Source organism: Panthera onca, chromosome D1 (assembly GCF_046562875.1).
Source record: "Panthera onca isolate mPanOnc1 chromosome D1, mPanOnc1 haplotype 2, whole genome shotgun sequence".
Classification (NCBI taxonomy): Eukaryota; Metazoa; Chordata; class Mammalia; order Carnivora; family Felidae; genus Panthera; species Panthera onca.
The window spans coordinates 841835-978448 of record NC_138348.1 but is presented as its reverse complement, the minus strand read 5'-3'; the positions used below and the strand labels follow the sequence as shown (position 1 = coordinate 978448).

The 136614-nt window shown below is 63.0% G+C and overlaps 3 protein-coding genes across 3 annotated transcripts in view; 1 reads left to right on the top strand and 2 right to left on the bottom strand.

Moving 5' to 3' along the window:
• Positions 1-14302, top strand: part of TOLLIP (toll interacting protein) — an 18498-nt gene extending 4196 nt beyond the window's left edge. Inside the window, exons 2-6 of the mRNA XM_060607709.3 lie at positions 5779-5928; positions 7098-7280; positions 8412-8564; positions 9385-9475; positions 11874-14302. Of these exons, the coding sequence (XP_060463692.1) occupies positions 5779-5928; positions 7098-7280; positions 8412-8564; positions 9385-9475; positions 11874-12088 (792 nt within the window). The 3' untranslated portion in view covers positions 12089-14302. The remainder of the gene's footprint in view (positions 1-5778; positions 5929-7097; positions 7281-8411; positions 8565-9384; positions 9476-11873) is intronic.
• Positions 14303-27094: 12792 nt separating this feature from the next.
• On the bottom strand, positions 27095-61308 carry MUC5B (mucin 5B, oligomeric mucus/gel-forming). The gene is made up of 51 exons (XM_081790412.1): positions 61193-61308; positions 59000-59050; positions 58478-58528; positions 57946-58207; positions 57706-57820; positions 57530-57620; positions 57176-57282; positions 56196-56397; positions 55667-55792; positions 55408-55525; positions 55171-55309; positions 54718-54828; positions 54476-54545; positions 53935-54072; positions 53355-53519; positions 52925-53019; positions 51823-51949; positions 51322-51577; positions 50886-50941; positions 50691-50791; positions 50449-50600; positions 49981-50119; positions 49260-49379; positions 48330-48509; positions 47657-47896; positions 46723-46879; positions 46067-46195; positions 45820-45964; positions 45696-45739; positions 45416-45613; positions 39684-45211; positions 36945-39611; positions 34697-36302; positions 34347-34528; positions 33930-34101; positions 32829-33085; positions 32403-32589; positions 32115-32319; positions 31859-32034; positions 31722-31791; positions 31425-31525; positions 31099-31130; positions 30648-30828; positions 30258-30362; positions 30117-30154; positions 29477-29593; positions 29249-29335; positions 28992-29114; positions 28693-28738; positions 28393-28501; positions 27095-27948 (listed from the first exon to the last, which is right to left on the bottom strand). The coding sequence occupies exons 1-51, from the start codon at positions 61260-61262 to the stop codon at positions 27744-27746; spliced, it is 16149 nt and encodes a 5382-aa protein (XP_081646538.1). The 5' UTR covers positions 61263-61308; the 3' UTR covers positions 27095-27743.
• A 15819-nt stretch (positions 61309-77127) lies between these two features.
• MUC5AC (mucin 5AC, oligomeric mucus/gel-forming) lies at positions 77128-104528 on the bottom strand. Its single transcript, XM_081790411.1, has 53 exons — positions 104456-104528; positions 103880-104044; positions 103007-103066; positions 102384-102443; positions 101909-102170; positions 101521-101635; positions 101070-101160; positions 100213-100322; positions 99891-100104; positions 99654-99779; positions 99386-99503; positions 98982-99120; positions 98663-98773; positions 98090-98159; positions 97876-98013; positions 97626-97790; positions 97206-97300; positions 96863-96989; positions 96409-96664; positions 96278-96330; positions 95883-95983; positions 95546-95697; positions 95331-95469; positions 95120-95233; positions 94835-95014; positions 93934-94173; positions 93557-93713; positions 92901-93029; positions 92541-92703; positions 92130-92173; positions 91847-92035; positions 90823-91240; positions 87759-88929; positions 87183-87672; positions 84614-85303; positions 84158-84363; positions 83554-83728; positions 83130-83380; positions 82851-83034; positions 82173-82380; positions 81753-81931; positions 81312-81399; positions 81101-81204; positions 80856-80887; positions 80297-80468; positions 79950-80051; positions 79700-79737; positions 79263-79385; positions 79080-79178; positions 78678-78797; positions 78398-78461; positions 78166-78280; positions 77128-77780 (listed from the first exon to the last, which is right to left on the bottom strand). Exons 1-53 carry the CDS (start codon positions 104526-104528, stop codon positions 77474-77476), a joined length of 9492 nt encoding a protein of 3163 aa, XP_081646537.1. The 3' UTR covers positions 77128-77473.
• Positions 104529-136614: the final 32086 nt, after the last annotated feature.

The following is a 136614-nucleotide window of genomic DNA, read 5'->3' as shown; positions in this document are numbered from 1 at the left end:
CCGGGCCACTTTGTTTTGCTTTGAGAATTTCCGCTGGAGGCTGGCTGTCCCGGGTTTGGTTTTGAAATGCCACCCGCCGCCCCTCTTCTCGCCTGTGCAGGGCTCTGGCCTGACTGTCGTCCAGGTCCGCACGTGCCGTCCTTCCCCTGGCATCGGCCGCCCCCCCCCGCCCCGCATTCCCAGGGCCCTCCCCCCATCCCCCAACCCTGTCCTGGGTCAGCACTGTGGGCCCAGAGGTCTCAGTCCGGTTCGCTGAGTGACACTGAGCTCTGACTGTGGGCCAGTTGTCTGGCGTCTCTGCTCCTGGTCACCCGACTCGCGCAAGGACGGACTGTGGCATGAATGCAGCCTGGCCCGGGCCCAACCCGCAGGAAGCACCTGAACGAGTGAGCTGCTAGCTTCCTGCAAATTCATTTCCGCTTCTCGAGGAACCCTGCACTTCCCCACGGCCGTCTGTGCCCTTTTGTGGGCACCATTTACCGTCCCCCACACCTCCCACCACTCTGCCCTGACACTGTGGGGGCCGAGGGGCTGCTGGTGCAGGGCTATGGACCCTGGGAGGGCCGCTGCGTGAGCTGAGGGCAGGAGGCCCCTGGAGGCCGCCTGAGCTTTGGGGGACCGTGGGCGGAGGGCGTTCTGAACAGGGACACGGCAGCGGTGCACTCAGGGTTCAGGGGCTCCCCCGGCCGAGTTCTCAGGCACTCTGGGCACGGTCCTCACCCGTGAGCCAGCGGACAGCAGCCTTTCCCTGCTCTGAGGCCACTGTCTCTACCTGGACTGTCCTTGCACCAGCTCCTTCTCTTTTCTTTTTTTAAATTGTTTTTAAAGGTTTATTTGTTTATTTTGAGAGAGGGGGAAGGGAAGGGGCAGAGAAAGAGAATTCCAAGCAGGTTCCGCGCTGTCTACCCAGAGCCCGACGCGGGACTCGAACCTGTGAACCACGAGATCGTGACCTGAGCTGAAATCAAGAGTTGGATGCCCAACCGGCTGAGCCCCCCAGGCGCCCCTCCCCCTTTTCTGCGTGTCCTCGCTCACTTGGGGACCCTGGCTTCGGGTCCCCAACACCATAGTGGCTGCCTGCCTCCTCCCTCCTCCTAGGTCTCCTTCCTGAACTCCACATCTGTGTGTCCTGCCGCTCCTTGCCTTCTCCCCAGAAGGTTCCAGACAGTGCCAGGCAGCCCCTGCTTCTCTCACACCTTCCCCTGCATCCCCCCCCCCCCCGCCCCCAATCCCATATGGAAGTGGTTCCACCTTGCACAGCACTCAGGCTGGAACATTTGGATGACCTCGCCTCCCCTCTGTCCCCTTAGGAAGCCCTGCCTCTCTGCCTTCAGAGCAGACAGAATCTGTTTCTCTGCCTCTGTGCCACCCACACACCGCCATCCTCGTCCAACCGGCCCACCTGCCGTCACACTCTGCGGTTGGATGCCAGGCGGGGCTCAGTGAGAGACACGGCAGGCCTGGCTCCTCGCTGCCCAGGCTCCCTCCCTTGGGACGTTGGGGCCAGCGCCTCAGCCCCCGTGCAGTGGGGACTCAGTCAGCGGCCAGGCTGGGGGTCAGAGCCACCCCCCCATGCGGTCACTTGGGGGGACAGGCCACAGGGTGTGATAGGCCGCAGCAGGACAGGCCCCCGGGACCGCAGGGAGGCTCCAGGGCCCCTGGCCCACCAGACACCGTCCCGAGGTTGGGGGTCCTTGTCCCGTGAGCACCTGACTTCGCCGCCAGGCCCTTGGCATCCCTGCGGTTCTTGGCCACATGGGCTTCTGTTTCTGTGCGGTCACATTCCTCCATCCCCTTCGGCCGCAGTTCCAGTCGTGAGTGATGTGGAACGAGAGCCGTGGGATGAGCCAGGGACCACGGAGGCATTTGTGTGGGGTCCCCTCTGGGTCATGGTGTGGGGTCCGGAGGCCTGAGTGCGTCCTCACGGCGGATGCCAGCCCCCGGAGGGTGCGGAAGGAACCCAAGGCCTCAGCGTGGCCAACGGCCCGCACGTCGCCACGGTTTTGTTGGGCGTCGTGTTGCCCGGGACTCGGTGGGGGACGCAGGCGCTGTGCCTCGTGGCAGCTGCTCTCACGTTAGTTTTCGTGCCACAGGATCTCTCTGTCCTGCCACCGAGCCGAGGCGCCAAAAAGAACATCCAGCGGTGGATTAGGAAGTACTTTTTCACATCACGCGAAAGTTAAAAGTTCATTAAAAATTTTCCAGATGTTTTACTGGAAAAGTAACAGTTGAATGAATTTTTAAATTCTTGGGTATGTCGGTACTACATTTGCATGAATAGCTAACGAGTATGTGTAATTTGATGTGAGTAATTAAAGGTTGCTCAGCAAAAACGGATACCAAGTGGAGTGTCCATGGCTTTTCAGTTTTTAACCTAACTTTTAACGTAGAAACTTGAGTCGTTCTTAGCCCCACATTAACTGAAGAGTCCCGTTTGTACGTAGAGCGCGAGTGGGCGCACAGGACAGGAGCCCTAGACGGTGTGTCTGCAGCCCTAGACTCGACGAGGGGCAGCAGGCGGAAGTGGTTTGCAGCGCTCCTTGAGAGACCGCCTGCCCCAGGCCTGGGTCGGGACTCCGTGTGTTCAGCCTGTAAGTGTGAGCCGGGTTGCATTTTCAGATGTGATCTGCTATTTACGTTGTAGCAGGAGTGATCGTTCTCTTTTCCCTCCGGGCTGGGAGCCAGGATAAAGCATGTGTTTTTACGTGACCCTTCCTCCATCACAATGTGGCAAAAATCAGTCCTGAACATTGAATACGTGTCAGTAATACAGGTGTTACCGTGGCCTTTGCAGACTGTCACTGGGGCAGGGGGGTTCCTGTCGGCGCCTGGACGTGCCTGGGACACCTGACGCGTCACCATTTTGTCATGAGCAGGGACTGGTTAAGGTGGTGGAACCTGCTCGCTCGGACGAACTTGGGCTGCGACAGCGGGCAGGCCTGTCTGGCAGCTCCTGGGCAGCAGGTGCATAACCAAGATTTTGTAAGATTTTTACTTTGTAGGAAGTGAAGCACGGTGTCCTTCCTCTTTCTTCCTTGTTAAGTTAAATTGGAATTTTTTCTAATAAACCTGAAATTTTAGAGTTATGGATCAGTTGCAGACGGTGTGGAGAGCTGTAGTGTGCTCTCATAGACAGTATATCTGCACCTCGTGTCACCAAGGTCCACTGGTCACAGCCAGAGACCTGGCTTTGGCTTTGGTACGTGACTGCCACTGCAGGTTTGATTTGGACACCCCACGTTTCTCCCCCCGTCCCTCCTGGGCTCAGGTTCCGGCGAGGGCCCCGTGTGGCATCCAGCTGCCATAGGTCGTCCGTGGCCTGCGCTCCAGGGCCATCTCAGACTTTGCTTGTTCTGGGGACTGTGACAGCCTAAGGCCTGCCGCTCGGGGATTCTGTAATGCGTCCCTCGGGTGGGAGAAGACCACGGGACACGATGTCCTTCAGGCTTCTCAGGAACCTGGTGTCCCCCAGCCTGTCAGTGCTCATGGGGTCCACTTCTCTCCCTTCCCGTGTTTTGTTTGTGCTATTAATTCATGTGATAAAAATCCTTGTCTCACATTTATAGTTTTAGCGTTAAAACCTTGTTGGAAAAGAATACCGTGTCTTTGGCGTTTGATACAATTTTATCCTCCCTCACCCCCAATTAAAAAGCAGAGTGTTCTCCTTAAGCCCAGATGAGTTCTGGAAGTCCTGTACTGATGATGGGACGAAGGAGATAGACATACGATCCCCATGCCTGAGCAGCACGCTGTCACCACCATCCCTGCGTATGCGTGTGTGGTCCACAGCCCACCCTGCCGGGTCCTCTGAGCTGCGGTATGTGGCATGGGGTGAGCAGTTACTCTCAGACAAAACGAGAATGTGGTCCGCGTGCGTGAGTCTGTCTGCCAGCCGTGGGTGCAGGCACCGGCCACAGACCCTGCGGGCGGAGGCTGCGAGGCCCATGGACGGTCGGCAAGGCAGCATCCGGCCCGGTGTCGGCTGGGTAGAGCTCCGGCTGGGGACGTGGCTCCCGTCTGCCCACAGCAACTGGCAACTGACATCGGTCTCACAGCCGTGAAGCCGGCCACAGCATCTCGGCCCTCCGGGAGGGCATGCGCCCTTCTTTGCGAGGCGAGCCCTGGGCCCTCCTGGTGAGCTGGGAGGCCCCCTGGGAGGCAGCGCTCTCCTCACCTGGCAACGCTGGGCCTCCCGGGCGCTGCTGCCTTCCCTTCAGTCTGTAATGAGTACTCAGGGCCCCTCCAGGCTGCCCGGTCCAGACACAGAGAATGAAAACCAATGAGATGCTGCCCCCGCCAGGCGCCGAGATCACTCCTGCACGTCCCAGCGTGGGAGGGGCCTGGCGTGGGGTGCAGCCAGGAGAGGTGTGCTCTTGCTTGGCAATGAAAAGCTGCCGGGGCACCCAGCTGACTGCTGCCAAGGTGGGAGTGGCCGGGGAGAGTCCCTGGGCCTGGGGTCCTGAGTTGGTTTCCATTGGTTTCCAGGCCTGGTTTGGGTGGTCTCCAGGCCTGAGATGGGGACACCGACAGGAACCTAGACCTTTCTGGGGACTTTTGAAATGAAACAGCAAAAGGCACTTGGGGAGAAATGCTTCCCCAGTGGTGCTTGTGAGCTCAGCGAGTGTGGAGCTTTCTGGAATTCTGCTGGATGCCTGGTCCATCCGGAAGTCCAGAACTCCAGCAATTGAGGCCTTAGGGTAGCCAGCACCTGGACGGCTGAAGTGGTCCCTAGTGGCTGTTGTCAGTAAATGCAGTCTGCCATAACTCAAAATAATGCTGCTTGGAGGCTCTTGTCCAGAGTCCCGTGTGGTGTCCCCGTGGGGCAGCTAAGGAGGACCCCGGACCACCACAGGCAGCACTGGCCCTGTGCCGCAGCTCGTGTCCCGTCTCGAGGACAGGCCCTCCTCCCTTCTTAGGGGGTCTGTGGCCCCAGGGGCCGTGCCAGTAGTTTATCTGGGCATTCCAGACCCTGAACCCAGGGAGACGGCGGTGTGAGGCTGCTCGGGGTGGTGAACACCCAGTGGGTCCTTGCTCTGCTGGCCCCGGGACACAGCCGCCCCCTCTGCTCGTGTGTGCCGGGGGAGCCTTGTCCAGGGCCAGCACCGCCATATGTCGCGACCGACTCCCGCTTCAGCCGCTGCCCCTTCACGGACGACTGGCTTCTGGGACCTTCGGGCCACCGCGCAGCCCCCCTCCTCGCGCATCCCCGCCCCACCTGGGAGCCGGGCCCTTCTCGGGAGGCCAGGCCACCTCTTGGACATAGGGTTCAGCAAGAGGCAGAGGGGTGAGGTCTCTGGGGCTCTTGTTTGTCTGTTCCTTCTGTCTTCTGGGGTGGTGCTGAGCTTGAACTGTTGCAGGCGAGGGTTTTCCGTGTGGATAGAAACCCAGCTTCCAATTTCGTCTCGCTCCTTGTTTGAACGAGCACGTTGCGGCCCACGGGCCCAGCTCGCCCTGGTGGCAGCAGGGAAAGCAGATCACAGACACGCAGGCAGAGGGTGTGTGACACTTGGATGTGGCCTGAGACTGTCCAGGGAGCCGGTGTGAGCAGGAGAGTCCGTGGTTAGTGTCCAGAGCAGGTGGCGAGCCCCCAGGGAGGCCGGTGTGCGACCCCTTTGTCCCGAGTGACAGGGCTCCTGGCCAGAGAGCAGCCGCCGTGGGCGCGGGCAGCGCGGTGGTTCGGGGCGCTCGGGCTGCAGACCCTCCTCCCACGGGCCCCTCACTGCGTAGACGAAGAGGCTGAGCTCCCACCCCGCTAACGCGCGTGCGCTCTCCCCGAAGGTGTACGTCGGCGAGCTCCCGCAGGACTTCCTCCGCATCACGCCCACGGCCGCGCAGCAGCAGGTGCAGCTGGACGCGCAGGCAGCCCGGCAGCTGCAGTACGGAGGCGCGGTGGGTGCCGTGGGCCGCCTCAGCGTCACCGTGGTGCAGGTGGGTGTCCCGCGTGGGGAGCGCCGGCCCCGGCTGCCGTGCCACGCTTTCTGTGTGGACGCGTGCTTTGCCGAGGCGCGCTCCTGAAACGTAGCTGGTGAAGCGATAGACGTGAAAAGTAGCGACAGTTGCCAGGTTCTACCAGACGGAGCAGGGATAGTCAGTAACAGCTCCACGGGCTCGTGCTCCGGGCCGGGCACCGCTCCTGTGTGTGGACGGCCTCGCGGCTGCCGGGAAGGTGAGGGCGTGAGGGTGGGCCGGCAGCCCCTCCAGGCCGGCCCTGGCTGCCGAACGGATCCCAAGGAAAGCCAAATGCGCTGTCAGGATCTAAAGTGGTTTTGGTCAGCACGACTTCCTGTAAAACCGCGAAGCGAGGGAAGTCACTGCACGCGGTTTTGAGGAGACGCACACATACAGCAGACAGAGCCACGGTCGGGCCTCGCGAGTTCCGTGGGTTTTATGGTGACCACGGGTCCCAGATACTAACTCTGGCCACGCCCCCAGGGCCGATGGGGTCACCTCAGGTACACACGAGCCACCCGTGCGCACCCTCCACACGGTCCTCCCAGACCCTCGTGGCCTGGGCTCCCACTTTGCCCGCTGGGCCTCGCGGCGTGGCCCGTGGCTTCCCGCTACCTGTGTGGTCACCCTTCCTCCCCTGGTCTTCGCCCAGCCCCGCCAGGGCTGTTCCCTCGTGTGCCCTTGTGGGGTTCTGTGTGGAGCCATTACGGTCCAGTCGGACCCACTTGGAATGAGCCTTTGCTGACCGACCGCCTGGGCCCCCGGGGCCTTCCGCCTTCATCCGCGTCCACGCCTTCTCTTCCCTGCAAACGTAGCCTGTCTGGCCGAAGGCTGGGCTCCTCGGGGTTCATGACTCGCAGCAGTGGACAGAGGACAGAAGGTGAAGCCGGGCCGCGGCTCCAGGGTGGCTCTTGGCTCTGATCAGCCTCTTCAGAGGGGACGTCGGAGGAGCTGCCCTGCGTGGCCCAGCGGCTCCCTTCACTTGACCAGTGGCCTGCTGCACCCGTTGCCCATGGGCACAATTGTAGCCACGTCCTGCTCCCGGGAAAATGCCGGAAGTGGGGAGTTGGAGGGTGGAAGGCTGAGGTGGATGTGCAGCTCTCACTGTGGTGGCGGCTGCTTGTTTAGTAACGTTGGTCGTGTTTCAGGCCAAGCTGGCGAAGAATTACGGCATGACCCGCATGGACCCGTACTGCCGACTGCGCCTGGGCTACGCGGTGTACGAGACGCCCACCGCCCACAACGGCGCCAAGAACCCTCGCTGGAATAAAGTCATCCAGTGCACGGTGCCCCCTGGCGTGGACTCCTTCTACCTGGAGATCTTTGACGAGGTGAGAGGTTCTGCCGCCTTCACGGGCCCGGCAGGTGCAGGCCGCGCATGGCGATGCCAGAGCCACGGGTGCCCTGCCTTCCCGCCACTGAGGCTGCCCAGGAGCTGCAGGTGTGCCCCGACACAGGGTGCGTCATGGCTTTGTGACGGGGTGTCCCCGGAGGCGGGGGAAAGTATACATCCCATGCAGCTACATTCAGAAGCAGCATCACCAGGGACAGGGACACCAGGCACTCTGTGGAGATGGTGTTGACGCGTCTCCCCTTCCCCAAGTGCCAAACTCGTCCACAAACCCGAGGCTTGTGGAGGCCGGCCTTCATGACCAGGTGGGATGTAAAGTGTGTCAGACCCCATGCTGGGTGGGAGTGGGGTTCTTGGGCAAGTTGCCAGCCCCCCGGGTGTTCCTGAGGGGGATCAGATGCAGTGGGGCTCTTCTTGAGCCCGGTCCTCTGGGCCCCTGTGTGGGACAGCCCAGCCTTCCACGGCCCAGCCCAGGAGCTCCGGGGGCTCTGGTCAGCAAGATGAGAGGTCACGGAGTTGGGCAGCAGCAGGGCTGAGAGGTGGACCCCTCCCCCCGCCAGTGTGGTGCCCTCGGCTCTTTTTCCTTCCAGGTTCCTTCCTCCTACCCCATCTCTCCCTTTGCTTAGCAACAGGAGGGGAAGAACAGAGTGCATGGTTAGCAGGGAGAGTGCCTCCTTTCCCCCGTCCATGCCCACTGGGCTTTGGACTTGCAAGGGATTCAGGGAGGGCGGGCAGAGACGAGACCACGCATCTCCAGACACTGACCACGGCTCTCCTGACCTTACAGGAATGAGGGCGGGGCCCCGTGGGGTCCTCTCTTCCCCTGGTGGGGACTTGTATAAGGCAGAGAGAGGGGCAGCCCCCCCACCCCCCCCAGGCCGTGCCCTCACTGCCTGGACCAGGGCTGAAGGATGCACAGTGCCAGGGGCCAGATACTAGGGTGGTGGGGGGAGGAACAACTCTTTGGAGGAGGCAGGCCCAGGGACGGGGCTTCAGGGTGAGGCTGTGGGTGGGGCCTCGGGTAAGAGGTGGCTCTGTGGGGCGGGACCGCTGGGTGAGGGCGGGGCCTCAGGGCAGTGGTGGCCCGTGTGTCTCCCCCTGTCTCCCTCAGCGAGCCTTCTCCATGGACGACCGCATCGCCTGGACACATGTCACCATTCCCGAGTCCCTGAAGCAGGGCAAGGTGGAGGACGAGTGGTACAGCCTGAGTGGCCGGCAGGGTGATGACAAGGAGGGCATGATCAACCTGGTCATGTCCTACACGGTGAGGGCATGGGCCATGTGGGCAGGCTGAGTGGCAGCTAAGCTCAGTGGAGCTGTTTGTCCCCGAGGGACGGGACCTTGGCCAGCAGGTATCAGGTGTTTTGGCGGGAGGAGCGGCGTTGTGTGGTGGCCTGTGGCCGGGGGGCAGACTCACCCCGTGGCGGAGAGGGGTCTCAGGGCCACACGGCGTTTAAGGGAGAAGCTGCCGGCCCTCGGGTGCCCTGGCTTGTGTGGCTCCATCGTCAACCCGCTGCTCTTGGGGTGGGAAGCAGGGGCGGAGGGGTCTGGGACCCTGGGCTCTTGCCACTGCCTTTGTCCCCCCAAGGGAGTGGTGGTGTCCTTGTTTTCACTTTGCCTCAAGGAAGTCCGCTGCAGGTGTGGTGGCAGGGAGGTGGTCGGGCTGTGAGGGTGGTCTCCCAGCCCGGCAGAGTTTCGTCCCCGCTGCTCATCCCTGGGCTGTTGGAAAGCAAAGCCCAACACCGATGTGATTTTACTCATAAACGTCTCGTTACGCGGCTTTAACAGAGTTTTCACGTAAACACAGAATCGTGACCGCGATAGCTGAGCGGTTAAGATTTTAGAGGCAGTCAGGAAATGTTACAGGTGCTGACGCAGAGAGTACTGACTTGCTTCCCTGAAAACCGTGTTCCCTTCCGATCGCATCTCCATCGGAGGCTCTAAACAACCCCTGTAGCCGAACCACTCGCCCCGACCTTCCGCCAGGGCAGTGTTGGGACATCCACGTGGGCAGGGCCACACGGGAGGTTTCAGTGTGTGCTGTGTTCTTCTGTGACCCCGTGATCGTCCTTGGTGTGTTCTAGGCGCTGCCGGCTGCCGTGATGATGCCGCCTCAGCCTGTGGTCCTGATGCCCACCGTGTACCAGCAAGGTGTCGGCTACGTGCCCATCACAGGTGTGTGCCACTTCTCCTGCCCTGGACTCTCGTAGTGCAGCGTGGAGGCTGAGCCCTGTCTGCATGTGACTCGTGGGGCCCTTCCAAACACAAGGGTCTGGTCTTACATTTGAATCTTTTATGCGACTGTGGAATATAGGATTTTTTTCCCTTGATCGTTGGCAAGTTGAAGTTGACGAGGTATGGAAACGTAATTTCTAAACACGTTAGCGTATGCGTCACCGGCACGAAAGATCACGCTCTGCGGGGCAGAGTGAACCGTATGCCCTGATGTTCTCGTTGTGTCGTGTTCATTCACTTTTATAAAAGTAGCAGTTTGTGGCTGTATGGCAAAATCCAGTTGGATTGTAGCTTTCACGCCCTTGAATTTTCGAACTTTAACGCCAGCTGTTGGCTGACTCCCGCTCCTGGCTGCAACGGTGACCGGACTTCACCAGCCCCTGCGGTAGGTGCGGTAGGTGGCCGTAAAAGTAGGCAGCAGGTGGGCAAGGCAGGATGGTGATCCCTCCCTGAGAGAAGGGAGGCGGGGCAGCCCCGGGTCACCGTGGCCTCTACCTGAGATGGCACGGTGCAGGGAGTTGGGTCGGAGCACGGTGCCGTGGGGAGCCCTGCTTTGCGTTGAGGTCAGCGTGAGGACCTCTGTCCTTGGGTCTCAGTGGCGCCCTTCCCTGTGGCGGTTAAAGGGTCTGTGTGAGCTTATGGTTTAACTGCCCCTCGTTGGAGGTTGGAGGACGAACAGGCACCTTGTGGGGCTCACCAAAGGTATGAGCGCCCGGGGCGGCCGTAACAGAGTCCCACAGACAGTGATAGCCCAAGGCAGCAGGAATCTCTTTTCGCCCTTCTGGAGGCCAAAGCACAAAGTCGAGGCACGGGCGGGCCGTGCTCCCGGGAGTCGGCAGCAGAGGTGCTGGGGTGGGACCCTTGTGGTCCCCTCTAGCTTCTGGGGCTCAGGCGGCCTGGGCCGTGGCTGCCTCGCTGCCTCTGCCTCCATGGTCACGGGGGCCCCCTCCTGGGGTCTGTGCCTGTACGTCTTTCCTCTGGGCGCTGCTCCCGACGGCCATCTTGTTCACGTGTGCCCAGGTGGGGACCTCACACGTGTTTCTGGGGGACGTGCGGGGACCCACACGGCCAGCAGCACCAGGACACATTCGGTTAACGGAAAGTCTGCCTTGTCAGGAGACCAGATGTGTCACTGGCCTTTTTCTGGTTTCTTAGTTCATTCTATAAATGAGAACTTTGTGCTCAAGTTTGCCCTAAAATGTTTATTTTGGGAAAGGCCAGACTTCTGTATAATTGGAGACTTTGAACTTCTCTTTTGACGTGCATCAGTAAGTTTTGGGACATGGAGTTGCAGGAAGTTACCAAGGAGAGGAAGTCGTGTTTGCCTGGACGTCTCGGACCGAGGCGCCACCGGCCCCAGTCGCATTTCCCGCAAACAAGGACTTGCACCCGCTGCCCCTGTTTGCGTGAAGCTTGTGCTGCAGCGTCTCCTTTGCTGCGAACACAGACTCCCTGACCTCATCAGGAGGGTGTGCATGTGCGTGACGAGTGAAGTGTGGTGTGCGAGTGTGTGCGTGCGCACGTGTGACCTGCGGTGTTCGTGTGCATGGGTGTGCGCGTACGTGACGCGTGTGTCTGCGGACCCTGCTTCCGGAGGGCAGACAGAACCTTTGAGCTGTGGCCCCCACGGGAGGGGGCTAACTATAGGTGCTACCCCCCCCCCCCCCCCAGCCCCAGCAGGCAGAGACCCATGAGCTGCAGGGGTGGGGTGGGGGTCCCATGGGGGAGCTGATCCTGGGAGCGCTAAGAGCCTTTCAGAAGTTCTCTCTGCTTCCGGGTTTTTCTGAGCCAAAGTAGTACCTGGGAGGCACGGTGGCCGTGGAGCCAGGGCGTGAAGGACGCCAGTTCCTAAGAGATGGCGAAAGGTGCCCCCTGGTCTGGAAAATCCTCCGCCGCTGTTCTGCCCGTGTTTCCATCCATCCTGTAGACAGTGGACTGGAGAGCTGGGTCCGCGGTTCCTCGCGGCTTGGCGTGCGATAAGAAATGCTCGTGGGTGCGTGCCTGGCTCTCGGGTTTCACTAGCGTGCTCGTGGGCGACAGAGGGACCCGCCTGGTGCACGGCCCGCGCCGTGGTCACTAGCGGGCCATCCACCCCCTGTGCCGGCCGTTCCCTGGCAGAATTTCTTTGTGGCCTTCAGGTCCCGCAGGCGGGCCCCTGTGGTATGATCCGGGACTTTAAGAGACCGCAGCTCGAGCGGCGCATCCCGGCTCTGGGATAGCGAGCACCTGCTGGGGAGGAAGGCCGCGGGCGGTGGAGTCGTGCGTGGGGCCGTGGGCCGGAGCTCGGTGTGGGCGTGGGTACCATCGTGTGTGCCCCTCAACCGCATCTCACTTGCAGGTGTGCCTGCCGTGTGCGGCCCTGGCGTGGTGCCCGTGGCCCTGCCCCCGGCGGCCGTGAGCACCCAGCCCCGCTGCAGCGAGGAGGATCTGAAGGCCATCCAGGACATGTTCCCCAACATGGACCGGGAGGTGACCCGCTCCGTGCTGGAAGCCCAGAGAGGGGACAGGGACGCAGCCATCAACTCCCTGCTCCAGATGGGCGAAGAGTCCTAGGGCCCCGGCCGCCACGCTGCCTCTGCCCCTCTCGACTTGCCGGCCCCGCCCCCCTCCCCGTTCCTGTGAAGGAGCCCCGTGTAGCCTTTTCTCCGCCATCTGTAGCCCCAGTCCTCACCCTCGTTTGGGATGCATGCGGGTCGTTGGTCCCCAGCCGCTGAGTGCCACCACCGCTTGGGTGCGGGTGTGGGCGGGCCTGTCCCCCGCTTTGTCGGGAGAAGAGTGGGCACGTGCGCCGTGTCCTGTCCACACGCTCTGCCTCCTGCCGCTTAGGGACGTGTGTCTTCAAGTGCCGTGTGCTTCTGCTCCGCAGGCTGTCCCGAGAGCGCTCCGTGCGAGCAGCCTGACTCTGCCGGCGCTTTAGAAAGCGTCCCGTGCCCTCCTGGTTTGACGATGGCATGCGGTTACTTTACTTAGTTGGGGTAGACCTCGTGTTTCAGGCACATAGAGCGTTGACAGCCGATTGGGATGATTTTTCCAAGTCACGCTTCAAATTCACGTCCGTCCCTTGTTCCTTGCCTGTGGTCCGGGGCCGCTCACCAGCGTCCTGGGCAGGCTGACCTCTGTGTTGCCAGCCAGCAGCAGGCTCAGCGCTGATGTCCGTCCACCCGCCCGTCCCCACCCGTGGGCTCTGGAGCAGGGCTGCCCTGGGGACCCTGTTAAGCGTTTTCCTGCCGTGTCTCACGCCGACTTTGTGGGCTGTTTTTCCGAGGGACTGCCCTCCGCTCCCTGACCAGCTCTTGGAACAGAACGTAAAACTGAGGGTGAAAAGTAGAAGGGGCAGTACTTTGTATTTGTTTATTAAAGGGTATCAGGAACCGTTGGCTTACAACTGACGTTGATTTAAGTAAACGTGTACCAGTCCTGCGGGTTCGGTTTGGACAAAAAAATAGCAAACCGATGAATGTTCGAGGCTTCCTAGAGGCAAGGGGTGCGTGTGCGGCGCTGTGGACCGCGTGGCGGCCGAGGCTCCCTCCCGTTGTGACCACAGGATGGGACAGGGTGGGGGACACCTGGTGGAAATCTGCAACGCGGGAGGGGGCTCGGGCACTGCCTAGCCCAGGCGCGTGCACGCACGCTTGCCTCCAGACGGTCTTGTTGCCGTGGGCCCCGCAGCCCCCAGCCGTGTGGCCCTGCGAAGGCTCAGCCTGAGGACCGGACTCCGTCCAGCCTTCGCTGCACGCGGGGCCTCCTGTCGGTTGGAGGGTGCTGCCGCCAGCGGCGAGTGCGTGGTGGCCCGGGGTCGGCGCACAGAAGCCTGAAGGAGCGTGTCCGGCCGGCGTGGCGGCCTCACCAGGCGAGGGTTCTCCGTGAAGATTTGCCTCCACCGAGTCCCGACCGCCGGCTAGGACGTGGGAGCCCTGCCTTCTCGCGAAGCAGGAGCTCCCACATTGGACGGTTTGGGCCCGCGTCCTCGCACAGATTCCTCCCCAAACGGGCGAAAGCGTCGGGCAGGCCTGCGGCTCTCACTTGGGGGCGACCTTCACGGACACACATCCGGGACCCCAGGTCCCCCCCGGGCCCCAGTGCCGCCTTCCGCCTTAAAGCTGTGGGGGTGTTTGTGCGTGTCAGGGACGCGCTCCCCTCAGGGACAGGCACCAGGCTTGCTCACAGGGCCTGGGCTGGCAGGAGAGGGACCCTGAACCCGTCGCTTCTGCTCCCCTTTTCTTGCCAACACCGTGTTTGTGGCGTCCTAGAGAGCCCGCACCCGGCCGGCCATCGCTGCCTGTGCTAGGCTGTCCTTTCCTCCTGTGCGCCCCGCTGTCCTGCGTGTGGGCTCGTGCCTGTGGCGGCCCGCTCCTCCCGGGGGACGTCACGGTTCCTCTGAAGCGGCCGAGGGACGTGCTTCTCGCACGGCTGTGGCGTGGCCGCCACGGACTCCCACGAGCCAGGGCGGCTACTGGTGCCGGGGCCTCCGCCCTCTGCGAGCCGGTCGGTGGCGATTCCTCTGGTGGCAGCCCCGGCGCTGTCAGGGCGGTGAGGATGCGGTGTCTGTGCACGTGGGTCCTTCCCGCGGCTCCTTCGGCGAACAGACCCCCTCCAGCGGCACGTCTACGGCTGCTGGCGGGCACGATCCTCGGAGCTTTCTCGAGTGTCTGTTGGGGTGCAGAGTCCAGATCTATCTTTGTAAAATATATTTTTGCTTATCAGCCTTCTAATTTAATAAATGATATCTATAAAAATAGAGAATTAAACTCCTCCGATGAAACTTGACCGTCTTGGTTCCCGAGTGGTTTTTCACTTTGCTTGGAGCACACTGGCTAATAAATCACTTGCAGGATGTACGACTGGAGGGAAAAGCCGCTGGCTTGGTTCAGAACGTTACCCTGAAAGGTGTGTTCCCGGCAGGAGGTTTGCGGTTTGGATTCCAGGGACGGGGAGGAGGCCCCGGTGCCGCGGGTGGGACTTGTCCTGCGTTTGCGCCTGGAGTCACGACCTCACCTCCGGGGACTCGGGCTCCGAGTGGGGCTCCGGTGCCCGAGGGGCTGCGGCAGCAGGCCGGCCTTCACGGCCCGGCCCGCAAGGGAGGTGGCCCTGCGCCCCCACCCCGTCCCCAAGGTGGGGTCCCGCAGGGTGTGCTGCTCCACGGGGCTCGCTGCCACTGGCTCTGTGTCCCCATAAATGCCTTCTGCCCACAGCGGCTGAGGACGGCGTGTGCTCATGCCGACGGCACGTGAGGAAGCCAGGAGCTCGCCTCGTTCGGACCCTGGGCGCAGCACCCAGAGTGCCAGCGAGGCCGAGCTCGCTGCAGGGCTGAGCTAGAAGAAGACGTCCCCGAGCGCCTGTGGGGGCTGCATGGAGCGTTGGGGGGGACGGGGGGGTCCGTCTGTCTGCTCCCCAACGTTCCCCAGACGTGCACCACGAGGCAGGCGCTCCGTCGTGCTGGCAGGTGCTGTGGTCCTAGGCACCCAGGACGAGCCTTCTCAAGGCCACGGGCCTGGCTCCCGATGGAGGAGCTGCTGTCCAGCTGGTGCGAGAAGGAGCTGGAAGGGAAGGCAGCCCAAGGGGGCAAGCCGGAGATTGCTGGAAGCCCGCAGCCCTGGGAGCCCCCGAGGAGAGATCGTGCTGCGTGCCGGGAGCAGAAGCACGTTCTTCCTGGAAGGACACAGTGTGGGCCCGGCCTCCGGGGACGGAGCGGGCACACGGCCCCAGGACGTCTGTGTGCACGGGAGCGGCCGTGAAGCACGGCTTGGGAGCATGAGACCTTCAGACCTGCCCCGAACACCAGCGGGGACTTAAAATGGGAAAACAGGGCAAAACGCAGAGTGGGAGCAGAGGACGAGAGGCTGGGAGACCAGAAAGAAGCCCGCAACCGCTGGAAGTGAGGACACAGCCACTGGGCTTGGCAGCTGAGCGGGCAGACCGGTGGCGGGTTGGACGCTGCCCGGGAGACCGTGGAGCGGTTCAAGAGCCACGTGCGCCCCACGGAGCGTGGCACCCAGTGCCCGTGACTGTGTGACACAAATCTGGGGCTCGGGGCTCCCCCTTAACCGCAGGAGCCGTTACTCCACGTCAAGGGGATCGCTGGTGGGGTCTGCTGGTGTCGCAGCCGTGCACTCAGCCGAGACATGACGGCGGGTGGGTCTGTGGCCCCGTAGACGCGGATGGTAACGGGGCCCCGGTGGCCCGTCTGATCCCGGGGTGCCCCTGGGAAGGGCTGGGGTCACTGTCCTGTCTGCTTGGCACAGTGTTGTAGGGCCATCCATGGGGAGCACAGCCTCTCCTCCAGCCGACAGCGCTGGACGCGGGGAGGGTCCCGGCCACGTGTCGAGAAGGCGGGCGGCCCCTCCAGCTTGCCCCCGGAGCCCCGATGTCTGAAGCCTGTCCTTGCAGATGGCCGCCCCCCAGGGCCCCGCGCCCTTCCCCCTGCCGTCTGGGCGTCTGCTACTCCGACGTGCTTGGGGCCGGTGTCTGAGGCTGTGCCGCCCTGGGGTCCCCTCCTCGGCACCCTCAAGGGCGGTTCTGGGCTGGGTCGAACTGCCAGGAGCCAGCCTGGCAGCACATGGTCCCGAGCTGTCCCAGAGGCAGCCTGGGCTCCGCCCCCCCGAGCCCGCGATCCCCTGAGCCGTGCTGCCACGGAGAGCACCGCCTCGTAACCTTCACGCCCCGGTTGTCGTTTGCTGTCGTGGCTGCTCATCGTCAGGGTGGGGGAGGCTGCTGGCCCGTGTGGCCCGTCTGCCACCGCCACTTCTGTGCACCGGCTCCGTGGGTTTCCGAATGCACGATCGTCTTGTCTGCCAGTAGAGGTGGTGTGTCCGTCCGCGCGTCCGGCCGGCTGCTGCAACAGGACACCGCAGACGGGACGCAGACGGTGCACACTGCTTTCTCACCGCTCTGGAGGCTGGACGCCCACGACTTGGTGTCTGGAGAGGGCCGTCCTCTCCCTGTGTCCTCACGTCACAGAAGGGGGGAAGTGGCCCCCTGGGACCTCCTCACCAGGCGCCAGTCCTGTCTTGGGGGCTGCGCGTCATGACCTCGTGACCTGCCAAAGGCCGCACGTCCGGACGCCATCACACTGGGGGTCGGGCTTCCACATAGGACCTTGGGGGGCTCGTTCAGTCTGCAGCAGATGGCTTGTCCGCCCTCCCAGTGCCCACGGCCCTCGCACCTCCACGCAAGTGAGAGAGATGTCTGAGAGCAGAGCCTGGCCGCTCCTGGCAGGTGCTCGCCCTGGGCCGGGGCAGAGAGGTGGGAGGAGAGGGTGAGGCAGGGCCTGTGGGGAGGGCTCTTCCGCCTGTGTTGCGGGGCCCCAGGTGGTGAGCTGGGGCGTGGACACGGCGCGTGTCACTGCGGGGCCCCCAGGAACATTTCCACGTCGGGTCCAGCTCAGAGTGCTCAGGGTTCCGGAGGGAGAAGGCCCAGCTGGGGGTGTGGCCAGGGGAGGGGCTTTGGGACAGGAGTGGGGACGTGTGTGCAGAGGCAGGACCGAGGATGCGGGAGGTGGGGGCTTGGGGAATCCTGCTCTCACCTCTGGACGTCCTCCTGCCTCTGCCCTCACACCTGCTCAGGCTGGGTCACGTCCTTCGTGTGCCCAGAACGCCCGGCAGGCCAGAGCCCCTGCAAGGGTCTCCGGATCCTCTCCTACACCCACTCCCCAACCCTGCTCCAGCCACTGCCGGCAAGCCCCGCCCCAGGGCCTTTGCACAGACACTGGCCTCCCTTAGCCTCTCCTCAGTGTCCCCTTGTTGAGCCACCTGGCAACTCCCTGCTCCTTCCCACGCCTCCCAGACCCTCTGGACTGACTCGCGTCATCCTTCACCTTCCCACCGTCCTCACGGCAGATGCTGGCTTGCAGGGGAGGGGAGCCTGGCTGTGGTTTCCCCTGCGCCCAGACAGGCATGGAGGGCTCCAGTCCCGGCCTCCGGTCCACTGCGGCCCTGGAGTAAACGAGGATTCCCTCCGGTCACCCGCTGTGCGCGAGTGCGGGTGGCGCCCGGCATTTGGGTGCGCACAGACCCCAGCCCTTCTGGGCGTCTTCCCTGGTGCTGAGAGCTTATTGTTAGCATGATCTCTTTGATTTTTGCTTTTGAAAATAATCCCCAAACACCTGTTGAAAAACGGTTTGTTTCTGAAGAGCAGTCTTTGTGGGAGGAAAGCTGCAGCTGGTTTTAGGGGAGGCTTGGAGCTCTCGGCGGGGGGCGGGGTGGGGGGGAGACCTGGGAGCACCACACGGCAGAGCCCCCAAGAGAAGGCACTGGCCCCACGTCTCCTGGAAGACGCTCACCCTGGTGGAGCCCAAACCGTCTTGCTACTAAGCTGTAACGTCCGATGCCTGTTAACCGTGGGCATCGGCAGAGTTAAAGCAGAAGACCTCACGTGTGAAGGGAAAGTGAAAACGTACAGACCTTACGATGAGTCGCTAACTCCGTCGGGTTCACGTGGGTGGGTCGAACACGGCGTGTGGCATTCACGCCTGTGCAGGCAGGGCGGGGTGCGTGCGGCGTGGACTGAGGGGCGTAGGGGAGGAGGGTGAGGCCTGGGCCCTGGGCTGGGTGGGGCTCTGCCCTCAAAGCTGACCCACCTCAAAACTCCACGCCCCATGCCTCCGCGGTTCCCGACCGCAGGCCCCAGACGAGCTGGACGGTCGGGGAGAACGAGGACGTGACCCCCAGGTTACCCAGACTCTGAAGAAAGTCGCTGTGGCACAGGGGTCGCTCAGCTCTTGTGGGCGCCTGCCAGAGCCCCTCACAGGATCGGGCTTGCGGAGAGTCGTCAGAGTGGAACACACACCGGCGGGGTTCTAGAAAAGGCTACAACCTGTCCTGCCCCCGTGCCCCTTGTGAGCCACACGGGACGCCTTCGGGGGTAGAGCCGGGTTCCCTCGACAGTGACACGCAGGCCTCAGCCGGGTTGCAGAAGCCGGCCTGGGATCCAGGCGGGATCACGGTGCCGGGCAAGTGGTGAGGGTGCCAGGAGATGACTGAGGCATCGGGACCCCTCAGGCGGGGAGGGAGGCACAGTAGGCCCTGCATTGGGGCTGGACGGGGGACTTGGATCGAGATGGGGGCAGAGTGTCCAGGGGTTGAGGCAGCACCCAGCGGTCACGGGGCCTCCGTGGGCACAGTCTGGGAGGAGCGGGACCCAGCCCTCATCCCTCAGTGACCCAGATTATGGAGACATTCTTCCCCTTGACCTCGCAGGGAGAAACGGGGCAAGGCGGAGAGCGGCTTGCCCAGGCAGAGAGTGCAACCGATGCGCGGCCCCAGGGTGGCGCTGAGGGGGAGGTGTCCGAGCCGTCACCCCTGTCCGTGGGGACGCAGTGCCGGTGCCGGCCTCTCGCGGGAGAGCCCTTCGAGGAGTCAGCTCCGAGCCGGGGATGGCCAGTGTGGCCCGGCCACCCTCAGTGAGCAGACGCAGACCTCCACGGGAGCGTCCCCGCTGGCTCTCGGGCAGGCTCTGCGATGAGGCCACAGCGGCCCCCGAGGGAAGGGGAAAGACTCCCTCAAGACTCCCTCTGAGGCCGATAGCCCTCGCTGAGAGGGACCACCTCCTTCCAGGAACACGGCCAGTGAGGTTTGTTGGGACCATCCCACTGAAAACAGCCCCGAGACGCTAATAGCGTACGTTTAAAAGTTCTTTCTGAAGTTTTTGGAAATAGGAAAGTGGAAAGGGGGACCCCAGAGAGATGCTTCCAGCAAGTGAGTATTTCAGGCAGCACCGTGGGGTTGGAGGGTGGGAGCCACAGTAAACGGAGGGGCGTGCTGTGTTCATGGATCGAAATAGTATGTGAAGGTGTTAGTTTCCCTCGAGGTAACTTACCTGAGCCTGATTCCCCCCCGCCCCCCCCCCCCCCGGCCCACAAGTCCCGCCTCTTGGTGGTGGTGAAACTTGGGAGGTTGATTCTAAGCATGTGGGAGTCCCAACGGCTAAGGAGAGTCAAGGCGTTCTTGTAAAAGAAACAACAGGGTGTGAAGACAGTAAGGACTGCTGTCTGCACTTAGATGACAGACGGAGAGTCCAGTGGGACAGAACAGAGACCGGAGCGCAGGTGACAGCACAGCAAGGCACAGAGGGGCTTCTGGTACCTTGTGCTGGCACAGTTAGCCAGATGCGAAATGAGGGGAATTAGGCCCCTGCTCTGGGCCACGTTCAGTCCATTCTGGGGGGACTCGGAACGTAATTCAACATGTAAAGGCAGGAAGATGCTGGAAAGATGGCAGAGAGGCCCTGTGAAGGGAGAGCCCGCCTCCCCACCTGGACAACATCTGCACAGGCAGAACCTGTCCCATGGAGCCGTTTTGAACCCTGCAACATTTAGGGGAATTCCTAGAAAGCACGCCACAGTCCATTTCAGCCAATGTCAGGACAGCAGCAGCTACCCACCTGACCCCCGGCCCCAGGCAGGCGGTCACGTGTTCTGGAAACAGCCTGTATAGGACCTGCGGGAGCCAGGGTGGCCAAGAAGGACCCTGCCCTCCAAATCCTGGGGATCTGTGCTCTGACGGCTGTTTGCTGCTTCTGACCACAGAGGTGCAGACGGCCAGGGAGCCACTGCTGTTGTTCCCCCTCAGCCCCCTCCCCCCGCCGCCATTGTCACAGCCCCCTCCCCCCATCAGCTAAAGTGACTTCCCAAGGATTTAAAGGGCTAGTGCCCTTCCCCTCTTCATTCTTCTCTTTTTCCCTTTCTGGGAACCAGACACTAAAGACTGAGACAAATAAGGGGAAAATTAGAACATGACCTGGGATGCCCAGGAAAAGGCTAGGAAAAGACCTGAGCAGACATTACATTTACAGGTTGGTCTGATCCTTGGCACAGGGCAGTGTATAACAATAATTTTAAAAATAACATAAAATAAAAGCAACACAAACTGCCAACCTGGGGAAGGGAGAGAATTTGATTTCCAGGGTTACCACATTCTTCAGTTCAAATGTCCAGTGTTCAATAAAAAAATCATAATGCATACAAAGAAAGCACAAAGTATGGTTTATAAAAAGGAAGAATAAATCAATGAAACTCTCTCTGAAAAGACCCAATAGCAGATGCACTAGATGAAGACTTTAAAACAACTGACAGAAGTTGTGGAGAAAGTCAAGAAAACCATGCGTGAACAAAATGGAAATACAAATACAAACCTAAAAAGAAACCAAACAAATTCTGGAGGTAAAAAGCACAATGACTGAAATGAAAAATTCACTAGAGGGGGTCCAAGACAAAATTGTGCAGGCAGAAGAAAAAAAATAGTGAACTTGAAGATAGGACAAAGAAAATGGTCAAGTCCAAGGAAGAGAAAGAAAAAAGATCAAAGTGAACAGAGCCTAAGGGATCTGTGGGACACCAGCAAGCGGACCAACACACCCGCTGTGGGAGTCCCAGAAGGCGAAGAGAGAGAGAAAGGGGCAAAGAGAATATTCAGAGAAGTAACGCCTGGGAGCCTCCCAGGCATTTTTTGACATGAATATAAACTTCCAGGAAGCCCAACAAACACCAAGGACGTTGTAATCAAACTTCCAGACCCAAAGGCAAGGAATTTGAAAGCAGGAGGAGATGGGGGCCTGGGTGGCTCAGTGGGTTGAGCGTCCGACTTCAGCTCAGGGCATGATCTCACGGTTCGTGGGTTCGAGCCCCACGTTGGGCCCTGTGCTGACAGCTCAGAACCTGGAGCCTGCTTCGGATTCTGTGTCTCCCTCTCTCTCTGCCCCTCCCCGGTTCATGTTCTGTCTCTCTGTCTCAAAAATAAATAAACATTAAAAAAAAAATCTTTTTTTAAAGAAAGACAAATCAGCAATCCAACTTTACAGCATAAGGAACCAGAAAAGGGAGAAGTAAGTAGCCAGAGCTAGCAGAAGGGAAAAAATCATGAAGATGAGAGCCGGGCTTAACAAAACAGAGAAACAGTAGGAAAAAAATCAAGACCAAAACTTGGTTCTTTGTAAAGATCGACAAATTTGGCAAACCTTTAGTTTTGTGGACTAAGAAAAAGAGGGAAGACACAAATACTAAAATCATATTGAAAGAGGGACATTACTGCCGATTCTACAGAAATAACAATGGTTATAAGAGAGTACTATGAACAATTACATGCCAAAAAAAATGGATAACTAAGATGAAATGGGCAAATTTCTAGAAACACAGAACCTACCGAGACCCCATCGCTATGTTTTTAGTTAACTGTATGCTAACTAACTGGAATTTAAGTTAAAACCTTAAAAAAAAAAAAGCTACCAAGATTAATCAGGAGGAAATGGGAAATCCTAATAGATTTAGAAGTAGTGAGGAGATTGAACCAGTAATCAAAACTCTCCCAACAAAGAGAAGCCATGGACCTGATGGCTTCACTGGTGAATTCTACCAAACATTTGGAGAACTAACCCCAGTCTTTCTTAAACTTTTCCAAAAAACTGGGGTGCCTGGGTGGCTACGTTAGTTGAGCGTCAGACTTCGGCTCAGGTCATGATCTCACGTTTCATGAGTTCAAGCCCCACGTTGGGGTTTGTGCTGACAGCTCGGAGCCTGGAGACTGCTTCGGATTCTGTGCCTCCCTCTCTCTCCGTCCCTTCCCTGCTCATGCTCTGTCTCTCTCCATCTCTCAAAAGCGAGTGAATGTTAAAAAAGAAAAAAAAAGGTTTTTTTTTAAACTTTTCCAAGAAACCTATGAAGAGGAGGAAATACTTCCTAACTTGTTCTGTGACGCTGCATTGCCCTGACACCAAAGCCTGACAAAGACACTGTAGGGAAAGAGAGCCCCAGACCAGTAGCCACATGAGCAATGGTGCAGAAATGCCCAACAAAATACTAGCAAACTGACTCAGAAGTTGTTAGAAAATCATACGCCATGACCACGTGAGGTTTATTCATGGAATGCAAGAATGGTTCCACACACACACCTCAGTGTGATACACCACATCGGCAGAATAAAGCGAGGGAAACACATCATCGTCTCAACTGATGCAGAAGAAACATTTGGCAGAATTCAGTGCCCTTTCATGATAAAGACCTTCGACAAGCCAGAAATACGTGGAAACTACCCAACCTAATAAAAGTCCTAAAACATAAAACTGCCGGGGGCACCTGGTGGCTCAGTCGGTTAAGCGTTAGACTCTTGATCTCGGCTCAGGTCAAGTTTGTGAGATCAAGCCCCGTGTGGGCCTCTGTGCTGACAGTGTGGAGCCTGCTTGGGATTCTCCCTCTCTCCCTCCCTTTTTGACCTCCCTGCCTCACGTTCTGTCTTTGTCTCAAATAAGTAAACTACATATACATATACATATATATATGTATGTACGTATATACGTATGTATATATATGTATATATGTGTATGTACATATATGTGTGTGTGTGTGTGTGTGTGTGTATATATATATATATATAAACTGCCAGTTAGTTTACCAGCAAAAATGGATTTATTTGGGACTAGCAGAGACCTGTAATCCTGGAAAAAAAAAAAGCTACAGCACAACCAACCATAGGCAAGTCCCCAGAACAGGGGAAAAGGAGGCTTTTCACGGGGGCTTCTCCTTGGCTGGGCAGTGACAGTCTCTCATTGGCTGGGCTGTGAATGTCTCATTGGTTGAGCTCTGACTCTCATTGGCTGGGCTGTGACCATCTCTCATTGGCTGGGCTGTGACCGTCTCTCATTGGCTGGGCTGTGATTGTCTCATTGGTAGAGCTCTGACTCTCATTGGCTGGGCTGTTGTCAGTGGGGGAGGAAAATATCCTTCCCCCCCCACCCCCCATGGGCTAGTACCTCTCTTCCTGCTGGATTTGCAATTTATTCTTGGATATGACACCAAAACCATAGGTAACAAAAGAAAAAAATAACCAAATAGTACTTCATAAAAATTTAAAAATTTTGTGCATCCATGGGGCGCCTGGGTGGCTCAGTCGGTTGAGCTTCGACTTCGGCTCAGGTCATGATCTCGCGGTCCGTGAGTTCGAGCCCCGCGTTGGGCTCTGTGCTGACAGCTCAGAGCCTGGAGCCTGCTTCGGATTCTGTGTCCCCCTGTCTCTCTGCCCCTCCCCCACTCATGCTCTGTCTCCCTCTGTCTCAGAAATAAACATTTAAAAAAATTTTTTTTTAAATTTTGTGCATCCAAAGACACTATCCACAGAGTAAAAAAGTCAGTGCACATAATGGGTGAACATATATGCAAACGATACATCTGACAAAGGATTAAAATCCAGAAAATACAGAGAACTTCTTTTTTTTTTTTTCAATGTTTTTTTTTTTTTTTTTTTTTTTATTTATTTTTGGGACAGAGAGAGACAGAGCATGAACGGGGGAGGGGCAGAGAGAGAGGGAGACACAGAATCAGAAACAGGCTCCAGGCTCCGAGCCATCAGCCCAGAGCCTGACGCGGGGCTCGAACTCACAGACCGCGAGATCGTGACCTGGCTGAAGTCGGACGCTTAACCGACTGCGCCACCCAGGCGCCCCTTTAAATTTTTTTTTTTTTCAATGTTTTTTTTTTTTTTTTTTTTTTTTTTTTTGAGAACTTCTTAAAGTCAACAGCAAAAAAGTCCTAGCAATCCAATTAAAAACAAGGGGGCAAAGGAATAAACATTTCTCCAAAGATGACATACAGGTAGCCAACAAACACATGAAAAGATGCTCCACATCACCAGTTGTCAGGAAAACGCAAATTAAACCCACCGGGAGATACTGGTTCATATCCACCAGGACGGCTAGGAGTTAGTGACAAGAGCAAGCAAGGTGGTGTAGAAAAACCGGCACCCCCACACCTCGAACGTTACTGGGAACGTAAATTCGTTCAGTCGCGTGGAAAACAGTATGGCCGTCCCTGAGAAAATTAAACTTAGAGCTGCCACACGATCCAGCAATTTGACCTCTGAGTGTAGCCCAAAGGAGGTGAAAGCAGGGTCCTGAGGAGAGACCCATGTCGAGCCGCATTCTCCACAGTAGCTAAAATGTGGAAGCCACCCACGCGGCCACGGATAAACAAAATCTGATACGTACACACAGCGGAATGGTGCTCAGTCACAGAAGAAGGGAGATGCTGACACCTGCGACAGCGTGGATGAAACTGCAGGACGGATACTGGGTGAATAAGCCAGTCGCGAGAAGGCAAGTACGGTGGGATTCTACCCGTGTGAGTTACCTGGTGTCGTGGAAGCCGTAGAGACAGAGGGTAGACGGCGGTTGCCTGGGGCGGGGGGCAGGGCCAGTGGAGAGCTACTGCCTCCTGGGTATAGGGTCTCTCGGTTCCTACAAGGTTAAAAGGATCATGGGGATGGATGGTGGGGATGAGGGACAGGTGAGTGTATTTAATACCACCCAACCGTGTACTCAAAAATGGTTAAGACGGTAAATTTCATGTTATGTATATTTCATCCCAGCTTAAAAAATTTTTTAGGTGGGAGGCAAAATTGTCACGCTTCTAGAAAATAATCCAGGAGACCATATTTCTGATCCCAAGGCGGGGAAAGTTGCGTGAAATAGGGCCAAGAAGCACCAGCCTGAAAAAAAGATACTGGCGACTTTGACGCACTAAAATTGTGAGCTCGTGCATCCCGTGTGTGGGTTTCTGAGAGGCGACGGTGTGGTGTGGTTTCTCTGCCTGTTGGTTAGGTCCCGCACGGGGCCTGGTGAGATGCCAGCCTTCTGAGTCCCGGCTTGTTGAAAATGCCGTGTTTTCATTATCGCTTTTAGATGAGAGTTTACTTGCGTGTGGAGTCCAGCGTTCAAAGGCAGTTTCCGTCGTGCTGGTCCCGGTGCTGGTCCCGGTCTCCCTGGGGGGCGAGCACACGGTCTTGTCCTTCCAGCAGCTCTGAGCTTTTCTCTTTGCCTCGGGACCCTCAGACCTCACCACCTGGCCTCTTCTTTCCCGTTCCCGGCACCCCCTGAGTGCCTTCAGTTCGGAAAGGTCATCGTCATCACATGTCTGTCCAAGTACTGCCCTGTGGCCATGGCCCCCTCTCACCACGGTGCGTCCCCCAAAACCTTTTGCCCAGGACGTCTGTCGGTTTCACTTTCTTGTTTTCAGCTCTTCTATTTTAAAATGTCTTTCTATCTCTGTCGTGGTTTTTCTGTCTGTGGGGGAAGACATGCCCACTTTTCCATCTGGAAACCAGAAATCCCTTTTCAAAAATATTTAAAGTTTAAGCAACAGTGTTTTGTCTTTTTGCGCTGTGTTGGTTTTTATAGCTACCTCCTCCAGGGCCACAGTGGAGCTCTGTGGCTGACGGTGTGGACTCTGGAGTCAGATCTCCTGGACTGAGCCTGGCTTTCACCCTTACTGAAGCGAGTGTTTCCATTGCTGCGTGCCTCAGTTTCCCCACCTGTAAAGCGGGAGAAATAATGGCTCACGCTGCATCGGGTGCCACACCGCAGGAACTGCACTTCATGTACACGAGCTCTTGTCCACGGCAAGAGATGCTCATGTTCCCGGTCCCTTAGGAACATGTTTAAATTAGGTAAGAAGTACGTCTGTTTAAGGAAGAGAGTGTACCGTGGGAATGACAGGCGTTTAAGGAATGCTGTTGTTTTGCACGTGGGTTAACAAAGACTCAGGAAATCAGACCAGAAGTTCAGGGTAAGCTTTCAGAAGTTGGTCCCAGGAGTGGGCAGCAGGCCTCATTTGCTGCACGAGCCGTCTCCGGCCGGCCAGGGCCCAGGGTGACCTGCCCTGGATGGACCTCTTGAGGTGGTAGGAAAGGCCATCAGTGGCCTTAAGAGAGCCCAGGCCCTTCTCCCTGGGCCCCAAGCCCCACCTTCCCCTGGCGTGGGAGGCAGGGGTGGGGGCATGGGAGCCACACTGAGTGCAGAGGCAGGTCATGTGACTCAGGGAGGGGGAGAGACCCTCCCACTCAGCCCCCACCAGCAGCTCCCTTTGCCTCCCCAGGTGGCAATACCCCCTGAAACCAGCTCTGCCCACTTGGGGGTCTTTCTCGTCCTTCTGGCCCAGGTAAGTGGGGCGCCTTCTGTGTCTGGTTAGCACGTCTCCTGTCTGCGCACCCCACCTGCTCCCCCGTCCTTCCCACACCCACCATGTGCACATAGAGCTCTCTGGGTAGAGCGGCAGAAAAGAAGGCAGAGATCCCTGCCCCCTGCCCCCGCCTCCCTGGTGAGATGAGAAAAGAAGGGCCCTCGTAGAGCAAGTCGAGGTGGGACAGGTGCCTTGAAGAAAACACACCGAGTGAGACCCGGGCCGGGGCCAGGCCCTGCAGCAACCAGCAGCTGCCTTAGGGGTCTGGGCAGCATGGAGCACCCCTCTTCTGTGTGCACCCAGCCCACGAGGCAGCTACTGCCTGCGCTGACACAGCCCTGGGCTGCGTCCATGCTGCCAGCGGGTTTTCCAGTCTTCCGACACCAGTGAAACAGTCTCCTTATAAATCCCGTGTGTTTGAAATGATGACTCACGCCAATTCCCCACAGCCCAAGACTGACCCCGAGGGGCCTCCTTGCCCCTCACCTACCTGTCCCTCCCAGCGGGTCCGGCATGAGCCCTGGGGGTGCTATACAGCCTGAGGGGCCCTGCCTGGCCCACGGACACACGGAGGGGGGCACTCAGTTGGCGGAAAAGACTCCAGGGCCAAGACATGTACACAATGCTCAGCGTTTATTTGCAAGATCGGGGCGGAGTGAGCAGAGGGAGCTCCGACGCCCCCACCCCTGCCCGGGGCCCTCCTGTCGGCCATGGTAACCCCACGCCTGGGTCCAGACATGGGCCTGCCTGACACCGCTCCCTGGAGGCTGCCGGCCTGGCCTTGCCTGGACGGGCCTCAGCCTGAATTCTGCTGCAGGAGGTAGCCAGCAGGAATCTGTTCCCCGGGGCTTTGAGGAGCAGCGGGGGGCAGGAGGGGGGCACGCCGGCCCACAGTGCAGAGAGCAGCATGGCAGCTGATGCGCACTTTGCTATGGGGCACACCTCTGACACCAAGAAGGGGGCGAGTCCGGACGGAGCAGGCGCTTGTGTCTCAAATGAGGGGTCGGCCCTGATGGCCAAGCAGGTGGCCAAGACGTGCTGAAGGGGCTCCGAGGGCGAGGCCCCCTCCTGGAGCCCCCCTCGGGCAGGCCGTCATGGCACCATCACCTCCAGGGCGCAGGTGTTGCGAGGGCACGGGTGGAGGGTGTGTTCGGAGTCCTGCAGCAGGCTGGCCCGGCTATCCGCGGTTGGGTAGTGAGTGTTCTGGCTCCGGAGGGGGAGGGAGGGAGCTTGTGGGATGGGGTCAGAATGGCAACAGCCAGTGGTGGACCCCTAGATCAAGAAGATGGGGGTGCTGTCCTCGGGAGCCTCGGGAGCAGGGACGCAGGACGGAGCACAGCTGCACTCGTCCACGTGGGTGTAGGTGTGCTGGACCGCTGTCCCATCGGGACACTGCATGGTCACCACCTCCTCGTGAAGCCTCGTCTCCTGGCAGCAGGTGCACTGACGCTGCATGGCCTGGGCCTCCATGGAGAACCTGCAGATTTGAGTGCCCACCCTCAGGACCCGCCTCGTCCAGCCCCAGCCACCCAGCTCTTGCTTTCTCTGGGGCCTGGAGACGATGGCTTCTGCCCACTCACGGGCAGCCCTGAGCTTGTCCTCGGAGCACTGGGGGCTTCTCTGACCTGACCTGGGACAGTGCTCAGGGTCACCGAGCTCTGACCTTCTCTGGTCAGGCCCCCTCCCTTCTTGGAACCAGCTCATCAAACTAGCTGATGGGGACAAGACCCTCCTCCCTCCAGGAACCACCCCCCCACCCCACCCCCCCCACCCCACCCCCCCCCACCCCCCCCCACCCCGGGTCTTGAGCCAACGTTACATCCTTCCTTCTGCTCTCCCGGCCTACTTGCTCCACCTGGCAGAAGCCAGGGAGGTCTGGGGCGGGGAGGGGGCCCTTGGGAGGGGAGCCGGCCTCGCTCACTTGGACACTCCTGGGCATGAGCCCTCGCAGAAGGTGACGTTGACCGGGGCCTGGGTGGCGCAGCCCTGGTGTCTCAGGACCGTCCTGTTGACCCGGACTTGACAGGAGTCTGGGCGGAGGGAGGAAGGGCGGTGGAGGTGCGGGAAGGGCTCTCCCCTGACCTGGGGCCGCTCCTCCCACCCTCGGGAGCCCCGCGCTCGGGGTGGGGTCCTGGGGCTAGAGGCAGCTTGGGGCAGAAATCATTGCATAGAGACTGGGAGGGGCTGGAGGGTGCGGACAGGTAGGCGGGCCTCAGCTTACCCACTTCCTCACAGGAGTAGCAGCAGCCAGTTTTCCTGAGGATGCCCTGCAAGGGTGGGGGAGACAGAGCGGGAGGTGGGGGGCTGGGGGCTGGGCAGGAACTCCCAGGAGTAGGAGCGCGGGCGGGGCCTCTGGGGCCGAGCGTGGGCGGGCTTCCCGGGGGTGGGGCGTGGCCTCCTAGGTGGGGAGTGGGGAATCGGGTGGGCGTGGCCCTGGTTGGGGGCGTGGCCTCCGGGGACGGGCGTGGGCGGGGCCCTTGGGAGGGATCTCCAGGACGCGGGCGGCCCCGGGACACACACCTTGCAGCTGGACGGGTCCGGGCAGGGCGGCGGCCTCGGGGTGAGCACGTGGAGCCCGTTCTTGGCGTCGCAGCGGTACTCCGTGCAGTTGTCCACGAGGCTGCTGACCCAGGTCTCGTTGGGCTGCAGAAATGCGATGGGGAGGGTGGAGGCCCCCAGGGGAATGAATTATCTGGTGGGCTGAGCAGGGCTGAAGGGAAGTCTCCCCTGGCGGGGGGGGGGGGGGGCGGGGGGGCAGAGACCGAACCCCCTCTTACCTGGACCAGCCGGCCGTCCGGCGTGAGACACGCTGTCTGCACGCACTCCCCACAGCACTGTCCGTCCACCTTCTGGTACTGGAAGCCCTGAGGGACAGGGATGGTTACATCCTCACCCCCAGCCCTCCTGAACCCCATCCATACCCTAAGGGCCCAGCGACCTCCTTAGCAACCTGCCCAGGGCTGCCACCAGGCAGGCACTGCCGGCGTCTGCCCAGGAGGGCGTACCTGGGGGCAGGTGGTGCTGCAGTTGTCCTCCTTACACCGCACCGTTGGGTGCTGGGTGTCCACGGACAGGCAGGTGCATGTGTGGCAGGGAGTGACCGCTGGGAAGGTTGCACCGATCTACAGTGGTTGGGGTGAGGGGAGGCAACATTGAGGGCACCGGTAGGGGCACAGGACCCGGGGCCAAGACCCTTCCTTGCTGCTGGCTGGGCGGCAGGAAGGGAAGGCCTACAGAAAGTGGTTTCTTTGTTCTTCAAATAGAATTCTGCATGTACCCCCTGGCTGAGCACAGACCGGGGCAGAGGCAGGGAAGGCAGGCAGGCTGGAGGGGGCTGGGAGGGCATGGTCCTACCCCAGCCCTCTTGCTGTGATGAGGCTCCTGGGAGACCCTGAACCTAAGCTCTCAGAGGCAGGCATCCAGCCCATGGCCCTCCCAGGCCCTCGGCAGACAGCGCCGCCCCTGTGTCCCCCTCCTTCATGTCTCCACTAGGCTCTACAGGACCCAGAGCCCCATGCTTATCTGCTCTCAAGCAGGAGGCTGCAGGCAGGGCTGGGCCTGTCCAGATGAGGGGTGGAGGTCCCCTAGCCGAGGTGCGGAGCCCAGGGCCCCACCCACTGCCCCCTGGCGCAGCAGAGCCCTTACCCCATAGGCGGTGCCATTGTAGGTGCACAGCTTAGGTCCTGGAAGGAAAGGGAGGGCTGAGCACCTGCCCAGGTGTTAGGGGGAAAGTGCTCACCCTCTGCCTCCCGAGCCCCACCCCAGAGAATCCCCAGCACAGCTCACGGCAGCTGAAGGTGGGGCAGCAGTCGCCCTCCTCCTGGGTGGCCACCAGCTCCTCTCCCGGCACACATTTGGGTGGGCTCTGGGGGCAGGTGGTCGTGTTGCAGACTGTGGGAGAGTCGGGGCGCTGTCAGGGGCACCCCTGCAGCTCCCCTTTTCTGGCTGTGCCAGCTCACAGTCTAGGGGAGTTTCTTGCAACAGTCATATTTTTTTCCTGGGGGTTGAATCTTCTAAGTTCCTGCTGGGTCCCCTCGCTGTACCCAGCCACACCAGAAGCCACCAGCCTCATTTTAGGTAGAAAAATGAAGCACCAAGAGGCCCACCAACTGGTCCACCAACTGGCCCCCTCCTCGGCCCTCCTCACCCTGTGGCCAATGGGGGCACGGGGCTCACCGCACAGCGTCTCCAGGCAGCACGGCTTGTCAGCCACAGGCCTGGTCACAGTCACCAGGCCTGCCCGGCTGCACTGCAGGGGCCGGTCCTGGGCTTCGCACAGCACGGGCGTGCACCGCACGGACAGGGAGCCCTCGTGACACAAGCAGTCCTGGCAGTTGCTGACCCACCGCTCCCCGGGCTGGAAGAGACCAGTCAGGGTCCCTGGAGACTCCCAGACGGTGCCCTGGCTCTTGGGCTGCAGCCCTCGGTGTGGTCATGCCAGCCTTTGGCCTCCCGCTCAAGCTGCTGTCTCTGCAGCAGCCCGGGTGACGGATGTGTCGCACACCGGGGGGGCACCCCACGCCAGCCCCCCACAGGGCTGCCCGGGCAGAGCAGGGTGCCCTGAGATGGGGCTTTCCCTCCCATTGCTCAGGCGAGGGGGCAGGTAGCTGGGGGGCAGAATACTCACAGATTTGGGAAACCCGTCTGGTCCCACACAGCCTGCAAGGAGAGAAGGAAGGGGAAGATCACTGGGGGTGCTGGGTTCCAGACCCAGTGGGCAGAGACCACAGGCCCTGGGACATGTCCTTGCGGGCCTGGCTGCCCCCACCCCCAGCAGAGGCCTCTTCTTCCCGCTGGGGACACAATTCCCTGGGGAACTCGGTGTCACGGCCATACTGCGCCCTCTGTGGAGTGAGCACCCAGGAGGGACGGTCCTGGACTGGCGTCTTGCCACCCCAGAGCTCCCCCTGCAGCCCTGTAGCTCAGGTCAGGGCAGCCACGGCGGGTGCTTACCGCACTCGCGCACGCAGACGTTTGTGTGCGTGTTGAAGAGGGTGTGTCCATCCGGGCAGAAGCAGCCTTCCGCCAGCCCCTTGCCCACCTCGCTCTGGTGCCTGCAAGGAGAGGAGGGCATTTCTAGGACCCTTGATCCACATGAGTGCAGTCCTAGGGGCGAGGGCCGAGGGCAGGGTGGGCTACTGGGGTTGGCCAGCTGCCCGGGGCCACTCGGGAGCGAAGGCTCAGAGATCGGGGTGGGGGAAGGGAGCCCCAGGCCCTTTGGTGCCCCTGGACCTCGCAGGCAGGCTTTACCTGGAGTCGCAGGACGCAGGCTGTGCGGGGCCACACGGCTGGTACACCTTGCCGGACGGACAGGTGAAATCTGGGGACAGAGACAGGTGTCAGGTGGGCCAAGGAGGCCAGAGCCCCCAGGGGCCGCCCCGACTCACTGCACAGCCCGCCGGTGGCGTTGCGCCAGCTGCTGCACACGCCCTGGGCACGGCAGAGTGCTGCGTAGGCCTCCAGGCTCTCGCAGGGCGCCTGGCGGTCGGCTCGGCAGCCATCACTGACGCAGGAGCTGAAGAACGGGCCCGGCGGGATGAGGCCGTGGCACTCTGCGAAGACCCTGTGGGCAGGGGCGGTCAGAGGCCGGGGCAGAGAGTAGGTCCCTGTCCCAGGACCACCAAACCCAGAGGAGAGACTCACGGGCTCAGCAACAGCTCGCAGAGAGGTGCTGGGGGGCATGGGGAGGAGGTGGGCGTGGCGGGTACCGGGGGCTGGGGGGTGGGTGCCCCGCAGTCCTCCCTGCTGCTCTCTTGGACCAGCCAGGTATGGGCCATGTCTTGGCAGGTGGGGGCGGTGGTGCCGTCTGGCCGGCGGCAGTCGTCTGTCTGGCTGTTGGTGCAGGTGCCTGGGGAGGCGGGGCAGCAGGGTCACGGTCTTGTCCTTGCCCCTCTCCCCACCTGTGCTGAGGCGGCTGTGGCCCCCACTCACCGCACTGGCCCTCCGTGTTGTGGCTGAAGTGGGTGTAGGGCAGCCGGACCTGGAAGACGTGTCCGTCGAAGCTGACGCTGACATTAAGGGCAGGAATGTCCATGCCCATCGTGGTGGTGCCTGTCACGGACACACTCACGCCGTTCTTTGCAAAGCCCGGGCTCACTTGCTTTCGGTCAAACAATATCTGAGGACATATGGGGGGTGGGGGTGGGGGATCCATGATCGGGTGGTGGGGCAGCAGGGCCTGCCTTGGAGGCTCTCCCTCCCGGGTGCTGGGGCCCCAAGTCCTTGGGGGAGTCCCAGCTGGCTGCGTTCGGGCCCCCGGGGCGTCATGGCACGCCCTTTGCCCTTCCAGAGGCCCCTCCGGGGGCTGACCTCCAGGCCTGCAGGCCTTCCCCGGTGATGCAGGGCAGGGCCACTCACCAGGGGCTCCTCCTGCCCGTTGGCGCCGGTGCTGGTGGTGAGGATGACCTCCGTGGACTTATAGCGGGCGCTGAGGGCGCGGGGACACTGGGCAGTGGCTGAGGTGGCCCCACAGTAGTAGTTGTGCATGTAGATGCTGAGGTTCCCGTGGCGTGGGCGGATCTCCCGCATGAGCACGTGGGTGCAGTTGTCCACGAAGGAGTAGGAGGTGCCGTCAAAGGTGTTGTAGTGAGAGTTACCCCAGCCGCTGCACAAGCCTGCGGGACATGGGCAGTCCCCTCACCCCAAAAGTGCCACCTGGGGGAGCCACTCAACTGCCCTGGGCCTTGGCTGCCTCTTTTTTAAATTTTTTTTTAATGTTTATTATTGACAGACAGAGAGAGACAGAACCTGAGCAGGGGAGGGGCAGAGAGAGGGGGAGACCCAGAATCCGAAGCAGGCTCCAGGCTCTGAGATGTTCAGCACAGAGCCCGACGCGGGGCTCGAACTCACAAACCGCGAGATCATGACCTGAGCCGAAGTCGGACACTCAACCGACTGAGCCCCGCAGGTGCCCCTCGGCTGCCTTTTTTATAAAATGGGCGAGTAGGCTGGATGGTGGCCCTGAAGGATAAGGACATGTCCCCAGAGCCTGAGAATGGACCCTTGTTTGGGGAAAGGGTCTTCATGTCAGTGATTACGTTAAGGATCTAGAGGATACCGTCCCGGATTACCAGGGTCGCTCTAGCCCGGTGATAAGTGTCCTTGTAAAGAAAGGAGTGGCCACAGGAAGGCCGAGTCACGGCTGGAGGCCCGTGGCCACAAGCCTAGGGATGCCTGGAGCCCCCAAGGCCGACAAGGCAGGAAGGGCCCTCCCTGCAGCCTCAGGCATTCCTGGTGTTGTGACCCAGCGTGCGGTCCTCACTTCTCCCGGAACCTGCCGTCCAGGTGTCCAGGGCCCAGGCCGGAAGTGCTCCCAGACGGCAGCTCCGTGAAAGACGCCCAGAAACCCCGGGGACAACGGCGCGGCTGCTGCTCCCGTGTGCACACCCACCCCCGTTCGGGAGCCCCTTCTATGTGGGGGGGGGCTCCCTGCACACCCCCCGGCCCCACCCAGCTTACACTCGCACTCAAAACGGAAGTCACACGGCTCGCTCCCCTGCCACACTCTGACTGGCCGATGCCCGTTCACGCAGCTCACACTGGCCGCTGACTTCCGCTCCAGAAGCACCATGCGGTTGTTGCCTTCACACCGGGCCACCGTGCAGTCCGGCAGGGTCCAGGACTCGTTCACCTGGGAGACAGCGGGGACGGTGCTCACCGGCTGGGGGCCACGAGACCTGCCACGTGGCCCTGCCACGGCCTCAGGTCCCTCGTTGTCCTGGGCCGGCCCCAATCCTTGGCGCCTTCCTCCGGCGCTACCCGTGGAGGGGTGAGCGGGGGCCGCCCACAGCCCCAAGCAGGGCAGGGCTCAGCCCCCAGTTGGTTGCCCAACCCCAGGCACACAGCAAAGAAAGGAAGCACAGGCAGGAAGCGCACCTGTCGGGGAGGGACAAGGAGGTCGCAGGGAGGAGCTGCGGGGGAGGGGGACAGGGGCGCCGAGGATGCCGGGGGCGAGGAGGTGGGGCAGGTGCCCTGGAAGCGGTCAATGTCGCAGCGTTGGTTGCAGATGGCAGAGAAGTGGCAGCCCGCACCGTCCGTCTTGTTGTAGACCACATCCCCTGTAGAGGAGAAAATCACCAAGGGGATCACGCCAAGTTTAGCTCAGGAGAAGGGGGGGCTTGGGCGGCACCACCCGAGTCCCAGGAGGCACACGGAGGGGCCCCCGAGACCCAGGCTCTGAGGCCCTGGGTGGACAGTTGGAAGGAACCAGGGGCCTCCTCACTCACCGGGAGAGAAGAGCTGCCCGTAAGCCCGGCAGAAGCAGCCGGTGGTGAAGTGCATGCTGCTGGATGCTGGGGGCCTCGGGGTGGTGACCACGGAGGTGGACGAGGTCCACACCGGGACAGGCAGGGATGTGGAGGCAGCCGCGGAGGGGCCCGGGGCGGTGCTCAGCGGGGAGCTGGCGGCCTCGGTCGTGGGGGGCGGTAGGGAGGCCCTGGTGCTGGACGTGGCCCCGGCGGTGCTGGGCACGGTGCCCGGGAGGCCGGGCGGGGTCTCGGTGCGCCACGTCGGGGACGCACTGACCCGGGTGCTGGGCGGGGAGCGGGAGACAGTGGTGGGCGTGGTGGTGGGCATCGCCGAGGTACGGGAGGTCGACGGGGAGGGGGCCGCGGTGGTGGCGGGGGTGGCGGCGCAGTGGCTGTAGTCCTCACAGCAGAGCAGTCGCGCGTGGAAGTTGTGGCAGTAGGGCAGGGGCCCCGGCTGCTCGCGGTTGCGGCACACCAGCCCAAAGCTCACGTTGCACTGGACCACCTGCCCCACCTCCTCCAGGGGCGCATCGGGCACCTTCTCTGATCGGCACTCGATGTCCCGGGGCCGGTCACAGAAGACGTGCCCGGCCAAGCGCCAGACCTCGAAGGTCTCGAAGTCCCCGCCGTCGGGGCCCGGTATGGGGTAGTCCTCGTCGAACCAGTCTGTCCACGCGCACCGTGGCCTGCAGCCCGGGGAGGACGAGGGGACCAGCGTGTGCCTGGTGGAGCTGGGCCGCGAGGCTGTGGAGAGCGGTGTGGTCCTGGAGGTGGGCCTGCTGGGCCGGGACCAGGGGGTGGTCCGCCCACTGGAGGTCACCACAGGGACCGTGGTGGGTGCGTGGGCTGAGGTGGGCTTTCTGGTCGTCGTGGGGATGCCCGGAGAGGAGGAGGGGCTGGGGCTGGAGACCCTCTCTGTGATCCTGGCAGAGGGAGGAAGCGTCTGGCCGGTGGCCACAGAGAGTCTCTGGGTGGTCTGGGGGGAGGAGGGACCTGGCTGGGAGGTGGGGACAGTGACCCTCCGGGTGGTTCCAGAAGAAGGGGGAAGGGTCTGGGTGGTCCTGGGGGAGGAAGGACCTGGCTGGGAGGTGGGGACAGAGACCCTCTGGGTGGTCCTTTGGGAGGAAGGAAGGATCTGGGTGGTCCCAGAGGAAACAGAAAGGCTCTGGGTGGTCCCAGGGGAAGTAAAAAGGGTCTGGGTGGTCCCAGGGGAAGAAGGAATTGTCTGCGTGGTCCCAGGGGAAGGAGGAAGGGTCTGGGTGGTCCCAGAGGAAGAAGGAAGGGTCTGGGTGGTCCCAGGGGAGGTAAAAAGGGTGTGGGTGGTCCCAGGGGAAGAAGGAAGGGTCTGGGTGGTCCCAGGGGAGGTAAAAAGGGTATGGGTGGTCCCAGGGGAAGAAGGAAGGGTCTGAGTCGTCCCAGAGAAAGGAGGAGGGGTCTGGGTGGTCCCAGGGGAGGTAAAAAGGGTGTGGGTGGTCCCAGGGGAAGAAGGAAGGGTCTGGGTGGTCCCAGGGGAGGTAAAAAGGGTGTGGGTGGTCCCAGGGGAAGAAGGAAGGGTCTGAGTCATCCCAGAGAAAGGAGGAGGGGTCTGGGTGGTCCCAGGGGAAGTAAAAAGGGTGTGGGTGGTCCCACGGGAAGAAGGAAGGGTCTGGGTGGTCCCAGAGGAAGAAGGAAGAGTCTGGGTGGTCCCAGGGGAGGTAAAAAGGGTGTGGGTGGTCCCAGGGGAAGAAGGAAGGGTCTGAGTCGTCCCAGAGAAAGGAGGAGGGGTCTGGGTGGTCTCAGGGGAAGAAAAAAGGGTCTGGGTGGTCCCAGGGGAAGAAGGAATTGTCTGCGTGGTCCCAGGGGAAGGAGGAAGGGTCTGGGTGGTCCCAGAGGAAGAAGGAAGGGTCTGGGTGGTCCCAGGGGAGGTAAAAAGGGTGTGGGTGGTCCCAGGGGAAGAAGGAAGGGTCTGAGTCATCCCAGAGAAAGGAGGAGGGGTCTGGGTGGTCCCAGGGGAAGTAAAAAGGGTCTGGGTGGTCCCACGGGAAGAAGGAAGGGTCTGGGTGGTCCCAGGGGAGGTAAAAAGGGTGTGGGTGGTCCCAGGGGAAGAAGGAAGGGTCTGGGTGGTCCCAGGGGAGGTAAAAAGGGTATGGGTGGTCCCAGGGGAAGAAGGAAGGGTCTGAGTCGTCCCAGAGAAAGGAGGAGGGGTCTGGGTGGTCTCAGGGGAAGAAAAAAGGGTCTGGGTGGTCCCAGGGGAAGAAGGAAGGGTGTGGGTGGTCCCAGGGGAAGTAAAAAGGGTGTGGGTGGTCCCAGGGGAAGAAGGAAGGGTCTGGGTGGTCCCAGGGGAGGTAAAAAGGGTGTGGGTGGTCCCAGGGGAAGAAGGAAGGGCCTGGGTGGTCCCAGAGAAAGGAGGAACGGTCTGGGTGGTGGGCACAGTGACCCTCCGGGTGGTGGTAGGGGAAGAGGGGTGCGTGGCCCTCGTCTGCGGTCCAGGAACCTGCGATGACCTTTGTCCTGTGCTGCTGCTGCTGCTGCTGCTGCTGGTGGGCTCGGGGACCGCAGAGCTGGCACAGTGGCTGTAGTCCTCACAGCAGAGCACGCGGATGTGGTAGTTGAGGCAAGTCTGGCCTCCTCTCTGCCGGTTGTTCCTGCAGATGAGTCCGTAGTTGACGTCACATCGTAGCACCTGGCCCAGCTGCTCCAAGGGCACGTCCGGGAAGAGGACGGCCTGGCACTCGATGGCCTCGGGATCCGCGCAGAGCTGGCCGCCCGTGTCCTGGATGTGGTAGTAGGTCTCAATGTCGCCCCCGAAGCGGCCGGGCAGGGGCTGGTCACTGTCCAGCCAGCCCGTCCAGCGGCAGGCGGGCTGGCACGGGGAGGTGGCCGCGGTGTGGCCCGTGCTGGGCGCTGTAGGACTGGGGGTCGTTGGGGACCGGGCGGTGGTACTGGCAGCCAGTGTGGGGGTCGGACCCGGGCTGGTGGCCCGGGGGGTCATCGTAGTGGTGGCCAGGGTGCTGGGACAGTGGCTGTAGTCGTCACAGCAGAGCACGCGGATGTGGTAGTTGAGGCACATCTTGAACCGGCCAACCTGGTCACGATTGTGGCACACCAGACCCTCGTCCAGCCTGCACTGCACCACCTGGCCCAGCTCCTGCAGGGGCACATCGGGCAGCGGCTCGGCCCGACACTCCAGGTCCAGGGGCCGCTTGCAGATGGCTTTGCCGGCCGCCCGGATGTTGGCATACGTCTCAAAGTCCCCACCAGAGGCCCCTGGCACCGGATAGCTCTCGTCTAGCCAGTCCGTCCAGGCACAGCGAGGCTCGCAGGCCGTGGACCCGACTGCTGGTGACGTGGCCGTGGAGGGGCCCGGGGCGGTGCTCAGCGGGGAGCTGGTGGCCTCGGTCGTGAGGGGCGGTAAGGAGGCCCTGGTGCTGGACGTGGCCCCGGCGGTGCTGGGCACGGTGCCGGGGAGGCCGGGCGAGGTCTCGGTGCCCCACGTCGGGGATGCACTGACCCGGGTGCTGGGCGGGGAGCGGGAGACAGTGGTGGGCATCGCCGAGGTACGGGAGGTCTCCTGGGATGGGGAGGGGGCCGCGGTGGTGGTGGCGCAGTGGCTGTAGTCCTCACAGCAGAGCAGTCGCGCGTGGAAGTTGTGGCAGTAGGACAGGGGCCCCGGCTGCTCGCGGTTGCGGCACACCAGCCCAAAGCTCACGTTGCACTGGACCACCTGCCCCACCTCCTCCAGGGGCACATCGGGCACCTTCTCTGATCGACACTCGATGTCCCGGGGCCGGTCACAGAAGACGTGCCCGGCCAAGCGCCAGACCTCGAAGGTCTCGAAGTCCCCGCCGTCGGGGCCCGGTATGGGGTAGTCCTCGTCGAACCAGTCTGTCCACGAGCACCGTGGCCTGCAGCCCGGGGAGGACGAGGGGACCAGCGTGTGCCTGGTGGAGCCGGGCCGCGAGGCTGTGGAGAGCGGTGTGGTCCTGGAGGTGGGCCTGCTGGGCCGGGACCAGGGGGCGGTCCGCCCACTGGAGGTCACCACAGGGACCGTGGTGGGTGCGTGGGCTGAGGTGGGCTTGCTGGTCGTCGTGGGGATGCCCGGAGAGGAGGAGGGGCTGGGGCTGGAGACCCTCTCTGTGATCCTGGCAGAGGGAGGAAGCGTCTGGCCGGTGGCCACAGAGAGTCTCTGGGTGGTCTGGGGGGAGGAGGGACCTGGCTGGGAGGTGGGGACAGTGACCCTCCGGGTGGTCCCAGAGGAAGGGGGAAGGGTCTGGGTGGTCCTGGGGGAGGAAGGACCTGTCTGAGAGGTGGGGACAGTGATCCTCCGGGTGGTTCCAGAAGAAGGAGGGGCCTGGGTGGTCCTGGGGGAAGAAGGAAGGATCTGGGTCGTCCCAGAAGAAGGAGGAAGGGTCTGGGTGGTCCGAGGGGAGGAGGGACCTGGCTGGGAGGTGGGGACAGAGACCCTCTGGGTGGTCCTTTGGGAGGAAGGAAGGATCTGGGTGGTCCCAGAGGAAACAGAAAGGCTCTGGGTGGTCCCAGGGGAAGTAAAAAGGGTCTGGGTGGTCCCAGGGGAAGAAGGAATTGTCTGCGTGGTCCCAGGGGAAGGAGGAAGGGTCTGGGTGGTCCCAGAGGAAGAAGGAAGGGTCTGGGTGGTCCCAGGGGAGGTAAAAAGGGTGTGGGTGGTCCCAGGGGAAGAAGGAAGGGTCTGAGTCATCCCAGAGAAAGGAGGAGGGGTCTGGGTGGTCCCAGGGGAAGTAAAAAGGGTCTGGGTGGTCCCACGGGAAGAAGGAAGGGTCTGGGTGGTCCCAGGGGAGGTAAAAAGGGTGTGGGTGGTCCCAGGGGAAGAAGGAAGGGTCTGGGTGGTCCCAGGGGAGGTAAAAAGGGTATGGGTGGTCCCAGGGGAAGAAGGAAGGGTCTGAGTCGTCCCAGAGAAAGGAGGAGGGGTCTGGGTGGTCTCAGGGGAAGAAAAAAGGGTCTGGGTGGTCCCAGGGGAAGAAGGAAGGGTGTGGGTGGTCCCAGGGGAAGTAAAAAGGGTGTGGGTGGTCCCAGGGGAAGAAGGAAGGGTCTGGGTGGTCCCAGGGGAGGTAAAAAGGGTGTGGGTGGTCCCAGGGGAAGAAGGAAGGGCCTGGGTGGTCCCAGAGAAAGGAGGAACGGTCTGGGTGGTGGGCACAGTGACCCTCCGGGTGGTGGTAGGGGAAGAGGGGTGCTTGGCCCTCGTCTGCGGTCCAGGAACCTGCGATGACCTTTGTCCTGTGCTGCTGCTGCTGCTGCTGCTGCTGGTGGGCTCGGGGACCGCAGAGCTGGCACAGTGGCTGTAGTCCTCACAGCAGAGCACGCGGATGTGGTAGTTGAGGCAAGTCTGGCCTCCTCTCTGCCAGTTGTTCCTGCAGATGAGTCCGTAGTTGACGTCACATCGTAGCACCTGGCCCAGCTGCTCCAAGGGCACGTCCGGGAAGAGGACGGCCTGGCACTCGATGGCCTCGGGATCCGCGCAGAGCTGGCCGCCCGTGTCCTGGATGTGGTAGTAGGTCTCAATGTCGCCCCCGAAGCGGCCGGGCAGGGGCTGGTCACTGTCCAGCCAGCCCGTCCAGCGGCAGGCGGGCTGGCACGGGGAGGTGGCCGCGGTGTGGCCCGTGCTGGGCGCTGTAGGACTGGGGGTCGTTGGGGACCGGGCGGTGGTACTGGCAGCCAGTGTGGGGGTCGGACCCGGGCTGGTGGCCCGGGGGGTCATCGTAGTGGTGGCCAGGGTGCTGGGACAGTGGCTGTAGTCGTCACAGCAGAGCACGCGGATGTGGTAGTTGAGGCACATCTTGAACCGGCCAACCTGGTCACGATTGTGGCACACCAGACCCTCGTCCAGCCTGCACTGCACCACCTGGCCCAGCTCCTGCAGGGGCACATCGGGCAGCGGCTCGGCCCGACACTCCAGGTCCAGGGGCCGCTTGCAGATGGCTTTGCCGGCCGCCCGGATGTTGGCATACGTCTCAAAGTCCCCACCAGAGGCCCCTGGCACCGGATAGCTCTCGTCTAGCCAGTCCGTCCAGGCACAGCGAGGCTCGCAGGCCGTGGACCCGACTGCTGGTGACGTGGCCGTGGAGGGGCCCGGGGCGGTGCTCAGCGGGGAGCTGGTGGCCTCGGTCGTGAGGGGCGGTAAGGAGGCCCTGGTGCTGGACGTGGCCCCGGCGGTGCTGGGCACGGTGCCGGGGAGGCCGGGCGAGGTCTCGGTGCCCCACGTCGGGGATGCACTGACCCGGGTGCTGGGCGGGGAGCGGGAGACAGTGGTGGGCATCGCCGAGGTACGGGAGGTCTCCTGGGATGGGGAGGGGGCCGCGGTGGTGGTGGCGCAGTGGCTGTAGTCCTCACAGCAGAGCAGTCGCGCGTGGAAGTTGTGGCAGTAGGACAGGGGCCCCGGCTGCTCGCGGTTGCGGCACACCAGCCCAAAGCTCACGTTGCACTGGACCACCTGCCCCACGTCCTCCAGGGGCACATCGGGCACCTTCTCTGATCGACACTCGATGTCCCGGGGCCGGTCACAGAAGACGTGCCCGGCCAAGCGCCAGACCTCGAAGGTCTCGAAGTCCCCGCCGTCGGGGCCCGGTATGGGGTAGTCCTCGTCGAACCAGTCTGTCCACGAGCACCGTGGCCTGCAGCCCGGGGAGGACGAGGGGACCAGCGTGTGCCTGGTGGAGCCGGGCCGCGAGGCTGTGGAGAGCGGTGTGGTCCTGGAGGTGGGCCTGCTGGGCCGGGACCAGGGGGTGGTCCGCCCACTGGAGGTCACCACAGAGACCGTGGTGGGTGCGTGGGCTGAGGTGGGCTTGCTGGTCGTCGTGGGGATGCCCGGAGAGGAGGAGGGGCTGGGGCTGGAGACCCTCTCTGTGATCCTGGCAGAGGGAGGAAGCGTCTGGCCGGTGGCCACAGAGAGTCTCTGGGTGGTCTGGGGGGAGGAGGGACCTGGCTGGGAGGTGGGGACAGTGACCCTCCGGGTGGTCCCAGAAGAAGGGGGAAGGGTCTGGGTGGTCCTGGGGGAGGAAGGACCTGTCTGGGAGGTGGGGACAGTGACCCTCCAGGTGGTTCCAGTAGAAGGAGGGGTCTGGGTGGTCCTGAGGGAAGAAGGAAGGATCTGGGTGGTCCCAGACAAAGGAGGAAGGGTCTGGGTGGTCCAAGGGGAGGAGGGACCTGGCTGGGAGGTGGGGACAGAGACCCTCTGGGTGGTCTCTTGGGAGGAAGGAAGGATCTGGGTAGTCCCAGAGGAAACAGAAAGGCTCTGGGTGGTCCCAGGGGAAGAAGGAAGGGTCTGGGTGATCCCAGAGGAAGGAGGAGGGGTCTGGGTGGTCCCAGAGGAAGGAGGAAGGGTTTTGGTGGTCCCAGGGGAAGAAGGAAGTGTCTGGGTGGTCCCAGAGGAAGGAGGAAGGGTTTTGGTGGTCCCAGGGGAAGAAGGAAGTGTCTGGGTGGTCCCAGAGGAAGGAGGAAGGGTTTTGGTGGTGCCAGGGGAAGACGGAAGCATCTGGGTGGTCCCAGAGGAAGGCGGAGGGGTCTGGGTGGTCCCAGAGGAAGGAGGAAGGGTTTTGGTGGTCCCAGAGGAAGGAGGAAGGGTCTGGGTGGTGGGGACAGTGACCCTCTGGGTGGTGGCAGGGGAGGAGGGGTGCGTGGCCGTCGTCTGTGGCCCAGGAACTTGCGATGACATTTGTCCTGTGCTGCTGCTGCTGGTGGTGGGCTCAGGGACCGCAGAGCTGGCACAGTGGCTGTAGTCCTCACAGCAGAGCAATCGCACGTGGAAGTTGTGGCAGTAGGGCAGGGGCCCCGGCTGCTCGCGGTTGCGGCACACCAGCCCAAAGCTCACGTTGCACTGGACCACCTGCCCCACCTCCTCCAGGGGCACATCGGGCACCTTCTCTGATCGGCACTCGATGTCCCAGGGCCGGTCACAGAAGACGTGCCCGGCCAAGCGCCAGACCTCGAAGGTCTCGAAGTCCCCGCCGTCAGGGCCCGGTATGGGGTAGTCCTCGTCGAACCAGTCTGTCCACGCGCACCGTGGCCTGCAGCCCGGGGAGGACGAGGGGACCAGCGTGTGCCTGGTGGAGCCGGGCCGCGAGGCTGTGGAGAGCGGTGTGGTCCTGGAGGTGGGCCTGCTGGGCCGGGACCAGGGGGTGGTCCGCCCACTGGAGGTCACCACAGGGACCGTGGTGGGTGCGTGGGCTGAGGTGGGCTTGCTGGTCGTCGTGGGGATGCCTGGAGAGGAAGAGGGGCTGGGGCTGGAGACCCTCTCTGTGATCCTGGCAGAGGGAGGAAGCGTCTGGCTGGTGGCCACAGAGAGTCTCTGGGTGGTCTGGGGGGAGGAGGGACCTGGCTGGGAGGTGGGGACAGTGACCCTCCGGGTGGTCCCAGAGGAAGGGGGAAGGGTCTGGGTGGTCCTGGGGGAGGAAGGACCTGTCTGGGAGGTGGGGACAGTGACCCTCCGGGTGGTTCCAGAAGAAGAAGGGGTCTGTGTGGTCCTGGGGGAAGAAGGAAGGATCTGGGTGGTCCCAGACAAAGGAGGAAGGGTCTGGGTGGTCCTGGGGGAGGAAGGAACTGTCTGGGAGGTGGGGACAGTGACCCTCCAGGTAGTCCCAGAAGAAGGAGGGGTCTGGGTGGTCCTGGGGGAAGAAGGAAGGATCTGGGTGGTCCCAGACAAAGGAGGAAGGGTCTGGGTGGTCCCGGGGGAGGAAGGACCTGTCTGGGAGGTGGGGACAGTGACCATCGGGGTGTTCCTGGGGGAAGAGGTCTGGGACCGGGTTACTGCTGTGGTGGAGGCCCCTGGTCCCCGTGACGTCACAGCCCCAGCGGCAGTGCTGCTGGTGCTGGGAGCCGCGGAGCTGGGGCAGTGGGGGGAGGGCTGGCAGCAGAGCGCCCGGACGTTATAGTTGAAGCACATGTTGAACTGGCCCTTCTGGTCCGCGTTCCTACAGACCAGCCCTGTCTGCAGGCTGCAGCTGATCACCTGCCCGATCTGGTCGATGCTGACCTCGGGGTAGCTCTCTGCCCGGCACTGTACGTCCTTGGGCTCCCGGCACAGCTTGCCCCCGGCGGCCCTGATGTTGTCGAAGGTCTCCATGTCCCCGCCCTCCACCCCTGAGGTCGGGAAGTCCACGTCAAACCAGTCTGTCCACTCGCACTGGGGCTGACAGCCCGTCGTGCCCTGGCCGGTGGTGGGCCCGGTTCCCGGGGTTCCCGGCGACGTCTTTGTCGTTGGCGTGGCCGTCTCTGCGGACCGTGGGCTGATGGTGCCGGTGCCGGTTGCGCCCGCTGCTCTTGTGACGGTGGGAGCCGCGTGGGTTGGGGTCGTCCCTGACGCCGGGGTGGATCCCGTCGAGGGGCGCCACGGGGTCCCCCGCGGGCTCGTCCGAGGCCACGGCCCGGCGGTGGTGGCGGACCCTGCGCAGTGGTCGCGGCTGCAGCAGAGCACACGGACCCTGTAGTTGTAGCACATCTTGAACAGGCCCGCCTGCTCCTCGTTCCTGCACACCAGGCCGAAGCTGGGGTCGCAGTGCACGCGCTGGCCCAGCTCCGCGGGTCTCCTGCCGGGGAAGATCTCGGCCTGGCACTCGATGTCCTCCGGCTGCTCGCACACGGCCCCTCCCGCCCTCCTGATCTTGTCATACGACTCAACGTCCCCCCCGGCCTCCTCGGACTTGGGGTAGTCCTCATCGAACCACTCTGTCCACCGACACCGGGGCTGACAGGCGGTGGTGGCCGAGGCCGAGGAGCTGCTTAGTGTCCGGGTCCCTGTCGTGGTTGTGGCCCCCGTGGACTGGACGGTGGGGGCCCCCGTGGACTGGACGGTGGGGGCCCGCGTGGACTGGACGGTGGGGGCCCGCGTGGACTGGACGGTGGGGACCCCCGTGGACTGGACGGTGGGGGCCGCCGTGGACTGGAAGGTGGGGGCCCCCGTGGACTGGAAGGTGGGGACCCCCGTGGACTGGACGGTGGGGGCCTCCGTGGACTGGACGGTGGGGGCCGCCGTGGACTGGAAGGTGGGGGCCAGCGTGGACTGGATGGTGGGGGCCCCCGTGGACTGGAAGGTGGGGACCCCCGTGGACTGGATGGTGGGGGCCTCCGTGGACTGGACGGTGGGGGCCGCCGTGGACTGGAAGGTGGGGCCAGACAGGGAGCTGACTGGTGGCTGCTGGGTGGTGGCACCAGGGGAGGTGCCACAGGGCACGTGGTCACAGCAGAGGACTTGCACCTCGTAGTTATAGCATAGCTGGTGGCTCTGCTCACCGTTGAGGCAAGTCAGCCCCCGGGCCACGTCACACTCCACTTTCTGGCCCAGAAGCTGCAGCGGGATGTGGGGGAATTTCTGTGCCCGGCACTCAATGGCCACTGGGGCTGGGCAGACCTCATGGCCCCTCTGCCTCAGGTTCGCAAACGTCTCAAAGTCTCCACCTGCCAGGCCAGGCTCTGGATGGCTGCTGTCATGCCAGCCGGACCAATAGCACACTTCTCGCACACACACGGTGGAGGAGGTGGGGACTGAGCCTGTGGGCGGGAGGCAGGAACGTCGTCAGCCTCCTCTGCACGCCCGCCAGCCGTGCCCAGGAGGAGAGGTGACCCAGGCCGTCCCTCACGCCCAGGACGCCTGCGCTGACCTGCCGCTTGTGTTCCCTCTCCACCCAGACTGTTGCCCAGACTCCGGGGTTTGGGAGAGGGAGGCAGGACCGGCAGGGTGTCCTCCAGGCTTACCTGTTGTGGAGAGGGGTGTCACGGTGGTGGTGAAGGTGAAGGGTGTCGTGGACGGGGTTCCGGGACATTCCACGGCCCTCCGAATGACGGTCCCATTGCTTCCACAGATGGCGATCAAACAGGCACCGAGCCCGTCGGTCGTGTTGTAGATGACGTCCTCGAAATGGTAGGTCCTGCCCTCGTAGGTGCAGGTGCAGGCTGGCAGACAGGGTAGGCGCAGGGCTGACTTGGAGACCCCAGCCCCCAGGCCCTAGCCCCGCGTGGCACCCCTCGCCCTTACCTTCGAGGCTGTGCGTGCACCGGAGGCCGCCGGCCGTGCATTCACTAGGGAGGGGAGAGGAGAGAGCTGAGGGCCAGCCGCACCGGGCCGGCAGCCCCCCGCCCCGGCTCCCCGGCCCACTCACCAGCTCTGGCAGTTCTCTGCCGTGGGGACCCTCGCGCCCACGTCGTGGTAGTTCCCGTCCTCATCGTAGCAGCCGCACTGGGCCACGCACTTCATCTGGTCCTCGTTGAAGAACGGCTCGCTGGGCGGGCACTTTGGGTAGCAGCCTGGGCAGGGGCGGGGCGGGCAGGAGACTCACCCTCGTGGCCAGGTGGTGGCTGCTGCCCCGGGGCGGCCAGCCCGCCACCCACGCACGACCCTGCCCTCACCTTCCAGGCCCGGCAGGTCGGTCAGGCAGCGGCCGCTCGGGTTCCGGCAGGTCCTCATGCAGGGCGCGCCGCACGGCTGGTAGTGCCACTCGCACTGGCCCTCGCGGTTGTAGTAGTCGCAGAACAAGGCTGCAGGTGAGGGGGCCGACTCAGCGGGCCGGCTCCGGCCAGAGCGAGCCACCAGCGGCCCCAGGCGGGGCGCCGCCCTGGCAACGACGGCCTCCAGGGCCACCCGGCGGCCGGCCGGGCTCCCCCCGCACCCCGACCTTCGACCAAGCCCCGTCCCTCCCCTGTGCCTCCCGCATGGGGCCTCGGGGGGTGTGGGCCCCAAATGCCCGTGACCGGACGCAGCCCCGGGTCCCCTGGCTCCTCGGGGGTGCCGCCTGTCAGGGTGGGGGACTCCGGCCGGGGCGGCTGCCCACTACGCTCCCCTCCGGCCAGGTTCTAGGCGGGCGGGGTGGGGGAGCAGGGCCCTACTGACCCCTCTGGGTTCCGGAACATTCTCCCGTCTGTCCATCGGTGACACCCCTCCCCATTTCACGTTCCTTTCCGACACCCGCCGCCCCCCTCCGCGGGCGACCAGCCTTAACCGCGCAGCGTGTCGCTCCCTGGGGTGGGGGCCCGCCCTGCCCCGACGCCACATCCCGTGAACTCACGGCAGATGTCCGGGGTCCGCCAGGACACGCACACGCCCACGTCGCGGCAGGCCTGGGCGTAAGCAGCCACGGCCGTGCAGAGACACTCACAGTCGCCCCCGGAGTCACAGGCACACGTGTCGCCCACGCAGGCCTCATAGTACTTGGTGGAGTCGACCTGGGGCAGAGGGTGGTAGGTCTGCTCAACAGGCAGTCAGGGGACAACCAGCCCTACCCCGGCAGAGGGACCATCTGCTCTTGGCATCCCACATCTGCAGTCTGAGACCCGTGACTCCCACCCACCTGGGCACCTTCACCCGCGCCCCGGCCAGCCTGCCCCTCTGTGCCCCTCACCCCTCACCTCTGCTCACATCACACTTAACCACAGACAGCCCTCCCCGTAGCTGTGTCGTGACCCTGCCTGTCTCCTCGGGGTGAGGGGGCGGGCCCCCAACCACACTCCTCCCTTGAGCAGCAGAGCCCAGAGGGAACCCAAGACACGTTTGCCACCAGACCGTTTCCTCCTAAGCGGCCTGCAAGTCACGTCCTGGATCGTGAGACCGTGCTCGTGAGTGACGAGAACTCGAGTTCTCATTAAAGTCACAGGAAGGACTTTGGGGAAGAGTCTCCAAGACCGACCCCAGTCGTCAGTACTGGTGAAGCCCGGCAGGCCAGGGAATGTGGGTAGGACAGGGAGGTGACACCGGGGGTCTGTATGGCTCACAACCCTGCTTCTAGGGGAATGGGCCTGAGGGGTCAAGGAAAGCTGTGGGATGCTCTGGGTCGGGACCCCTGGGCAGGGCTTGGGGCACACCGTTTGGACCTCCCACCTGGTGTGCACCCACATCAAGACCGAGCTCAGAGGCCCAGGCCAGACCCAGCCCTGACCAGGAGGGAAGGAGGCAGCCCGACCCTCCAGCCCCCGAGGCCAGAGCGCCCACTTCGCACAGCCCACCTGAGCGTGGCAGGCGGCGAAGGTGGCGCTGTTGAGGACGCTGCACTGCTTCTGGGCCCAGGACTTGCGGTGCGGGTTGGCGGTGCAGGCGTCCCTGGGGGCCGGGGCGTCGGCGCAGGACGGGGAGAATTTCCAGCTGTTGCCAAACTCCAGGGCGTTGCCCACCACGGACTGGCTCCGCGTGGTGAAGTCATTGACGGCGTTGTCGTCAAAGTTCCCGCACAGCCCGCAGACCCGGCCCTGCACACGGAGGGGGGTGGGGGGGGGGGGCAGGCAGCATGGGTGTTGGGGCTGCAGGGGGCAGCCCGAGGGAGCGGCGCATAGCCCAGGGGTGACTGCCTGACGGCTGGTGTCCCCAGGGAGTGCCCGGGGAACCTGCAGGCGGATGGGGTGCACAGTGGGTCCTATGGCAAGCGGGCAGGTGGGCAGCCAGATGAACAGGTGGGCAGGTGGGCAAGCAGGCCCGGTGGGCGTGGGGGGACCAGAGAGCAGAGAATGGCTTTCTAACCAGGACTCTGTCAGTCGGTCCCTTGGGTCCCAACACCTGCCTTTTCAGAAGTTGGCATTGTGAGTGGACTGGCCCCAGCCCTCCGTGGATTGTCAGCGGCCAGACAGTCCATTCTGGGCCAGATCTGTCCCTGCCAGAGGGGGTCCCCAGCCCGCCCACTCTCACCTTGTAGCCCTGCTGTAGTCGGATGAACACGCTGGTCTTTCGGTCCCAGGACACCACCACGCCGCTGCGGGTCTCGACAGTCAGGTAGACGCCCGTGTACCGGACCTTGTACGGCAGGTCTCCGCCCGGCCCCCTCTGCACCACCTTGTGGGTGCTCTCATGCAGGATCAGCTCATAGTTCTGCAGAGGGGCACACGGAGGTGGTGGCAGCCGGGACGGAGGGGCCAGCCCGGGGGCCACAGGTACTCAGGGGCCCTCGGCACAGGGCTGGTGGGCTCCTGACTGTCAGCAAACACCAGGCGAGAGGCCAAGCCGACTGGGCTGGGAGGCGGCTTAGAAAGCCAGGGCCACAGTAAGCAGGGGTGCACGGGTCCCAGAGGGAGTCTGCAGGACTGGCCACCCTAACTCGCTGGCCTCTGAGTGAGGCGACCCTGCTCATGCTCTTACCACCCTGTGGGGGAGACGTCCCCCGCCAGCAGTGCGCCTCTCTGCCAGGTGAACTCTGACCTCCCTCTGCTGGAACTGGGCACCCTGATGTGGTGGGCTGAACGCAGGCCCCCAAAAAGGTGTGTCCACATCCTGACCCCTGAAGCCCGTGAATGTGACCTTATTTGGAAGGAGGGTCTTTGCAGGTGTCAGCGACGGATGAGCTCATCTGGGACTTAGGGCGAGCCTCAGTCCAACCACAGGTGTCCGTGTGGGAGAAGAGAGGGGCAGACAGGTGGGGGAGGGGCGGTGGAGCCCAGGAGCTGGGGGGGGGGGGGCGGTGTGGTCTCGGCCCTGGGACACCTGCATGGCAGAGTCCTGGCGTCACAACCAAGAGAATGAATTTCTCTGGTTTCGGGTCCGGGCTGTGGTCATTTGTTCAGGTTGCCCCAGGACCGTCAGCTGGAGGGCAGAGGGAGGGAGAAGGTTCCTGGGGGCTCTCACCTCCAGGAAGAGCTTGATGGCCTTAGAGCAGGTGACACCCGTGGTCCCACAGGGGACATTTTCGGTGACGACGCGGAAAGTCCCATTTGTGGTGCCGGTGCCATTGCCCCCACAGTAGTCCTGGGACAGGGAGGGGTCAGGCTGCGGGAGCAGGCCGGGCGAGGGGGCGGGGCGAAGAGGGCGGGGGACGGGGACGAAGAGGACAGAGGACGGGGGGGGGGGGGGGGGGGGACGGGGCGATGGGCCGGGATGAGGCGGCGGGGGTGGGGCGAGGTTGACGGGGCGAGAGGCGGGGACGGGGACGAGGAGGGGAGGGTGTGGGGGCGTAGGAGGGCGGGAGCAGGGGTGGGGCGGGGATAAGGAGGGCGGGGCGGGGGGGCGGGCACGAAGAGGACGAGAGGGGGCGTGGCCGGGACGAGGGGGGCGGGGTGAGGGGCGAGGATGGGGGGGCGGGACGAGGACGGTGGGCGTGGCCAGGACGAAGAGGGCGGTGCGAGGGGCGAGGGGGACGAGGCGAGAGCGAGGGGGGCGGGGCGAGGATGAGGAGGGTGAGGTGAGGGGCGAGGAGGGCGGGGCGAGGACGAGAGGGGGCGTGGCCGGGATGAGGAGGGGGGGCGAGGGCGAGGAGGGTGGGACGAAGAGGACGAGTGGGGGCGTGGCCGGGGCGAGGGGCGGGGCTAGGAGGCCGGGTAGGCGGGGGCAGAGAGGGGACCAGGCGTACCTGCGCCAGCGTGTACTCGCAACTTCCTTCAAAGCTGTAGCGCTCGCCATCGAAGGTGATGAAGTGGCCGTCCCCGTAGGCCACGCAGGTGCCCAGGCAGGCCTTGCTGCTGCATTCCCACCTGCGGCTCCTGCACGTGCTGCGAGGCGAGGACAGGCGACGGCCAGGTCACGGGGGCCGCCCCGCCCCACTCTCCGGAGTGGTTAAGTGACGCGGCGAGCTCAGGCAGTCGCCTCCTGCCACCTGCCTGCCTGCGGCACTCCTGTCTCTCCGCTTCTGAAGCCCTTGGCGCCTGGAGTGCGGCGGGGCCGGAGCCCCTGGCGTCGGCTCTGACCGGCCGGCCACGGCTAGGCCTGGCCCCTGGGGCACCTTCCAAGGACGAAGGGCACACCCCAGGGCTTTCCCGGGGGCGGGGGCAATGTCAGGCCTCGGCCCTGCCCCGCCCCCTGCGGAGTAGCCCCGACCTACCAGGTGTTACAGTCGACCCTGATGGTCTCCCCGGGCTTGTAGGCGGCCTCGTTGTGCAGACAAGGACAGTCCTCCTCCGCCACGCAGCCTCCGCTCCCGTCAGACACCAGCCCCGGGGGGCAGACGCAGCCGGACACGCAGTGAGTGCTGAACTGTGGACCGGCACAGGTCAGTGCCGGTCACCCGCTGTGCCCGGGGACGCCCTCGGGCAGCCCCCTCGCCGTGCCCTCCCGGCCACTCACACAGTCCACGTCCAGCGTGTGGCAGCTCCTGAGACACTCGGCCCCGGGCGCGCCGGCGGAGACGTTGCGGCAGTCCAGGTACACCATGGGGGCCGCGCACCCTGCGGAGGAGGCGGGGCTGGGCTGGGAGGGGCCCCTCCCCCCACCCGGGGCCCGCGGAAGCCCCTCCCTCGGGGCGCTGCCCAGAGGCCGTACCTGAGCTCCTGTGCTCCGCTGCTCCCAGGCAACTCAGCTTCCCACCCACGCACGAGCTGTGAGAGACAGACGACCCTCTCTGGACCCCCTGCCCACCCACCACCCCACAGACCTCACCCAGATCTCTGCCCGGCTGGGGGCACCCCTCCCCCGGCGCGGAGAGAAAACCGTCCTGTGCAATGCACCCGGCCTCCCTGGGCCCTGGAGCCTCAGAACCCTCTGGAGGCCAAGGGAGGGCTACCTCTTTACAGCAGGACTAAGGGGTGTGGGGGGAGGGGCAAACTTCCCTCCCCAGGGAGCACCTTTGTGTTTCAAAATCCTCTGGGAGACACCCAGACATCTTTGCGTGTGAAACAGGGTGACGAGACCCTCGCTCTCCTGGGATGGGGCACAGTGATGTGGGGGAGGGGGGGCATGGGCCCAGCTGGCCCCTTACCACACCACGCTGTCGTCATGCACCACCTCCCCCGGGGCCACTGCAGAGCCACGGAAGTAGCAGGGACAGGCCTCAGCGGACACGCAGGCACCCGAGTCATCCAGGAAGGTGCCCGAGGGGCAGATGCAGCCGTCCACAGGCACGAAGGTGACGCCGCAGGTGACGTCGACCTGGCTCAGAGCGCGGCAGGTGGGCTGGCAGCCGGCCACCACATAGCTGTAGTTCTGGGACTTGGGGCAGCTGCTCACATACTTGGCTGGGGGCAGGGGCAGCGCTCAAGTCAGTGGCTGGATGGCCCCCTCCAAACCGGTGTTTAAGCAGCCCAAGACTCAGTTTCCCCTCTGACACCCAGGGATCGTGGGACCACAAGGTCCTTGGTTGGCCCGACCGAGGAAGCCAGAAGCTCTGGCTGAGAACATGTGGGTGGGGGGTGGCTGCCCCCAGGATCCCCAGCCCCCCTGCCCCCACCTGGTGCAGCCAGAGTGGCTCAGGGACACTCACTGCACACGCCGTCCCTCCAGCCTCTGAGCAGCACCCCCTTGGAGGCACAGGCGTGCACGTAGGAGGACAGGGCCGCACACAGACAGTCCTCGCTCTTCTGACAGTTACACGTGTCGAACATGCAGTGCTGGGGATGGGACCATTGGGGACCGTCAGGAACCCCAGCCCACCAAGGCCCCTCCTCTTCCCGTGGATTCTTCCTGGGACCCCTGCCTGGACTGGGAGGTCCACCCCAAGGAGGCCCCTCGGCACAGATGGGCGGAAAGCGGCCCCCAGGAGGGGCACACCGCACGCTAAGCGACTGCAGAGGCCCAGTCAGGGGGCAGCAAGAAGGCGTGAGACCAGGCTATGGTCAGGGTCAGGAGGGAGCGCCACACGACAGGGCCAGGGTCGGCCGCATCCCACGTACGTCACGGGTTGTGCTGCGTGTGGGGGACGCAGGTGGGGTGAAGAGGGTGCCATCCCCAGAATGGGCAGAGGTGGGCCTGGGCTTTCCACCTGGAGATGCTCCTGATGGTGCATTTTAGGGCTTTGAGCTTCTGGGAAAGTGGCCCATAAGCCAAGTGTTGTGAAGGATACGTGGAAACCCTAACCCATGGGGCCTGAGAAAATGAGCTTATTGCAAACAGGGTCTTTGCAGATGTTATTAAGACGAGGTCATGGGGATGGTCCCCGATCCAGCATGACTGGTGTCCTTAAAGAGGAAATTTGGACACAGACACAGGGGAGGGGCCAAGGCCATGTGACCAGGGAGGCAGAGGTTGGGGTGACATGGCCACAAGCCCAGGGACACCTGGAGCCCTGAGAAGCTGGGAGAGGCAGGAAGGACCTTCTCTGTAGCCTTAGGAGGGAGCATGGCCCTGCCCACAGCTTGATTTGGGGCTTCTGGCTTCTAGGACCGGAACAGAATCAATATTTCTAGTTTTTAGTGAGCTGGTCCGTGGCCACAAACACCCCGACAGTGATGGTGTGAAAAGCCCCGGGCAGCCCCGGGTAGGACTGACCGACCAGCCCACCGTGCTGTGAGTGGTCCTCGAGATAGGAGACCACCAAGGGGAGGCTAAGGGGTAGGGGGCGGCTCCAGGTGGGGCAGGGGTCTCACCGAGTGGAAGGGTGCAGGGTTGAGGACAGAGTGACAGGGCGAGAAGGCTCCGGCAGGGTCGGTCAGCAGGGAGCACCAGTGCTGGGCGTAGTTCTCTGGGACAAGGGTGCAGGGGGAGGCTGGCTGGCCGGCACCCACACACCTCCTCCCCCTCACCCGCCCCCTCAGGCTGCCTGCGCTCCTGCACACAGGCCCTGGGGGGCCCCACGGCCTCCAGAGAGCTGAGCTGGGATTTGGGGCTTGCCCACCGTGCTGAGGGGGCAGGAAGGTGCTCCTCCTCGAGACAGGCTCTGAGCACTCTGGCCTGCCCGATTTCACCCCAGGCCATGCACACCCGGACACCAGGGGTCCCCCAGGGCCTGGCGAGATGGGAGGTCTTGGCTCCCAGCCCAGCCCTCGTAAACGGAGGGCCCCCGGGGGGTGGGAGTACCGTTCTCCACGCTGAGGGAGCAGGGGTCCTCGAAGCTGTTCTTTACATTGGGGCAGGCGGCCTGGGTCTTCCAGGTATTGGCGAAGGCGGCGGCCGTGCCCTCCACCACGCCGCTGAGGGTCCGGAAGTCATCGGCCTGGTTCTGGTTGAAGTTCCCGCACAGGCCTGGGGGCCGGGGCCCAGGGATGGGGCATTAGCAGGGCGTCCAGCCTGGCCGTCCGGGGGGCTTGCTCCCTGGCTCCTGCTCTCCTCTAGAAACCACCACACGGTGGACCAGCCCCGAACCCCCATCCCAGGAGTGGTTCCAGAGCCATCCGTAGGTGAGCCCCGATGGGGATCAGCCGCTGTGCAAAGCCTGACCTCGTAAGGGCAACACGGCTTGCTCTCCATCCCCCCAAGTGCCCTCCCTAGGGCCACACATCACATTCGGGGTGCCCTCGGCCGGTGCAGGAGTCTCCACTGTGCCCTGGGAGCAGCCGCCTCCCAACTTTCACCTCCTGCCAGACTCTTCCCGTCCTGCCCGCGGCCTGGAGCTGAGTCCGGGCACCAGCCCCCTCCCGGCCCGTCGGCGGAGCCTCACCGCACATCTGTCCGTGATAGGAGGGGTCCAGCCTGAGGAACACCTGCATGAGGGGCACCAGCTGAACCTGCAGCTGCAGCCCGAGGCCCGTGTGCACCAGGACGAAGAAGGACGTAGGCCTGAAGATGGTGATGTTGGCTGCCGGGGGGTGGGGACCGAGTCAGAGTCTGCGTGGGGGCCAGGCCTGGCCAGACGGAGCCCCCTTGCTCCTGGGACAGCCAGGAAGCAGGGAGGGTCCCCTAGGGATGGGCTGGGAGGATCCAGGCATCTGGTGGGCCCGCGCCACCGCTCCGGGACCCAGGAGTGGGCGGAGCTCCTCTGCAGGTGGTATTGGCAGTGACCACTCGTGATCCCCGAGAGGCTGCGCCCCAAGTGTGTTCGGCCCCGGTCCCCACGGTAGCCGAGGGGGGAGCACTGACATCCCACATGCAGATGAGAAACCAACCATGGGATATTCCGGAACTGCCCCGGGCCACAGAGAACCAGCCTTGGGAGCAGACCACCTGGCTGCAGTGCGGCCCGGCTGTCCCAGACCGCGTACCTGCTGACACGGGGAGCCGCGTGTGCACGGAGTTCATGAATACCCCGCCGCTGGCCTGGATCTGGATGATCTGGTGAGAGGAAGCGGCCAGGTCAGCTGGGGGAGGAGCCTGCCCGGCCGGGGAGCACTCCCCAGGGGCCAGCCCGGCAGAGCCAGAGCCGGGAGGGGACCCCTGGCCCCTAACGTCAGACCAAGACCTCCACCCTGTCCCCACCCCCTTTCCCAGCGGGACCCTCACCCACCGTGTCCCCGCCGTTCATGCTGAGCGTCACCATTTTGAGGCAGTTCTCGTTGTCCGTCAGGCCACATTTCCGCAGCTCGGCCAGCACAGTGAAGCCGTTGCCTGCACATTTCTGACAGGGCAAGGCCCACCAGGGCGCTGGGGGTCGGCCACTCCCGAGCGCGGGCAGGGAGGGGGCTGCGTGTTCGTGTGTGGTGCCCCTGTTCCCAGGACCGTGCGTGTGGGGTGGAGGCTGGCCCCTGTGGCCACCTCCAGGCAGGCAGCTCGTCTCGGGGCCTGGGAGCCCCTTGGCCCCGCGAATGTGAGCCTAGGGGCTTCCCTTTGGGAATGGGACCCCAGGAGGGGACCAAGGGGGGGCTTCACCTACTCTGATGGCCATCACTGGACCCTTCCCAGGGGCCGGGAGGCCTGAGAGTCCCAGGACAGGCCCAGCAGGTGGGGACTGGGACCGTACCTTGGACAGGACGTAGCTGCAGTCCCCATGCACATCGTAGAGTCTCTCATCGTAGGTGGAGATGTGGGACCCGCCCTGGATGGAGCAGGTGCCAGGGCACGGAAGGTTCTGGCATTGCCACAGCCCCCCAGAGCAGGTGCTGGGAAGGGAGGCCATGAACAGAGGAAGCGTGGTGTGGGGGAGGTAGATCCCCTCCCATGCACCCCCACCAAGGGCAGGGGCAGCCAGGAGGCGTACCAGGAGCTGCAGCTGGTGGTGAAGGAGGCCCCCGGGGCGTAGGTGTGGCCGCCGTGGGTGCATGGACACTGTTCTAGGGGCAGGCAGCCCGTGTGGGTGACGTCATCCAGCACCGTGCCTGCGGACAGCGGGGGCAGGGGGTTGTGAGCGGGCTGGGTCGGGTGTTGGCAACACAGTGACTGGAGGCAGCCGGGGGGGGGGGGGGTTGGGGGCAGAGGGCCTGGCTGGGGGACAGTCCCCGAGGGCCAGGAGGACCTGCCTGGGGGGCAGAAGCAGCCATCCACACAGTGGTCCTCGCAGAGCTGGGAGCGCTCCGGGTTGGAGCAGGTGTCCGCGCAGGGCGAGCCGCATTCCCGCTGCTGTGTGTTGAGGGGGCAGGTCCAGGCTGTGGGGGGAGGCAGCGCTTGGGCCCCGGAAAGCCACCTGGGCGCGGGGCAGGCGGCTGCTCCCAACCTTTCCCATGTCGTCAAGGGCCCCCCGGGGTCACAGCTGAGCCGGGGAGCCCCTCGTCTCGGGAGGCTGGGCCTCCCTGCTCCTAGCTCCCACTGTCTTCTGGGTGAGGCGGCCCTCCTGTGCCCACCTGGGCTGTACCAAGGCCGGGTCCTCCCTCTGGGCCCCCCACACTCCCTTCTGTCCCCCTGCCCACCCTCTCGCTGTAGGACCCCCAAATGACTCCACTTGCCCTGGGTCCCCAGCCAGATGCCAGATGTCCTGTCCCTCGCCCCCTCCCCACCGGGACCCAGTGTGGGCGTGGGGCCTGGTGCTGGCCCCGGCCAGGGGGCACTCACGGCAGAGGTCAGGGCCCCTCCAGTTCTGGGGCTGTCCCCCTGCATGGGCACACTGGCGGGAGTACTCGGCGAAGGTGGCACACGGGCAGTCCGGGCAGCGGCACAGATCCTGGGTGCAGGCGGCCACGTACACGGCAGGGTCCACCAGCGTGTTGCACTCCGAGAAGGCCGGGCCCAACAGGGTGCGGTGGCAGATGCCCTCCTGGGGAGCACAGGGGTGTGGCACCCTCCACCCTCGGTGCTTGTGGGGGGTCCAGGCCAGGGGGCCCCTTCCCCCCCTTGAGGTCCCTTTCATCTCTCCATCTGTCCGTCCACCCACCCGTCCTTCTCTTTAACCACAGTGAACTTGCTGGGTGCAGGGCTCGGCTTGGCTCTGGGAGTGACCCGGGACCGTGGACTCCACCCACCCACTCAGGGCTCCAGGCCACATCTGCCCATGGTGTGAGCACCCAGGAAAGGTGCGATGCCAAGAGAAGTGGGAAACGAGGGCACCTGTGTGCCCACTGATGAACCCCTTTTCTTTCCCCAGCACCCCTGCCCCTGCCCCTGCCCCTCAGCCGGCTGGGCCTGGGCTCCACATCCTGACTTGAGGCTCTGAGGGAGATTCTGTTGGTTTGGGCCTCCTGGAGCTTCCAGGCCCCTTCTACCCGTGGAGGCCTCCCCGCTCCCGCGTGGGGCTTCTTCAGCTGGGCTCCTAAGTGCCCACCACGGACCACCTATGTGTGGACACGTATTCGCATACACGGATGGGCACACGTGTAGCCCACGGCCCGCACACGTAGAACATTCGTTTGGTAGGTGGAAGCTCAGACGGTGTCTCCGAGGTGGAAGCCGTGTCCCCTGCCACCCCAGGGCTTGGAGACCCTCCGCCCGGATGCCTCAGGGCCCAGCCCAGGAAGCCTGAGATGACCATCCTGGCTGCCGCCACACCCTGGGAGAGCAGGGGCTGGGGCCAGGCCGGGCCCCAGAGAGGCGCTCACCCTATCCGTGCAGTTGTTGGCGGGGGAAGGCAGGGGGTCCTGGCATTGCTCTGTGGGCCCATCCAGCTTCTGGAGATTTCCAAACTGGAGAGGGGTCAGCCTGGCGTCTGTGGAGAGATGCTGGGGTCAGGGTGCTGAAGGACCGTGGGGCCAGTGCAGGGGATGGCTGCCTGGGGACCCCTGCCCGTGCCCAGGGCACCTGAAACCTCTCTGGGGCGTCGCTGGCTTGAGTATTGCCCCGCCCAGATTTGCTCTCCACCCAGAGCCTGGGTAAGGCCACCCCAAGGCTGCCCCCTCCAGGCCTCCTCAGGACAAGCCAGCCCTCAGCTTCCTGCTGCCCCAGGGGGCACTCACTATGGGCATAGAACTCGTTGACGGCCCGGAGTCCGTTGAAGTCCCCACACAGACCACACGTCTGGTTGACGTACTTGGGGTCCAGCTCCAGCTGGGGGCAGAAGAGAGGCAGCTCCAGCCTCTGGGAGGCTGTCCTCAGTGGAGGGGGGCGGGCGGGCAAGTGGGGGCGTCCTCACCAGGGCGGCTTCCTCTCTGTTCCACAGGAAGGTTAGCACCAGCCGGACTTCAACCTTGATGTAGACACTGCTCTCCTCTACCAGGACGCCAGCGCGGCTGTAGGGCAGCTCCTCCCTGGGGTGGAAATTTCTGGTCCTCCCAGGGCCAGGGTGCGCAGCAGGGTGCGGCGCCCCCCAGCAGCCCTGAGCCCAGAACCCGCCCCAGAGGCCCGGCCCTTCCCCAGCCCGGACCAGGCTCACCGCTGCCCGTTGATGAGGATCGAGCCGTTGGAGGCCTCCAGCACCAGCCCCTGGGTCTTGAGGATGATGTGGGTGATGGTAGGCCTGGAGCCGGCCAGGCCGCGGCGGACCTGGATGTTGAAGTCCTCGTAGGCGGCCCCGCAGTGCATGGAGAGGACGTAGTTGCACAGGCCCGGGAAGCGGAAGACGTCCCCGTCGAAGGTCTTATAGTGGAAGTCGCCCCAGGTGCTGCACACCCGCCCGTTGTGCGCGGCGTTCAAGGCTGTGGGGACAGCGTGGTGAGGCCCCGGCAGGTGCCACAGGCCTCGCCCAGCCACCCACGGGTAGCCTTTTCTGGGTTGGGGACGGGGAGCTCGGAGGGCAGCCGGGAGGGCTGAGAGCCCTGCCCCAGCGTCCGGGGTCGGCCCCCACAGCTGTCCGCAGGGAGCGCTCCCAGCCAGGCCCGAGGCCATCCAACTGCCCGTACCACCCCAGCGTCAGCCCCCAGAGGGGCAAGCCCCCGCCCCATCAGCAGTGGGCAGCATCCACTCACAGCTCATGGTGGGGAAGACGGTGATGGGCGGGATGATGGTCATGCTCCGAGCTGCAGAGTGAGGGCTGGGTTACACTAGAAATGTGGCCAGGCAGGGAATGGCCGGGGACACTCCTTCCCGGGACCTCTATCCTCCTCACAGGCCGGCCTGGGGCAGCAGCCACCCTGACTCAGCCCAGGGAGCCCCAGGACTAGGGCTGTCCCCTCCCGGGCCCTCCCATCCACCCAGGACACACTGCTGGCCTGGGCTTTACTGTGTGTGTGTGTGTGTGTGTGTGTGTGTGAGTTTGCACACGTGTCCAATTACATGACCGTGTGTGCACGTGTGTGAGCATTTTGGCCTCTCTGCTCTGTGCCTTAGCTTTCTTTGGCCCGTCCCCTCTGCGACCCCGTCTTGTGGGCAGGTGGCTCCTGTAGAAAGGGGTCTGTCCCCCCTCCCCTGTCCAGATCCCCGGCCCACCCCAAGCCCAGCCCCTTCTGTTTGCTCGGGAGGCCTCAGTGCCCAGAACCCAGGCCGCATACCGACGTCCACCCTCTGACTGTTCACAGCAGGCTCCGTGCTGCCCTGGGTCTCTGCAGGGAAAGGGGACGGGAGTCAGTGAGAAGCTGGACATTTGCCATCCCTTCCTGGGCAGGCTTCGGGGTGGTGGCCACGTGACAGGGTCTAGCCTCCCCACCAGTCTACGTGGCAGCTGTCGTGGCCTCCGCAGGGATGGGGGTTCCCACGGGGAGCTGCGTCTGGTGGCCTTGCCCTGACTCCCGCTCTCCCCATCTACGAATGCAGAGTGCTGCCTCATCTGGCCGTGACCCGGCAGCTGCTGGCTCAGGGCAGGAGAATGGAATCAGGAAAAGGCGTTGGCCCGTTGACCCTGGCCACCCTAGAAGAGGGTTCGGCCCCATCCCAGGAGTCCCCTGGAGAAGGACAAAGACCAGTTTTGTTGGGGAGAAGGACACACGCAGTCAGGGAGGCTTCTGGGCGTGACTTAGCAGAAACCCAAGACCAGAGTGAGATTCGAGCTAGAACCATCCATCATGGTGGGGGCGGGCCTGGAGGCCTGGGTCCCGGGATGGCTGCCCGGGTGGCCTGTGTGCCCACCGCCTGCAGGCAGGGCTTCCTCCGTCGGCCCGACCACGGCTACGCCCAGGTGCTCGCCCCCAGCGGCCCGGCCCCCACAGCCCCTCGCTGCCTTGGGGAGCAGCGGGGAGCCCTCCCTGGCCCCTCTGCCGGGCTCAGGCTGGGGCACCCCTCCGCACGGGCCCTGTACTGCTTCCTTCCGTCTGCCGGGGGTCTGCACACTCGGCCTAACACTGAGCCTTGTCGGGGAGTGGGTGTCGGGCCCCCGACGTCCCCGTGTCCCTGGTGGGGCCAGCTCGGCAAGGGGTCCGGTGAGGCCACCGCCACAGCTTCCTGTTCGTCCTTCCCAGCGGGGACCTGGGACGCACGCAAGCCACGGGCACTGGCGGGGCAACGAGCTTTCCTTAGGAAGGCCCCTCCCGCAGCCGCTGCCTCTGTCCACCCCTGCCCCACGGGCCGCGCCCCACAGTCAGAAACCGGGGGTTTTCCCGCAGGTGCAGCGAACCCTGCACCCCCATCCCCATCCTGGGCCGGTTTCTCCGAGAAGTGGCTCCACTCAGGGCCGGTGGCCTCGCGAGACCCGGGCTCCGTTGCCCAGCCAGGAAAATGCCCGCTGCCAACTGCCCCCCCCCCCACAACACCGTGGTCGACAGCGCACCCTCTGAGTGAGCCCCCTCCTCTCAGACCTCTTTTGCCTGCCCCTAATGGGATCGCCCCCCCAGAGAGGAGCGGGTGGAGGCTGAGGCGGCTCGCTGGGGAGGCCCAGCGTCCGGGCACCTGGTCTGAGGCCAGCGCGGCCCAGAGGAGCCCGGAGGAGCCGGCTGAGTAGGGGCCCCGGCTGTGCAAACCAGCAGACAGGCACCCGAAGAGCACAGCAGGCTGGGGTACGTGGCCGCCCAGCAGGAGCTGCTGCGGGGAAGTCCCCACCTCCCAGCCCTGCTGGGAGGCGGCTTGGGGCAGGGGCTCTGGGAGACCAGCACTCCCCCCCGCCCCACCACGGATGGAGAGAGCTCAGGCCGGTGTCCACCTGCCCGGACCCCCGAGCCCGGCTGGGGCCCAGGGAGGAGGCCTTGCGGGAGCAGAGCTCAGGGCCGGGGCCGCGGTGGCCGGGGCTCCAGGCCAGCCCTGCCGGGCGTCACCCAGGCAGCCCCTGAGGCCGTATCTTTCATATTGACAGAAAGTATTAGGGCTGCGGGTGCTTCCCCCTGATGCTGAGAGCCCGGGGCCTACGGCAGAGGAGAGGCAGAGGAGAGGCGGGCTGGCGGGCTGGGAAGAGCCTCGCGGCAGGTGAGGTGCGAAGTGTCTGACGTGGGTCCGCGGGCACGTCACCTATCAGCTGTTCCAACCCTGATTTGAGGAGGGATTTTGGAGCCGCTCCAGGAACTACCCTGACGGCTGTCGCCCTCACAGGGACCTGAGAGGTGCCAGCCTTGGGCCCCTCACCCGGCCCGCACCCCCAGACCCTCTTGGTGGTTTGCCCAGGGGACCCAGCTTCTCCTGGGTGCAGACTGAGAGCCTGGGGGCCCCACTGAGGACACACGGGGCGGGGGCCGCCCTGCCCATTTCAGGCAGGAGAAACCCCGGGCGGTGGCCTTCGGAGGCCTCTCTGCGGCAGAGAGGGAGCCGGTCTTCGGTCTTACCTGTCTTCTGCACCAAGAGCAGGGCCACAAGGGCCCAGGCCAGCGCCAGGCACCCGCTCGGGGCACCCATCCTGGGGGCTGGCACAGCGGCGGGCCGGTGGCAGAGAGGCAGTGGGCCCCGGTGCTCGCTCCCTGGGGGCCCCGGGGCTTATATAGCAAGAAGTCTTGGCCCCAAGCCCAGCTCCTGGGCAACGCAGGGCTCCGTCCTTTCCCCCGAGCCGGCCACGTGTGTTTGCTCTTGGGGAGGGGCCGAGGCAGGAAAGAGGCCTGGAGGAGGAAGGATTTGTGGCTGTGGGCCCCAGATTCACAGGACCCCTGCCCCCCTCCATCCCACCCCACAGCTTCTGAGAATCGGAGAGGGGCCGGCCGCCTGGGCCTCCCTGGTCCTGCCTCACTCACGCAGTGGGGAGGTGGTCAGCATGCCCACACGCTCAGTCCCCATGTTGAGCCACCTGGCCCCAGAGCCTGGCTGAGGCTGAGAGGCGGAACTGAAGGGGACAAGGCCTCTGCCATCGGGCAGCCTGGGGCACTGGCCCGGGGCGCTGACCGCAGGTCCCTGAGGAGTGGGGAGCGACATGAGGCTGTCATCGCTGGGGGCCTGGGGCTCCTGCTCAGCTGGGCTGTGGTCAGCTGCACGTGGAGGGTGGGGTCCCTGGTCTGCACAACTTGGGGGTGGGGGAGACTCTGTGCCCAGACACCTTGGCCATGCTCCCCAGTGCCCCCTGCACATCTCTGTCACCAAGTTCAGATTTAAGGAAAAACAGAGTGGACACCCAGGCTGGCTCTTGCCCAGCACCTGCCCTGGCATGTCTGACCCTCACCTCGCTCCTGAGGCTGGCTCGGTGACCTGAGGCGGGGTGGCACAAAGGAAGCTATTGTTCCCCAGGTCCCTGACCCACCAGGACCCTCCCCTGAGGGCAGGCTGCGCCCCGGCCGATGCGCGCACACGCCGATGTGCCCCTGGAGGGCCCCCAGCAGGGCTGATGGGACACCAGGGGCTGGTGTCTCAACCCAGTACTGCCCTGACTGGGAGCCACGAAGGCCCCGCTCCCCAGCTGGTGCGGCTGGGCTGCGGGGGCGGGGGGGGGGGGGTCACACGATAACCTCTCCCCTGGTCGGTGAACGGCTCAGCCTGGCACGCAGTCCCCTCTGACTCACACTCCAGGCGTCTTACTCTGGGCATCCTCACCCCAAGCCTGAGCGCGTCTGAGTGCCTTGCGGGGCGGCCCCCGGTGGGGAGCACAGGGCCCCTGCGGGTGGGGGCGGCTTCCCCATTGGTTTGGGTGGTGAGCAGCGAGGTGCACCCTGTGTCCTCTGCACCTGCCTTTTTGAGGTTAATTCATAGACGCAGAGCTGCCGGGGGCAGCGGGCAAGCTGTCTTCAAAGCTCTCAACCATGTGCCCGGCCGCCACCCCTCAGCACGGCTGAGCCCCGCTGCCCGGGCTGTGCATGTCTGCAGGCTCGCCTCGGAGGTCCCGGGATCTGCTTTTCATTTGGCTGCTGGCATCTCCAGAGCAGGGCGCACCCCCTGTACCTGCAGGGTGCAGTTTCCTGACATCAGAGCTCCTGCAGTCGGGCCTGGCATGGTGCCCACTTGCGTGCACGGCCCTGCCAACCTCCGGGGCTCCCGCAGCCTGAACCCTCGTGGCCCGACCCCCTCTGCTCCCCCGAGTCCCCCTCTCAGTCCTTGCCCTGCTGGCACATCCTCAGCCCCCCACCCCCGACTCAGCTAGCACCCTGCAGCCTTCAGAGGGCCCCCGTGAGCCCCGTGTGGGGCGGTCCTCACCCCCCACACACGTGAGCAACCCGGGCCACCTTGGACTCGGGACCCGAATGTAAGTTATTTAGGGCCTCAGGTTTGTCGTCTCGGAAGGAGGGCTTCATGCAGGCACGGGCCTCACCCACTGTTCACAGCTGGCACACAGTAGGCCAGGAAGTGCACCGGACCAGCGAGGCGGAGACCTGGCTGCCGGCGTGGCCCGGATACCGCCCTGGTCCTTCCCCACGAGCACCGTCCTCTGGGCAGAGGCGGGTGGGGATTGAGACATCCCGGATGCAGTGCCTCGGAGCCCAGCCTGTTTGCTCAACCAGTTTACCTGTTCACACTTGAGAGAGCCGAGGACAGAAGACAAGGAAGGGGAGCGGGTTGCCGGGAAGGACAGGCCTCCTGGGGCTCGGGAGGGCTCCCCCAGGGACCACACCAGGAGCCTGTCCATCCTCGGGCTCGCAGGGCCTCTCCCCGCCCACGGACCCCACGGGGCCGTGCAGAACCCAGAGGCCGACTGCCCCAGCCCGGCCCCGCAGCCTGGTGCACGTCCCTCGAGGGCTTGGTGGGCACACAGGGGTGTGTGAGCTCACCCCTCCCCAACCGCCCACAGTGCGACCGAGGACGAGGGCCCCAGGACGCATCAAGCCTCAGGCATTTACTGAGTCTGGTGGTGTGCCCGGCTCCAGCCGGGGCACCGAGGAGGAGGGTCCAGGAGGATTGGGGCATGGCCCTGGGGAGTCACAGGCATGGCTGGTTCTAGGTCTGCTCAGAGCCCGCCCTGGATTGGCCTGGGAGTGGGGCCTTTTACACCTGCTGCCTCCTGGTCCCCAGACCTCTCTGTGTGGCCACAACGGATGGGAACCGTGGGGGTCCCGGCAGCCCTGGTCTACACCCCATCGCTAAGGGGCCCAGTCCTGTGACTAACAGGCTAGAACCTGACAGCCCTAGGCTGGGTGATCCAGGTGGGGAGCGGACCCAGGCCGGGAAGCACCCCAGGCCCCACACGTGGGTGACAAACCACTCTCTCCTGGGCCTTGGGATGGCTGGGCCTTGTCCCCGCTCCCAGTGCGCTCAGGGTATTTCCAGCGAGACTCAGGGTGTCAGCCTGCTCCAGAAAGAGCAGGTGGAGGACGCGTTGGGCCACCACGGTCCCCCAGACCTCCAGCTTGTCCGTCGACAGACATTACCAAGCACCCCGGCCCCGGGCTGGGCATTTGGGATACAGAGAGGTGGCCGTGACCGCCCAGCTGGTGACTGGTTGCTGGTCAGGAGGGCAAGTCAGGGCGTTGGGGGTGGGGGGTGGCTGTGGGGGGATGGGCATCCTGGTCCCTGGAGCCACCCCCACTGTGAGAAGGCCCGTGCCCATGCCTCCCACCCTGCCTTGGGGGGAGACTACGAGCCCTCAACCTCTCCTCTTGCTTTTTCCTGGTCTTCACAGAGATCACTTTCCTTGCCCGTGTCCTCCTTCCCTCCCTCCCTCCCTCCTTCCCTCCTTCCTTCCTTCCTTCCTTTCTTCTAGCAAATTCTGAGCCCCAGGGTGGTACTGCCCTGGGCACTGGGGATTCCGCTGGGACAAAAAGAACAGCACACAGGACCATGAGGAGCAGTAATAGGGGCCTTGGAGGGGCCAAGAGAGAGTGACAGCTCTGTGTGGGGCGGGGCGCAGCCGTCCCCACCCCCTCTCCATCACCTTTAGTCTTTCCTGTAAGAGACTCTGTCCTTCAAGAAACTCCCACCCCACCCGACCGCCCCGGCCCCTGGCGCCTGCTGTCTGCTCTCTGTCTTGGATGTGGTGATTCAGGGCCCAAGCGAGTGCAGTCTGCACCATTTATCCTTCTGGGTCTGGCTCGTTTGCCGGGCATCATGTCGGCAAGGCTCCGCGTGCTAGCAGGTGTCAGAATCCCCTACCTTTTTAAAGCCCCGTAACATCCCACCGTTTGAATACGTCGCGTTTTCTTACGCGGTCACGTGTGGATGGACGTGGGGCTACCTTCTGACTGCCGTGAACGCGGGTCGAGTCCTTGCTTCCGGCTCCTTTGGGGGAGAGCCTGGGAGCGGCCTTGCGAGTCACATCATCATTCTGTGTTTAACTCTGTAAGGAATCGCCAAACTACGTAATAACTACAGCCTTCCACTATCCCCACCAACAGTGCACAAGGAGGGCTCTCTCCTGGGGTGCAGACTGCCGACGAGGGGTCAGGGGGCTCCGTGGGGGCTCTCCCACGACGGCACGGCCCCCCTTCCTGCGGGCCCCACCCGCGTGACCCAGCCACCTGCTGACACCGTCACCTCTTGGGGTTAGGACTTCAACACGTGGACTTGGGGGGCGCACGTGCAGACCGCAGGAAGCTCGAACAGGTTTTCGGTGGAGTTCTCAGAGTTTTCTATGCGTGCGATCATGTCATCTGTGACCAGGGACAGTTTGTCTTTTCCCCTTTCCATCCAGGCCCCTTGTGTTTCTCTTTCTTGCCTGGTGGCCCTGGCCAGAGCCTCCAGGGCTCTGCTGAGCGGGAGTGGTAAGGGCCAGCATCTCTGCGCCCGATCCGAGAGGCAAAGCTCTCGTCTTTCGCCACCGGGAAGGACGTGAGCCAGGCGCTTGCCGTACGTCCCCTTTACCGTAACATAGTTGTCGTCTAACCCTGCGCTGTTGAGCGTGTTTATTCTGAAAGGGTCTTGAATTCTGGCAAATTCTTTTTCTGCATCAATCGAGATGATCATGTGCCCACTCATGGAATGGAGGGACTGGCTGATTTGTGGAAGCCGGACTGTTCTTGCATCCAGGGAATAAACCCCACCTGGTCATAGTGTCTAACTCTCTAACACGTGTCTCAGTTGCTTGGCTAGTGTTTTGTTGAGGATCGTTTGCACCAGTATTTGTGACAGACGCCAGCCCGTGTTGTTTTCCTTCCTTTCTTCTTCTGTCTTTGTCTGGTGTTGGTGTCAGGGGAACGATGGCCTCGCGGTGACGTCCGAGCCGTTCCCCCTCTGCAGTTTTCCAGAAGAGTCTGAGAAGTATTGGTGTTAGTTCTTCTGTAAGCACCTGGCGGCCTCCCCAGTGAGGCCTTCTTGTCCTGAGACTTTCTTGGCGGGGAGGGCCGCGATTACTGACGCACACTCCCCGCTGACCACAGGTCCCCGTATTTTATGGGTCGGTTTTGTTAGATTGTGCGTTTCTAGGACTTTGTCCTTCTCTTCCAGTTTATCAAATGCGACCAAAATTGCTCATGGCATTCTTTACGATCGCATTTGTGTCTGTAAAATCAATAGTAACGCCCCTTCCACGTTGGGTTTTAGCCATTCGCGGCTTCCCGCTTGTTCTCCGTCCACCCAGCTCGCGGTCTGTCTGCTGGTCTTTTCAGACCGGACTTTTGGTTTCGCTGGTTTTCTCTGCTGCCTCTGCCTCATTTATCCCTGCTCGAACCGTTATCGCTGCCTTCCCTCCGCAAGCTCCCTCCTGTTTCTGGGGCCGTGAGGTGTGCGCTCGGTAACGGACCTGAGGTCTTCCCCGTCCGGCGTCACACCTGGGCACGTCCCCCTTGGTGCCCCCTCGCCGAGACTCACAGTCTGTCCTGCTGGGTTTCCGTGTTCGTTGATCTCCCCGTGCCCCCTGATCTCTCCTTTCACCCGCTGATTGCTTGAGACCGTGTTAACTTGCACGTATTGGTGAACGTTCCACTTTTCTCCTATTACCGGTCTGTAGCTTAGCCCCTTTGTAGTCGGGAAAAAATAGCCCGCATGATTGTAATATTTTTGAATGTATTAAAACCTGTTTGGAGCATCAGGTACAGTTTAGGCGGGAGGACGTTCTGTGTGAACTGGGGGCACACGTATCTTCGGCCCTAGCGAGTGTCCGGTGTGGGGCAGGGGTAACGGGTTCATGGCGTGTGCCAGTTCCGTTTCCTTCTTAGCCCTCCGCCTGGCTCTTCTGCCGTCCCGGGAGCGCAGGGCGGGAGCCTCCGACCGTCACCTGGGCCTCTCCGCCTCTCTGCGCGTGGTTGCGTCCGTGAGGTTTGGCTAATTGCGGCATTTTCTCGCTGAATTGACTCTTTACCCGTAATATCCTTCTCCGACTCTTCTAACCGTTTGGAATTTAAGGTCTAGTTTATGAGGTGCTGATGCGGCCGCCCTAGCTCTCTCCTGGTTACCATTTGCACGGAAGGTATTTTTCTAAGCTTTCACATGTAACCTGTCTGCAACCTTAGCTCTAACGCGAGTGTCTTACAGACTGCGTGTAGTTGGGTTGTGGTTCTTATTTACTTTTATTTTTGTTTTGTTTCATTTGATTTTTAAGTAATCTCTACACCCAACGTGGGGCTTGAACTCAGGACCCCGAGATCAAGACTTGTGTGCTTTACCGACTGGCCCAGCCAGGTGCCCTTGGATTGTGTTTTTCTTTCTTTGTTTTTTTTTTAAATTTATTTATTTGTTAATTTACATCCAAATTAGTTAGCATATAGTGCAACAAAGATTTCAGGAGTAGGTTCCTTAGTGCCCCTGACCCCTTTAGCCCATCCCCCCTCCCACAACCCCTCCCATAACCCTCAGTTTGTTCTCCATATTTATGAGTCTCTTCTATTTTGTCCCCTCCCTGTTTTTCTATTATTTTTGCTTCCCTTCACTTATGTTCATCTGTTTTGTCTCTTAAAGTCCTCATATGAGTGAAGTCATATGATATTTGTCTTTCTCAGCCTAATTTCGTTTAGCATAATACCGTCTAATTCCATCCACGTAGTTGCAAATGGCAAGATTTCATTCTTTTTGATTGCCGAGTAAGACTCCATTGTATGTATATACATCTTCTTTATCCATTCATCCGTCGATGGACATTTGGGCTCTTTCCATACTTTGGCTATTGTCTATAGGGCTGCTATAAACATGGGGGTGCATGTGTCCCTTCGAAACAGCACACCTCTATCCCGTGGATAAATACCTAGTAGTGAAATTGCTGGGTCGTAGGGTAGTTCTCTTTTTAGTTTTTTGAGGAGCCTCCATGCTGTTTTCCAGAGTGGCTGCACCAGCTTGCATTCCTAATTATTTAATTTTTTTTAATGTTTATTTGTCTTTGAGAGAAAGGGAGAGAGACGGAGAGGGAGGGAGGGAGAGAGAGAGGCAGAGAGAGAGAGAGAGAGAAGGAGACACAGAATCGGAAGCAGGCTCCAGGCTCCGAGCTGTCGGCACAGAGCCCGACGCAGGGCTCGAACCCACAAACTGTGAGTTTGTGACCTGAGCCAAAGTCAGATGCTTCACCAACGGAGCCACCAGGTGCCCCTGGCGGGGGTTTCATGAATCAACCCTGATTAAATCAACCTGTGCACATGTGCAGTGAGCACTGACAAGGACGGACTTTCCTCCACAGAGTTACTGTTCGCCTCCTGTGTGTCTTCTGGTTCTCTGTTCCCCCCGTGACTGCCTTCTTTTGTGCTTCGTTGGTTTTCTGTAGTGATGGCTTTTGATTCCCTTCTCATTTCCTTTGGTGTCTATTCCATGGGCGTCTTTGTGCTGCTCGTGGGGCCACCCAACACCCCAGGCTTCCGTAGCCCACGTGGGCCTGCTGCCGACCGAGCTTCCGGTATGCACGCTCCTTGTGCTGCTGTGGTGACAAGTCACGGCTGCTACCGTGGACGCCCAGCAACACGGATTTGTGGTTTTCATGCACTTGTCTTTTAAATCCCGTACAAAATTAAAAGTGGAGGGGCAAACAGAAATTGTAGTAACATTGACTTCTATATTTGCCCACATGCTTAGCTGTACAGGAGACCTTCACTCCCTCGTACAGCTTCGATCTACTGTCTAGTGTCCCTCATTGCAGCCCGAGGGGCGCCTTTCCGTACTCCTCGTAAAGCGGGTCTTGTAATAAGGCTCTCCCTCAGCTTCTGTTTCTCTGGAAATGTCTTAATCTCTCCCTCGTTTTCGAAGGACAGCAGCTCTCCCGGAGAGAATTCGTGGCTGGCTGCTGTTTCTTCCAGGACTTTCAAATTTACCATCCACTCCCTTCTGTCTCCTGAGATTTCTGGTGGGAAGTCAGCCGACAGTCTCTCGGTGGAGAGAACATGCACGTGCCAAGATGCTTCTGTCCGGCCCTTCCAGGGTCATCTCTCCGTCTCTCAGCAGTCTGATTACCATGTGTGTTGGTGTCGATCTCTCGGAGTCGATCCTACTTGGAGATTGTCGCGCTTCTTGGAAGTTTTCGCTTTTATTCCTTCCAACATTTCTGCCCCTTTCTCTTCTCTCCTGGGTCACTCACTGTGCGTATGTCAGCCCAGTGCCCCTCCTGCACGCGCACTTCTCACTCTTTCCTTCTAGCAAATTCCTCACTTCAGTTGTTGTACGTTTCAGCTCCAGAATTCCTGTCTGGTTTCTTAATAACGGTTTTTATCTCTTTGTCGACATTCTCATTCTGGGCACGCATCGGTTTCCTGATTGCCTTTTGTTTCCCATCTGGGGTCCCCTTTGCCCTCCGAGCACACCTAACGCAGCTGTTCCAAAGTCTTTGTCCAGTAAATCTTCCTCGGGGTTGATTTTGTTCCTTTTAATGGCCATGTCTTCTTTGTGAGCCTTGTGATTTTCATTGAAAACTGGGGACGTGACTATTATAATTATGGTAGCTCTGGAAATTAGAACCTCCGTCTTCTCCAGTGTTTGCTGGGTTTTTTTCTCTGCCTTTTCTTCTCCTCTCTTCTCTTTTCCTCCTTCCTTATTTCCTTGCTTCCTTTCATTGTTGTTGAAGGCTGTCCCGTCCATTTGTTTTGAGACTCGTCCAAACATTTTTACAAAGACTGTTCCTTGCCTGGTGTGATCGCTGAAGTCTCTGCTCCTTTAGTTCGTGTTCAGCTCATGCTCTGGCAGAGTTTTCTCAACTATCTCGAGCTTCTGCAGTCTTACAGCCTGGCTCTGTGCTGGGACAGGTCTTCAGCACTCGGGCAGGCTTGCTCTGAGCCCGGGGGTCTCGCCTGAACAAGGATGTGGCTTTCCAAACTCCCATTTGCACATAGCTGCTTTCACGTCCTGATTTCCCGAAGAGCCCCACTTGAATCGGTGCAGGCTGAAGGTGGACCACTGCGTGTCTCCACCTGTGACCCCTTGCTCCAGGAATCTGTGGGTCTGTGGTCACCTAGAGGCTTACAAGAGCCGCGCCTACTGCTTTGGCCACCCAGGTCCCAAGTTAAGCAAAACGGAGATGAGCACCTTGTGTCAGCCCTTCAGGTACCCACCAGACAGGTTAGAACAGACGTACACAATAATTTGCAGACAAGGCGTTCTCTGCTCCTTCTGGTTTTGGGGGAGGAATAATGGGAAACTGGGCCGCCAGGCCAAGGCCAAAACTGCCACTGCACTGGGGTGGAGGTGGGGCAAGGATGGGAAAAAATGCCCCAAAGATTTCCTATCATTTTGAAGACGGCCTTTTCTTGATGGGACACTAGCTTGGTTTCTGCACTCCTCTGACGGTCTCGAGCTGTGGCAAAGCTGGCTCACCTCGTCCTTGTTTGTGCCAGTGTGTCTGTAGGGAACAGAAGCTTAGAGCTTCCCAGCCCCCTCTTTTCCTGATGGGCTTATATTTTTAAATAGATTCACACCGCAAATAGAAGTTCATGAGCTTTTACTGATATAGATGAATCAAGGAAAGATAAACAAATGGGAAAGAAGAGGAAGGTCTCCCCGCATCAGAATGCCAACTAAGGAGAGCGGGAGGGATTAGAGAGGCGGGCTGGCACCCAGCTCTCTACGGGGCCCCCAGCTCCGCCCGTCAGACCCTTCCCAGTTCCAGGGAACACGGGTGGCTTCCAGTGGAGAGACCTGGCCCACACATCCTGAGCCCAGTGATGCAGGTGGACGTCCATCCCGGCGATGGTCCTGCCCGACGTTGGGTGCCTCCAGAAGCCATGCCCCGAGGGCACAGCTTTACTGTTATTTTTCCATCCTAGGGGGAGGAAGCTGCACACGGACCCAGATTTGGGTGTGCCATCCAACATAACCAGCCTGCACCCCTCGAAAAGGCCTCGAAAAGGCCATGGTCAAGGAACACAGAGAAAGGCTGAGGACATGTGGTCCTGGATCGAATCCTGGAGAATGTGCGGCCATGATGACCATAACCGGCTCAGGACCACAGAGGGCCCTGGTTTAGAGGGTGCGGCGTGCCCCTGCTGGCTCTGCTGAGGGCGACCCCTGGCCTGTCTCTAGGACACACCCACCCACCTATGGAGGGGCAGAGGCCATGCTTCTCAAACCCATGTGGCTTAGAAAACACACGTGGATACAGACGGTGGGCAAGTGCACGCACACACGAGAGGAAACAGCAAAGCCGAGAGACTGAGGTGCAGACATCCGTGAATCTGGACAAAGGCAGACAGGAGCTCTTTCTGCTCTCTGTACAGCTTACCCATAAACTTGAAACCACATCAAAATAAAATGTTCTCCAGAAAGCTCCTTTCTGAGCAGCAGAGGGGAAGGGAAGCAGTGGGGGAGGAGGAAACGGGACAGGGGAGGGGCAGCCACTGCATCTCGAGGGCAGAGCCAGCCCAAGGAGGCGTCAGATGTGTGTGCACAGCCCTCTGTTCCGGGGGCCCTGCCTTGCGGCAGGTCCCGGGGCAGGTGCCTCCCCCTCCCCACCTTCCCTCTCCCTTCTCCTGGCCCGCAGCCCTGGATGGGAGAGAAGAAGCAGCAGGGGGATTCTGGAACCCGCTGAGGTGGGGGCGGGGGCAGGCTTGGCCCAGCGTGGCCCCAGCGCGGGCAGGGCAGGTGTGGACAGAAGAGAAGGTCAGAGGCAAGCCACGGAGCCTGGTTTGCTCAGGATTAACACAGCAGAAGGGGCCCCAGTGTCCCAGTGGAAGGCAGAGATTAGCAAGTGTCGACCAGCAAACAGACCCTCCCTTCCCTCCAGGAACCCCAGTGTTGACTCACAGCCACAAGATTGGCAGAGGGGCCCAGATGCAGCCCACACAGCCTGGGGCCATGTCCCCCGTGACGTGCGTGACGTGCAGAGAGAGGCGTCGGTCTGGGTGACCGGGGCGGCCGGGCATCCACACCCAGGCCCTCCCGCTGACCGGCCCCCCCTCCGCCCACCCCACCAGCAGCAGAGACCCAGCAGTGACGAGTAGCCAGGAGAGGCGACTGGGGGTGTGTCCAGCCTTGTCCTGGCTCAGGCCCCAGGACTGGAGAGGCTGGGTGGCAGAGCACAACCCCTCTCTGGGATCCATCCCTCTTAGAGGGTGCGGCTCCCAGAACGGTCCGGGAGCCCCCGGCTTCCCCCGGTTGCATTTTCCTGGGGAGGCCATCAGGGGTCGTTCCTGGGTGTCTTCTCGCTTGGGTTCCGTGTCCCCCCGCTGCATCCTGACGAACGGGACACAGCTGACTATCGGTAAGTAGGCACGCGGCAAACACACTAGGGGTGACCGTCCAGGCTGCTCCTGGGGACACGAGACTACATCCCAGTGCTTGGGCCATGAGACCACAGGCTGGAGTTAGAACTGCCCCCAGGTCGGTGGTCGGTGAACTTAACTCTGAACTGTGAACCTAGCTCCTGGCGGGGGCAGGGGTTGGTGGGGTGGGAGGCAGGTGCACAGGAAGGCCCCCGGGGGCACGCACGGTAAGCCGGACCTGTGCGTTTCTGGGTGAGGGTCAGGGCCACGCCCCTGTGCCCAGGAAGGGCCCTCTGGAGGAGGGGCCTCTGCTGTTCCCAGGGCTGCGGTGCCCCCACTTGTGTCCACATCCGCACGTCACGCCGGGACTGTGCGGGCGTGTGATGTGCGCCCACCGGCAGACAAATGAGCCGTGCGCCTGCCTCTCCAGGATCGGAGCTGCGAAACCAGCCCAGCTGTTGCTGGAGAGACTCCATTTCCCCGATGGCCGGAGTGGAGAGGCGTGGACACCGCCAGGGACAGCCGTCTGCGATGACCCTGGGCCGGCAGGCGGAGTCCCGGCGAGAGCTCGGCTGGCTCCACGAGCCAGGCGCGTTCCCACCACGCGGGTGAGGTGTCGGGAATGTGACTGCACCCGCCGTGGGCCGGGGCCCCTGCCAGCACTGCTCTCCGCAGGGCCTGGGTTCTTGCTGGTTTCCACGAAACACTGGCTGGCCCTCTCGTGGCCCCGTGGAGGCTTGGGAGCCCCAGCTGAGGACAGAGCAAGGCTGCCGGAGGAGAGGAATCTTGTCCAGGCTGGAGCTACAGACCCCTCCCCGGAGATGAGACTAGATGAGGCTGGGGCTGCCCCCTGGGACCCGCGGCCAGTGGCTGTGGGGGTGGAGCGCCCGGGGGTGGGGGGGGCAGAAGCCCCCTCACCCCCGAGCTTTACCTGGGACCCTCAAAACCAAGCCTAGGGGATGCGAGGTCGGGGCTACTACCCAGGGACAGACTCCAGACACCCGGGCTGCCCCAGGGCACCTCACCTGCTGTCACTGGATAGGCCAGGCGACCTGGGTGCTCAAGAGGGACAAGGTAGCCCTGAGCTCGTGGGGGCACAGATTGAGCGGGGCCAGGGGCACTGCCTTCCCTGAGCCCCACAGGGGGCCACGCAGACTGTTTGCCTGGGCTGTTGTCCTCCTGGGGCCGCGTCAGCGTGCACCTGTCCTGGGCACCCTTTCCGGAACCCTCCCGCCAGCCCCTGAGCTGGGCACTGGGCAGGCAGGGGTCCTGGGCCCCTGGGCTGATCACAATCTCATTAGCCGCCCCCCCCGACCCCCGCCATCAGAAACGTGCCTAATGGTTTGGGCGGGTCTTGCTTTCACCCCTGCTCGGCTCCCGAACCTCCGTCAGAAATGTGTTTTCGTCTAGGACCAGGCGCGCAGGCTTTATAACGGTAACGCCGACAATTTATTTTTATTCTATTCTGTAAAGAAATAAGAACCTGGGTGTGACACTGGTGGATTTTATGACCTGTGAGAAAGCCACCACTACAGAGGTTGTGGACACAGCCAACACCTTCTCCAGGCCCTGCCCACCTCGGTCACCCTCTCCCCGTGGACAGAAATCCGTACTTTATGTCGCCAACACCCTCGGTCATCGGGCACGGCTGGTATTTTAAATCTGGTCAAAGGACTCTCTCCCGCGACCAGGTCCTGTCTCTGGAGGACACCCAGGAGGCCCGCCTCCCCTCCCCTCCCCTCCCTTCCCCCATCCCCTCTCCTCTGGTCATCTCTCCTCCTCTCCCCACCTTTCCCTCCCCCTTCCCATCCTCCCTTCCTCTCCTGTCCCTTTCCCTCTCCCCTTCCCCATCCCCTCCCCTCCCCACCTTCCACTCCACACCCCCCCTCCCCCGTCTTTTCTGTCTACATTCACTCCTTTGATGTCCCAACTCCCCAGTGGGAGGGCTGCCCCCTCTTTCCCAGCCCAGCAAGGGCTGCTTCCTGCCCTGTCCCGCCCCGCACACCCGCCTGTCCACCTGACATCCTCACAGGGCAGCTAATGGTCAAGGGCAGCGTGGGGGAGGGGGGGTGGGGACTGCTGAGCTCCCGCCTCCCAGCCCCTCCCTCAGGCGCCCTCCTTCCCCCTGTGCATTGGCTGACCTGTCACCTTTACCTCTGACCCCGCCTCACTCCCCGCTGGTCTCCCCCTTCTTCCGGCAGCGGGGGTCTGAAGGACAAGGCTGAGCCGGACCGCTTCTGTCCACGCCCCCAGGGCCCCCTCACTCAGAGCTGAGGCCCGGTCCTCGCTGACCCCGACGCCCACCTCGGCCACCTGTCCGCCTGTCCCGGCCCCCCTCAGCCACGCCTGCAGCCGCACAGACTGGGACCCCCACCCACGGACGCCACAGTCTCCCACCTCAGCCGCTCAAGTCGCCCTTTCTGCCTTATTCCCCTGTGGCTCTGTTCCGAGTCATGCGTGTGCCTGCCCACCTGTGCCCGGTCCCGCCAGGCCGCTGAACGGGCAGGTGCCCCTCCGGCGCACGGGGGCTGCTGTGCTACGCCCGCCAGCGTGCACCCCGGCTCCCACGTCGCTGCGCCCTTTGTCGCGTGGACCCGGACGTCGGAGCAGCCCTGACACAGCACGTCTGCCACGCGCCTCCCCGGACCACACCGAGGCAGCTCCGCCTGGGCCACGTGGGTCAGACGACTCACAGACACGCGCCCGGGCAGTGCCCTCGCCTCCTCTCCTTCGTGGGGTCCTGTTCCGTGCCCCGCGTGTCCCCCTCTGGAACGGTCGTTCTCGGCGCCCTGCTGACGTTCCCAGCGGTGTCCGGGGTCGTGAGTCCCTCTGCCGAGCCGGGGTGCAGTGGTCCTGGCGGCTTCTGGCCGTTCCGTTGTAGGTGGGCGTGTCGTCTGCAGCCTCTGGTCCACAGGCCGTGTCGCTGTGCCACTGGGCGGAGGCGTGCCCAGGTCCCGTGCAGGTGTCCCCCGACAGCTCGCCCACCCGGAAGGGCGCACCCCAAAGGCAGCCCTGTGTCTCCAGCGTCCGGTGGAGCTGTGCCCCGGGGGTCCGGCCTCAGACCCAGCCGCCTTCTCCAACGGGTCAGGGCCGGTTGGGGGAGGCGGGAGTCTGCCAGATTCCAGTGTCCCTGGACAGTGTGGGGATGCTGAGAGGACAGGCCAGGAGACGACTGTGACCTGGCCCGCCGGCCACGGCCATAGGCTCCCCAGCATCCTGCGTCCCTCTCGTTCCCCGTCTCTGGGAACACCTGGCCTCCCCGTCTCTGGGCAGAAGCTCGCCCCCAGTCTGTGCTCTCCAAGTGTGGGCGTGCAGCACCCCTTCCCGGTCAGAGCCACGAACCCCTCGCTCAGCCCCCAAGGGCTCCCCAAGGCCAGACTCCCACGGAGGCCGCAGGAGGTGAGGTCTCGAGGGGCCCGGGCCAGCCCTGACCCAGTGGGGCCTCTTCTGGCCACATACCTCCGCCCCAGAGGTGACGGCCCATCCCCCACACCCTCCTGGAGCCCGAGGGTGGCGGCCCCAAGCCACGGCCTGGAGGAGCCTCCCCCGTGGGAAGAGCCTCGTGGTGGCCTTGGTGACCACACCCAGCTTGTAGCTCCTTCCAGAAATAACTTGGCGTAATCCGGGCAGGGGCCGCTGGGCTGCCCCCCTGTCAGGTTCCTTCCTGCTGTCCAGCTGCAGTTCCAGGCAGGGGGCCCTGCTCTCTCCAGGGGGTGGGGGATTAGTCACCTCACCCGCAGGAAGAGTGGCGCGCCCTGACACCTGATCCCCTCGGGGGGGTCAGCGGCGCCGAGTCGGGTGCTGCCCACAGCCGCGGGGTCAGCCGGTCAGCGGAGCGGCTCCCAGCGCCGAACGTGCTGCCCCAGGAGGGCCGCCTCGGGGCCTGCAGCCCGTCCCCTGCCCCTGCGTGGCCGGCGCCATCCCGCGGGGCCAAGGGAGCCCCCACGCCAGCAGCCGGTCACCGATAGGAGGGGTCGAACTCTGAGGTCAGCTCCGCGTGCCGTGTGGCCGCCGCGGCAGCTGGGTCGGGCAGGGCTGGGACCCAGCAGGGCTCCGGGCCCTTGGGTGCTCTACCCTCCACTCACAGGGGAGAGGGCAAGCCTGTGCCGGTGGGTGCGCTCCATAAACTGTAAAGGGCGGTCCCACCCCACCTGGGACTGGCCTGGCCAGGTCTTTGGACCAAGGGCCGGCCCTGTCCATACCCCCGGGTGCTGCTGTGGGGCTGGTGCGTCTCTGCACGGGGTGGGGGGTGGGGGGGGGAAGGGGCCCGTCTGAGGAAGAGGGGGCGGGGCTTTAGGAACATGGAGGTTCTCGGCAGATCTGGGGGTTGCAGGGGGCACGGGGGAAGGGGTACGGGTTCCGTCTGCGGTGGGGCTGCGTGCCCGCGAGTGCACACACAAGCTCACTCGTGCACTCGCACACACACTCGTGCACACACACTCGTGCACGCCCACTGAGCCCAGCGTCAGCGTGATGGGGAACCTGAAGCTTTGTGGGGAAAAAGATGGAGCCTTGTTCTAGAAGGTTCCTTCACCACACAAGGCCTGCTGGGTAGATAAATGTGTCCTGAGGCCCAGGGCAGGGCCGCGCGGGACTCCTCCCCTCCCCCACCCTCTGAATGGATAAGCGTTCTTCCCCAGCCCCCAACAGCCAGAGGCAGCAGGAACCCCCCTGAAGAAGGTGCCCCACCCACCGTCTGCCCAGTCCGCCCCACGGCTGTGGTGTGCGCCCTCTGGGACCCAGTCTGCCCCCGCCCTGTTTCTGGGTTTCATGGACAGGCTTAAAAATCACACAGAGTCCGCAAGGTGCAAAATGCTCCAGATGTATTTATGGAACCAGTTGGCCATTTCCCGAGGCCCAGGGCCAAGGTAGGGGGTGAGGCTCTGCCTCCCGGTGGCCAGCCGAATGGCCGGGCACCACATCCAAGTGGCCGTCGTTGATAAGACCCTTCCGTGATGCTTACGTCCGGGGAAAAGCAGACTGGACCCGTGGCCAGAGGAGCCCCGCCCGCCCGGGTCCCTCGGGGCCGTCACACTTCCAAGGGCCGTGGACCCTGCAGACGGACGGAAGAGCGGGGCGGGCAGTGCGTCCTGAGCTCGGGCCGCCTGGACCGAGGTCCCACCGGCCTTGGAGCTGGGGCTACGGGGAACGGGACCCTTATCGCTGGGTCCCGGAGGGAGGTGGCCGGGAGCTCCGAGGGCTGCTGGACCCCCTCCTCCAGCCCGTGTGCCCCGTCTGCTGGCTCTGCTCCTCGTCACTCTGCAAGGGCCCCGGCTCCTCCGAATGGCTCAGGTTGCCGCGGGGGCCGCACTGCTGCCCCACACAGCCGCACTCCTTCACCAGGGTGTAGCCGAAGGTTCGGCTGGAGCCGTCCTTGCAGCGCAGGGTCACTGTCGTCGGCAACACCCGCAGCTCCCTGCAGCAGCTGCAGTTCCGCTCTATGGTGTTGGCCTCCAGCGAGTACCTGTGGGCAGGGCCCGCTCAGCACCCGGCGCCACGCCCGGAGCCCCCCGCAGGCCCCGGGGCCCCACGTGCCCGTCCCGGGCACCCCCGGCGGACTCTGGGCCGGCGGCGTGCCACCGCTGACCTCTGGGCTCGCCGCCAAGGGGGCCACTGTGTCCGCGGCCTCAGTAAACAGAACAGCCTGATTCCATCGGCCTCCGAAGGCCTGGCCCCAGCCACCCCCCCCCCACACCCCCCCCCCCCCCCCCGCAGCGTCAGGACCCCACCGTCTGCCCCTCCCCCACTGTCCTGCTTTCCCCTCCGGCCCGGGCGCCCGGCACAGCCAGTCCTGGGGACGCTGCCCTGCGGAAACTGGTCTCTGCCTGGCGGAGTCGGGGCTCACGTACTTGGCACTGCTGTCCCCGCAGTTGCCCTGGCAGTAGGCTACCCTCGTGGCCCGTGGGGACCTGCAATCTCCATGCACGATGACCTCACGCTTGTAGTATATGGCACAGGCCGACTCTGCGGGTGACACGGGAGGCGGGGCCGGGGCTCAGGCCTGGATGGCTCCCCGGCGCCCCCCGCCCCCCCACCCCCGGTGAGCAGGATCGACCACCCCCCGCAGACGCTCGCACTCACGGTTCCGAGGTTGGGGCGGGGGACAGGCGAGACAGCAGCCGTCCTCACTCAGCTGGGCCTGGGCCTGTGCTGACAGAGGGGCTGCTTGAGCGCCGGAGCGGCCGGCCCGGAAGCAGGGGGTCACACGGCAGTGGACAGTGCCCCACGCAAGCAGGTGGCGCCCCTGTGGGTGCTGCAGGGGGCCCACCGCGCCTCCCCGCCCCCACCCCAGGCGAATCTTGCCGTGGCCTCCCGTGGGCCCGCAGCGTGCCAGGCGGGGCCGTGCGTCCCCGGAGCTCACCGCAGGGCAGTTGAGTGGGGGACACGCCTTCTTCCTGGTCACCACCACGAGCCCGTCCCGGTGCTTCTCACACTCGTGGGTCACACACGGGTTCGTGGGGTCTGGCCAGGACTGGCCGGGCTGCGAGGAAGAGGCACCAGCAGGGTGAGCGGGCAGGGGAGGTCCGTCTGCCCATCTACGTGTCTGCCTCCCAGCCTGTGGGCTTCCGGAGCCCCCCTCTGCCCGGGGGCCCCGGTGCGCCAGACCCTGCCGTCTCTGTGCGCCTCACAGCTGCTCTGTCCAGGCCGGGGTGAGGCCCGGCCTGCCTGGGGCTCCTGCGAGGGGCGTGCTGGCTCTGTCCCTCCCGGGACTCACCCCCCGGCCCTGGGGCCCCCCCAGCCGGGCCCTGCGGCCACGACTCACATAGAAGATGCGGGTGGAACTGTCACTGGCGTTCACGACACAGGCCTGCTGCACACACAGGCCACAGCACTGCCCACTCTGCTCCTGATACTCAAAGCCCTGCAGGGAGGGGTGGATAGGGCGGGGTGAAAATGGAGCCCGAGCCCGGGCGCTGGCTTTCCCGGGGTGGACGCAGGCACTCACCGCGGGGCAGTGGGTGTTGCAGATCTGGGTCTCACAGCTGATGACGACCGTGTCCACCTGGGAACTGCTGGACACCTCACACCTGCACGTTTCGCACAGACTGGAGGAGACCACGGAGCCGGGCTGGGGAGGGTCAGGGTGGCCAGTGTTGGCGAGCTCGGACCGGGCCCCGGGCCCCTGCTTCCCCGGCCCCCCTGCTCCAGGCCCGGCCCCCCGCCAGGCAGACCGGTCCCCCTGGGTGACTCTGGGTGGGCGAGGGGGAGCCCCAGGCCCTTGCCTCCCTGGGCAGTGGTCCCGGGAGAGCTCACAGCTGCCCTGCGGCCACCCGAGCCAGCAGGGGTCCTGGCCCAGGCTCGGGAGGAGCCGGCAGGGGCAGGGGCGGAGAACGCTCAGTGTCCCGTGTGCCCCGGGGGTCCGGACCTCCATCTGGTCCTTACCTGGTACAAGGTACCGTTAACGCTGCAGACGTCCCAGCCTGTGCAAGAGGAGAACAGCCTCACGGAGCCACCCTGACCTCCCGCCCTCCCGCCACCCTGTCCGCACGGGCAGTCGCCCGGCCCCGGGGCACCCGGCCGCAGTGGTCCAGCTGTGGCTTCATCCAGCTTTACCCCGAGCCACGGAGAACCCCGAGAGAGGCTGGGCCCCCCACCCGCAGCGCGCAGCGCAGCCCGGAGAAAAGACACTCACTGCAGTTCTGGCTGGGGCAGCAGGCCCCCTCCTTATAGGTCATGACCGGGTGGGAGCCCTCGGGACAGGCCACGGGCTTGGGGCAGTAGCTGGTGTCACAGGCTGCAGTGGGCAGGACGGAGGTGCTCGGGGGCCTGTGTCCGGCTCTGCGCCAGCTCCCACCCCCACCCGGGGGTGATCCCCAGGGGTTTTCAGGAGGGCCGGCCACCCGGTGGGCAGGTGGTGGGTCCCCCAGGTGCCAGCGTCCCCCCAAGTGCCGGTGCCACGGCACCCTCGTGGGCAGGCGCCCCTGTGCTTTCGGCCGAAGCCGACCCGGAAGGCATGGGGGGGCAGCAGCCCGGACTCACCGCAGTTGTACTGGGGGCAGCACTGGCCGGCCTGCGGGGCTGCAGGCACAGGCACGAAGCCGGGCAGGGGGCAGGCTGGGGGCAGGGGGCAGGGCTGCCTGTGACAGCTCATTGTCAGCGTGCTGCTCTCACAGGTGCACCGCTGGCAGTCCACGCTGATGGTGTGGCCGGGCTGCAGGAGGAGGCACGTGTGAGCCCAGGGCTGTGGGGTCAGTCACCTGCCTGTCCGGGGACGGCTGCAGCCAGACCAGGTGGTTCTGGGAGCCCACCGATGAGGGCCAGTGGGGGAACCCGGGGGAAGGGGGCTTTGAGAGTGCAGGGCGGTGGCCGCAAGGGCAGGACATGGGGTGGGAGGTGCCATGTGGGTGACCTCACGGTGTCCAAGTGGAGCAGGAGGGAGTCCCAGCGGAGGACAGGGCAGGGCCACCCCCGGGGGTGGGCACCCCCACATAGAAGCCTCCTAGATCTTGCCAGAGAAGCCTGGGCCCCTCCCTGCCCCTCATCTGAAACTCTGGCGCCCAGAGGAAGCCCTGCCCCACCCCCAGCATGGCGCACTCACCTCCACAGCCTCCCCGTGGGGGCCCAGGCACCCTGGAGGGAGAGAGAGTGAGGTCAGCGGTGGGCGGCGGCAGCCCCCAGCCCTTCGGGGGCAGGAGCCACGTCGGGGGGGCCCCCGGGCCCTGGCTGGGAAGTGCAGATCTGGGAGGGCGGTTGGTCCTGGCACTCGCTCGGGCGGAAGGTGCACCTGCCAGCCCCAAGCCCCACCCCCGCCCCCACCCGCCACCCCCCACCGTGGGGACGTACGGTGGCAGTCCACAGGCACGCAGACTGGAGAGCTCATGCTGAAATGCGTCATGTTCTCTGGACAGAAGCAGCCTTCTGTGATGGGGACAGTGTCCTGAAGAGCCCTGTAGGGACAGCAGAGGGCCGGCCTGTTCCCTGTGCTCTCCAGGGCAGGGGAAGGCCGGGCCGGGGTCCCCAGGGGCGGGTCTAGGAGGGAGAGGCGGGTGCATACACGAGGCTGGTGCTGTCACTCCCATAGCAGTATGAGGGCTTGGACGGGCCACACGGCCGGTACACCTTGTCAGCAGGGCAGGTGAACGCTGTGAGGAGGGAGAGGACACCTGAGGCCGAGGGCCCCGGCCCCGAGCCAACTCATCCCCAGGCATCCGCCGGGGGCTCTGCAGCCCGGAAGCGGGGCCCCGCCGGCCCCACCCCTGCGTGCACGGCCCTGCCGGCCCTGTGCTCGAGGCCGAGTCCCCGATCTGGGTGCTCCTCCCTTCTTTCCAGGAGCCGGGTGCAGTCTGCCCTGGGGCCAACCATCCCCCCTCCCCCTCCTCCTCTTCCCCCAGCTCCTCCCCCCTCCTCCCCCACCCCCTCCAGGAAGTCCAGCCACTGGTCGTCCGGCCCCTGGCCACACGCTGGCACCGGCCGATGCCGCTGGGAGGACACTCACAGCACGTGTGGTTGGTGTGGCGCCTCCAGTCGATGCACACGCCTCGGGAGGCGCAGAGGGACGCATACAGCTCCAGGCTAGAGCACAGCACGCTGGAGTCGTTCAGGTGGCAGTGGTCGAAGGTGCAGCCTTGGTAGAATGCCAGCGGGGGGATCAGAGGGTGGCACAGCTCGAAGACCCTGCGGCCGGGAGCACCGGGTCGTGGGGCAGCTCGGGCCTGCCCGGGTCTGCGTGCCCCGGGGAGGGCGGCCGGCTGCCCCATGGCTCTTTCTGTCTCGAGGTCTCCCCTGGGCTGGAAAGCCAGGTGGCGCCCGGGGTCATGATGCGGGCCCGGACCCACGGCCAGCCCTGGCGGACCCACAGCGACCCTCTTCCCCCCGGGGGGCCCCCGTAGGCCCACTCTGCGCCCCCACATCTCACTCGCTCAGAATCAGCTGGCAGATCGGCGAAGGCAGGCAGGGGGCGGGCGAGGGCGTGGGCCCGACTGCAGTGGGCTTCGGGGGTGGCCCGTGGCAGGGTGGCTGGTGGGGCGTCGTCACCTTCCAGTGGCCGGACATATCAGAGCAGGAGGGCACCACGGTGCCCCCGGGGAGACGGCACTCATCCTTCTTGTCATTGGTGCAGGTGCCTGGGGCCGGGGAGGCGGGGGAGGCTGACTGGGGCCAGTAGAGCATCCCCCGCCACCACCACCTGCCCGAGCGCGCAGCGTCCCCGAGCTGGGGGTGGGGCCCTGGCGCTCAGCGCGGCACTCGATGGCCTGGCTGAGAGACCTGAGCCTTTGAGCTTCCAACACACCCCCCACCGAGACACCGGGCAGTCCCCCTGGGGGACGGGCAGGTGCGAGCCTCAGGTGTAGGGCACACGGCCAGGACCCCCGCCCCCTGAGCTGCTGACCCGCACCCGCTGGGAGCCGCTGGAAAGCAGAACCCCCTGCAGGCTCGGTGCCCTGAGGCAGTTTCGGCCCCGGCCGAGAATGGGTCCTCCGGGGTGGGGGGGACTCGGCCAAAGCGACCCTTCCCGCACCAGACGCTCCCAGCTCCAGGCACGGAGCGGAGAAAGGGCCCGGCGCGGGCAGAGCCCGGGGGGACAGGCGCTCACCGCACTGCCCCTCGGTGTTGTTGGCGAACTTGCTGAAAGGCAGCTCCACCGAGAAGATGAGGCCGGAGAACATGACCTGGACGCCGAGCTCGGGGATGGTCAGGTACATCTTGACGCCGATCTGGGAGATGCTCACGCCGTCCTTCTGGAAGCCGGGCTGGACCACTTTGTCGTTGAAGACGATCTAGACACACGCGGCGGGCCAAGGAGAGTTGAGAGTGAGGGTCGCCCCCGGCTGGCCCCGGTCCGCGTGGGGCTGCCCGGGGCGGGGCTCCCCACCTCGTTGGTCATCACCCCGAGCACGGGCTTGCGGGTCAGCACGACGCGGTCCTGCCGGTACTCGACGATGATGGACTGCGGGCAGGAGAGCCCGTCCTCCGCCCCGCAGAAGTAGTTGTCGATGAGCACGCGGAAGTGGCCGTACACGGGTAGGATCTGCTGCACCAGCACGTACGTGCAGTTGTCCAGGAACGTGTAGTAGGTGCCGTCGAAGGTGATGTAGTGGGGGTCGCCCCAGCCGCTGCACACACCTGCGGGCACGCGGCGGCCTTACGCGGGGCCCCCTCCCACCCCCGCCCCGTGGGCCCTGGGGCTCAGGCAGGATTCCACCCGGCACCGTCCGTCCCCTGGCCTGCCGTCCGGAAGGCCTTCCCGGTGTCTGACCCAGGTCCCTCCCTCCCGCTCAGCCTGGCCCCCGGCTCACACTGGCACTGGTAGTGCGGGCAGCAGCTGTCGGGGTCGACCACCTTCACGGGCGGGTAGCCGTTGGCGCACGTCGGCCGCTGCACCTGCGGGCACCGCCGTGGCTGCAGGGCGATGACGCCGTTGCCCTCGCAGGTGGCCTGAGAGCAGTTGGGCATGGCCCAGGTCTCGCCTTTCTGTGGAGGAAAGACCTCAGGCTTGTGGCGCCGGGCTCCCCTGAGAGAGGAGCCGCGGGAGGGGACCGGGCTGGCGAGGGGGGGCTCTCCAGGGGGCGGAGGTGGTGCCCCGCCACCCCGTTCCTCACCCGTGGTCTCCACTCCCGGAGCTCCGCCCGACCCTACACGCCCTCCCTGGCTGCCCGGCGCCACCCAGAGCCTGGACCACCCGCTTGGGTGCCCGGTCGTCCGCAACCAGCCGAGCCTCCACCCCAGGCCACGCGCTCCCGGCTGCCGGGCCGGGACCCACCCCGGGCAGTGACCAGAACCGGCCACTTCCCTGCCTGCCTGCTTCGGCCCGAGGCCACGGACTTTCCCACTCAGCCGAGCTGCAAAGACGCGGAGGGTCCCTGCGCCAGCCTGTGCGGTGGGCGGGGAGGGGGCAGTTACCCTTCTTGGGGGGACCGCGTTTGGGCATCCCTGCGCGGTGACGGGCGCGGAGGCTGAAGGGGAGGACCCGGCCGGGGAGGTGGTTGGGACGGGAGGTGTTGTGCCGCTGGCACAGGTGTAGTGCGTCCTGACCACGTGGCAGTCCAGGCTGCACGTGGCATAATAGCAGTGGCCGTCGAGGTCGGTCCGGTTGTAAATGATGGATCCTGGCAGACAAGGGGACAGGCGGGTGTCAGCGGGGCCATGCTGGGGGGCGGGGAGAGGCACAGCGCAGACTGGCCCCTGCAGGGTGGCGGTCCGCCCCGAGGGCTGACCTGGTAGGAGGCCCTCCTGCCCAGAAACGAACGGGATGAATCCTAGAGGACGGCTCACTGCCGCCTCGGGGACAACACGTGGCTCAGTCACGGGGACAAAGGACCCCTCCCTCTCCCTCACAGTGGCCGGGGCAGCACACACCTGCGGCGTAGAACTTGTCAGACACGCTGCAGTAACATGTCGTGGAGGACACCACGGAGGTCGGTTCTGGAGGCGACGAGGGCTTGGTAGATGGAGTCGCGTAAGGCGTCACAGAAGTACGAGGGCAGTGCTCCGGGGGCTCACAGCACAGCACGCGGACCTCGTAGCTGCACATCCCGACGTCGCCACTCTGGTCCCGGTTCTGGCACATCAGGTCCTTGCTGATGTTGCACTCTACCACCTGGCCCAGCGTCTCGATGCTGACCTCGGGGTGGCTCTCGACCCGGCACTCCAGCCGCGTGATGTACTCGGGCCGGCGACAGATTTTCCCTCCCCTTCTGACGATGTTGCCGAGGGTGTCCACGTCTCCTCCGTGGGGCCCTGGGGACGGGAAGTCCACGTCGAACCACTTGGTCCACCTGCACTGTGGCTGGCAGGGGATGGTCACGGGTGTGAAGTGGGTTGTTTCAGTTTTGAGAGAAGGGCTTGTGCTGATTGTAGGACCAGAGGTTGTGCTGCGTTTGGGCTCAGAGGTTGGGCTGGTTTCTGTCACCGAGGTTGGGCTGGTTTCTGTCACCGAAGTTGAGCTGGTTTCTGTCACCGAGGTTGGCCTGGTTCCTGTCACCGAGGTTGAGCTGGTTTCTGTCACCGAGGTTGGGCTGGTTCCTGTCACCGAGGTTGAGCTGGTTTCTGTCACCGAGGTTGGCCTGGTTTCTGTCACCGAGGTTGAGCTGGTTTCTGTCACCGAGGTTGGCCTGGTTTCTGTCACCGAGGTTGAGCTGGTTTCTGTCACCGAGGTTGGCCTGGTTCCTGTCACCGAGGTTGGCCTGGTTTCTGTCACCGAGGTTGAGCTGGTTTCTGTCACCGAGGTTGGCCTGGTTTCTGTCACCGAGGTTGGGCTGGTTTCTGTCACCGAAGTTGAGCTGGTTTCTGTCACCGAGGTTGGGCTGGTTCCTGTCACCGAGGTTGAGCTGGTTTCTGTCACCGAGGTTGGGCTGGTTCCTGTCACCGAGGTTGAGCTGGTTTCTGTCACCGAGGTTGGCCTGGTTTCTGTCACCGAGGTTGAGCTGGTTTCTGTCACCGAGGTTGGCCTGGTTTCTGTCACCGAGGTTGAGCTGGTTTCTGTCACCGAGGTTGGCCTGGTTCCTGTCACCGAGGTTGGCCTGGTTTCTGTCACCGAGGTTGAGCTGGTTTCTGTCACCGAGGTTGGCCTGGTTTCTGTCACCGAGGTTGGGCTGGTTTCTGTCACCGAGGTTGAGCTGGTTTCTGTCACCGAGGTTGGCCTGGTTTCTGTCACCGAGGTTGAGCTGGTTTCTGTCACCGAGGTTGGCCTGGTTTCTGTCACCGAGGTTGAGCTGGTTTCTGTCACCGAGGTTGGCCTGGTTTCTGTCACCGAGGTTGAGCTGGTTTCTGTCACCGAGGTTGGCCTGGTTCCTGTCACCGAGGTTGGCCTGGTTTCTGTCACCGAGGTTGAGCTGGTTTCTGTCACCGAGGTTGGCCTGGTTTCTGTCACCGAGGTTGAGCTGGTTTCTGTCACCGAGGTTGGCCTGGTTCCTGTCACCGAGGTTGGCCTGGTTTCTGTCACCGAGGTTGAGCTGGTTTCTGTCACCGAGGTTGGCCTGGTTTCTGTCACCGAGGTTGGGCTGGTTTCTGTCACCGAGGTTGAGCTGGTTTCTGTCACCGAGGTTGGCCTGGTTTCTGTCACCGAGGTTGAGCTGGTTTCTGTCACCGAGGTTGGCCTGGTTTCTGTCACCGAAGTTGAGCTGGTTTCTGTCACTGAGGTTGGCCTGGTTCCTGTCACCGAGGTTGGCCTGGTTTCTGTCACCGAGGTTGGGCTGGTTTCTGTCACCGAGGTTGAGCTGGTTTCTGTCACTGAGGTTGGCCTGGTTTCTGTCACCGAGGTTGAGCTGGTTTCTGTCACCGAGGTTGGCCTGGTTTCTGTCACCGAGGTTGAGCTGGTTTCTGTCACCGAGGTTGGCCTGGTCTCTGTCACCGAGGTTGAGCTGGTTTCTGTCACCGATGTTGGGCTGGTTTCTGTCACCGAGGTTGGGCTGGTTTCTGTCACCGAGGTTGAGCTGGTTTCTGTCACCGAGGTTGAGCTGGTCTCTGTCACCGAGGTTGGGCTGGTTTCTGTCACTGAGGTTGGGCTGGTTTCTGTCACCGAGGTTGGCCTGGTTTCTGTCACCGAGGTTGAGCTGGTTTCTGTCACTGAGGTTGGCCTGGTTTCTGTCACCGAGGTTGAGCTGGTCTCTGTCACCGAGGTTGAGCTGGTTTCTGTCACCGAGGTTGAGCTGGTTTCTGTCGTCGAGGTTGGGCTGGTCTCTGTCACCAAAGTTGAGCTGGTTTCTGTCACCGAGGTTGGCCTGGTTCCTGTCACCGAGGTTGGCCTGGTCTCTGTCACTGAGGTTGAGCTGGTCTCTGTCACCGAGGTTGGGCTGGTTTCTGTCACCGAAGTTGAGCTGGTCTCTGTCACCGAGGTTGAGCTGGTTTCTGTCACTGAGGTTGAGCTGGTTTCTGTCACCGAGGTTGGGCTGGTTTCTGTCACCGAGGTTGAGCTGGTTTCTGTCACCGAGGTTGGCCTGGTTTTTGTCACCGAGGTTGGCCTGGTTTCTGTCACCGAGGTTGGGCTGGTCTCTGTCACCGAGGTTGGGCTGGTTTCTGTCACCGAGGTTGGGCTGGTTTCTGTTACCGAGGTTGAGCTGGTCTCTGTCACCGAGGTTGAGCTGGTTTCTGTCACTGAGGTTGGCCTGGTTTCTGTCACCGAGGTTGGCCTGGTTCCTGTCACCGAGGTTGGCCTGGTTTCTGTCACCGAGGTTGGGCTGGTTTCTGTCACCGAGGTTGAGCTGGTTTCTGTCACTGAGGTTGGCCTGGTTTCTGTCACCGAGGTTGAGCTGGTCTCTGTCACTGAGGTTGAGCTGGTTTCTGTCACCGAGGTTGAGCTGGTTTCTGTCACTGAGGTTGAGCTGGTTTTTGTCACCGAGGTTGGCCTGGTTTCTGTCACTGAGGTTGGCCTGGTTTCTGTCACCAAGGTTGGCCTGGTTCCTGTCACCGAGGTTGAGCTGGTTTCTGTCACCGAGGTTGGGCTGGTTTCTGTCACCGAGGTTGAGCTGGTTTCTGTCACCGAGGTTGGCCTGGTTTCTGTCACCGAGGTTGAGCTGGTTTCTGTCACTGAGGTTGGCCTGGTTTCTGTCACCGAGGTTGAGCTGGTCTCTGTCACCGAGGTTGAGCTGGTTTCTGTCACCGAGGTTGGCCTGGTTTCTGTCACCGAGGTTGAGCTGGTCTCTGTCACCGAGGTTGGGCTGGTCTCTGTCACCGAGGTTGAGCTGGTTTCTGTCACTGAGGTTGGCCTGGTTTCTGTTACAGAGGTTGAGCTGGTTTCTGTCACCGAGGTTGAGCTGGTCTCTGTCACCGAGGTTGAGCTGGTTTCTGTCACCGAGGTTGAGCTGGTTTCTGTCACTGAGGTTGGCCTGGTTTCTGTCACCGAGGTTGAGCTGGTCTCTGTCACCGAGGTTGAGCTGGTTTCTGTCACTGAGGTTGGCCTGGTTTCTGTCACCGAGGTTGAGCTGGTCTCTGTCACCGAGGTTGAGCTGGTTTCTGTCACCGAGGTTGAGCTGGTTTTCGGCACGGAGGTTGAGCTGGATGTCACCAGGTGGGAGGTGGTCTCAGACGTCACAGGGTGTGTGGTGCTTCTGCACACATCCACCAGCTCGCAGCACTCGATCCGGATTTCGTAGTTATAACAGATCGGCGGCAACTGGTTCCTGTTGAGGCATAACAGCCCCAGGCTCTTGTCACAGATCAAGTCCTGTCCCAGCTCCTCCAGCGGGATGTTTGGGAAGAACTGTGCCCTACACTCCACGTTGCTGGGCTTTTCACAGAATTTATGTCCTTTGGCTCTCAAGTCATGAAAAGTGTCGAAATCTCCGCCGTTTATACCAGGACCAGGGTAGCTGCTGTCGAACCATTGGGTCCAGTTGCACAACTTTTGTAAACAAGGCTCAGGTGTCGTTGAAACTGACATTGGCCTCGGGGTCAACGAAGTGTTTTTCACAGTTGTAGTGGTCCCTGGGACAGGTGTAGGGGTACTTGGGACAGGTGTAGGGGTACTTGTGGTGGTTTTAGTGGTCCCTGGGACAGGTGTAGGGGTACTTGGGACAGGTGTAGGGGTACTTGTGGTGGTTTTAGTGGTCCTTGGGACAGGTGTAGGGGTAGTTGGGACAGGTGTAGAGGTACTCGGGGTGGTTTCAGTGGTCCCTGGGACAGGTGTAGGGGTACTTGGGACAGGTGTAGGGGTACTTGTGGTGGTTTTAGTGGCCCTTGGGACAGGTGTAGGGGTACTTGGGACAGGTGTAGGGGTACTTGTGGTGGTTTTAGTGGTCCTTGGGACAGGTGTAGGGGTACTTGGGACAGGTGTAGGGGTACTTGTGGTGGTTTTAGTGGTCCTTGGGACAGGTGTAGGGGTATTTGGGACAGGTGTAGGGGTACTTGTGGTGGTTTTAGTGGTCCTTGGGACAGGTGTAGGGGTACTTGGGACAGGTGTAGAGGTACTCGGGGTGGTTTCAGTGGTCCCTGGGACAGGTGTAGGGGTACTTGGGACAGGTGTAAGGGTACTTGTGGTGGTTTCAGTGGTCCCTGGGACAGGTGTAGGGGTACTTGGGGTAGGTGTCGGGGTACTTGTGGTGATTGTAGTGGTCCCTGGGACAGGTGTAGAGGTACTCGGGGTGGTTTCAGTGGTCCCTGGGACAGGTGTAGGGGTAGTTGGGACAGGTGTAGGGGTACTTGTGGTGGTTTCAGTGGTCCCTGGGACAGGTGTAGGGGTACTTGGGGTAGGTGTCGGGGTACTTGTGGTGATTGTAGTGGTCCCTGGGACAGGTGTAGAGGTACTCGGGGTGGTTTCAGTGGTCCCTGGGACAGGTGTAGGGGTACTTGGGACAGGTGTAGGGGTACTTGTGGTGGTTTTAGTGGTCCTTGGGACAGGTGTAGGGGTACTTGGGACAGGTGTAGGGGTACTTGTGGTGGTTTTAGTGGTCCTTGGGACAGGTGTAGGGGTACTTGGGACAGGTGTAGGGGTACTTGTGGTGGTTTTAGTGGTCCCTGGGACAGGTGTAGGGGTACTTGGGACAGGTGTAGGGGTACTTGTGGTGGTTTTAGTGGTCCTTGGGACAGGTGTAGGGGTACTTGGGGTAGGTGTCGGGGTACTTGTGGTGGTTTTAGTGGTCCCTGGGACAGGTGTAGGGGTACTTGGGACAGGTGTAGGGGTACTTGTGGTGGTTTTAGTGGTCCTTGGGACAGGTGTAGGGGTAGTTGGGACAGGTGTAGAGGTACTCGGGGTGGTTTCAGTGGTCCCTGGGACAGGTGTAGGGGTACTTGGGACAGGTGTAGGGGTACTTGTAGTGGTTTTAGTGGTCCCTGGGACAGGTGTAGAGGTACTCGGGGTGGTTTCAGTGGTCCCTGGGACAGGTGTAGGGGTAGTTGGGACAGGTGTAGGGGTACTTGTGGTGGTTTCAGTGGTCCCTGGGACAGGTGTAGGGGTACTTGGGGTAGGTGTCGGGGTACTTGTGGTGATTGTAGTGGTCCCTGGGACAGGTGTAGAGATACTCGGGGTGGTTTCAGTGGTCCCTGGGACAGGTGTAGGGGTACTTGTGGTGGTTTTAGTGGTCCTTGGGACAGGTGTAGGGGTACTTGGGACAGGTGTAGGGGTACTTGTGGTGGTTTTAGTGGTCCTTGGGACAGGTGTAGGGGTACTTGGGACAGGTGTAGGGGTACTTGTGGTGGTTTTAGTGGTCCTTGGGACAGGTGTAGGGGTACTTGGGACAGGTGTAGAGGTACTCAGGGTGGTTTCAGTGGTCCCTGGGACAGGTGTAGGGGTACTTGGGGTAGGTGTCGGGGTACTTGTGGTGGTTTTAGTGGTCCCTGGGACAGGTGTAGGGGTACTTGGGACAGGTGTAGGGGTACTTGTGGTGGTTTTAGTGGTCCTTGGGACAGGTGTAGGGGTACTTGGGACAGGTGTAGAGGTACTCGGGGTGGTTTCAGTGGTCCCTGGGACAGGTGTAGGGGTACTTGGGGTAGGTGTCAGGGTACTTGTGGTGATTGTAGTGGTCCCTGGGACAGGTGTAGAGGTACTCGGGGTGGTTTCAGTGGTCCCTGGGACAGGTGTGGTGGTCTGGGTTTGACCCCCAGAGGTAGGGCAGGTACGGGGGGAGCAGCACTGGACCCTGATCTGGTAGTTGTGGCAGAGCCCCGAAGCCTGCTTGCGGTTGTAACAGGTCAGGCCCCGCGCTGGGCTGCACTCCACGTGCTGCCCCAGGACCTGGATCGGTACCTCGGGGGCGTCCTCAGCCCGACACTCCACCCTCTTCGGCGCCGGGCAGACCTGGTGCCCGTGGGCACGGAGGTTCTCCAGCGTGTCGAAGTCACCGCTGTCGATGCCCCGTCCCGGGTGACTGACGTCCAGCCACGGTGACCACCGGCAATCTTCCCCACAGGCCTGGCGGGGCCGGGGAGGGCTCGTGGGAGGACCGGAGGTCGTGCCCGGGGTGGAGGCAGGGACACCGCTCCGAGTGCTGGGCCGCACCGTGCTCTTGGCAGGGCTGTGGCACGTGTGGGCTGGACGTGTTGAGCTCACGACTGAGGGCAGAAGAGAAGGCGGGAGGGCTAAGTCTCTCAGGCTCCCCGAGGCACCCTGTCACCCCTTGTCCCCGTCCCCCTGTCGGTCAGCTGCCTTGCACGTCTCACCGTGTCAGTCTGCATGACCGTCCCCCCCTGTGATGGGAGCTTGGGAAACACAGGGACCAAGTTCCCGGGACACACCTGGCACAGGGCATGTGTGGAGCCCACAGCAGTTGAATAAATAGGTGAATCGATCTCGTTTACACCCTGAGCAGAATTTGCACTCTTTCGGGAAGGTCCGCTAGGGCTCTAAGGGTGACCCCCTTAAGAGGGAGAGGAGCTGGGCTACCTGACCCTCGGTGTGGCCTAAGACAGGCAGGTGGCAACGATGGGGCAAGGACTCCCCAGGGCTGTTCCCGGTGGCCCTTCCCTCCAAAGGCCTGCCTGAGGTCCCCTGTCAGAGCCCTACCCCGTGCCAGGGGCCCCAGCCCTGACGGCACAGCTGAGGACGCCGGTCCCGCCCGGCACGCTGGACGAGCGGGCCCTTCCTGGCTGCAGAGATGACGAGCGTCCGGCCCCCGGTCCCCTCCTGGATTCCCGACACGAGGGGCGGCCCCGCCTTACCGAGCGGGGATGTGGAGAAGGAGAAGGTGGTTGGTGGCGTGGGGGTGGTGGGGCTGCAGGGGTAGACCGTCCTGTCGATGGTGCCGTTGGCCGAGCAGCGGGCGGAGATGCAGCCCCCCGTGCCGTCGGTCGTGTGGTAGATGACGTCCCCCGGGCGGAACCGCCGCCCGTCATAGGTGCAGACACAGGCTGTGAGGAGGAGGGGGTGCCGGGCACGTGAGGGGCGGGGGGACGGGCGGGGACCTGGAGACCCCAGACCCGAGGAAGGCCGCCGGCCACTCACCCTCGGTGTCGTAGACGCACTGCACCCCACTCTCGCTGCAGACGCTGGCGACGAGAGGAAGAAGGTGAGTCTGGGGGCGAGGGCATCGCCGCTGTGCCGGAGCCGGCCCTCAGCCCCGGTCGCTGGGCACGGAGGCCGAGGTCGCACCCTCTCAGGGAGCCCCTTCCGGTCAGTGACCACTGGGGGCCGGCGTCGCTCCCCGCTGACCTCCCGACGGCCACCTCCCGTTCGGGGGGGGCATCTGCTCCGGCGGCCTTGGGGCGGCCTCGTGACTCGGCGTCACCCCCTTCCGCTCCTCTCCCCTCCCCTCAACGCCTCAGGCCGCGCCCCCCCCCGCCCCCCGTCCGTCCCGAAGGGCGAGGGTCGAACCCCACACGCTCCAGCTGCTTGCCCCTCTGGTCAAGGACTCACCAGGACTGGCAGTTCCTGTCAGACGGCACCATCTCCCCCGGCCGGTATGACTTGCCTTGGACGCGGCAGGGCGGCGGCGGGGGGGGCGCGGGGCACGTGGCCACACACTGCATCCGGTCCTCGTCGAAGATGGGGGCTTCTGGCGGGCACTTGGGGTAGCAGCCTGCAGCCCAGAGAGGCCTGAGTCCCAGCCGACCGCCTGCCCGACCGCCCCACCCCCATCGCCTTGGCTCAGTACCCAGCTCGAGGCCGCACCCACAGCGGCACCTCCGGGGGTTGGGACCCCGGGCCCCCAGGACAGACCCCGCCGTGACCCCAGGACCCCAGGCGGCCCCTCTGGCCAGCAGGGCAGCAGCTCACCTTCCAGGCCCGGCAGGTCGGTCAGGCAGCGGCCGCTCGGGTTCCGGCAGGTCCTCATGCAGGGCGGGCCGCACGGCTGGTAGTGCCACTCGCACTGGCCCTCGCGGTTGTAGTAGTCGCAGAACAAGGCTGCAGGTGAGGGGGCCGACTCAGCGGGCCGGCTCCGGCCAGAGCGAGCCACCAGCGGCCCCAGGCAGGGCGCCGCCCTGGCAACGACGGCCTCCAGGGCCACCCGGCGGCCGGCCGGGCTCCCCCCGCACCCCGACCTTCGACCAAGCCCCGTCCCTCCCCTGTGCCTCCCGCATGGGGCCTCGGGGGGTGTGGGCCCCAAATGCCCGTGACCGGACGCAGCCCCGGGTCCCCTGGCTCCTCGGGGGTGCCGCCTGTCAGGGTGGGGGACTCCGGCCGGGGCGGCTGCCCACTACGCTCCCCTCCAGCCAGGTTCTAGGCGGGCGGGGTGGGGGAGCAGGGCCCTACTGACCCCTCTGGGTTCCGGAACATTCTCCCGTCTGTCCATCGGTGACACCCCTCCCCATTTCACGTTCTTTTCCGACACCCACCGCCCCCCTCCGCGGGCGACCAGCCTTAACCGCGCAGTGTGTCGCTCCCTGGGGTGGGGGCCCGCCCTGCCCCGACGCCACATCCCGTGAACTCACGGCAGATGTCCGGGGTCCGCCAGGACACGCACACGCCCGCGTCGTGGCAGGCCTGGGCGTAGGCGGCCACGGCCGTGCAGAGACACTCACAGTCGCCCCCGGAGTCACAGGCACATGCGTCGCCCACGCAGGCCTCATAGTACTTGGCGGGCTCCACCTGGCGGGGGAGAGAGGCTTCGGATTCAGGGCCGGATTCCCCGGGGCTGCTGGGGGTCAGGCCCGGGGCGTGGCCGGACCTGGGCCGTCTCCCCCGCTGCTCAGGGACAGCAGATTCGTGGCCCCGCGGGGCTGACCACGGGCTGGTCCAAAAGGTGGAAGGCGATGCCAGCCCCACTTCTGTCCCTTCCTCCCCAGGCGCCCCGGGAGCACCCACATACGTGGGCGTGGCAGGCGGCGAAGGTGGCGCTGTTGAGGACGCTGCACTGCTTCTGGGCCCAGGACTTGCGGTGCGGGTTGGCGGTGCAGGCGTCCCTGGGGGCCGGGGCGTCGGCGCAGGACGGGGAGAATTTCCAGCTGTTGCCAAACTCCAGGGCGTTGCCCACCACGGACTGGCTCCGCGTGGTGAAGTCATTGACGGCGTTGTCGTCAAAGTTCCCGCACAGCCCGCAGACCCGGCCCTGCACACGAGGGGGCTCAGGACACAGGCAGCAAGGGCCAGAGCCCCTGTCCCCGCCTCCCGTGCCCCCGTTCCTTTCCCCCTGGGGCTGCATGTCCCCAGGACACCTCGGGGGGGAGGGTAGCTCAGTGCTCCCGGGCACGGCCCCACTTAGCGCTCGGGGCCATGGGGGTGTCCCTCCTGTAGGAAAGGGGTCCCCCAGAGACTGGCTCAGATCACCGGGGACCCGTGAGATGGCGTCATGTGGAAATAGGGCCTCCGCAGGTGGAGGTCCGGCTAGCACAGACGCATCCTGGCTGAGGACACAGGGCCTGGTGTCCTCGTAGGACCGGGATATTTGGGCCCAGACACACAGAGCAAAGACAGTAACGTGAGGTTGCAGGCAGAGGTCAGAGGGTCGCCTGGGGCCCCAGAAGCCGGAGGAGGCCGGAGGGATCCTCCCTCCGAGCGTCCAGGGGCGCGTCCTGGGACCACAGCCTGGAGGGACTTTCAGCTCTGGGAGAAGGAGCCACGGCGTGCAGTGGACACAGGCAGACCTCCTACCTGCCGCCTCCCTCGAGGCACGCCGGCTGAATCCCTCCTCTGTCCGTCTGCGTGTGCCCCCCACCCCACAGCCCTCCCAGCCGGCCCTCGGTCTGGGCCGTCCTGGGGCGGGGGCCCACCTTGAACTCGGGGCTGAGTTTGAGGAAGATGCTGGTCTTCCTGTCCCACAGCAGCACCAGGCCGACCTCGGTGTCCACCACCAGGTAGATGCCCATCTGGCGGATGGAGTAGGGGGCCTCCTGCCCCACGCCCTTCTGGATCACCTCCACTTTGCCGCCACTCAGCTTCAGCTCGTAGCTCTGCGGGGGGGGAAGGCGTCCCTCAGGCCCGTCCCCGCTCACCTTCCAAGAGTTCCCCGGGGCCTCTGAGGGGCTGCCCCCGTTCCCACCCGGCCCCCCACTCACCCCCAGGAAGAGCTTGAGGTCCTTGGAGCAGGTGACGCCCGTGGTCCCGCAGGGGACGTTCTCCGTGACGACTCGGAAGGTCCCGTTGGCAGTGCTGTTCCCACCACAGTGGTCCTGGGGACAGGCGGAGGCCGACGCGGCAGTTGGGGGGGTGGTGGGGACTGGGACCACCTGGGCAGCTGGCCGGGGGCGGGGGGCGGGGACCGTGTACCTGAAGCAGTGTGTACTCGCAGTCGCCGCTGAAGCTGTAGCTCCGTCCATCGAAGGTGATGTAGTGGCCGTCCCCATACACCGTGCAGGTGGCCAGGCAGGGCTCACGTGTGCACTGCCACATCCTGCTTTTACAGGTGCTGAGGGAGGTGGGGGGGACAGTCAGGCCGAAGCGGGGCCGGCCGGGCCGGGGTGGGGTCTCGGGGCCCCACCTACCAGGTGTTGCAGCCCACCCGGATGGTCTGGCCGGGCAGGTAGCTGGCCTCGTCGTGCACACAGGGACAGTCCTCCACGGCGACGCAGCCGCCTTCACCGTCGGCCACCAGCCCATCGGGGCACACGCAGCCGGGCTCGCACCGGGAGCTGTACTGTGGGGCACAACACACAGGTCAGGGGGCCGGGGGTGACGGCGGAGGTGACAGCAGAGGGTCCCCCCGCCACGGCCTGCAGGGGGCCCGGACAGCGTTCGGGCAGGGGTCTTCCTGGGCCCAGCCTGAGAGGGCCACGCGGCGGGTGCCCACGAGGGGTCCCTGGGGGCGTGGGGAACACTCACACACTCCATGTCCAAGGTGAAGCAGCTCTTCTGACAGCCGGCCCCGGCGGCCCCCGGCGTGGCATTGCGACAGTCGGCGTAGACCATGGGCGGGGTGCAGACTGGGGAGGCAGGGGCCGTTGAGGGGCCCCCAGCCGCCACCCGCCAGGCTGGCTCTGAGAGTTTCCCAGCAGCCGGGGGTGTGCCGCCCCGAGGCCTGACCGGCCGGGTGCTGCGTGGGCGCGAGAGAGGCCTGCTCCCACCCCCTCGCCACCCCCTCCCCGAGCCCAGAGGGCACAGACCAGGCCAGACGCAGAAACGTGTCAGCCCCCCCGCCAGCCACGCTGACCCGGGCGCGTCCGCCCAGAAGCTTGGCGTGGAAATGACAGCCCCTCCCTCCCGCTCTCAGGGCTCACCTGGGGCAGGGGTGTGGCCTCCGATGCAGCTCAGCAAGCCTTGCGTGCAAGTGCTGGGAGGAGAGGGCGGTCAGAGGGCCCCCCCACCTCAGCCGCCCTGCTCCCCAGGCCCAGCCGGCAGGGGCTCTCACCAGATGGCCCCACGCTCGTGCAGCGACTCCCCGTTGGGGACCACGGAGCCCTCGTGGTAGCAGGGACAGCTGGTGGCCGGCACACACTTGCCCGCTTCGTCCATGAAGGTGCCTTGGGGGCAGGCGCAGCCGTCCACGGGGACAAAGCGGATGCCGCAGGTGACGTCCTCGTGACTCCGGGCCCGGCAGGTGGGCTGGCAGGTGCCGATGTGGTAGTGGTAGGTCAGCGACTTCGGGCAGGTGGCCATGGGCTTCGCTGCAGGATGCCGGGAAGGGGGCGGCGCTCAGCGCAGGGCGGAGGTCTCCACCCGGTCCCCGGCCACCCCCCCCCCCCGCTGCCCTGCCCACCCCGGGCCTGCTCCAGCCGCGGGGTCCCCGGCCAGCACGGGAGCCCCATGCAGGGAGAGCCACGGAGCGTGTATTCCTGCACCGGGGGACCCTCGGGGACACTCACTGCACACGCCGTCCCTCCAGCCTCTGAGCAGCACCCCCTTGGCGGCACAGGCGCGCACGTAGGAAGACAGGGCCGCACACAGACAGTCCTCGCTCTTCTGACAGTTGCACGTGTCGAACATGCAGTTCTGGGGACGGGGCCGTGGTCACCCACACTCAGCGAGCATCCCCACGCTGCCCCCCGCCTCCTCTGGGGCCCCTCCTCGAGCCGGCGCCGGGGGCCCCCCCACCCCCGGCAGACCCCCTCCAGGTGGGAGCTGGAAGGACTACGGCCCCTGATCTCCGTAGCCAGCGGAGCCGGGCTGGCCCGGACCAGAGGGGACGGGCCAGGGGGAGGCCGTTACCGAGTGGTAAGTGCCGGGGCTCACGGCAGCGTGGCACTGGGCGAAGGGGCCGTGGGGGTCCTTCAGTCGGGAGCACCAATGCTGAGCGTACTTCTCTGTGGACGGAGGAGCGGGGAGGTCAGCTGGGGTCACACAGAAGTGCCTTCCGCAGAGGACGGCGCCTGGAGCGGGCAGGATCCTGGCTCCTTCCGAGCGCCCGTCTGTGGCCCACAGGCACACCGAGGGCCGCCTCCACCACCCCAACACCCTGTACCTTTACTTCCGGAAGTTACCACGGCCACCGGGGAGTTTGCCTGTGAACTCCCTGAATCGCTCCTTCGGGCCCGGAGTGGACCTTCGTGGCTGGGGGCGGGGGACGGGGGGCGGGGAGGGGGGGTCACCAGCACGCAGGGGGCCCTGGGGCCACATGCATCCACGTACCGTTCTCCACGCTGAGGGAGCAGGGGTCCTCGAAGCTGTTCTTGACGTTGGGGCAGGCGGCCTGGGTCTTCCAGGTGTTGGCGAAGGCGGCGGCCGTGCCCTCCACCACGCCGCTGAGGGTCCGGAAGTCATCGGCCTGGTTCTGGTTGAAGTTCCCGCACAGGCCTGGGGCAGGGGGGCAGCATGAGGCCCCAAGAGCCCCGGCCGCCGAGGGCGGGCTCCGGCCCCCAGGGCAGGCGGCCCCGCTTACCGCAGGTCAGCCCGCGGAGCTCGGGCGCCAGCCTCAGGAACACCTGCATGGTGGGTACCAGCTGGATGTCCAGCTGCAGACCCAGGTTGGTCTGGGCGATGATGAAGAAGGTTGAGGGTCTGAAGAGCGTGACGTTGGCTGTGGACACAGGGGACAAGGTCTCAGCGGGGTGTGAGCAGCGGCACCCTCAGGGGGCCAGGGCCGGCGCCCTCACCTGCTGAGACGGGCATCTGGGTGTAGATCTGGTTCACAAACACCTCCCCGCTGGCCTTGACCACGATGACCTGGGAGCAGTACACAGCAGGGTCAGGGCGAGTCGGGGCCCTGCCAGCGCCCCAAGTGGCCCCAGAGGCCCTGACGTGCCCCTGCAAGACCCCTGCCCGTGGAGGCCACAGGCTCCCACAAAGAGGGGCCGATGACCCTGTGCTCAGCTTGTCTGCGTGTCCTTCAAGGACCGCATTTTCTCAGTCACGTAGAAACACAAGTGACTTTATAAAATACGGATGTTGCCTTCAATGCACGAGCTACCGGACGTGCCCCGGTCCCTCCCTGAGCTGCTCCATCTGAGGACCGTCACTCAGAGATCTGTGGGGTGGGAGGATCCTCAGGCCATGCCCCCTGGCCACTCGCCGCCCACACGGGGATCGAGGGCTTGGGCAGAGGTCACTTGCCACGAGGGACACAGATTCCCCCCAACCCACGTCTGCTCTATGTCCCCCCACCAGCCCCCACCAGGGTCTGCCCTCACCGTGTGTCCCCCGCCCAGGCCCCCCGGATCTGCTCTCACCGTGTGCCCCCCGTCCAGGCTCAAGGTCAGGCTCTTCAGGCAAGTCTCACTGTCCGTCAGGCCGCACCTGCGCAACTCCGCCAGCACAGTGAAGGCGCTGCTGTCACAGGGCTGCAGACACGAGTGTTCACACTCTGCCCAGAGACCCCAGCCCCCTGCGTCCCCCCCCCCCCCAGCACCGCCTGGCTCCCTGTGGGGCTGGTACCAGGAGCCGGGGCATCTTCCCAGGGTGGCCTCAGAGGCAGCCGCTGCACGCAGCCCAGGCAGGGGCTCCCGTGTGACAGCCGCTCTGTCCCAGCGAGGACCCCGGGGCCCGTACCTTGGCCAACACGTAGCTGCAGTCTCCGTGCACTGTGTACTGCCTCTCATCGAACGTGGAGAAGTGGGCGCCCCCCAGCACCGAGCAGGTGCCAGGACATGGCACCTCCTGGCAGCTCCACCGGCCGCTGGAGCAGGTGCTGGGTGCGGGTAGAGACCACGTGAGCGCGGCCCCCGGAGCACCCAGCCCCTCCCTCCTCACCGGCAGGTGGACAAGGGTCTTGCCCAGGCCTGCCCGCATCACTGCACAGCCCGGGGCCCCTCGGCGTCCGTGCGGAGAGCCACTGGCCAGTGCCCAGGGCCCCAGGTGAGGGATGACACCCAGCACTTGGGCCCTGGCCTCCGAGGGGCCGTCCCAGGACGCGTCTGGGGTGACGGACAGGAAGGCAGGGGCCTGGGTCCTACCAGTTGGCACAGTCTGTGGAGTAGACAGCCCCCGGAGCATAGGTGGCCCCGTTGTACACGCAGGCGCACTGGGGTGCGGGGATGCAGCCCGTCTGGCCGATGTCGTCGAGCACCGTCCCTGCAGAAGCAGGCGGCCACCGCGTGAGCATGTGGAGGAGACCAGCCCTCCGCCCCAGGCGGCCCTGCCCTTCGGGGGCCCTTCAGATCCGGGGGTCCAGAACGCCTCTGTGATTCTCGGGGGGCAGGCGGGGGTGGGGGCCCCTCTCACCCTCGGGGCAGAAGCAGCCGGCCATGCAGTGGTCCTCGCAGAGCTGGGAGTGCTCCGGGTTGGAGCAGGTGTCCGCGCAGGGCGAGCCGCACTCGCGGTACTGCATGTTGAGGGGGCACCTCTGGGCTGCAGGGTAGAGGACGGGGGCGGGGGGTGGCGGTGGTCACACCCTGCCCCCACCTCTGGACCGAGGCAGGGCAGCACGGTGACGGGGCTGGGGCCGGCCGGGGTACTCACGGCACAGGTCGGGGCCGCGCCAGTCCAGGGGCCGCCCCCCGGCGTGGGCACACTGGCGGGAGTACTCGGCGACCGTATGGCAGACGCAGCTGGTCAGCTCGGCGTGCTCACACAGGCAGAGGTCTTGCCGGCAGGCCTGCACGTAGCTGCTGGCGTCCACCAGGGCGTTGCAGCCCCGGAAGGGCCAGCTGCTCAGGATCTCCTCACAGATGCCCTGGGGCCGAGCCGGGGGGCCGTGCTGAGTCCAGGCCCCGGACTCTCCTCTGGACTCACAGCCCACCCCCCCAGCCCGGCCCCCGCCCCCACTCCCTCCAGGACTTACGGCGCCCAGTGAGCAAGTCAGCGGGGGCACAGGTGCAGGGTCCTGACACTGCTCCGTGGGGCCGTGCAACTTCTGCAGATTCCCGAACTCGATGGGGGTCAGCTTGACACCTGCGGGGAGCACAAGCCGTCCCCCAGCCTGCCCGCGGCGTCCCGGCTGCCCCTGCTCCCCCACCCACACTGCTGGGTTAGGCAGTGGCCACAAGGGACATTCAGGGTGTCTGAAGACTGGGGAAACAGCCAAGGCTCTGGGGCTTGCAGGCCGAGGGCGGAGGCCTATTGACTGAGGCTCTCCAAGCCCAGGGCCGGCCTGTAGTCCAGAGGGCTGGAGAGTGACCCCGACCTCCCCCCTGCCCACCCCCCCCCAGCCAAGCCTGCGCTGGGCCTGCCGGGCCAGGGCCACCGGACGCGTGGGCAGGCTCGTTCCCTCACGGCCAGAAGCATCTATGGGTGAGCCCTAAGTGGGGCTTCACGGGCCTGGCGAAGGGGACCTGGGGGCTGGGGACCCCGGCTCGTGCAGGTCCCACTTCTTGGCGGCGAAGTCTGGAGGCCCGAGCAACAGTGACGGGGCCTGATGGGAGGTGGGACTCTGGTCTCAGGTGAGGAGGGTGCCTGGTTACACATCCACTCCCCAGAGCAGCCGCGCCGAGCACAGGCCCCCAGATGTGCCTCCGGGAGCACGGCTGAGTGTGCGGGCAGGTGTGCCTGTGGGTGCTGGGATTGTGCAGGTGCGGGTGTGCGTGCACATGCACACAAGTTGGAGACACGTGGCCCGGGACCCTGGAAGGCGGCCTTCCAGGGAGCCCCGGGGAAGGGGCCCGGAGCAGACACGTGGGACAGCCGTGGGGAGGGGCTCACCGTGGGAGAGGAACTCGTCGAAGACAGGCACACCGTTAAAGTCTCCACAGAGCCCGCAGGTCTGGTTCGAGTACTTGGCGTCCAGCTCCAGCTGGAAGGAGAGGGACATGTCAGCCACTGGCCCTGCCAGGGACGTCTCGGGACGGGAGGGACAGACGAGGTGTGGGACACTTCCAAGGAGGGGCTGTCAGGGACCGTGGACCAGTCCCCGGCCCCCACAATGCAGAGCAGGGCTCTCTGTCCTGGAGGAGACACCCCACTCACGCGGGGTCTCCATCGGGGGGTGTAGATCCCAGCGCCCCCATAGCACCTGGGCTCCCTCCTCCCCCACCCTGTTGGGGACCTTCTCTGACCTCCCCACCCACCCTTGCCCAGAGCACTTTCTTCCCTCCCTGGGAAGGCTGTTGGGCTGGAGACGCCCCCCCACCCCAGCCCTGGGCCCCGGCCTCACCAGGAGACTGTCGTCCTGGCTCCACATGAAGACCAGGCCCAGCCTGGCCACCACCTTCAGGTGGCTGCTGCTGTGCTCGATGATGACACCAGACTGGCTAAAAGGCAGCTGGATTCTGCGGAGAGAGGGCACGGCTGAGGCGGCGAGGGGCATGGAGGGGGCAGCGAGGTCCCCTGCGGTCACGCGTGGGACACGAGCACAGTGCCTGTGGACAGTGGCAGCAGGGGGAGTGGGGGAGACAGGGGAGTCTGCAGCCCTGGGGTCACAGGACCAGGAGGGGACCACTTCCAAGGGCAGGAAAAGAGCACGGGGCCCCAGCGGGGGAGGGGCGGTGGGCCCCCGTCTCGGGGACAAGCCCACGTCCCCCTCACAGCCCCCCCAGACTCACGGGAGCCCGTTGACCTGGATGGAGTTCTTGGTCAACTCGATGACCATGCCATCCAGCTTCATGGTGACTCTGGCCAGCGTGGTGACATTGGACTCCAGGCTGCGGCGGACCTGGACGTTGAAGTCCTCGTAGGTGGCCCCACAGTGCGCGGAGAGGACGTAGTTGCACAGGCCCGGGAAGCGGAAGACGTCCCCGTCGAAGGTCTTATAGTGGAAGTCGCCCCAGGTGCTGCACACCCGCCCGTTGTGCGCGGCGTTCAGGGCTGTGGGGAGCCAGGGCAGTCCTGAGGGGCGCCCCCATGCCCCCAAGTCCAGCACACTTCTGCCCGAGGGCCGGGCGTCCGGGGAGGAGCCGCCTGGACCCAGACCCTCCTGGCGACTGGGGCCCTTTCCCAGCACTTCTCCCGGGTCCACCTGGGAAGCGAGACCCCGCCCAGCTGCCCCCTCCCAGCCCGGCCTCACAGGCCCTCCCTCACCTCGAACCACCGGCGCCGTCCTCAGAGGGGGGAGGATGGTCACGCCTTGCAGCCGGTCGCCTGCGGGAGCAGGGGCAGGGTCACACAGCGCCCCCCACGCACACGGCTTCTGCTGGGCATAGGCATCTCTGGCACCCACACAAGGTGACTGGAGGTGGCCTCTCCAAGGCCGTGGCCGCAAGGCGCCCCGGGGGGGCCGGGCTGCACGTACACTCGGGCAGCAAAGCCTCCTCCAGCGACAGCCTCCGCCCTGCGCCTCCGCCGCGCCATCCCGAGGGGCCGGGAGCTCTCAGCCCTGCACTCTGTTCACACCTGGGACTTTCTTACGCCCAGAATCTCAAAAGTCAACCTTGGGCGCAGAGGCCAGGTGTGGATGAGCCTCCCGTGGGCCCAGTTCCGGGAAATGCAGGCAGATTGTCTGGGCTTCGGGGCCACACACCCAGAGTGGCGGCACAGAAATACCTGGGGAGGCCGCCCCACCAGCCCCCACCCCCAGGCCACGAGGACGCGTACGTGGATGAAATACTGGGGGTTACGGGGAGACAGCAGGACGTCGCCGTGAGCTCAGCGGGCCCCTGGCCCCGAGTGGGGCAGCCCTGACCGGGGGTGGGGGGCCGACTCACCAGCGGGCCCCTGGGTGACAGGAAGGAGGTCCAGGTACTCGTGGCCATGTTCCACAGAGCCTACGGAGGAAGAGAGGGATGGGCGGGCAGAAGGGGCCAGAACAGGTGGGGGTTCTCTTTGTGCAGGGCTGGGGACGCTGGGAGGGTCTCTGTCCACACCGTCCACACCAGGTCCAGGCTGAGCCACGATCCTCTCTGAGCATTACCTCAGCCTGGCTCCCCAAGCCCTAGAGGGGGGGGTCCCCTGGCCCTGACAGGGTGTCCCCGGGAGCCCTGCATTCACTGAGTATCTCCCCACTCTGCACAGCAGCCCGTGGAGGGTCCAACAGTAAAGCCAGCGGTCTGGAGGACAGCTTGGAACAGAATGGGGAATGTGGAGCTGAGTGGGGTGGGGCTGCACCGTAGAGGGGGTGCTCAGGGCCACCGCACGGGGGGCGGCTCAGCACGGGGGGCACAGGGCAGGAGAGCTGAGGGCTGGCCGTGTCGGCCCCGAGGCCACCCCAAGAACCTGGCGCGGCTTGGAAGGCCGATCTCTGAGGCCCTCAGAGGCCACGCCAGCGTGGCAGGAGGGGCCTGGCCCTGCAGGGGCCAGCTGCCCTCACCGGTAGGGACTGGCCCCACACACAGCGGCAAGAGCCAAGGACTGAAGTGTATGGGCCACACGGGGCGCCGTGGCATGGTCCCCTCTGTGCTGAGTGCCTCGGGAACACAGGCCCCTGGCCCCTCCTGCACACTGCCACCCCACGCCCGGCCAGAACCCAGCTGGCCCCTGGGAAGTGGAGGCAGTGAGGTGCAGACCTGGGGGGAGGGGGCCGCAGAGGGTCTGTGAGTCCTTCCCCCCCGCCGCCAGCATCCTCGCTGTGTGGACCTCACTATCACACCCTCGGCCCAAGGCTGAGGCTCCCGGAAAGCCCCCATAAGGCCCAGATGGGGAAAATGAGCGGGTAAACTGGGGGTGCATGGGGAGGGGGACCCAGGGATAGGAGGGCCGCTCCGCCAGGCTGGCCCAGGGGCCCGAGAACCCGCTCAGCCCGGGGCCTGGGGGGGGGGGGGGGGCAGAGGCAGTGACCAGCAGGGCAACACGGGTGGAGGAGTGAGTGGGCTGCAGGCCGCTGCCAGGGAAGGCAGGCGGGGGCTCAGAGACACTGGGTTCCTGCTTCCTCGCCTCAGGGGGGCAGCCCAGCCTCAGAGGCCCCACCCCCAACGTGGACCCCCGCAGTCCCCGAGGGTTCCTCCCCAACCCCACCAGCTGGGACACCCGCAAGACGGCTCAGGGCCCGGGGCCGGGGGCCAGGCTGCCGGGGGCCACTCACGGCCACACTTCGCCCGCCCAGAGGCCCGGGCAAGGCGTCTGGGCGGCCTGCTGCCCTCCCGGCATGTGGGGGAAGCACCGGGATGCCAGGCCACGGCCAGGGCCAGCCTGGGAGAGCCGGTGAGTGGGCGCCTCACCTGTGTGCTGGGCCCAGGCCAGGGTGAGAGCCAGGGCCCAGAGCGGGGCCAGCTTCCTGCGGCCGACACCCATCCTGCGGAGAGAGGGGAGAAGTCCCCGGGGGCAGCCTCTGAGGAAGAGCCCTAGTGGCCGGGAGCTTTTTGTAGCCTCAGAGCTGGCTCCGGTCCCCGTGGCTCCACGTGGGTGGGCGGGGCGGGCCTGCCGTTCCCCTCACCCAGGTAAACAGTGGGCACTCGCCCGGGGCTGGCCAGCAGCCGGAGACGGGCAGAGATGGGCGCGGCCGCCGGGTGGAGCCTGGTTTCCCGAGGGCTCCCCAGGTCCCGGCCCGGAGGGATCCTCCTGCCCGACGTGCCCCACACCCCTGGCGCTTCCCCGGGCACGCCTCTGTGCTGCCAGGCCCCCGAGCTGCTGCTGCTGCTGGAAAGCCGCTGACTCCCATGCTGCTGGGGCGCCAGGGGCTCACCCTTCTGGGGAAGGGCTCGGGGGGGGGGCAGCACCCCCAGAGACAGGACGTTGCCCCCTGCTCGGCGCTCCCCGGGACCCTGGCTGAGCTTCAGGGGTTCCCGGCTCCAGGCAGGCAGTGGGCAGCCCCGGGCCAGCTCGGGTCACATGTGGCCTTGTGGCCCTGAGAGGTGGATGTGTCTGCACCCACCGGGCTGGGGAGCCACCCGCTGGCTTAGCCCAGCCGAGAAGGCATTATGGCGTGATGAGCCCACGGCCCCGGACCATGGGTGTTTGAGCATCGCGTCCTTTTGGGGTGCTGGGTCCTGGGGCTGAACCCTCCCTCCCGGGGGGCCACACCCCTCCTCAGGACCCACAGCTCACCGCCTGCAAGGGGGCCTGACCAGAGGTCCCTGCTGGGGACATGGGGCAACAAGGGGGAGGGGCTGGGCTGTCTGAGCATCCCCTTCCTGCACTGGGGGCCTCTCCCGAGCTCTTACGGTCACCTGGTTCTCTGTCTCTGAGTCGTCCCCTGCCCATGGCCCCATCTGGCGGTACTTGTGGGAGAGAGCGCCTGTGGCACATTGCTGGAGGGTGGGGGCGCGGGGGACACAAAGGGGCAAGTATGTGAATGAGTGAGGGTTCCTATGGGAGGAGTAGGGCCTGACGGCAGTGGAGGAGCCAGTGGGGCCCCCGCAGGCTGGTGCTTCAGATGCTCAGACCCCCACCGGACTCCCCTGCTCGGCCTTGGAGCCAGACACCGGGTCACCTGCAGCTGAACAGGGCAGGGGCAGGTGTCCAGGGACAGGCAGGGTGGACGGGGCTGGCTCCCAAGAGCGTGTGGCTTTTGTGGTCAGGAGAGTGACCGGTGGGATCTGGTGCCTGGGGTGGGGGCTGGGACCCCAGGCCGAGAGGAATGTGAGGGACCGACGGGCCTGCCCGTCTCACACCCCCAGAGAGGCAGGGAGGTTACAGGTCAACCAGTGTCCACGCTGCTGGCCCTGGACTCAAGCTGAGTTCACACGCGAGCCCCGTCTCATCTGAGTCACCGGCCTTGCCCTCGGGGACATGCCCTGTGTGCACGAGGCTGGACTGAGCTGCTCAGGCAATGGGCACCGTTGGCCACCCAGACGCCTCCAGGCCACGGCACATCCCCTCCCCAGGGTTGGACTCCCTCCAGGCACCTCTCCCATGAGGTGCTGCCCGGGGCTGCCGTGGGTGTCCAGGGCATGCACGGTAAGTGCCCACGCTGGCGTCCGTGACAGCCGGGCTGGCCTGGCCTTCCTCCGGGGGCCCGACCTGAGCCAGCAGACCCGGCTGCCATGCACTTTCCTGTCCTATGAAAATCCAGCCTCAAAAGTCAAGGCCCTTCCTCGCCGTGAAGAGGCGGGCCGAGGCAAGAGGTTGCACTTCTGAGCGCCAGGTGCCGGGGCCGCCCTGCCCCCCACATCGCCCCCTTGCTGTCTCTGCACCGAGCCAAGGCCGGGACTACGATGGGGGCTGCAGAAGGGTGAAGGGTTGGGGGTCCCCCCAGACCACAGTGACTCTGCCCTCCTGCTCCTCCTCAGGGGGCTTCATGCGCAGTGAGGGGTGGTGTGGGGGAAGGGCCAGGCTGGGACCCACTGCTGCCTCTCTGAGCCTCAGTTTCCTCATTTGAAAACAGGGTCCATGAAAATCTTTGCAGGAAGTGGGTCACACGGGGAAGAGACACGCAGGAGGGGCGCCCTATGTGGGAAGCAGGGGCCACATGCAGGGACAGGCCTGGCCCAGGGCAGTGGCCCCAGAAGCCTTTGCTGCCCTCGGGTCCCCAGGGGCTGCACAGTCTGGGCCCGGGGCCACTGCCAGCACCCCCAACCCAAGCCTGATAAAGGGCTGGGCTTGCTCGAGTTCAGTGACTCCTCCCAGCCCTGGCCGTGGGGACGGGAGGAGCAGCAGGGAGGCCTTGCTGTCACCGCTCTGCCTGCCCCCCCTGAGCTTGTCACTTCCCTTCGAGTTTCTGGGCACAGCTGAGACCCCAAAGTAGGTGACCCACAGAGCTGTTGGAGTCACTGGGTTCTGGCCAACAGGACCTAAGGGCTGCTGCCAGCCATGCTCCTCCATGAGGCTCCATCCAGGGGAGACCTGGACCGGCTTTGGGTGGGAAAAGGAGGCAGCCTCATGGCTGTTCTCAAACTGGGCTCCGTGGGGCTGGCGGATGAGGAGGCGGGCACAGATCTTCCTGCCAGAGTGGCCAGATGGCTGGGACCCAGGCCTCCCCCACAGCCTGGTGCCTTCGAGGGCCCGCAGTGGGGAGAGGCCCCAATCCCACCTGGGGCACACCCCACCCTGGGGGTCAGCACCTGCACCCCCAAAGCCAGGCCCCCCTCCCCCGCCCCCAGGGAAAGGCCGGGCCCGGACCAACATCTCAGAGCGGTCGGTCGTGCCTTTTGCCGGCCCCATCCCTGGCGGCCCTGAGTAGGGGGCCAGCACTGGCCGGGGTGCCGAACGCCAGCACACTTCTTGGGGGCTTCACTGTTTAATTCAGTCCTTCAAAAACGCACACCCCTGAGTGGTAGGAAGCGTGGCTATCTCACTTTGAGGATGACACAGGAGGGAGGCACCTGGCCCGGGCCAGTGCTCAGGACTCTGGGAGAAGGTAGTGAGTGTCCTGGTCCCAGCACCCACCGGCTGTGTGGCCCAGAACCAGCGCATCACCCTCTCTGGGCCTCAGGTTTCTACTCTGGAAAACAGTGACCACAGGACCTGCCGCTCAGAGACACGAATCAGCAAAGCACCCTCCGAGCTTCATTTGGTCCCTAGAAGTGCCCCCACTGCCCCTGTGGGGGGTCCGCCACCCCACCACACCCCACACCCCAGCCTTCGGGTGAGTCAGGGCCTCGCAGCGGCTTCCTCAATCCCGAAAACAGGTGCTGACTCTGCACCGTGTCCCTTCGTGGACCTTTCGCACATTGAACGAGTGTTGAATTTGTGGCGCCTCCTACGTCACATCTTGTCCCGTGGCGGTTACACGGCAGCACCTTCCTCTCCGGGCGGTACCTGAAATCACAGCACAGGCCCCGGTGGACAGTGGTCCCGCGTCCCCGCCTGCCGCCCGCCCGCCTCACAGGACGTCCCCGGGGCCCAGGGTGTGGCCCCACCAGCCCCCACCCGGCAAGCAGGTGTCGTGGCTGCTGGCGTCACAGATTGGGAAATGGGCAGCTGCGGACGGTCACCGCGGGTCTCAGGTGATAGGGAGCGATTTCTCAACAAGGACCCGCACAGCCTGGAAGAGGAAGTGGGCGGGGGCTCTGGGAACCTCTGATAGCTGCGGAAGGATTATCTCTGGGCGCTGTTGACCGAAAGGGCAGGTTTGGGCCTCTCCAGGCTGGGAGCTTCCTTGATAAGGACAAAGACGACCCGGTCCCTCCCTGCTTTGTGGTGGGGGCTCGGGGAGAGCCGTCCGGCGATGCCCGCTGCTGGGGTCAGCCTCCCGGCCCCGAGGGGCTGAGCCCCTCGCTGCCGGATGGGCTGGGGGTCAGGGGCGTGCTCTCCCACGCAAGAGAAAGGGAGCGGAGAGTAAATTTGGTTTTATGGTGGGGCCGTGCTGATTTGAAACCTTCGTGCACGTATTTATTAATCTGAATCACTGGGCAAACAGAATTCCTCCCGAGAGCTAGGCTGGCCCCCAAGGTCCGAGGTCTGGCAGATGGACCAGACCCGGTCCCCGGTCCCCGGTCCCCGTGAGGCCCTACCCCATTCTCTCCCACCACCCCCTCCTCAGAGGGCCCCACCGTGACCCCACAGCCCCAGGGTCTGTGACAGTGGAGGAAGACACTGTGTACTGGGCCAGTCCCTGATGGTGAGCACACGTGTGCCCTCTCTACCATCCCCTGCCCCTTGGTGGGGCCGGTGGCCCTACCAAGCACCCTCATCTACAGTGCTGTCCGCCCTCCCGGGCTCCGGGACCCAGGCCACTTGCTCACCAGCGAGGGTCACCCGCGGGTCTCTCGCTGTGGGTCCCCAGGGCACATGGACACAGGTCAGGCCCTCTGACCTCAGAACAAGAAACACTTCAGCATGGCAGGGGTGTGGTGGGGAGGGTCTGTCTAATGCTATCAGTGAATTTAAAAGGTGTTCTTCTCAGTATAAAATCCTGTTGGCAATAATTAAAGCACCACTTCTGGGGACATCCCTAAAGGAATGGGAAGCAGGGTCTCAAAGAGATATTTGCACGCCCACATTCGAGGCAGCGTTAGTGACGACAGCAAAAAGGTAGAAGGGAACCCAACATCTGTTGACCGATAAACGGATAAACAAAACGTGGTCCGTCCGCTCCCTGGACTGTCGCTCAGCCCTGACGAGGACGGACGCTCTGCCACCTGCCACCACGTGGATGGACCCGGGGGACGTGATGCTCACCTGTGATCCCCTCACACGAGGCCCCTGGAGTCTCCAGATTCCCGGAGACAGAGAGCGGACGGTGGGCGCTGGGGCTGGGGGAGGGGCCGGGGGTCCGTGATTCACGGGGACGGAGCCTCCGTTTGGGGAGATGGAAAGTTCTGGAGACGGAGGGTGGGGACGGCCGCACAACGGCGTGAACGTGCTCAGTGGCCCCTGAGCTGCGCGCTTAGAGGCAGCGAAGAAGGTACTTTTTACGCTGTGTGTATTTTATCACAGTTTTTTTTATTTAATTAAAAAATTAAAGCGACCCCTCCCCTTGAGAAAACAACCGTAACTAATTTGGCTAGAACTCTGCAGACCTAAAGGGAGGCCTTGTGCGGCACACTCTCCCGAGCCTGTCGGTGGCCCCTCGGGCGCCCTCCCTGCCGCCCAGCCGTCCTCGCCAGAAGAGATTGCCCCGGCCGTGGCTCCAGGCACGTTCACAAAAGCAACGGCGGGGCGAGGGGGGGGGGCAGCATCCCCGGGGCTGGCGGGGGTCTCACCCCCTCCGAGGACACACGCCCGGACACCCACTGTGGGGGCTAGGAACCCGGGGAGCTGGGAAGCACCCTCCCGGGGCCCCCACCTGGCAAACCTGGGGTCCACGAGGACGGTGCGTGGTGCTCTGTGCACACCGGCTCTGAGTCACTGCCCCCCGCCCGGCCCCGAGGCTGTGTGGCTGGACTGCAGTGTCCCACCTGCCTCGGCCTGGCCCCGGGGATGACAGGGCGGGGGAGAGGCCGCACCCGTCCCTCCGGGCGGCCCAGGGGCCCGGGCAGCCGGGCGGCGATCCCGGGAGAGAAACGCCACCAGATCATAGCCCGCGAGACCCCGGTTGGTTCACAAAAATGTGAATGGCCAGACGCCGAAGGAAGTCACCACGAGGACTGCGGGGCGGCGGGCGGCGGGGTTTCGGTGGGTGTCCCTTCCTCCGAAGACACGCCCACCAGCCAGAAAGCTGAAACCCTGGTGGCCGTCGGCAGACCCGGGGCAGTTCCTGGACTGAATCGGTGCTCTCTCTCCATCATCTGTGCCCCCATCTGCTCTGGAGAGTTGGGGTCTGCAGAGAGGTGCCAGGGCCCCCCGACCCCCTCCCTGACAGACGTGGGGTCCCAGCTGGGAGGGTGTGTAGGGGGCTCTCGGGAGCCCTGAGGGCAGGAGAAGCCCCCCGGCCCAACCGGGCTCCGCTCCAGAGGCCAGACACGCCCTCTGACCCTGGACCGGAGGCTGAGGCCGCACAGAGGCAGGGCTGGCGGGGACCCGGGGAGGCTCAGGCTGGGCCGGGAAGCCCCGCCTCTGTGGCCCCTGGAGCTGAGGAGGTTTGGCAAGCAGACAATAGGCCACGTAGAGCTTTGACCCCTTCCACACGAGCCACGGGCCCTGAGCAGACAGGCGATCCCCCAAACACCCTCACGCGGACCCCGCTCAGAATGCTGCCAGGCGGCGGGCAGGACCCCAGGAGGTGAGTGACAGGAAAAGGCCCTCTGCCCCGAATCCTGCGAGCCAGGATCCAGCTGCCGCAGTTGGGTAGGTAGGGCCACCTGACCCTGCCTGAGCCCCCACGGGCCCCAGGGGTGGGGGTGGGGATCCGCTCTCTCGTGGGACCGTTTTCCCATGAGGCCTCGGTTTGGGCCATTCTGGTGAGAGTGAGGTGGGGTCTTGTGTTTTTGTTTGCGATGCCCTGGTATGTCCGTGGCATTTGGATTTTTCTAGATTGGCTGGTTTTACTGATTTGTATGATGCTTTTATACACTTGATACAAGTTCTTTGTCAGAAGTTTGTACAGCGGATATCTTTTTTAATAGCATCTTTTCAGGAACCGTTAATTTTGAGGGAGCCCAGTTTATTAACTTTTTCTTCTAGGACAGCTGTTTCTGTTTAAGTAACCTTTGCCTGCCTCCAAGCTCTGAGGACACGCTCTCAGACGCTCTTCTAGAAGTCTCATCGTGCTTTTCACATGTAGGACCGTGACCCAGCCGGGGTCCGTCTCCACGCGTGGTGAGCCTAGACGCCAGGCTCGCGTGTTTCCAACCCGACGCCCAGTTGCCCTGGCCCGGCCGGCTTCCCTGGTGCATCGGGCGTAGACCCAGCGACCGCGTGCGGCTCTGTCTCTGGGCCCCCCTGTCCCACCCCGTCCACGGGTCCAGTCTGTAGCGGGGCCGCTCCGTGGCGGTTCACAAGGTCTGGAGAATGGCGGCACCCCCCTTCAGCGTCACCCTTCCAGGTCGCCCCGGCCGCTCTAGGTCACAAGACCTACCTCGCCATCTAGTTTGTTCTCTTCAGGTTTCTCTGAGCAGTTCTCTGCAGTGTTCAGCAGAGTTCCTACATGTTTCTTGTTCAATCTACTAAGTATCCGAAGGGGTCCTGATGCTCATGTTCAGCGGTTTGTTACAGAATCATTATATTGGAATACTTTCTCGTATATTCGGTGTTAGGTTGGATCACGGCCCCCAGAGACATCCAGGCCCCAATCCGCATGTAAGGTGTCACCTGACAGGATAAGAGGGACTTCGCAGGTGTACCCAAATTAAGGCTCTTGAGATGAGGGGTGGGGTTACCCTGGATTGTCTGGGGGTCCCGATGGGACCAGGGTCCTTATAAAAGGGAGGCAGGAGGGCCGGAGAAAGGAGGCAGCAGGGAGAAGGCGGTGGAAACGGAGTCAGAGAGAAGACGCGCCCACAGCCGTGCCGACGGAGGACGGGCTGCGAGCCAGGGAAGAGAGGCACCTCCAGAAGCTGGAAAGAGCAGGGGACCCGAATCCCCTGAGCCTCCAGAAGGACACACGTCTTCCCCGTTGAAGTGCGCATCAAACAGAAGATTACGCCAACTTTCTAAACTGAACTGTTGGCTTTCTTTTTTCCGAGTTCGGAATTCGAGCTCTTTACCAGATGGGTCAAGGGCTGCCGTCGTCACCTGGGCAGGGGTCTGCCAGGGAGCAGCAGGCCGTCCCTCAGTGTACCAAGTCCCCTCAGGGTCTTGCTTCTGGCCACGCAGCCAAGAGACCTTGCCTCACCCAGCGCCCCAGAGACTTTCTCCTGGTCTCTCCTGGAGGTTTATCACGTTGGCTTTGACGCTGAGGCCCTGGGTCCATTTTGAGTTAGTTTCTGGATGAGGTGTGAGGACGGCTGGAGTCTTCTCCCTCCCTCCCTCCCCCTGCCTCCTCCTTTCCTGTTTTGTACATCAGTGTCCCATTGTCTTTGCACATTTGCTGAAAAGACAGGTTAAGATATTCCAGTGTGTTTTTTTTTTTTCAATCAAGCTGTGTATGTGCTTATAACAACAGATTCGCATGAAGCTGTAAGAGATAATCCAGAGAGGTCCCACGTCCCCCCTACCCTGTGTCCCCCCTCCCCGTGGTGACATCTTCCCAAACTGTAGCGAGAGGTCCCCACCCAGCCGTGACATGGCCGCTCAAGACGTAGACCATTTCCATCCCCGCGAGGACCCCCTCCCAGCACCCGCGTAACCCCTGGCAACCACAAGTCCGTGCTGCTTCGATAGTTGTGTTTTTCAAGAATAGTCTATGACTTTGGGGACTGGCTTTTTTCATCCAGTGAATCTCTGGAGATTCACGTCATACTGTTCTGTGCGTCGACATTCGTGGCTTCCTACTGCCGAGCAGGCGGTCGGCGGCTTGTTGAACCAGACGCCTGCTGAGGGACGGCACGGCTGCTTTCTGTTCTTAGCTATTCCAGAAACAGTTGCGACAGACATTGTGAGAACATCAGCTTTTCTTTGTCTGGGACAAACGCCCAGGAGCACGGTCGCCAGACTGCTGGACTCTTCTCCAGAGGGGCCGTCACTGGGCATGCGCGTGGACCGTGAACGAGCGAGTGGGCTCCTCACGTGCTCATCTGCACCCGGGGTCCCCAGGCTTTCTCTGCAGCCGCCCGATGGTCTCGTCCCACAGGCCACTGCGGTTTTAATCTGCGCTGCCCCAGGCTGGTGGCGTGGGGCCTCTGTCCTCATGCTTGTTGACCGTCCGCACATCCTGTGCAGCGAGCTGACTCTTCAGATCTGTTTCCCATTTCCGACTGGCTTGTTGGGCCTTCCGCGTGGAGTTTTGAGAGCTGGTCGTATATTCTAGAAAGCGACCCTTTGTTGACTGTGTGGCTGTACCTGTGGTCTTCATCCCCCTGGAGCCTTTCCTGGAGCAAAGGGGTTCCATCCGGGTGACGGCCGGCGTGCCAGGTACCTTCCTTCTGAGTCATGCTTTGGGTGTTGGGGCTGCAGCCTCTTTGCCCATCCCTGGATCCCGAAGACTTTCCCCTCTGTGACCCGTCTGAGTTAGATGTTGTATAAGCTGTGAGACTTGGGGGTGGGCTCCTTTTTGCTCAGGGACGTCCGACTGTCCCCGTAACCTGCTGAAAAGACGATCCTTCTTCCACCAAATTGCTTGGGCACATTTGCCAGAACTCAGCCAGGTGTATCGGCCTGGCTCTGTTTCTGGGTCCTTGGTTCCGCCCCGCTGACCATGTCTCGGTCCCTGTACCACGCAGTCTGATCACTGCAGCCAATTAAGCTGGAAATCGGGCGCCGAATCGTCCCCCTGATATCGACGCTCCCAGGCCCGCTTTAGCGCCGCCCTTCAATTCTTGACGTGTTGTGCCTCCATTTTTATTCGGTTCGGCCTGTCTTGGTGTTTCCTTTGAGACTTCCTCCTCGGCCCGTGGATTATTTAGAGGTGTGTTTCCCAGCACTTTCTATTATCGGCTCCTAATTGATTCTGTGGTCAGAGAACAAACTCTGCCCGATTTCAGTTATGTCAAATATGCTGAGGTTTGTTCCGTGAGCAGGATGTGGCCAGTGCCGGTCTCCGCCCTGTGGGCACCTGTAAAGCGTGTGCTGTGCTGCCGTTGGGTGGTGTGTAGGGTAGATGTCCATCGGGTCCTGTTGGTTGATGGCGTGAACTTCTACCGTATCCTTGTTCGTTTTCTGTCTAGCTGTTCTGTCGGCTGCGGGGGAGGGGCGTCCCAGTGTCCACAAGTAACCGTAACTTCGTGTATCCCTGCCGTCGGCTTTACCGGTGCCCCATCCACATATTTTGCTGCTTTCGGGGACTTCTGCTGAGCAGCTCTGGGTTCCTTTCCCAGAGGATGTCTCCTTCCCACTGACCGTCGTGGGCACTGCCCCCCGCTGACCCCGGGGGCGGGGCCCTCTTACCACCGGGCGTCCACACAGCTCTGACTCTGCCCGACCTCCAGCGAGAGCTTGGGGCGCCCCGCTGCAGCCTGGTCCCCTCAGCCTTTGCTCCTGTCGTCCGGCAGCTACTGACTTCTCATCTACACGCTGCCCTGGTTCCCAGTCACTTTGGCTCATGCGAGCAGGTTTTGCTGGGATTTAACTAAAGCCCAGAGAATGCCCCCCTGGGGCGTGTTGTGGGTCCCAAGGCCACTTCTCTCTCCCCTTCCATCTCCTTATGCTTGTCTATAAATAACGTTCAGGATCTGGGGGTGTGCTAAATGATCTTCTCTGTCCTATTTGATCTCTTATCTTTTTCAATTCTTAAATGGTTATTTATTTATCTTGAGAGAGAGAGAACCCCAAGCAGGCGTCACGCTGTCAGCACAGAGCCCCGCGCGGGGCTTGAACCCACAAACCATGAGATCATGGCCTGAGCTGAAGTCGGAAGCTTAACCCACCGGGCCTCCCGGGCACCCCTGCTTTCTTGTCTTGATTCTATGTTTCCGTGTTCCGATGCTGTGGCCGCTGCTCTGTGCCTGGGTGTTTCCGTGTGGCCCCACTTTCCCTTGCTTCTGTCTTTTCCGTGGCAAGACTTTTACATACGATTCTTGTCAATAACAAGCAGTCAGTCCGAGGATGTTTCTTTCCCTGAAGCCCGATCTCTGGCCTCGTTGTCACAGGGGGTCCAGTGAGCATTGCCAGTCACGCCCGAATGTGGGTTCTTCACTGCTTAACGGACTCCCACGTTCTTCTGGGGTCATCTGTCCCTTTGCACTCTCCCCACGTGTCCTTGGCTTTTTTTCTCCTGTGGACATCTGTTCGGTTTTAAATTATCATAGAGACTAACTTTTCCATCAACAGTCCCGACTCACTCCAGTGTCTAGAGAGAAATCACTTCCCTTCCTTGCCCTCTGATTGTAATCGTGATTTCACCCCTTGTGTTCTGTCCTTCCAGAATCATTTGTGATCTTTGCATTCTCTGCCGTTGCCTCAATGCGTAGTTTTCCAGAATGACCCCCATTCTGGAGTTTTCTGTTGAGATTGTGTTTCGACTGACGTGGGTCTCCAGTTTCCAGGAAACGTATATGGCAACTACTCTTTTGAATCCTTTGCTTAACAGTCTTTGGAGGGCCAGTCCCCCCCCGCCGCGGGCTTCGCCTCCTGTGTCTGGAGACACTACCCTTCCCCCAGCCTGTTCGAGGCCCCCTCCTCTGGCCAATGCCTGCTCCAGTCTGGCTCCCCTCCCCATCATGAGTTTTCCCCACAGAATTACGTACCGTTTACAATTACACACCAATTAATAAAATTATATAACCAGACCATAATCCCACTAAATTCTAATCCCCATGAAAGCAAGAACTCTGTCTGTTTTGTGCACATCACTCAATGGAAAGGAGACACTCTCAAACAGCTAAATGGGTGAGCAAGACTGAAGTCTTACTTCGACGCGGGAATGTTTCGTTTTGCTTTTTTATTGTGTCTTCAATCTCCTTGTGTTTGAGTGTGATTGGCTAAGCCTACCACCTGGGAATTCATTTTATCTTTTCATCCATCTGTCCTTTGTTCCTCCTTCCTATAGTGTTGAGATAGAATTTACATGTAATCAAATCAATTCATTTCAAGTTAATAGTCGGTGAGTTTGGGCAAACGTTGGAACCGCCATCACAAGCAAGACACCATCAAGACACATCAGCCCGAAAAGGCTAGGCTTGCCCCTTTCCCGCCAACCCCACCCTTAGTTCTGACCCAGGCAACCACCAGCCTGAATTTTGTCACTATACCTTATTTCTGTGTGTTCTGGAACTTCATACAAATGGAATCATAGAGTATTAATGCCTTTGCGACTGGCCTCTAGTCAACGTAACGTCTGGAGATTCATCCACGTTGTGCTATGGATCTGTAAATCTGTTTCTCTTTATTCTCGAGCAGTATTCCATTGTGGACATACAGCAATCTGTTTATGTCACCCACCTCTTGGTGAATCTTTTAGTCGTCTCCAATCTTTTGAAATGATCAATAATGCTGCTAGGAACATCTTTGTACAAGTCTCTTTAAATACACACTTTTAAATTTCTTTTCTTCTTCTTTTATTAATGTTTATTTCTTTTTGAGAGAGAGAGAGACAGAGAAAGAGAGAGACAGAGCGTCAGCAGGGGAGGGGCAGAGAGAGAGGGAGACCCAGAATCTGAAGCAGGCTCCAGGCTCTGAGCTCTCAGCACAGAGCCCGATGTGGGGCTCGAACCCATGAACTGTGAGATCATGACCTGAGCCGAAGTCAGACGCTTAACTGACTGAGCCACCCAGGCACCGAGAGAGAGAGAGAGAGAGAGAAAGAGAGAGAGAATCTTAAGCAGGCTCCACACTCAGCACGGAGTGTAACGTAGGGCTCGATCCCATGACCATGAGATCATGACCGGAGCCAAACTCAAGAGTCGGACACTCAACCGATTGAGCCCGGTGGGCGCCCCTGTAAACTTCTTTTGGGTAAGTATCTAGGAGTAGAATTTCTGGGCCACGTGTTCAGCATGTTTCTGCTGGACCGTTTTCCAAAGAGATGGAGCCACGTGACGCCTCGTCCCCAGCTGCTCCGTGGCCTTGCCTACACTTAGGATAGTCTGTTAAGGGCTCTGCATCGTTTAGCTGTAACACCCCTATTGCCTTTGCAGCAATACAGCTTTATATTTTTAGGGGTTTCCTTAAGACTGTAGTATGCATCCTTAACTTACCCGAGTCTATCTTGAATTAATATTATGCCACTCAATGTGAAACATAAGAGCTTTAGAACAGGCTGATTTCACGTGTCCTCCATTGTCGGTGGTGTTAGTGTTATGTATTTAACTACTACACGTGTCATCAACCCCTACAATTAATTGTTTCGTTTAAATAGGTAATAGTCCTTCAGAGAAAGTAAGAAAATTAAAAATTTTTCACTTATATTTACCCACATATTACCGTTTCTGGTATGTCTGTTGTGACATCTTTGATCTGTAAGTGATTTAGAACTCACTATGCTGTTTGATTTTCAAGTATTTTCTTGCTATCTTATGGTTACTGGCTTTTAGTTAATTTCTATTTCAGTGAGAAAGCATACTTTGACGATTTCAGTCCTTAGAAGCTCATTGCAACTTGTTTTATAGCCTGGCATTTTTCTCTCTTAGTGAATGGTTCACGCGGACTTGCAGACAACATGTATCAGGAGTCCCATGTAGCGTTTAAAGCACTGAGTCAAGCCTACCAATGGTGTCTTTCAGATCTCTGATAGCCTTACTGAGTTTTTATTTATTTGCTTTATCATTGACTGAGAAAAAAAGTGTAAAAATCCCCAAATCTCGTGGATATGTCTGTGCTCCCTTAATTTAGTCAATTTTTACTTTGTGTATTTTGCAGCTTTGTTATTAGGCGCATACGCAATTAACATTGTTCTGCTTTCCGGTGAATTGGCACATTATCATTACAGAATGGCCCTTTTTGTCTCTGGTAATACTCCTTGTCTTGAAGCCTACTTTGTCTGATATTAACATAGCCATTCTGGCTTCCTTGTGATTGCTGATCAGACGGCATACATTTTACCATCACTTTAGGTTTCACTGATCTGCATATTTACAATTTACAAGGTAACCGATCTGCATTTTCACAATGTGTCTCTTGCAGGCCAGCATAAGTTGATTCACTCTTTTTTGTGTCCAATCTGAAAATGTGTGCTTTTTTTTAAGTTTATGTATTTATTTAGAGAGAGAGAGAGCTCACGAGCAGGGGAGGGACGGAGAGAGAGGGAGAGAGAGAATCCCAAGCAGGCTCCACACTGTCAGTGCAGAGCCTGACACAGGGCTCGAACTCATGAAACCGTGGATCTCAGCCAAGATCAAGAGTTGGACGCTCAACCGACTGAGCCACACAGGTGCCCCGATGTTTGCCTTTTTAAGAGTTTAGTCCGCCTACATTTAATGTAAATTCGTATATCATAGGGTTTATATCTACCATTTTATTATTTGTTTCCTCTGTATGCTATGTGTATTGTTTTTCCTGGCTACTTTAAAGAGTTTCTTTTACCTTTTCTTTTTAGCAGTTTGATGATCATGTGCACAGGCATGATTTTTTAAACATTCTGCTTGGGCTTTGTTCCTTGGAACTAAGATCTTTTCGTTTTGAGTCAAAATAGAAAATATTTGGCCATTTTTTCTTCAAATACTTTTTCTGTCCCCTTTTTTCTTTTTTCCTCTTTAGACAATTTAATATCTGACCTTTATCTCACAGGTCACTGAAGCCTTTTAGAACAGCCATTTCCTCTTTGTTCTTCAGTGTAGATCATTTCTAGTGACCTCCTCTCTTTTTTTAAATTTTTTTAATGTTTACTTATATTTGAGAGAGAGAGAGACAGACAGACAGAGCACAAGCTGGGGGAGGGGCAGAGAGAGAGAGGGAGACACAGAATCCAAAGCAGGCTCCAGGCTCGAGCTGTCCGCACAGAGCCTGACAGGGGACTCGAACTCATGAGCAGTGAGATCATGACCTGAGCCAAAGTCGGATGCTTAACTGACTGAGCCCCCCAGTCCCAAGTAGTGACCTCCTCTAGGCTCACTGATCCTTTCCTCTATGGTACCCAATCTTCACTTAATGACTCCTCATTAATAGCTATTGAATGACTATATTATTTCAGATACTGTTTTTCAGTTTTAGGATTTCCATTTCATTCTTTTTCAGAATTTCTGTTTCTCTCCTGAAGTTCCTCACCTCTTTCCCTTCCATTATATCCATTTTCCTCTGAAGTCACTTGTTTGTAATGGCTACCTTAAAAATTTTGTGTTCTAATTCCAAAACACAATCTCTGCGGGCGTTTTCTTCCTCTTGGTTGTTGGTCACACGATCAGGCCCTGTGACACTGGACCTTGTGCGTGATCCACGGCAGACTTAAAGTCTGTCATCTTGGTCACAAGAGCATTCTGTTTGGTGCTGGTGGGAGTTAAGTTACTGGTGGATTGATGCTCTCGAGGAGGATGCTTTAGGCTTTGTTATCTGGACGCCTTTCGGTTTTGCGTCTGGTTTCAGTTAACCCGGGACAGTCCTTAGTCCAGAAGCACGGCTTTAATGGAGTCGTAACGGAAAGTCCAAGGCATCCGTCAGGCGTCTCTAAGGTAGCTGACGTGGGCTCCAAACACTGCCCCAAGCTTTCTTCTTTCAGCCTTACACTGCTTCTTTCCAACGCAGTGCTAGAGCTGACCTGTGTGCAATGTCCAAGGGGTCAGCCAGCTCTCGGGGCTGCATCCTTCCCACGTCACCCTTCCTCACTTCCAGACTCTCCAGCAGCCTTGAGCTTGGATCTCGGACCCCTGAGCCCCATGAGCCTGCGGCCGGGGGAGGTTCTTCCGGGGAAACCGGCAAAATGTGGACCCCAAAATGTGGACTCCCTTCTCGCGACTCCTTCTCCGTGTGATCGCCGCCTCCTTTGGGCTGCTCCCCATATTTTCGCTTTTGTCCTGGGTTTATCGTGAGCTGCTCCCAAAACACCGGGGAGGCCACGCACGCCAGTTAATCCCTTTGTCTTTTGCTTCTTTATCCTCAGAGAACGTTTGAGGTCTTCCACAGTACTTTTTCAATGTTGTGCACGGTCCTCCTGCTCTTTGCTGATCGTGGCACAGACACCAGCTCTCCTGTGTCATCTGTTTCCCTCCTCATATCGGGTGACGCCCACCCCCCTCTCTCATCCATCTGTTGCCTTTTTCATTCATCTTTCACTTTCAGCTTCACTGAGTCAAGGTTTCCAGAATTAATATTTTGTAAAATATACCTTGTTTCCAAATATATATATATATTTTTTTTAACAAAACTGTGTCCCACCCCACCCCCAACCTCTCAAGAGAAGTGTTTGTTAGAATAGTGAATGAACCCTTCCACAAGCCCCACTTCCAGTGGTTTGACTTGTTTGTTGGTGGCTTGCTTTGGGGTGGCTTCTCCTGACCTCTGCTCCTTTCCCGTTCTTAAGGTCACAGCTTCCGACCGACCCGACTCACCAGTCAGTCACAGTATCTGACATGACCATGTCTCCCCACAGGCCCAGGTTCTTAGCTGAAGCCCTTCAGGCGGGTCTCCCTGGAGGAGGTCTGATGCTATTGGGAGGTGGATGGAACAGGCTGACACTGGGCTGTGACACTGGGCTGTACCTCTAGGTGGGTGCGATGAGAGTGGGGAAGTGTGGCCACAGGCAGTCCCTGATGTGAACTGGCCCCATCCAGGTAGGTCTCCTGGAGCCTCCCTGTGGGAGGAGGACGGCAACATTGACCCCCAGCGTGGGCCCAGGACTACAGCCTCCTCTGTCCCTCCCCTGGTCCCTCAACGGGTTCCCAGAGGTCTTGGGGACACTGGGAGCTTCCTCCAATCACTTTTGCATTTCTGTCCAGGTCCCTTCCCACTCTGCCTGTGGGTGGGGCCTGTCTAGGCTACAGGCTCCCCAGCCAACCTGGCTTTGGTCCCCCCAGCCCCTCAGGCAGAAGCCAAGACCGCAGACAAAGGGTGGTTTACCTTCCTCTCCCTGACTGGTGACTCCAGCCTGGCTCAGGGCCAGCCTCAGGGGGCCCACAGGCCCACCCTCCTGGAGGGACAGAGGCAGGAGCAAGCTCCCAGGAGGCATGGGCAGTTCCAGGGCTCGGCCAGAGGGCCGCACCTGGGAGCTTGACCTCAGGAGCCTAATCCCCCTCTGCAGACACAACAAAGGGGGACAAGGGACTGAGGACAGACCCCAGGGGGGCTTTGCTCCCTGCGGGGGGGATGCAGAGGGCTTCCCGGAGGGGTGCCCCAGCTCAGCTCGGGTTCAGGGTGGGACTTCCATAGATAGATGCGGGGCTGGGAGCTGGCAGGCGTCCTGGGGGCAAAAATTCAGAGTGGGAGTGATCAGGGGGTGGACAAGTGGGAGAGAGACAGGGGTGCTGGGCGCCCCCGGGCGGCCTCGGCCCGGAGCCCCAGCATCTGTGGGCCAGCACCCACCCAGGCCCGCAGCCCCAGCCCTCCCCCGGCCCTGGGGAGGGAGTGAGCCGTGCTGCCCATCGGTGGCCTGGGAACGCCCACCTCGCCTGGGCCTGCCGGCTCCACCTGAGACAACATCCTGGCCTCGATAACACGGATTTCACGCACTTGGGTGCACACAGCACTAATCTGCTTATCTGCAAGGTCATCCAGGCCGTGCCCGAGAGGAGCCCACAATGGGCTGTGCCAGGAGAAGGGAAAAGGACTCCGCTGGGCGGCAGGGGCCCCTCCCCCTTCCCTACGGGGGTCATCTTGGAGCCGTGCCTGCCTGCAGGACAGCTGGGCCAGGAAATGGCCTCCATCCATGGTGGCGGCCGGGTCCTGGGACAGGGGAGTGCCCACATGTGGCAGGGAAAGCTCAGGACACCCCAGCCCTCCTCCTGAATGTCTGGACGCTGTCCCTCACCACCAGGCAGTGCTGGGCAGGGAGGCATTCGCTGGATGACCCTGGACCTCAGTTCTCTGGCTGGACATTGAGAGCAGTGGGACAGGTGCAGCGTCCCCCGAGCCTCTCCCCAGGGCCAGGCACGGGGCACCCAGTGGGAGGGGAATGAGACCCCTACCATAGGGCTGCCTGCTGGTGTGGAGGGAGCAGGGAGAGCGAGGTCCACTGCCCCTCTTTTTGGGGTGCAGCGGGATGGTGGGGGCCGCACAGGGACGGGTCCTGGGGAAACCACCCAGCAGGGAGGCCAGCGTGACTGCACCCGGAAGGCCACGTGAGGGCGGATGGGGAAGACGATGAGAAGTGGCCAGCATGGGGGGCCCTGTGAAGTGCCACCCGGGCCCTGGGACCACGGCCTGTCCCCGCCCCCAGCTGCAGCGATAGTGGACCCTCCCTGGGAGCTGCCCGCTGACCCCACGGCCTGCTCCATGGGGGGCACATGGGCCCAGCCCCTCGTCCCAGCCCCGACATCCCCAAGCATCAGAGCTCCAAGGATGGGGGCCTCACAGCTCGGCCTCTGCTCACAGAGGTGCCCCTCACCCCACAGGAGGTGCTCCCCAGAGCCCCACCCAGCCCTGCTCTCACCCCTCAGGTGGGACTTTCGGACTCTTGAGGGACAGTGGTCTGTCAGTCTCTCTGTCTCCGGAGAAAGGCCAGCCTGGCTCCTGGCAGCCGTGACCACTGCCGCCCGTCAGGGATTTATTCCGTGAATGGGAAAGTGAATGGGGGAAACACTGGCACGTTCTGTTGGCCAAACCGGAAAGTGCCAAAAAACAAACACTTATGGAGGCCCGATGGCCATGCTTCAGTGACCTTCCCCACCTGCCGCGGCTGGATGGCCCCGCGGGGCTCCGTCCCTGGGCGCTGTCCCACAAGTGCCGTGAGGCTCGTGGGCGACGCGCTGGTGGCCCGGCGGGTCGGGCCCCTGGGGGGAGACGGTCGCCACCAAGCTGCTGGATGCTGCCAAGCCAGAACCTCCCAGGCCAGGGCGTCAAACCCAGCCCAGGGCCCAGCTTGGGACGGGTCTCTGTGCTTCTCGGCGAGAGGGTCTCGGGGAGTCCCCGGCATCCCCCCACCTGGGAGGGCTCAGGGGTGCCCGCCGGCAGAGGGTGCCTGGACCTCAGTTCTCTGGCTGGACATCGAGAGCAGTGGGACAGGTGCAGCGTCCCCCGAGCCTCTCCCCGGGGCCAGGCACGGGGCACCCAGCGGGAGGGGAATGAGACCCCTGCCACAGGGCCGCCTGCCGGTGTGGAGGGAGTGGGGGGAGCGAGGTCCACTGCCACGGGTGATACTCTGGGCGGCTGGGGGCAGAGCCTGCTGCCTCACCGGCCCGGTGCTGCTGGGGTCCCTGGCCCCTGCCGGGATGGCCCCCAGGCTGCCCGGCAGCTGGCTGGGGTCCTCGGCCTGCCTGCCCCCCAGGGGTAGCCGTCTGAGCTGACTTGAGGGAGCGTGGGGACCACGATGTCCACCACGTGGACAGGCACAGGAAGGTCACGCCGGGCTCCGCCCGCCCCACCGCCAATCACCGCGGCCACGCTCTGTCCGCTGCAGTCACCGCCAGGAGGGGCCTGTGTCGCCAGCCCGGGCAGATGTGGCCGGACACAGCCGGGAGGTGCTTCTGCGTCAGCATCCGCCGGCCATGGACCTCGAGTGGAAGTGCTCCCAGGAGGCCAGGGGCTTGCCTCTTGCTGCTTCTTTCACTTAGATTCACCTCCATTCACTCCGCCATTTGTTCGTAGGCACCTGTTCCGGCGCGCGTACGGGGCCCTTCCGGGGCCGAGCAGGTCCCGCCCACCCTCTGGAGCCCCCTGGGATTTGGGGGGCAGGCCGTTTCCAGGCAACAGCACAGCGGCGGGAAGGGGGAGATTCGGGCCGGCACTGGGGGCGGTGGGGACCCTGACCCGGGAGTGTCCTCAGGAGGCCGGAGGCCAAACTCCAGACCCCGCTTGCCGGGCCCCCGCTGCGGCGGACGCAGCACGTTCTGAAGGACCCCATCCTGCGGGCTGTCCTGTCCCTCGCGCCCCCTCACAGACCACGCACACCTGCTCGGCAGGGGCCCAGCCCTTTGAAGCCCGCGTTCACAGCAGCCTTAGTGACAGAGGCCAGGGGCGTCCACCGACGGACGCACGGACAGACGTGGTCCGTCCCCACCCGGGACTGTCGCTCAGCCCTGACGAGGAGGGACGCTCTGCCACCTGCCACCACGTGGATGGCCCCGGGGGACGTGATGCTCACCTGTGATCCCCTCACACGAGGCCCCTGGAGTCTCCAGATTCCCGGAGACGGAGAGTGGACGGGGCGCCGGGGCGGGGGGAGGGGCCGGGGGTCCGGGTTTCATGGGGACAGAGCTTCCGTTTGGGAAGATGGAAAGTTCTGGAGACGGAGGGTGGGGATGGCTGCACGACAGCGTGAAGGTGCTCAGTGCCCCTGAGCTGTGCACTTAAAAAAATGGATATGTGGTCATTTTTATGTTGTGCGTCTTTTACCCATTTTTTTAAAAAACGCTTGTGAGTCTGTCCCCCCAAAGAAAACTATGTCTGCTGACCATCGGGGTGCTGCTGGGGGGCTCTTGTGGACTGACGACCGCCCGCCTCCCTCTTGGGCGCCGTCTCTGAGCCTCGTGAGGACCCCGTTTTCTCTGTAGGAGCGAGTGCCAGTGTGGGAAACGGGACAAGTGGGACGCCTGCCCGTGTGACTGTACTTTGTGCTGCTGAAATCCACACGCACAAACGGTTAAGACAGTAAGTGTTATGTTAAGTGGATTTTGCCACAATTGAGACAGAGAGAGAGAGAGAGCGCGAAGGCCAGGCCACCCCACCTGCCCCGGCTGAGGCGGGCGGACACAGAGGGAAGGAACCTGCTCGGAGCACACCGGCATCACACAGGAGGGCCCGACCGCGAGGCCCCAGGTCAGGAGGCCAGGACGTGGACATGCATCCAGCCGGCCGAGCGTGGGGCCCTTCTTCCCTTCTCTTGTTGAGCAAATATGTGCTGACCTCGACGGGACCCCAGGCACCTCTGTGCCCGCAGGGAGCGCTCACTCCGTGCCCACCTGCCTGGAGCCCGCGACCGACCCAGGGGCTGCCCGGGAGGGGGGGGCCCGGGGGGGGCTCTCCTGGCAGAGAGGCCCTGCCTCAGGGGAGGCCCGGCACAAACCACAGCCTTTGTGTCACGTTGTGACACATTACTGGGCCACCACTTCCCCGAACTGTCCGCCCCACAGATGACAAAGGCCAGCGTGCCGGCCTCTGGGGCTAATCCGGGATCTCCACCAGCCCAAGGTGCGGGCAGTTCCGGGTTCCCTGGGGAGCCCTGAGTCACAGGCTGCAGCCCCGCAGGGTTCACGGCCCGTGCGCCACGAACTTGGCACTGGGACAGCGAAAGTCACATCTATTCACAGACAAGGAAAATACCGTCTTATTCCCCTCCTCCCTGGGAAAACAAAGGCCTGGTTCGTCTGTGCCTTTGGGGACATTGGAGAGGCCAGGCCCTCAGGACAGAGGAGGGGAGCATGACTCTGAACCTCAGGCCTCTGTAGCTACTGCTCGTACCTTGGCCAAGGAGGGGCTGGGGCCTAGGGGGCAGCAGCTGGGCCAACGGGCCCCAGGCGCCCCGCTCTGAAAGACCCCTGCATGGGGTGCCCGGGCTGGCCTCAGGGCCTGGGCTCTTGCCCCTCCTGTGAGTTCGGGCCCCTCTGGGTAGCAGCCTCCAGTCCGGAGTCAGGCCCCCAAGATGGCAGGGTTGCCTCCATGCGCCATCCCTGGGACTGGGCTGCCCAGGGCCACACCTAAGGCCACTTGTGGGCCCGGGTGGGAGGGCACAGGAGACAGGCTGGGGCTGCGGCGGTCCTCAAGCTGTCCCATGTCCCTCCAACTCGAGGGCCCTGGGGACTCTGGCAGTCACCTGTCCCATGGGGATGTTCTCACGTGGGCACCCCCTTCCTTGTCCCACAGACGCTGCCTGGGGCGGCCCTGCCCCCGGACATCACGGCTCAAGGGGGAAATGGGAACCATGGTGACCACACCGGTGGTCTCAGATCACCAGACTCTCAGATCACCATCACCCGGTGCTGCCCTCTGCAAGGTGCTGGACGGAGGCCCCCGGGCCCAGGGCACTGGTCCTCCCCTAAGCACCCCAGCAGCCACCCTGGCTGGCCCGCCAGGAGTGGGGATCAGCCCCTTGTGGGTTAGGAACCTCTGTGTGGGGCACCCGTGCGGCAGGAGGGTGGCCATCGGCCCATTTGCAGGCCTTACAGCCCCCCTCCCACAGCCTCCCGTGACCAGGCCCTCGCTGGCCCTCCCCACGTGCTCAGGGACAGGGAAGTCTGGTGGTCGCCAGAGCAAGGTTGGGGTTTGCATAAGCGGGGGGAGGGGAGCAGATGTGGTCTGCCCAGCCTGCCTCCGTCAGGCCCTGGCTCTGTCTGGGGCCCAAAAGGAATGCTGGGGGTCCCGGCTGGTCCAAGGCAGGCAAGTGCCCTCTGATGTCAAGTTGTGGTGTTTGGAGGTCCCAACAGCCCTGCCCCTAGCCCAGCCAGCTGAAGCCAGGAGGTCCTGTCGGAGGAACGACCCCTCTTTCTTGCACCCGTGCCTACCTCACGGCCTCCTGGGGCCACATGGAGGGGGCAGACCTAGCCCGCCACAGTCCCTCCCATCAGGGACTTAGGACAGTGACAGGGCTGCTGTCCCACTGTGGCCTCCTCTCCCCAGCAAGCCGTGAAGCTGAGCCCCCCCAGAACCACATGGGGTTCGCTCTCCAGGCCCCCATCGCCAACGAGGGATGGCGATTTGCAGGGACAGGTCAAGGTCAGGGCGCGACACACAGGCTCCCAGCTGCCCTGAACACATTTCTGCCAACTGAGCAGAGGGCAGTCAACGTCAAGGGACGCGCCTTCGGTTGGAGGCCCGGCTGGCGGCTGGCATCTCGTGGTGTCCAGAAACTAGGTGGCTTCCTGGCTCGGGGGGGGCGGGGGGGGCAGTGTCTGTACTTTTTTTTAAGGTTTATTTTTAAAAATAACGTTTATTTTAAAAAAACATTATCTGAAAAATAAACGCTTATTTATTTTTGAAGGAAAGAGAGACAGAGCATGGGAGGGGCAGAGAGAGAGGGAGACACAGAATCCGAAGCAGGCTCCAGGCTCCGAGCTGTCAGCACGGAGCCCGACGCGGGGTTCGAACTCAGGAACCCTCAGACCAGGACCTGAAGCGAAGTCGGACGCTTGACCAACTGAGCCACCCAGGTGCTCCCAGTTGTCTGTGCTTTTTTTAAAAAGGCATCATAAGCAGAAGCTGGACGACTTCAGACGTCCTCCTGGGAGTCAGCGTGGGCCCGCAGCCCTCTGTTCCCCCACAAAAGGCTCCCCGAGTGTCCGTGTGGGGACACACAGAGGTCCAGACCCAGGCCGCTGGGAAACGGGTCCCGGCCCTTCTCGATGAGCCCCCACCACCAGCCTCCCGCACGCCACACCCAGGCTTCCAGCCCCCCCCCCCACCCCTGATTCGGGAGTTGGCAGACACACTGTGGAACGTGGCTTCCGTGGGTCCGACCCTCATCGTGCACCCACGTGACCACCACGCAAGGTTCCGTGAACTCGAGCAGCCGGTGTCCCAAGCAGGCGCTTTGCCTACACACAGCCCCAGGTGGGGTCAGATCTGCGGGGCCCCAGATTCAAACCAAGCCCCACCCAAGACAACGACAGCACAGCCCGTGTGTCTCAGCCCTGAGGCTGAGCCTCCCCCTGCCCCCAGCCTGTGACCCTGAGCAGCAACCCCACGCCACTGGGGCCTGTCCCCTCCCATGTCCTGCTCTTTGTGAGAGCGCCCCACAGGCCGGGCCTGGGCAGGGCCGCAGGGGTCCCCTCGAGCCCCCCACCCCGTCCCAGAGAACAGCTAGGCCCCAGCCAGGCGGGGCCACTGTCCCCTTGCACTTTGAAAGGACACGGAGTGAGGATGAGTTGGAATGTGCCAGAACTACCACTTCTGGGACTGTCCCATCCCCGTCCCCGGGGACTGGCACCCACATTCCCCTGACAATGGGACAGAAGCCACACGGATGCTTTTTGTTGTTTGCATACAGGGCTGGCCAGGCTGCCTTATTTAGTTATGAGATTTATGGGGTTTTAATGAAGCCCCATCTGATGACGCAGTCACTGGTCGCAATGGGGTCCCCACCCCGGTGAGAGACACACACAGAGACACAGAGATGTGGGGAGACAACGCCCAGGTGGCCTGGCCGTCTGGCAGCCTGGCAGGGAGGGCAGCAGGGGCCGCGGGGGGGCCCCATCCCTCATCAGGCTCCTGGGCTGGGGAGGTCGGAGGTTGGTGGCGGTGCCCGTTGGCCAAGGGGGACGAGGTGTATCCATGTGTCATAAAGTCAACAAGCAGGCAGTGCCATGGACCAGGGCTCCCGGGGTTCGCTCCTCCCTCCTCCCCTGCAAGCACCCGGCCGGTGGGTCAGACGTGCCGAGGCTCCCGCCCGGCTCAGCTGAGGACCCAGCTGGGAGGGTCTGCTCGAGCGGACACAACAGGTGCATCTGAGAGCCTGGGCCCATCCCCCTTCCTCCTCAAGAAGGCCCTGGAATCCCCCTCCACGAACAACTGAAAAGGGGCCTCCAACGCGTGCACCCCACGTCCACGGGCAGTGTCCACAGCAGCCAGGTGTGGGGGCCACCCGAGGGGCATCGGTGGACGAACGGATGGACAAGACGTGGTCCCTCCACACAGATTTTCCAGCCTTTATGAGAGGGACGTGCTGACACCTGCTAGGGCACAGATGGGCCCAGAGGACGTGACACAGGGGAGTGGGCCAGACACACGGTGTGGTCCACTCCTATGAGGTCCCTGGAGTCGCCAGAAAGTAGGAGGGCGGGTGTGCGTAATGCCCTGGGCTATGTGCTTAGACGCGGTGAGGAGGGTGCGGTTCATGTGTATTTTACCACAATTAAAGTTTTAAATTTTCATGAGGAGGAACCACATTAAAGAAATAGTGGGGGTAACACCCCAACGGGAAAAGACAGAAGGCCTCGGAAGGGGTGGGGGGTGCTCAGAGAGAGCCAAGCAAGCCCAGAAAACGAAAGCCTGGACCCCATGGTGAACCGCTGGGGTCGGGAGGGGCTGGAGGTGCTGACCGGGCATGGCTCCCCCGTGTGGACCCTCGTGAGAATGCATCAGCCGGGTGAGTCACAGCTCGGTGAGAGGGGGTGCGCGCGAGTCTGAGAAAGGTGGGCCCGGCTGGGGTTCCTCCCTGTGCTCTGGTGGCGGGAACAGGCAGCGGTCCAGCCAAGAGAAAGGATGTTTGAACTTTTATGCCCAGCCCAACTGGGGACGCCTGGGTGGCTCCGTCGGTTGGGCGTCCGACGTCGGCTCAGGGCGTGATCTCTCGGTCCGTGGGTTCGAGCCCCGCGTCGGGCTCTACGCCGATGGCTCGGAGCCTGGAGCCCGCTTCGGATTCTGTGTCTCCCTCTTTCTGTGTCCCTCTCCCCTCGTGCTCTGTCTCTCTCAAGAATAAATAAACATTTAAATAATAATAATAAAAATATACCCGGCAGAACGCCCACTCAAACTGGAGGACACAGAACCCTCCTCGGCTCTTGAGCCTCCAAGGTCTTGCCACAGACACCCGTGTGGCTGTGCCCGGATGCTCTCTCCCACACGCCACCCCGCCCCCCATGCAGGACCCCCTGCGTCAGCCAGCACCCGACAGGCACCCCCTGCAGGGCTGGAGCCACCCTGGCACCACCGCCTCAGGGGAGGTGACGGTGCAGCCCCCGCCCCGCCCCCAGGAGGGGCCTGTGCCCAGCTGCAGCGAGGGCCACAGGGTCACGGCACCTGCCGCTCTCCCGAGAGCCTTTATCCAGCTTCTGGGCAAACCGTGCCGGCGCCCTGCCGGCGGGGAGGGCAACAATGCTCTCTGTGGCTGGTGAACTGCATAGCCTGGAGCGCGGCCCCGCACCCGGCCGACGGGTCTAAAGGGCCCTGAGACGCCTGCAGTTTGGGGCCAGTTCTGCTCTTCGGGGTCTCCTCCTTTCTGGGCCCTGATTTCACGGACAGGAGGCCACAGTGCCCGCCCGTGTCCGGCTGCAGGGCATCCTTCCCAGGGGTCAGCCTTCAAGTTCTCGGCACGCGGTGGCAGTGGACTTGGCCAACAGTAGGGGGCAGCCGGGGCAGGTGGGGGGTCAGGCGAAGGGGCAGCGTCCAGGGTCCCCGGGGTGGGGGGGGGGGCGTGTCGGCCCCTTAGCCCGCGGCCCACTCTACGGAGCTGCGTCTGAGCCCCGTCCGCAGCCCCGGGCAGGCCGGAAGCCACCGTCAACCGCGCGGGAACCGGGAAGGTGGCCGGGTAGCTCGCTGCACCCGGACGTGCCAACGGCAGTAAGTAGCTGGTGTCCTGGGATGGCCAGTGACGGCCGGGGTGGGATGACATCGCGGCCTCGGGCCCCTAGGAGCACTCTGGGGCCTCACGAAATAAGCCAACCGAGGCTTGAGAAGATTGGAGGTGAAAATGCCCGGGTTACCCGCTGACAGCGCAGGGGGCGGTGGTCTGGCTTCGGCGGGCACAGGAAGAGCAGGAACGGGTCCCGGCCAGGACGGGGCAGGTGTTCTTGGCCGCGCGCTCAGCCAGGCCGGCATCTCTGGGGGGGCAGTGCGGGGGGGGGGGGGGGGTGCTGCCGGCCCCGAAGTCACGTGCCATTTCCGCTGGCTTGCCGCCTATGACATGAGGGGAGGATCGACCGCCCCCCGCCCCCCACCGCAAGATCGCCACGTGGATTAAGCAGTTTCGGCCTCGGTCCCCGGCGCTGAGCCGGCACCCGCTCCCCGTCGTCCCTTCCGGGTTTTCAGGAGGTGTGTTCTCACGGCAGGTGCCCACGAGCAACGGCCCCCAAAACCCTACGGCCCCTCCAAACTTCCCGCGCTGTGCACCTGGCCCTCCCCTCCCCATGTCGTCCTGGGGCGGCCGTGACACAGTCCCACAGAGGAGACAGCGCGCGCCGCAGTCACCGTCCCCCGTCCAGGAGGCCGGAGCCGGAAGTCCAGGCGTGAAAGGGGCTGAGTCCCCCCGGGGCCTCTCTCCTTGCGTGTGGACGGCCGCCCTCTCCCAGTGTCCTCACAGGGTCGTCCCTCTGCCCGTGTCTGCGTCCTGATGCCCTCTTCCTACAGGGACCCTGGTCACACGGGATCGGGGCCTGTATTTTTACTTGGTTACATTGTCCTTTTCCAAACATAACTGTGACACGGCCAAATGTACGCACCTTAACGCGCATAATGGCTTGTGACTTTAATGACTTGATTAGGTCCTTCCCTACCCTGAGGTCATAAATACACCTTTATTTTCTCCTGAAAGTTCACAAGTTTGGCTGGGAATAACCTCTAGTTATTTAACCACTTGGTAACTCACCTGACCCTGGGGGTGGGGCGCCAACCCCCCAGCATCCCATCCCACGGGTCCACCTGTCCGTCCACCTGCCCCGCACCCAGGTCACGTGCAGACGGATGAACCCCACCCCCCCTCAACGGGAAGCTCCCTACAGATTCGGAAGGGCATCTCCCTGGATTTATACAGCTGTTTGCCGAGAATTGACCTTATTTTGCACAACCGAGTCTGCCGTTTCGAGAGCATGACTCTCTCTCCCGGCACCAACACCTTCCTGTGTGCCCTTCCGTAACGGGGAGTAATTTTCTCAGAACGGCCGGGAGGTGCCGTCTGATTTGCTCTCAGGAATCGACACAGGGTCTCTGGCTGCCATTAGTGAGATAATCTTCTCTAATACATTTTCTGCTTAGTTTTGGGTATGTTTTCATTAACTTTGTATCCAACAATGTTACTCGATGGCACTGAGCTCTCTGACCCAAAACTAGAGCCATTCGTGAAGGTATCCTGAAATCAGGACGGTTTAATCTCTTTCTACTCCTGGTATTTATTATTCCTTTTTTCTTGTTTTATCGTTTTGGCCAGAACCTCCAGGACCACCCCCCCACCCCACCCCCCGACTGCGGGCCGGAGTGGCCGACGGCTTCCTCGACTCTCAGGGGGATGATGTGAAAGTCCCCGCATGTAACCGGTGCCACCTTTTGGCAGATACCCCTTGACGAGTTGAGAATGTTGCCTTGTGGTCTTAGTCTGTGTTTTTTTTAAAACGGTCAAGACAAGCTGTTTACTCTTGTCAGATGCCGCTTCTGCACGCGGTAAGAAAACCACAAGGATTTTCTCAAATCTGTGGCTGTGGGAATCACAGCGGCTCCTGGAGGCGGCTGGCTCCCCCTTCTGCTCCCCTAGGGGCATTGCACTTCCTGGCCCCTGTGGCTGCCAGGAGGCGCCAGTGGCCGGTCGTCCCAGAGACTGCACACGGTGGCAGGCCCTCCGCGATCTCTGAGACCCCGGGTCCTGGATGACAACAGGGGCCCAAACGACCAAAAGCCAAACTGGGGGGGCTTCCGTTCCTGCAACACAGCAGAGCGACCCTGGCTGACACATTGTTGGTAGTTTCCCTTGCTGAGTTATCCTTGGATTCCTGGGAAAGCCCGGCTTGTTTAGGATTGTTGGGCTGGGCGGGGCGGGGGGGTTTCATACACAGCCCCCCCCCCCCCGACCCGAGTGCTGGAACCAATTGAAAATAAGCAAGGGGCTTGGCGGGTGCAGGGCCGTGCCTAATTTTGCGAATTATAAACTCATAGGCTGCGGCATGGACTGTGCTTGTGGGTATGTTTCCCCCTGGAATTAGACGGACAACCTTCCGGTCGCTGGCGCCCTGGGCCTGGACCAGGTCCCCTCCGTGGAGGAGCAGAGGACGGGGAGAGGAGGTGGGATGCCCGCGCCCTCTTTTTCCAGTTCCAGCACTCTCCCTGGGCCAGAGTGCGTGGCGGGCGGCAGAGGCCCGAGCTAAGGGACAGGCTCCGCGTAGAAAGAGGCGTCCGCAGCAGAGAAAACGCACGCCCCTCGCGGCCTCTCATTTCCGCTCGCGGCCGGCTGCAGTGACGCGTCCCACAGGTGCCTGCCTGCGTGTTGGCCCCTCACCTGGGGCCGCTCTCCAGCGATCTGGTATCACGCTGACCCAGTGAGAGCCTCCCACCTTTCCTACCGTCCGGGGTACTCTGTGTGACGTGAAGCACCCAAGCCCCCGGTTGTTCCGACCCCTGTGGCCTGTCCTTGCTCGTCTGGCCTTGGCCGTGCACGTGGCCTGTGGCCACTGGAACGGCAGCAGATGTGACACAGGGGACGCCACGGGACTCGCGTGTGCACGGGGCCCGCCCTCTGGTCGCTCTGGGAGACCACGCGGCACCGTGTGAACAGAACAGGATGCGTGCAGGGGGGCGTCAGCGACCCCCCTCCTCCAGCAGAAGCCAGCCCCGCGGACCCCCAGCGGCGGCAGCCGCGCGACGAGCCAGCCCAGGCCGCAAACCGGTAGTAAGGGCTGTTCAAGGCAAGTGTCAGAAGCCGCGGTTTTTACCAAAGTGCTATTTACCCTCAGTAACGACGTCGTCTCGAGCGTCCGGCCTGGTGAAGGCTGGCGGGTGTCGGCAGTCGTGAGCCACCTCCCGGCCAGTCCCCCTCCCCAGGCACGGGGCAGGGCACCACCGCTCTGCTGTCCGTTGCCTCGTCAGGCCGTTTCCGGAGCTCCTCGGCAGGGATTGAATCCCGCAGCCTTTTACGCGTGAACGCGTGCAGCCCTCAGCACACGTTCGCGACTCACTCGGGCCTCACGCACCAGTGTGAGCTCACCTTCACCGCAGACGAGTATCTCACCGCGGGGACGGGGGACTCACTTCTGATTCCAGACACCGACCAAGGCTTCCCCTAGGAAGGGAGGTGAGGAGGCTGCTGTGGGGGAACAGGGTCCCTGGAGACGGGATCAGCCCCCCTCAGTCCCTGCCTTCCCAAAGCCACTGGTGGAAGGCTCTTTTCTGGGGGTTCCCCTGAGGCCCCATGATTAGGGCCAGACCGTGGGGCCTGGGCTCCCCTAACCTGTGGTGCCCAGCAGAGCCCGGAAGGAGTAGCACCGCGGTCCGGACTGGACCTGATGTCACAGCAGGGAGACTCCGAGGCCCCTTCCCTCTCTGGGTGCAGAGGGGGGCCTGACTCTCCCCCCTCCCCTGGGGTGACAAACGAGCGTGGCCTCCGGGAGGCCTGTGGTCACCATCCATCCCTTGTCACCATCATGGTCCCACGGAGAAGTGAGGTCACCCCAGGCCCTCAGCACACGGAGCCTGCCGGCAGAGCTGGGGCCTGAACTGACCCCCAGCGGCCACACCAGGTCCACGGGGACCAGCATGAGAGCGTGAAGGGCCACTGATGCGGACACTCGGGGGGCAGCGGCACCCCAGAACCGGGTGTGGCAGAACCGCAGGGCACACACCGCGTGGAAAGACAAGGTGGGCCAGTGCCAAGCGCCACTTGTGGTGGCCAAGCACGTGCCACCGCCTCTGGGCGCCCCGCCGGGCCCTGGGTGGCTGGCACTTCATTCCAGGCCTGTCCCCGTCCCAGGTCCCGCATCCCCACGGAGCCCCCGGACAACGCAGCTCAGGGTCTCGAGCCAGAAGAGGAAGAGGAAAGAGCTGGCTATGAAATGGGATCTGCATGGGGCCTGCCCCCCTCCCCCCGCCCCCCTTCCCTCACCTGTGGGACAAGCCCCCTTCCCTCACAGGTGGGCTGTGCTCAGACCAGAGCACGTGGGTGGAGACTGGGGGCTGGGAAGGGTGTGCCAGGGAAGGGAGAGGTGGGAGGGGCAGGGAGGGGCACAGCCAAGGCGGTCGCTCCCTGGGCAGAAGGGCAGGGGTGCGGCCCACTGCACGGGTGTCCCTAGCAGAGCCCTCATCTAAATAGTGGGACAAGGCTTGTAAGAAGGGAAGTGAACCCCCAACAGCCTCCAGGTCTGGGGGTGCTGGTGCAGGGGTGCGTGTGGGCCATTCGCCCATTCCTCCAGATGGTTGGGGCGGGGGCCCGGGGAGCGCCCACCGCTTCCTCTGCTGGGGGCGGGCAGCAGTCTTAGCGACCATCTGCCAACGGTCATCAAACCATTTTTAAGCCAGAAACCTCTTTCCAAACAGATCCTCATGGAAACCACCATGTGTCAAACAGAGAAAACCCTGCCTGTTCTGCTTAATTTGGGGACCTGGGGGCACAGCCTAGAAAAGTGAGCAGGGCCCAGCTGCACCCTGGCCCACCGCCGCCCCCCCCCCCCCTTGTGTCCCCATCGCGCAGCCGCGGAGCCGGGAGGTGGATGGGACGCCGGCCCAAGGCTGATCCCTCTTCCTGACCAGACGAGGGCCACGAGCACCTTCCCATTCTCGTTCTGCCTGGGTCCGACCTGTGCTGGGGCTGCTGGCCAGCCGGGCACAGCCAGACTCAGCAGGGTGGGCCAGGGGCTCTGCACCACATCAATGAAACACTCGGCCCGCTAGAAAATTTCTGGAGCTCCAAGCCCCCGTGGCCCTGGGAGGGGGCCCTGGAACAGGTGAGAGCCATCGGGTCGGCACATTGACCGTCTTGCAGAAGGGCTGGTCCCGAAGCACCCAGGATCCCACTTGGCCGCACAGCAGAGGCGGCGAGCCCCCGTCCCCCCAGCAAACCTTCTGTCCTAGGAGGCCACTTGGTGACTCCAAGTCTAACCCAGGCCAACTGACCACCCAGGAAGTCCACAGGTCTTGGCCAGGGACAATGTGGATCTCCCAGGTCACCAAGGGGGCTGTGCAGGGGCCTCTGGGGCCCTCCCAGGCCAGGGGGCCACTGGAAAGACCCCCAGGTGCCAGGGTGACGCTGATGTGCTGACACAACCTGATCAGCCATCAAGCCCTCCCTGGTGTCAGGTGGGGGCAGGTGAGGGAGGGCTGAGCCCTCAGCCCAGCTCCTCAGGGGGCAGGGAATGCAGAGAAATTGGGGTTCCGGGTGCCTCCTGGAGCAAACCCTCACTGGCTTCAGCACTGCAGAGCCTGAGGCAGGTATCCGCCCTCCCTGAGACCCTCCATTCAGTCAGGCGTAAAGTGTGGCAGAGAATCACAGGCGGGACGAGATGTGGGCCCCAGGGACATCGGCACCTCCCATTAGGTTTCCAGGGGTGCTCACAAGCCAAATGGCTACACTCGGGGGTCCTCGGCCCTAGGACCCAGGGCTCCCACCCCCTCAACGCCTGGTCAGGCCGGGGGTCTGCTGCCTCAGGAGAACAGAACCTGGCTCGTCACCCAACCTTGGGCGCTCCGGCTCTGGTCCAGCGGTCTCCACGGCCACCCAGCGGGAGGCTGCCAGTTTGTACTCTCGGTCATTAAAGGCCTGGAGGAGACCCTTCCCTAAAACCCCCATTTTGGCGGCTCAGCTCACAGAACAGCTCCCCAGACATGCGCAGGCAGGTGGACACGTGGAGGCGCGCACACACGGCACCGGCTGCCCGCCTGGGTCCACAGAACCGACCGGAACTCCGCAAGTGGCAGAGGCCCGGAAGGTCACCTTCTGACCCACGGGCTGGTGTGCGCCCCTGACCCCGGCCCGGGACCTTCGGCTTTGCCAGTGCAGACACCCGGGATGAAGCACGCTCCAAACACATACACGCAAACACGTGTGCACGTGGCACGTTCACACCCAAGCCACGTCCACAGACACACGCACACACCCGGCGCCCTGGGGCTGTCGGGCCCCCTGTTGCGCAAAGCCAGGGGTGGAAGTCTTCCTGGACTA

What these genes read in the sequence shown, in the direction of transcription:
- MUC5B (XM_081790412.1), bottom strand. Translation starts at nt 61,262, where the DNA reads ATGGGTGCCCCGAGCGGGTGCCTGGCGCTGGCCTGGGCCCTTGTGGCC. An exon ending in GCATGAACGGCGGGGACACG is followed by an intron (nt 54,546 to 54,717) that starts GTGGGTGAGGGT and finishes TCCTCTCACCAG; the next exon opens with ATCATCCAGATCCAGGCCAG. An exon ending in CATGACGACAGCGTGGTGTG is followed by an intron (nt 50,942 to 51,321) that starts GTAAGGGGCCAG and finishes TGTCTCTCACAG; the next exon opens with CTCGTGCGTGGGTGGGAAGC.
- MUC5AC (XM_081790411.1), bottom strand. Translation starts at nt 104,528, where the DNA reads ATGGGTGTCGGCCGCAGGAAGCTGGCCCCGCTCTGGGCCCTGGCTCTC. An exon ending in AACTCAGCCCCGAGTTCAAG is followed by an intron (nt 94,174 to 94,834) that starts GTGGGCCCCCGC and finishes CCTCGTGTGCAG; the next exon opens with GGCCGGGTCTGCGGGCTGTG. An exon ending in TGACAAGTTCTACGCCGCAG is followed by an intron (nt 84,364 to 84,613) that starts GTGTGTGCTGCC and finishes CTTGTCTGCCAG; the next exon opens with GATCCATCATTTACAACCGG.